This window comes from Dendrobates tinctorius, unplaced genomic scaffold (assembly GCF_039654945.1).
Source record: "Dendrobates tinctorius isolate UK_male_01 unplaced genomic scaffold, ASM3965494v1 ptg000178l, whole genome shotgun sequence".
In the NCBI taxonomy this organism is placed as follows: domain Eukaryota; kingdom Metazoa; phylum Chordata; class Amphibia; order Anura; family Dendrobatidae; genus Dendrobates; species Dendrobates tinctorius.
The window spans coordinates 3,155,513-3,299,691 of NW_027361845.1; the positions used below are offsets into that span (position 1 = coordinate 3,155,513).

At 44.9% G+C, this 144,179-nt stretch overlaps 1 protein-coding gene across 1 annotated transcript; it reads left to right on the plus strand.

The window, feature by feature from the left end:
* The first annotated feature begins 8,728 nt into the window (after positions 1-8,728).
* LOC141054343 (NXPE family member 3-like) lies at positions 8,729-103,148 on the plus strand. Its single transcript, XM_073551660.1, has 5 exons — positions 8,729-9,359; positions 65,989-66,209; positions 72,785-72,855; positions 82,568-82,783; positions 102,457-103,148. The coding sequence occupies exons 1-5, from the start codon at positions 8,787-8,789 to the stop codon at positions 102,987-102,989; spliced, it is 1,614 nt and encodes a 537-aa protein (XP_073407761.1). The 5' UTR covers positions 8,729-8,786; the 3' UTR covers positions 102,990-103,148.
* Positions 103,149-144,179: the final 41,031 nt, after the last annotated feature.

The following is a 144,179-nucleotide window of genomic DNA, read 5'->3' on the forward strand; positions in this document are numbered from 1 at the left end:
GTATGATGGCCCCAGTTCCTCCATATACAGTGGGGAAAAAAAGTATTTAGTCAGTCAGCAATAGTGCAAGTTCCACCACTTAAAAAGATGAGAGGCGTCTGTAATTTACATCATAGGTAGACCTCAACTATGGGAGACAAACTGAGAAAAAAAAATCCAGAAAATCACATTGTCTGTTTTTTTTCATTTTATTTGCATATTATGGTGGAAAATAAGTATTTGGTCAGAAACAAAATTTCATCTCAATACTTTGTGATATATCCTTTGTTGGCAATGACAGAGGTCAAACGTTTTCTGTAAGTCTCCACAAGGTTGCCACACACTGTTGTTGGTATGTTGGCCCATTCCTCCATGCAGATCTCCTCTAGAGCAGTGATGTTTTTGGCTTTTCGCTTGGCAACACGGACTTTCAACTCCCTCCAAAGGTTTTCTATAGGGTTGAGATCTGGAGACTGGCTAGGCCACTCCAGGACCTTGAAATGCTTCTTACGAAGCCACTCCTTCGTTGCCCTGGTGGTGTGCTTTGGATCATTGTCATGTTGAAAGACCCAGCCACGTTTCTTCTTCAATGCCCTTGCTGATGGAAGGAGGTTTGCACTCAAAATCTCACGATACATGGCCCCATTCATTCTTTCATGTTCCCGGATCAGTCGTCCTGGCCCCTTTGCAGAGAAACAGCCCCAAAGCATGATGTTTCCACCACCATGCTTTACAGTAGGTATGGTGTTTGATGGATGCAACTCAGTATTCTTTTTCCTCCAAACACGACAAGTTGTGTTTCTACCAAACAGTTCCAGTTTGGTTTCATCAGACCATAGGACATTCTCCCAAAACTCCTCTGGATCATCCAAATGCTCTCTAGCAAACTTCAGACGGGCCCGGACATGTACAGGCTTAAGCAGTGGGAGACGTCTGGCACTGCAGGATCTGAGTCCATGGTGGCGTAGTGTGTTACTTATGGTAGGCCTTGTTACATTGGTCCCAGCTCTCTGCAGTTCATTCACTAGGTCCCCCCGCGTGGTTCTGGGATTTTTGCTCACCGTTCTTGTGATCATTCTGACCCCACGGGGTGGGATTTTGCGTGGAGCACCAGATCGAGGGAGATTATCAGTGGTCTTGTATGTCTTCCATTTTCTAATTATTGCTCCCACAGTTGATTTCTTCACTCCAAGCTGGTTGGCTATTGCAGATTCAGTCTTCCCAGCCTGGTGCAGGGCTACAATTTTGTTTCTGGTGTCCTTTGACAGCTCTTTGGTCTTCACCATAGTGGAGTTTGGAGTCAGACTGTTTGAGGGTGTGCACAGGTGTCTTTTTATAGTGATAACAAGTTTAAACAGGTGCCATTACTACAGGTAATGAGTGGAGGAAAGAGGAGACTCTTAAAGAAGAAGTTACAGGTCTGTGAGAGCCAGAAATCTTGATTGCTTGTTTCTGACCAAATACTTATTTTCCACCATAATATGCAAATAAAATGAAAAAAAAACAGACAATGTGATTTTCTGGATTTTTTTTTCTCAGTTTGTCTCCCATAGTTGAGGTCTACCTATGATGTAAATTACAGACGCCTCTCATCTTTTTAAGTGGTGGAACTTGCACTATTGCTGACTGACTAAATACTTTTTTTCCCCACTGTATAAAGTATGATGACCCAGCCCCCATATATACAGTATGATGGCCCCAGCCCCCATATATACAGTATGATGGCCCCAGCCCCCATATATATAGTATGATGGCCCCAGTTCCTCCATATATAAAGTATGATGGCCCCAGCCCCCATATATACAGTATGATGGCATCAGTTGCTCCATATATACAGTATGATGGCCCCAGCCACCATATATAGAGTATGATGACGCCAGTTCCTCCATATATACAGTATGATGGCCCCAGCCCCCATATATATAGTATGATGGCCCCAGTTCCTCCATATATAAAGTATGATGGCCCCAGCCCCCATATATACAGTATGATGGCATCAGTTGCTCCATATATACAGTATGATGGCCCCAGCCACCATATATACAGTATGATGGCTCCAGTTCCTCCATATATACAGTATGATGGCTCCAGTTCCTCCATATATATAGTATGATGCCCCCAGCCCCCATATAGACAGTATGATGGCTCCAATTCCTCCATATAAAAAATGATGGCCCCAGTTCCCCCCATATATAGTAGGATGGCTCCACAGCATGTTAATATAACAAATAATGAAGTTTATACTCACCTCATCCTGATTCCCGGCACCGCAGCCTCCGTCTTCTCTTCTGGCCTGTAGAGCAGCACGAGACAATGAGGCCATCGCTCCCCCTGCATGAGCATGCTGAGGTCTCACAAGCCGCGGTCTGCAGTTTATGAGACAGACTGATGTGTGTGGCCGTGTCTGCTGACAGCTTCATCACAGCACAACAGACATGGCCACGTGCAGTTTGCTGTGCGCAGCCATCAGGCAGCCGGCCCTGTACAGCTGCTGGGGTAGCGGACTGGGGTGCATTTGCCGCCCTGCCACCTAGCCCAGCCTGCCCCTGCACAGGACAGTCCACCTCCGAGACCAGTCACTCTCTCAGCATTATATGTGCTGGAGCATACTTCCGAGCTCACATCACCGCAGCTAATAGCCGCGATGACACATATCTCCTCTCAACGACTTGTCTGGCGGCCATCTTACACTATTATCTAGCTATCTATCTATTATCTATCTATCATCTATCTAATTATCAATCTATCTATTATCCATCTATTATCTATCATCTATCTATTATCTGTCAGGAAAAAATGAATTAGCTCCATTGTCCTGAGTTTACAGCTGGCCTACTGCTCCTCCCACCATTGCTGTCTGTGAATGACCACTCCCCCTCCCTTCCAACACAGGGTCAGTTTAATTGCCTGCCAGTGTAGCAGAGCTGAATGTGTTTTTCCCGCCGAAAATTCCTTTGTCTGTTAAGCAATATACTCAAAGCCAAATTCAGTAGCACACGTTAATCATAGAAACATGAAAATTAGATTTTCAAGATCGGGGTAATTGGAGCTACGCTTGGCAGCGTTTTGCAGCATTTAGGACCATCAGAAACCTGTGAAATGAATTTCTGCCCACCAGCAAATCACAGATATACCATCGTTGGACTCTAAAGAACGGTAAAACTGCATGGGAAAAAAATGCCAATATCGTTGGCCTGTGAGCTTCCAGGCCAAAGATATGGAAAAAGGAGTTTTTGATAACTTTCAAAGAGATGTGTACCTCCCAGAAATCTGCCCATATGTGAAGTCAACAAAGTGGAAGTTCCAACTGGAACGTCCATTTTTGGTCTTTATTTAGAGCCGGAGAGACAGTGGAGAACACTATGCTGGGGTACTGAATCATTCCCTTGAGAACTCTCCTCCCCTTTATCGACACGTCATACCTGTTGTCATGCTCGCCATGTCTGTTTTGCCTCATGACCCCTGGAGCGGTGTGCACCCGCATCTCATGTCTGTTATCCTACATGTTCCCTAGAGCAGTGTGCACACTCACCTCATGACTGTTGGCCTGCAAGATGCCTGCGTTTCTGCTCTGCCTTCTGTGATCATCTCTGCATGTCTGAAACCCCTGATCATGTGACCTTTCCTGGGTTCCAGCAGCATTGTATGGTCCTGCAATCATCTCTGCATGTCTGAAACCCCTGATCGTGTGACCCTTCCTAGTTTCCAGCATTGTCTGGTTCTGCAATCTTCTCTGCATGTCTGAAACCCCTGATCATGTGACCGCTCTCTGTGATCCTGGAGGACTGAACGGGAAGTTTTCCCTGTTCCTGACCCGGAAGTGGAGGTGCTAATGCCCTATATCAGACCACCCCTCCCTATGCTCAGGGCCTGAGTATTGTGTTGCTTCCCTGCATGGCTGCTTGGTCTGCTGGGTCGCTCCCTCTATTCTGTGCCCCTGCACTTTGCTCTGTCGTGCATCTCTGCACACGCTCCGTGCTTGTACTCCGTCTCTTGTCCCGTGCCTTGTCTAGTGTTTGTCCTTCGTGCCATGTTTTGTCTCTGTTCTGCTTTGCCTTGTAGTCCTTCTTTGCTCTGATTCCGTTCTGTGCTTCAGTCTAGCTTCAGTTCCGTACCTTGCCTTTGATCTGCCTTGTCTCTCCCTATGGTCTCTGGCTTTGCTTTCTCTGCCTCGCTCTCTCCTATGGTGCTCTGTAGTGCTCTCTGGCACACGTACTATTCCTCCTCTCCTACTTTTGGTGCTCTTTTCCATGTCTAGTCCCAAGGCTCTGCCTTGGCCCGGCTCTGGGCTTCGGCCTACGCTCCGCTGCTAGACTCTTTCCTATTGTGCTCTCTTGCACGTTTCTAGGCTAGTCCCAAGGTTCTGCCTTGGCCCGGCTCTGGGCTTCGGCCTATGCTCCGCTGCTAGCTCTGTTCTTGCTCTGACCTGATTCCGTGTTTCTGCCTATGCTTCCGTTCCTGGTTCCGTACTCTGCTTAAGCTCTGTCTTGTTTCTCGTCTCGCCTTGCCTTGTTGCTTCGTGTGCTCTTTGCATGCGCCTGGCCTTCCTAGCCTCCTGTTTGTGCCTCAGGCGTGCCCTCCCTAGCCGTGCCCACCTGCTTGTGCCTCAGCCGTGCTCGTCGGTCAGTGACAGCTGTGTCACCTGCCATGCCTCAGCCGGGTTTGGTGGAGTCTTGCCCGTCTGTCAGTGCCGCAGCCTGATCAGCTAGCCAGTGCCCCAGCCGTGCTCTCTGTGCTCCCTTGCACCTCACGCTGTTTCTGCACTCCGCTCTACCCTCGCCTGCTCCTTGGCATACCTCCCCGTGCATCTGTAAAAGTACGCACAGGTCTTGCCTGACCCTGGCGTGCCTCTCTGCATGCGCAGGACCCTGCCTCGCCTGACCCTGGTGTGCCTCTCTGCACACGCAGGATTCTGTCTCGCCTGACCCTGGCGTGCCTCTGTGCACGTGCAGGACTCTGCCTCGTCTGACCCTGGTGTGCCTCTCTACACGTGCAGGACTCTGCCTCGCCTGACCCTGGCGTGTCCCTCTGCACGCGCAGGCCTCCGTTCTTGAATCTGACCCTGGCGTGTTCCTTAACACACATCGTGTCTCTAACTTGTCTTGTCTACTTAACACGTACCCTGCCCTGGACTCCGGTATGTTTTCTGCACGTATTATGTCTGGAACATTTGGCGTGCCCTTGCACGCACCTTGCCGTGTTTCACCGTTTGTGCCCTGCACCTGATTCCCTGTTTATGCCTTGCACCTGAATAAAGTGTGTAACCACGTTTTGCAGAAGAAACCCTGTGACTTTGCTTTATGTTTCGTATCCTGTCCGTCCTGTTGCCAGACACTCAATAGTGTCTCCCTGAGCCGGCCGTCTGGTCCAGCTGCCGTGGTGGTTCACCCCCTTGGTCTTGCCCCTGACACTCCCTGTATAGGGGGTGGGTTCTCACTAGGTCAGCTCGCCCTAGGTGGGTGGGTGCCACGACCCACAGGGTCCAATCCAAAAAGGAAAACGACTCAGCGTAAGCTGATGCTCGTCACACCTGTGACTGAGATTTAGTAAATTTCGTAATTTTAACCGTTTTATAACTGTTCATACATATTGCATTTTGTCTAGTTTGTAATATCATTTGTAATTGTTTCAAACTCTGCTGATGTTTTTTTCTGGACTAAACTTATAAATTTACTAGCTTCGTTCTTTTGCTCTATGATAGATCCAACACGCACTGAGCAAATTCACGCTACCAGGGTTTGGTTTCTGACTCAATATAGGCTTGGTAATGGACCAGACATATCTAACAAGGAACTGGTGGCAGCATAGCCTTCTGGTGTTATTGGGGAATTCCGGCAGTGACGGACCAGAGGTTTATATATATATATACAATATATTCCTGGCCTGGGACTGGTGATATACAGCTCTGGCAAAAATTAAGAGATCACTCCAAAATGTTCAGTTTGTCTGATTTTTCTCTTTATAGGTATATTTTTTATTAAAATGTAAATTGCTCTTTTATTCTATAAACTACTGACAAGATGTCTTCGAATTTCCAAGCACTAAATTTTATATTTATTTTCAGAAAATGAGAAATGGTCAAAATAACAAAAAAATGCCGTGCTTGCAGACCTCAAATAATGCTAAGGAAACAAGTTCATATTCATCTAGAAACAACAATACTAATGTTTTAACTCTGGAAGAGTTCAGAAATCAATATTTTGTTGAATAACCATGATTTTTAATCACAGCTTTCATGCGTCTTGGCTGCTTTCCACCAGTCTTTCACACTGCTTCTGGTACAAAAATGTAAGCAGTTCTTCTTTGTTTGATGGCTTGTGACTATCCATCTTGCACTGGGGCACCAATGGACTCTAGTTACGCCACTGCTGGTCAGCGTGGTATCTTTTCTCCGTAGTAGAGGGATGCATGCTCGAGAAGTCGTGATCAAGTGTCTTAATATCAAATGTCTGTAGGTTTTTAAAGGAATGTCACAGTGATGGAGATGGATGAGAGCTGGATTTAGGTCAGTAATGATATCTGTGATTTTACGTTTTACTTGTTGCACTATTCCTCAAAAAAAGAGAGAAGCCTGTACGACCAGAAAATGTGTAACAGATATCATTACTGACCTAAATCCAGCTCTCATCCATCTCCATCACTGTGACATTCCTTTAAAAACGTACAGACATTTGATATTAACATATGGGACTAGCTTCCAGAAAAATAGGGTGCAGGCGAGTTGGGACCCTAACCTACCGAGAAAGCAATTTACAATTGGCATCATGAAAATGGGAGCAGAGTGATAGTTTACGCGTTAAGGTGAAGATTCGCCACCACTGATCCTTCGATAGGGAGAGGTCCAAATAGTCTTCCTGTCAGGAACACCGCACTGCACTTGCTCACTGAGCCAGTGCGCGTGTCCTGAGTAGGACAAGCTGTGTTCAGAGATACCTGGGAAGCGGGCAGCAGGAGAGAAGATGCGTACTTCAGACCAACAGGACCTGAAGCACGTGACTGCTGGGGGCGTGGCCTAAGCTCCTGAAAGCTAGGAGCTGCAGGAAAACTCCTAGAATGGTATCTACGGGACAAAGTTACCAAGGGGCATAGACAGGGACATAAACAGATCAGGGTCAAAGCACGAGATAGCACGACAATACCAAAGGGCAAGACAGAAAGGATAGTCAGGATGTAGCCAAGAAGTCAGAAACCAGAGAAACAGATATACAGTACAGAATCAACAGGCAAACTCACAACAGGGGACAGAACTGGGTCAGAACCATAGAAGCAAGCTAGAAGGCAGGCAAAAGGCACAGGCACACAGGGGTCAACGAACGCAGCCGAGGGCAGTAGTATAACTGACACCAGACTTAGGTCAATTGGCAACTAAATAGCTGCCCTCTGCCAGAGAGAGGCATAAATAATTAACCCCTGTCTGACCAGGACAGGACAAAGACAAAACCCCGTACTGGATCATGACACTTCCCAATAGGTTTAAAAAAATCGGTGTTAGGTTGGTCCAACCTAACACCGATTTTTTTAAACCTAATGGGGCCCATTATATATAGAGCAATATATGGGGCCCATCTTATACTGGAGCATTATGTGGAGCCCATTCTATGTGGAGCATATATTATTATTATTTATTATTATAGCGCCATTTATTCCATAGCGCTTTACATGTGAGGAGGGGTGTACATAATAAGTACAAGTACAGTAATCTTAAACAATACAAGTCACGAGTGGTACAGGAGGAGAGAGGACCCTGCCCGTGAGGGCTCACAATCTACAAGGGATGGGCGAGGATACAGTAGGCGAGGGTAGAGCTGGTCGTGCAGCGGTTTGGTGGATCATTGGTTACTGCAGGTTGTAGGCTTGTCAGAAGAGCTACATCTTCAGGCTCTTTTTGAAGGTTTCCATGGTAGGTGAGAGTCTGATATGTTGTGGTAGAGAGTTCCAGAGTAGGGGGAATGTGCGGGAGAATATATGGCCCATCATACACTGGAGCATCATATATGGGCCCATCATACACTGGAACATCATATATGAGGCCCATCATACACTGGAACATCATATATGAGGCCCATCATACACTGGAGCATCACATATGGGGCCCATCATACACATATAATGATGCTTTAGTGAATGATGAGCCCATATATGATACTCCATATATAATAGGCCCCATATATGATGCTCCAGCATATAATGGGCTCCATATATTGCTCCAAACATAAAAAGTAAAATAAATACTCCTCTCCTCGCTGGCCGCTGCTCTGCTCCGGACTCCTCAGCGTCTTACTGCTCTGCACTGTGACTGTTCAGGCAGAGGACGCACAGTGCTGATGTCATTGCGCCTTCTGACCTGAACGTCACAGACAGAAGACGCCACAGCAGATGAGCGGAGAGAGGTAAGTATTGCAAGGGCCGGGACCCTGATCAAGCGAACTTGCCCGGGTGCGCCGGGTGCTGATGCCATTTCTGCACGCCGATATAGTTAAGGGTGGAGCACTCAAATTAGGGAACCTGTTCTCTCTGTCGCTTCCCAATAGCAACACTACTGAATACAGTCCTAGGAGACCTCAGAGTGTTACACGTCTTTACAGGGAAATTAGATGTTTTGAAGTATTGTGAGTTGCAGTGATTTGCGATTCATTCACTGGAAATCAAAGTTTTTTTTTAATTTGTTGAACTTGGAAAATTTTTATTTGAAAAGATTTGATCATCTCTGGGACACACACATGGAACAGGCAGAGAGACACATACAGTGCCGATACTTATTACTCCAGTGCTGGATTCACAGCTACACTGCTCAGTACTGCTGTACAATGCCCTCTATGTTGCTGTTTCATGTTTCTCAGAATTTTCTAATGTATAAACTTCTTAAGTTTATTTTCAGGATGTTAAATGTGGATACTATGAAAAAATATAAACTACCATCCCCTAAGAAGCAGACTCCTATCAGCACCCACCAACCTACAACTGTCTCTCCCCGCACCATTAACCCCAAATTCAAAAATTTATTAAAGCTTATTGATTGGCCTGGACCCCCATCTCCTGTCACACATTATAACTTCTCCACCAGTCCTAATAAATGTAAATATGATCTACTGAATCCACGGAAAATATACAGAGTTGGGGAGAAATTGGAAGTGATCATCACAGCTCGGGATCACAATGGTCAACAAAAGCAATATGGTGGAGACTTCTTCCGGGCCAAGCTCCACTCACCAGCACTTAAAGCTGGAGTGACCGGACAAATCAAGGACTATAATAATGGAAGCTACTTGGTGACATTCCTTTTTCCATGGCCGGGTGAAGCTCAAGTGCAGATCAGGCTCATTCATTCCAGTGAAGCTGTTGCTGTTATGAAGGAGAAAAGAGAAGAATTTCCAGAAAAGGTACTGTACGAGAGAGGAAAGTTCAGCAGATTCATAGACCGCAACAGGATTCACAAATATTTAGTCTTTTGTTTTAGTAAATTTCCTTCTTCTCATACCTCAGAATGTATCACAGAAGTCATCAAGCATGAAATAAATAGTTTTTGCATATTTCTACTTCTCCAAGTCTGTATAAATATATGCACATAATTTGAAACCTTCCCATTATATGAAAGTGATAACTACAATCATTCTGTCCCCTACAACATGTACAAGAATGTAACTATCATCATTTGGCCCCCTATATACAAGAATACAACTTCTATAATAATGTCCGCTATGTACAACAACATAACTACTATAATACTGCCCCCTATGTACAACAATATAACTACTATAATAATGCCACTATGTCTAAGAATATAACTACTATAATACTGCCCCTATATACAAGAATATAACTACTATAATACTGCTCCTATGTACAAGAATATAACTACTATAATACTGCCCCTATGTACAAGAATATAACTACTATAATACTGCTCCTATGTACAAGAATATACAGTCATATGTAAAAGTTTGGGCACCCCTATTAATGTTAACCTTTTTTCTTTATAACAATTTTAGTTTTTGCAACAGCTATTTCAGTTTCATATATCTAATAACTGATGGACTCAGTTATATTTCTGGATTCAAATGAGGTTTATTTTACTAACAGAAAATGGGCAATCTGCATTTTAATAAAATTTGACCGGTGCAAAAGTATGGGCACCTCAACATAAAAGTGACATTAATATTTCGTAGATCCTCCTTTTGCAAAAATATCAGCCTCTAGTCGCTTCCTGTAGCTATTAATGAGTTCCTGGATCCTGGATGAAGGTATTTGTGACCATTCCTGTTTACAAAATAATTCCAGTTCAGTTAAGCTTGATGGTCGCCGAGCATGCACAGCCCGCTTCAAATTATCCCACAGATGGTCAATGATATTCAGGTCTGGGGACTGGGATGGCCATTCCAGAACATTGTAATTGTTCCTCTGCATGAATGCCTGAGTAGATTTGGAGCGGTGTTTTGGATCATTGTCTTGCTGAATTATCCATCCCCTGCGTAACTTCAACTTCGTCACTGATTCTTGCACATTATTGTCAAGAATCTGCTGATACTGAGTTGAATCCATGCGACCCTCAACTTTAACAAGATTCCCGGTGCCGGCATTGGCCACACAGCCCCAAAGCATGATGGAACCTCCACCAAATTTTACTGTGGATAGCAAGTGTTTTTCTTGGAATGCTGTGTTTTTTAGCCTCCGTGCATAACGCCTTTTTGTATGACCAAACAACTCAATCTTTGTTTCATCAGTCCACAGGACCTTCTTCCAAAATGTAACTGGCTTGTCCAAATGTGCTTTTGCATACCTCAGGCGACTCTGTTTGTGGCGTGCTTGCAGAAACGGCTTCTTTCGCATCACTCTCCCATACAGCTTCTCCTTGTGCAAAGTGCGCTGTATTGTTGACCGATGCACAGTGACACCATCTGCAGCAAGATGATGCTGCAGGTCTTTGGAGGTGGTCTGTGGATTGTCCTTGACTGTTCTCACCATTCTTCTTCTGTGCCTTTCTGATATTTTTCTTGGCCTGCCACTTCTGGGCTTAACAAGAACTGTACCTGTGTTCTTCCATTTCCTTACTATGTTCCTCACAGTGGAAACTGACAGGTTAAATCTCTGAGACAACTTTTTGTATCCTTCCCCTGAAAAGCTATGCTGAATAATCTTTGTTTTCAGATCATTTGAGAGTTGTTTTGAGGAGCCCATGATGCCACTCTTCATAGGAGAATCAAATAGGAGAACTACTTGCAAGTGGCCACCTTAAATACCTTTTCTCATGATTTGATACACCTGGCTATGAAGTTCAAAGCTCAATGAGGTTACAAAACCAATTTAGCGCTTCAGGAAGTCAGTAAAAAGTAGTTAGGAGTGTTCAAATCAAGAAAATGATAAGGGTGCCCATACTTTTGCACTGGTCAAATTTTGTTTAAATGCAGATTGCACATTTTCTGTTAGTACAATAAACCTCATTTGAATCCAGAAATATAACTGAGTCCATCAGTTATTAGATATGTGAAACTGAAATAGCTGTTGCAAAAACCAAAATTGTTATAAAGAAAAAAGGTTAACATTAATAGGGGTGCCCAAACTTTTACATATGACTGTAACTACTATAATACTGCCCCCTATGTACAAGAAAATAACTACTATAATACTGCCCCTATGTAAAAGAACATAACTACTATAATACTGCTCCTATGCACAAGAATATAACTACTATAATACTGCCCCCTATGTACAAGAATATAATTACTATAATAGTGCCCTTATGTACAAGAATATAACTACTATAATACTGCATCTATGTACAAGAATATAACTACTATAATACTGCCCCCTATGTACAAGAATATAACTGCTATAATACTGCCCCTATGTAAAAGAATATAACTACTATTTTACTGCTCCCTATGTACAAGAATATAACTACTGTAATACTGCTCCTATGTACAAGACTATAACTACTATAATACTGCAAATATTGTACAAGAATATAACTACTATAATACTGCCCCCTATGTACAAGAATATAACTACTATAATACTGCCCCTATGTACAAGAATATAGCTACTATAATACTGCTCCCTATGTACAACAATATAACTACTATAATACTGCTCCTATGTACAAGAATATAACTACTATAATACTGCTCTTAAGTACAAGAATATAACAACTATAATACTGCCCCTATGTACAAGAATATAACTACTATAATACTGCCCCCTATGTACAAGAATATAACTACTATAATACTGCTCCTATGTACAAGAATATAACTACTATAATACTGCATCTATGTACAAGAATATAACTACTATAATACTGCCCCTATGTACAAGAACATAAATACTATAATACTGCCCCCATGTACAAGAATATAACTACTATAACACTGATCCCTATGTACAAGAATATAACTACTATAATACTGCCCCTATGTACAAGAATATAACTACTATAACACTGCTCCCTATGTATAAGAATATAACTACTATAATACTGCTCCTATGTACAAGAATATAACTACTATAATACTGTTCCCCATATGCAAGAATATAGCTACTATAATACTGCCCCCTATGTACAAGAATATAACTACAATAATACTGCTCCTATGTACAAGAATATAACTACTATAATACTGCTCCCCATGTACAAGAATATAACTACTATAATACTGCCCCCCTATGTACAAGAATATAACTACTATAATACTGCTCCTATGTACAAGAATATAACTACTATAACACTGCCCCTATGTACAAGAATATAACTATTTTAATACTGCTCCTGTGTACAAGAATATAGCTACTATAATACTGTCACCTATGTACAAGAATATAACTACTATAATACTGCATACTGTATATGTACAAGAATATAACGACTATAATACTGCCCCCTATGTACAAGAATATAACTACTATAATACTGGCCCCTATGTACAAGAATATAACTACTATAATACTGCTCCTATGTACAAGAATATAACTACTATAATACTGCTCTCTATATAGAAGAATATAACTACTATAATACTGCTGATGTGGATTTATTTTTGATTTGGGTAGATTTACCCCTGTGCATACTGTGGCCTGTCCTGATTAGACAGAATCTTATTGAGCGCTCAAAGGAAAAGAGGAAGCTACACTTAGTTAGCAACAACTCATTCCAGCAGAACTCTGGAAACTTTATTCATATATGGTCTTTTATCAGTTCGTATAAAGGAGTGGTTACTCATTAACATAAAGGCTTTACTTCTTAGCTAATTGGTTAGTTTAAATGCATGAACATATATGGGTGTCCAACCTGGGGTTATTTAGACACCACGTGATTTACTTTCCGGAGTCTTGCACTTGTCAGCAAGTCTCCAATATCGGCCGGACCACCTGGCCTAAGTTCCTCATTCCCTATGTCTGCTAGATATTTCTCAAGTCACAAGACAATGAGATGACTGGGTAGCAGGTTATTTCCACCAACTAGTTATAAGGTTCAAACTGTGAATATGTATCTGTGTGCAGTATATATGAGTATATAGCAGTATATAGCCTACATAAGAGTACATGAGTATATAGCCTATAGCAGGCAAGTGAGATCTATATGAAATACATATATATTTCCATAACAATGCTCCTATGTACAAGAATATAACTACTATAATACTGCTCTCTATATACAAGGATATAGCTACTATAATACTGCCCCCTATGTACAAGAATATAACTACTATAATACTGCTCCTATGTACAAGAATATAACTACTATAATACTGCCTCCTATGTACAAGAATATAACTACTATAATACTGCTCCTATATACAAGAATATAACTACTATAATACTGCCCTGTTATGAATGGGAAACCGAGGAGGAAAAAAGACAACAAGCTAAGTCTCAGAAAACCAGAGAAGTTGGTAACTATGCAGATTGCAGATCCCTGATCTTAACCGCACAACTAGCAGCAGTCGTGGAGCATTCCTACGTTGGTCCTAGATGCCTCGTCACAACCGGAGAACTACATAAGCCTAAAGCAGGAAAAGAGGAAAACTAACTGCCCCAGAGCAGACCCCAAAGGAAAGACAGCCCCCCACATGTATTGACGGTGAAGCAAGATGAAAATACAAACAAAGGCATGAAAATAGGCTGAGCAAACGATTGGGCCCGGCTAACTGAAAAGGACAGAAAAGGAAAGACACTGTCTGCAATCTGCCTAAAAAAACCTACAAAAATATTGTCCAACACTTCTGATAGCAAAATTAACCATTAAGTCATTAGACTTCTAAACCTATGTCAGCACTCTGAAATATTCTGAGACAGAGCAAAAAAGAGGCCAATCTAATAAGGGACAAAAAGCAGATTGGCAAATACTGATTAATAGGAGTGGAATTTCAGCATAGCCCCAGCAGGGGCAGGCTGATTATACAAAAAACTGAATTGACCAACAAGCGCAAGTGTCAACATTAGCAAAAAACAAACATAACTTGAGAAGACTGGAAGAGAGCTGAAGACCAAGACCTGAGAAGCAGACTGAATCACCAGCACCCGGATATGGCGTCGGCTGTCTTATATCCAGTCTGATACTCCAGAGATCCAATCGTTATCTTCCTCATCAGGTGGCAGATCACTACCACTTAAGCCAACCGCACTACCTCCTGTCACCACCAGAGGGAGAACGGAAGGGGGACTCTCAACTGGTGGAGCAGAAAATGAGTTCATGACACTGCCCTCTATGTACAAGAATATAGCTACCATAATACTGCCCCTATGTACAAGAATATAAGCTACTATAATACTGCCACTATGTAAAAGAATATAACTACTATAATACTGCCCCTATGTACAAGAATATAACTACTATAATACTGCTCCTATATACACAAGAATATAACTACTATAATACTGCTCCTATGTACAAGAATATAACTATATAACTACTATAATACTGCTCCTATGTACATGAATATAACTACTATAATACTGCTCCTATGTACAAGAATATTATTACTATAATACTGCCCCTATGTACAAGAATATAACTACTATAATACTGCCCCCTATGTACAAGAATATAACTACTATAATACTGCCCCTATGTACAAGAATATAACTACTATAATACTGCTCCTATGTACAAGAATATAACTACTATAATACTGCCCCTCATGTACAAGAATATAACTACTATAATACTGCTCCCTATATACAAGAATATAACTACTATAATACTGCCCCCTATGTACAAGAATACAACTACTATAATACTGCCTCCTATGTACAAGAATATAACTACTATAATACTGCTCCTATATACAAGAATATAACTACTATAATACTGCCCCCTATGTACAAGAATATAACTACTATAATACTGCCTCCTATGTACAAGAATATAACTACTATAATACTGCTCCCTATATACAAGAATATAACTACTATAATACTGCTCCCTATATACAAGAATATAACTACTATAATACTGCTCCTATGTACAAGAATATAACTACTATAATACTGCCCCCTATGTACAAGAATGTAGCTACTGTAATACTGCTCCCTATATACAAGAATATAACTACTATAATACTGCCCCCTATGTACAAGAATACAACTACTATAATACTGCCTCCTATGTACAAGAATATAACTACTATAATACTGCTCCTATATACAAGAATATAACTACTATAATACTGCCCCCTATGTACAAGAATATAACTACTATAATACTGCCCCCTATGTACAAGAATATAACTACTATAATACTGCCTCCTATGTACAAGAATATAACTACTTTAATACTGCTCCCTATATACAAGAATATAACTACTATAATACTGCCCTCTATGTACAAGAATATAACTGCTATAATACTGCCCCTGTATACAAGAATATAACTACTATAATACTGCCCCCTATGTACAAGAATATAACTACTATAATACTGCTTCTATGTACAAGAATATAACTACTATAATACTGCTCCTATGTACAAGAATAAAACTACTATAATACTGCCCCCTATGTACAAGAATATAACTACTATAATACTGCCCCTATCTACAAGAATATAACTACTATAATACTGCCCCCTATGTACAAGAATATAACTGCTATAATATTGCACCTATGTACAAGAATATAACTACTATAATACTGCCCCCTATGTACAAGAATATAACTACTATAATACTGCCCCTATATACAAGAATATAACTACTATAATACTGCCCCTATGTACAAGAATATAACTACTATAATACTGCCCCCTATGTACAAGAATATAACTACTATAATACTGCCCCCTATGTACAAGAATATAACTACTATAATACTGCTCCTATGTACAAGAATATAACTACTATAATACTGCCCCTATGTACAAAAATATAACTACTATAATACTGCCCCCTATGTACAAGAATATAACTACTATAATACTGCCCCTATGTACAAGAATATAACTACTATAATACTGACCCCTATGTACAAAAATATAACTACTATAATACTGCCCCCTATGTGCAAAAATATAACTACTATAATACTGCTCCTATGTACAAGAATATTATTACTATAATACTGCCCCTATGTACAAGAATATAACTACTATAATACTGCCCCCTATGTACAAGAATATAACTACTATAATACTGCCCCTATGTACAAGAATATAACTACTATAATACTGCTCCTATGTACAAGAATATAACTACTATAATACTGCCCCTATGTACAAGAATATAACTACTATAATACTGCCCCTTATGTACAAGAATATAACTACTATAATACTGCCCCTTATGTACAAGAATATAACTACTATAATACTGCTCCCTATATACAAGAATATAACTACTATAATACTGCCCCCTATGTACAAGAATACAACTACTATAATACTGCCTCCTATGTACAAGAATATAACTACTATAATACTGCTCCTATATACAAGAATATAACTACTATAATACTGCCCCCTATGTACAAGAATATAACTACTATAATACTGCCTCCTATGTACAAGAATATAACTACTATAATACTGCTCCCTATATACAAGAATATAACTACTATAATACTGCCCCTATATACAAGAATATAACTACTATAATACTGCTCCCTATATACAAGAATATAGCTACTATAATACTGCCCCCTATGTACAAGAATACAACTACTATAATACTGCCTCCTATGTACAAGTATATAACTACTATAATACTGCTCCTATATACAAAAATATAACTACTATAATACTGCCCCCTATGTACAAGAATACAACTACTATAATACTGCCTTCTATGTACAAGAATATAACTACTATAATACTGCCCTCTATGTACAAGAATATAACTACTATAATACTGCTCCCTATATACAAGAATATAACTACTATAATACTGCCTCCTATGTAGAAGAATATAACTACTATAATACTGCTCCTATATACAATAATATAACTACTATAATAATGCTCCTATGTACAAGAATATTACTACTATAATACTGCCCCTATGTACAAGAATATAACTACTATAATACTGCCCCCTATGTACAAGAATATAACTACTATAATACTGCTCCTATGTACAAGAATATTACTACTATAATACTGCCCCTATGTACAAGAATATAACTACTATAATACTGCCCCCTATGTACAAGAATATAACTACTATAATACTGCCCCTATGTACAAGAATATAACTACTATAATACTGCTCCTATGTACAAGAATATAACTACTATAATACTGCTCCTATATACAAGAATATAACTACTATAATACTGCCCCCTATGTACAAGAATATAACTACTATAATACTACCCCTATATACAAGAATATAACTACTATAATACTGCCCCTATGTACAAGAATATAACTACTATAATACTGCCCCCTATGTACAAGAATATAACTACTATAATACTGCCCCTATGTACAACAATATAACTACTATAATACTGCTCCTATGTACAAGAATATAACTACTATAATACTGCCCCTATGTACAAGAATATAACTACTATAATACTGCCCCCTATGTACAAGAATATAACTACTATAATACTACCCCTATGTACAAGAATATAACTACTATAATACTGCCCCCTATGTACAAAAATAAAACTACTATAATACTGCCCCCTATGTGCAAAAATATAACTACTATAATACTGCTCCTATGTACAAGAATATTATTACTATAATACTGCCCCTATGTACAAGAATATAACTACTATAATACTACCCCCTATGTACAAGAATATAACTACTATAATACTGCCCCTATGTACAAGAATATAACTACTATAATACTGCTCCTATGTACAAGAATATAACTACTATAATACTGCTCCTATATACAAGAATATAACTACTATAATACTGCCCCTATGTACAAGAATATAACTACTATAATACTGCTCCTATGTACAAGAATATAACTACTATAATACTGCCCCTATGTACAAGAATATAACTACTATAATACTGCCCCCTATGTACAAGAATATAACTACTATAATACTGCTCCTATATACAAGAATATAACTACTATAATACTGCCCCTAGGTACAAGAATATAACTACTATAATACTGCCCCTATGTACAAGAATATAACTACTGTAATACTGCCCCTATTTACAAGAATATAACTACTATAATACTGCCCCTATGTACAAGAATATAACTACTATAATACTGCCCCTATGTACAAGAATATAACTACTATAATACTGCCCCTATTTACAAGAATATAACTACTATAATACTGCTCCTATGTACAAGAATATAACTACTATAATACTGCCCCTATGTACAAGAATATAACTACTATAATACTGCCCCCTATGTACAAGAATGTAGCTACTATAATACTGCTCCCTATATACAAGAATATAACTACTATAATACTGCCCCCTATGTACAAGAATACAACTACTATAATACTGCCTCCTATGTACAAGAATATAACTACTATAAAACTGCTCCTATATACAAGAATATAACTACTATAATACTGCCCCCTATGTACAAGAATATAACTGCTATAATACTGCCTCCTATGTACAAGAATATAACTACTATAATACTGCTCCCTATATACAAGAATATAACTACTATAATACTGCCCTCTATGTACAAGAATATAACTACTATAATACTGCCCTTATATACAAGAATATAACTACTATAATACTGCCCCCTATGTACAAGAATATAACTGCTATAATACTGCCTCCTATGTACAAGAATATAACTACTATAATACTGCTCCCTATATACAAGAATATAACTACTATAATACTGCCCCCTATGTACAAGAATACAACTAATATAATACTGCCTCCTATGTACAAGAATATAACTACTATAATACTGCTCCTATATACAAGAATATAACTACTATAATACTGCCCCCTATGTACAAGAATATAACTACTATAATACTGCCTCCTATGTACAAGAATATAACTACTATAATACTGCTCCCTATATACAAGAATATAACTACTATAATACTGCCCCTATATACAAGAATATAACTACTATAATACTGCTCCCTATATACAAGAATATAGCTACTATAATACTGCCCCCTATGTACAAGAATACAACTACTATAATACTGCCTCCTATGTACAAGAATATAACTACTATAATACTGCTCCTATATACAAGAATATAACTACTATAATACTGCCCCTATGTACAAGAATATAACTACTATAATACTGCTCCTATGTACAAGAATATAACTACTATAATACTGCCCCTATGTACAAGAATATAACTACTATAATACTGCCCCCTATGTACAAGAATATAACTACTATAATACTGCTCCTATATACAAGAATATAACTACTATAATACTGCCCCTATGTACAAGAATATAACTACTATAATACTGCCCCTATGTACAAGAATATAACTACTATAATACTGCCCCTATTTACAAGAATATAACTACTATAATACTGCTCCTATGTACAAGAATATAACTACTATAATACTGCCCCTATGTACAAGAATATAACTACTATAATACTGCCCCCTATGTACAAGAATGTAGCTACTATAATACTGCTCCCTATATACAAGAATATAACTACTATAATACTGCCCCCTATGTACAAGAATACAACTACTATAATACTGCCTCCTATGTACAAGAATATAACTACTATAAAACTGCTCCTATATACAAGAATATAACTACTGTAATACTGCCCCCTATGTACAAGAATATAACTGCTATAATACTGCCTCCTATGTACAAGAATATAACTATTATAATACTGCTCCCTATATACAAGAATATAACTACTATAATACTGCCCTCTATGTACAAGAATATAACTACTATAATACTGCCCTTATATACAAGAATATAACTACTATAATACTGCCCCCTATGTACAAGGATATAACTACTATAATACTGCTTCTATGTACAAGAATATAACTACTATAATACTACTCCTATGTACAAGAATAAAACTACTATAATACTGCCCCCTATGTACAAGAATATAACTACTATAATACTGCCCCTATCTACAAGAATATAACTACTATAATACTGCCCCCTATGTACAAGAATATAACTACTATAATATTGCACCTATGTACAAGAATATAACTACTAAAATACTGCCCCCTATGTACAAGAATATAACTACTATAATACTGCTTCTATGTACAAGAATATAACTACTATAATACTACTCCTATGTACAAGAATAAAACTACTATAATACTGCCCCCTATGTACAAGAATATAACTACTATAATACTGCCCCTATCTACAAGAATATAACTACTATAATACTGCTCCTATGTACAAGAATATAACTACTATAATACTGCCCCTATGTACAAGAATATAACTACTATAATACTGCCCCCTATGTACAAGAATATAACTACTATAATACTGCTCCTATATACAAGAATATAACTACTATAATACTGCCCCTAGGTACAAGAATATAACTACTATAATACTGCCCCTATGTACAAGAATATAACTACTGTAATACTGCCCCTATTTACAAGAATATAACTACTATAATACTGCCCCTATGTACAAGAATATAACTACTATAATACTGCCCCTATTTACAAGAATATAACTACTATAATACTGCTCCTATGTACAAGAATATAACTACTATAATACTTCCCCTATGTACAAGAATATAACTACTATAATACTGCCCCTATGTACAAGAATGTAGCTACTATAATACTGCTCCCTATATACAAGAATATAACTACTATAATACTGCCCCCTATGTACAAGAATACAACTACTATAATACTGCCTCCTATGTACAAGAATATAACTACTATAAAACTGCTCCTATATACAAGAATATAACTACTATAATACTGCCCCCTATGTACAAGAATATAACTGCTAGAATACTGCCTCCTATGTACAAGAATATAACTACTATAATACTGCTCCCTATATACAAGAATATAACTACTATAATACTGCCCTCTATGTACAAGAATATAACTACTATAATACTGCCCCTATATACAAGAATATAACTACTATAATACTGCCCCCTATGTACAAGGATATAACTACTATAATACTGCTTCTATGTACAAGAATATAACTACTATAATACTACTCCTATGTACAAGAATAAAACTACTATAATACTGCCCCCTATGTACAAGAATATAACTACTATAATACTGCCCCTATCTACAAGAATATAACTACTATAATACTGCCCCCTATGTACAAGAATATAACTACTATAATATTGCACCTATGTACAAGAATATAACTACTAAAATACTGCCCCCTATGTACAAGAATATAACTACTATAATACTGCTTCTATGTACAAGAATATAACTACTATAATACTACTCCTATGTACAAGAATAAAACTACTATAATACTGCCCCCTATGTACAAGAATATAACTACTATAATACTGCCCCTATCTACAAGAATATAACTACTATAATACTGCCCCCTATGTACAAGAATATAACAACTATAATACTGCCCCTATATACAAGAATATAACTACTATAATGATCTTTTTATTTAAAAACTAGCAACCATATATTACAAAAATGTTACATTAAAATCTCAAAGCAATAAATAGTAAAGGAGATAAATATTGTGCTGTTACATCACTTAACCAATAGCATTAGCAAACATTGACAAATCCCGATACATGGATGTTCCTCCAGTTCACGTTCCCTGGGTTCCCCTTTATATCCTTATATACGGCCTTGAGACTTTCTAGGATCTTATACCAGCCATTATCACAGGACAGGACTTCCTTGTTGATGAGCAGGCAGCACTGCGCACACCACAGATGGTAGATGGTCACCACATTTACTATATACAGAGAGCTTCTGTCATACGCCCTGAGCTCAGGCTGGAAGTCTCCGTACAGCAGCTGACCATACGACTGTCCCACCAGGTGCGACAACTTTAGGGACAAGGACACAGACTCCCATACCTGCATACTGAAGGGGCACTCTAACAGCAGATGGTCCATCGTCTCCAGTATATGGGGGCACTCTTCTCTGGGACAGGATCTGTCTGATACATTCCTGCACTTTAGATTATCTCTAACGTACATTTTACCATGGAGTGCCAGCCACGCTACGTCTCTCATATGAGGGGGAACTCTGGGATCGAGCACGTTTTTTACAGCCCATTTTACATCCAGACTCGGAGCGCCCCTCAGTTGTACCTGGACACTGAAGTGAGATGACAGGACATTCTTATACAGCTCCGTCCTACTAAGCTGCTTGACGTCATCATACAAGATCCTCCATCTGATGACCTTACTTATTATGTGGACACCATACCAAGAAACATTATTCTTTAGTCGTCCTGAGATTCTCTTGATGGGGTCCCCTACCGACCACACAGACACAAACTGCTGGATCTGGCTCTTAAACAAACAAGACCATGGCACCTTCTCTGAATTCTTACAAAACGAAAAATTCTTCATGAGAAACAAAAGATTAAAGAAGAGCTCAGGACAAGGCATGGCGAGACCACCATCCTTATGAGAGAGATAAACAATGTTTCTCCTGACCACATTCACCCTGTTGCCCCACAAGAAGTGAAAGAAGACATTGGTAAGTCTGGGGAGCAACGTATCTGGCAGCGGGAACACCACACTGATATAGAGGAACAGCGGGAGCAGGAAGGTCTTCAGCAGGCGGATCTTCTCCAGATATGTCAGCTTCCAGTGTCTCCAGCTCTGCACCTTCCGCTCACACACCACCTGCTTCTCCTCCCAGTTCACCTTCCCATCATCTACAGCACCAAACACCACTCCCAAAATCTTTATCTGATCCTGAACTGTTCTGAAGGGCACAGAGAAGACATCACGGTCACTCCCCAGCCACAACGCCTCGCTCTTCTCCATCTTCACAGAGGAGTTAGATACTTGGGAGAAGGCTGTGATCTCCTGCTGTAGAGTCGCACAATCATCTCTAGAAGTCACCACAACCGACACATCATCCGTATAGGCACAGAACTTTACCTCCTCCACCATACTTTGGAGGTGGCACCTCAGCCCTGTAAAATCTCTATGATCCTGCAGTTTTCTGAGGAAAGGATCCAGACTGAAAACATACAACAATGGGCTGAGAGGACAGCCCTGCCTCACCCCTGACATGATCGCAAAGGGCTCAACCAAGTGACCATTAATCAGCGGCAGGCTTATAGCTTCCTCATACAGAAATCGCAGCCACTGCACAAACCGCATCGGGAGGCCATACTGTAACAAAACCTGATACAGGTAATCATGATGGACTCTATCAAAGGCTTTACTCTGGTGTAAGCCCACAATATACGCCCCCACATGGTGCTGCTTCATGTACGTCACGGCTTCTCTCACCAACAACAATGAGTCCTCTATCGTCCGACCCTTCACACCACACGTCTGGTTGGCGATGATGAGCTCACCCGCCACCTCACTCAGCCGATAATACAAGATCTTGGCCAGAATTTTATAATCCGTGTTCAGCAGAGACAATGGACGCCAGCCAGTTCTTTATATCTTTTAGATTTCCTTTTTTTGCCAAAAGGACCAGAACAGATTTATACTTGGACGGTAGAAGCTTCCCTGCTGAGAGGCAATCATTATAGACCTGCACCAGGTCTGGAGCTAATAAGTCCCTGAACTCTCTATAAAACTCGCTGGTCAGGCCGTCCAGCCCCGGGCTCTTGTTGGCCTTTAAGGAGTCAATGCTCTTCTTCACCTCCTCCTCAGTTATGGGACCGGCCATACTATCTGCCTGTGTGGGGTCTAATGTTGGTAGGGACACCCCCTTCAGATAGGCATTAATGGCTTCCTTATCAATATGAGCCCCTTTATAGAGATCTCTATAATAATCAGCAATGATCTTGTGGACTTTCTCCGGCTCTGACTGCTCCACCCCATTCTCATCCAACAAACCAGTGACTAGCTTCTTACTGACCCTCTTTTTACAGGCAATGAAAGGATCTGGGTTATGAACGCCCCAATTATCAAACTGTACCTCCGCCTTGAGAGACTTGAGGCGATCATGCTGCAGCTCCCTCATTCGCTGCTTTATATGGCTGACGATCCGTCCATCCACCTCCTCACCACCATTCATCCTGCTATATAGCCGGCTCAGTTGCAGTCTCAGGGCAGAGTATCTCATATAATCCATATTACTATGTCTCCTGGCTGCTCGTATAATAAACTGCTTGATGTCACTTTTCATGGTCTCCCACCACTCAGCTGTGTCATCACACATACATTGGGTGGTCCTACGATCATTATAGAAGGTGGTGAAGGTCTCTCTGAACCGTGGATCTTGGATCATGGAGCTATTCACCTTCCAGTACCCCTTTCCACAGACCACAGCTTGGGCCAGATCCAGCGTCACGCTCACCATGCAATGGTCAGAGAACTCCAGAGGGCTGATCCTGTACTGAGAGCATCTCGCCTCTCTCTTTATATACACCCGGTCTATTCTGCTGGCATTACCACCCTTATGGTATGTGTATGTCTTACTGGTATGGTGGGAACCATAGGGGTCTACTAGATGGGCCTGTTGGACTATATTATTAAGAAACGTCTCATCATATCTCAGTTTCTTATGACTACTGGATCTATCCACATTACAAGACACATTATTAAAATCCCCACACAATATAAACACTTTAGAAGTAAAGCAATATGGCTTCATATTGCTTTACTTCTAAAGGAAAGACTAGAAGCAATGGGATGAAACTGAATGGGAAGAGACACAGATTAGATATTAGAAAAAACTTTTTGACAGTTAGAGTGATCAATGAGTGGAACAGGCTGCCACGAGAAGTGGTGAGTTCTCCTTCAATGGAAGTCTTCAAACAGAGGCTGGACAGACATCTGACTGGGATGATTTAGCGAATCCTGCTTTGAGCAGGGGGTTGGACCAGATGGCCCAGGAGGTCCCTTCCAACTCTACGATTCTATGATTCTATGATTCATATGGTCAAACAGTTCCCTCCGCTCTTTTCTTGTCTGCGGAGCATAAATGTTTATTGCTCTATAATGGATGGAGTCCAGTACAAAGTCCAGCATCAGACAGCGGCCTGGACAGATCTCCAGGACTCTGTCCACCTGGACATCCATGGTATTAAAGAGGATTCCCACACCGTCATTCCTCTCCAGCCCGAAGGACCAGAATGATGGACCTAGTCTCCAGTCTCTCTTGGCTGCATACACATGGGCATTACATTTCAGATACGTCTCCTGTAAGAAGAAGACGTCAGATCTCTCATCAGACAATTGCTGGTAGATCGCCTGCCGTCGGCTACCAGTCCTCACACTGTTCACATTAATAGAGCTTAGTCTCAGCCGCATCCTGATCACTTAAACTTTCTGGTCTTCTTTCTCCTTCCACTGCTGTCACCTGCAGTGCCCCATCTCTTTGTGGACACGGGAGAGTCAGGATCCACCTCATCAGAGACATTTTCTATGATGTATGAAGAACCTTGCTCCATTTGTGCCTCTTCTTCTTTGTCTTCTTCTCCCAGTACATTGTAACGTCCTGGACTTATCACCAGCACTGGAGGCTCAGAGGTTTTCTGGACTGTTGTGATTTTCCTGGAGGAATCCACAAAGGCTATTTTCCTTTTTATGGTCACAAAACCTTCGTCATCCACACTGGACACTGCGGACAATTTATCTGCTTCTACAGATGTACTGGGCTGAAGCTTGGATGGTTTGGTGACAGGTTTTCTAGACACCTTAGTGACTAGTATTTTAGATCTTAATTTAGTGGCTGAACATTGCTTAGATCTCACTTTACTGGCTGATGGTGGCTTAGCTCTGGCTGGTGGTACTTTAGGTGTTTCTTCAGTGGCTGGTGGTCCTAATAGTGCAGCATCCATCAATATTATAGCACACTCTGGAGCAGGCTCGCTGTTACTGTGACTTATCACCTCATCAGTGCCGGCTTCTTGGACAATATCTGTACCTCTTGTGGTTTCTTTTCCCATAATTTCCAAGGAGGTCTGGCCATTATATTTATTATGCTCTGCATGAGGGCAATCACGAAATGTATGCCCGGGTCGTGAGCACAGGTTACAGATGACGGTTCCTGTGCATTTGTCCTTTGCATGCCCGAACTGTCCACACAATGAGCATGTGATTCGAGAGCAGTTCATGGCGAGGTGCCTGCCCCCACATCTATGGCACAGACGTGGCTGACCGGGGTAATAGCATATCCCCCTCTCTGAGCCCAGGTAGAAGGAGTGCGGCAGATGTCTGGTTACACCATCCTCCTGTAGAAGCTGGATTTTCACAGAATATCCTCCATTCCATATTTGCTCCTCATCATAGATCTTCTGGGGATGACTTCTCACCATGCACTGCCGGCTCAACCAGTGCTGCAGATCCGCCAGAGCCACCACCTCTGACTGGAACAGGACAGTGGCCGTTATTTCCTGCGGCTTAGACAGCTGGATACAATGGAGATGATCCCAGATCTCATCATCTCTAGTGTCATTATAGATGTTCCAGAACAGATCCAGATCACACTGAAGCTTAAAGCTGATGTCATAGATCCTGCTGGATGGAACATGGATCAGTGCGTAGACCTCAGATGCCTTAAACCTCATAAAGTCTTTCAGAAGAACTTTTCCAATATAAATTCTGGATGGGATGTTCTCCTCTGGTCCCGTGTACTTTATCCTGACTGCATTCCTCTTCTGAGGTGGAGGGTGCACTAGTCTTGTTACATTGGAGAACAGTCTCCTGAACTGATGTTGGTCAGTAGGAGGAGCAGCGCCTGAGCCCTCCCCAGCCGCAGGTGGAGCAGCGCCGGAGCCCTCCCCAACCGCAGGTGGAGCAGCGCCGGAGCCCTCCCCAACCGCAGGTGGAGCAGCGCCGGAGCCCTCCCCAACCGCAGGTGGAGCAGCGCCGGAGCCCTCCCCAACCGCAGGTGGAGCAGCGCCGGAGCCCTCCCCAACCGCAGGTGGAGCAGCGCCGGAGCCCTCCCCAACCGCAGGTGGAGCAGCGCCGGAGCCCTCCCCAACCGCAGGTGGAGCAGCGCCGGAGCCCTCCCCAACCGCAGGTGGAGCAGCGCCGGAGCCCTCCCCAACCGCAGGTGGAGCAGCGCCGGAGCCCCCCCCAGCCGCAGGTGGAGCAGCGCCGGAGCCCTCCCCAGCCGCAGGTGGAGCAGCGCCGGAGCTCTCCCCAGCCGCAGGTGGAGCAGTGCCGGAACTCTCAACAGCCCCATGATCACTGACACGTGTTTGTGCTGAAAAAATGCCCAGATCCACTACTGATTGTTGCACAATGTGATCTTCATTCATTGACATGGAGGGTTCAGAGTCCATTATTATTGCAGTGTGGTCTCCATTCACTGACATGGAGGGTTCAGAGTCCATTATAATGTTTGTATCTGTTGCAGACATACATTCACTAGCACCAGTGAGCGAGGTCTCACACACAGCACCAAGTGGAGTCTCACTCACAGCACTGAGCGGGGTCTCGCACACAGTGACAGTACAGGGGACACTTCATCACTTACAGGAGCTGATCTCCCTTCATTGCTGTACACAGAGTCCACTGTGGTTAACCCCTTGGTTGCTGACACACCTTCCTCTGCAGCGCTCCCAGCATTGTCTGCTGCCTCAGACCCCTCACATCGTGCGGCTGATATAAGTGCTGCATTTCTTACCAGACGTCCTTGCCCCACACTGTGCACAATTTCAGATTTAATGTCCTTATTACTAATGGAGTGTTTTCTATTCTCCTTCTGGGCTCTGGCTCCCCTCTTTTTCTCCATAGCCCAAGTTTCCTTTCTGGGCACAGAGTTCACATATTTGTGCAGGTTTCCTTTCCGAATGTCCAGCTCTCGTCTGCAAACATCCAGGCTCTCACATTTCATCAGTTTTATCTTTGGATCAGTCTCATTCTTAATTTCATCTTGCAATTTGCTGATTTGCATTTCCAGCTTAAAAATGCTTTGCCTTGTAACTTTACCACTCAATCCAGCAACATAACAAGCAGGTTTAGAAGACTCACCAGCCACCATTTCCAGCTTTCCATTACCATCAGGTCCATGCAGCAGGCCACACTCCAGGCTAGGGGCTTTCCCTGGATCATCAGCCCAGCTTCCCTCCCCTCCACCTGGGTCAGAAGCCATGCCTCCGCCCTGCTGGGAGCTCACAAACACACGTCTATCCTCTCCTATGGACAAGAATATAACTACTATAATACTGCCCCCTATGTACAAGAATACAACTACTATAATACTGCCCCCTATGTACAAGAATATAACTACTATAATACTGCCCCTATGTACAAGAATATAACTACTATAATACTGCCCCCTATGTACAAGAATATTACTACTATAATACTGCCCCTATGTACAAGAATATAACTACTATAATACTGCCCCCTATGTACAAGAATATAACTACTATAATACTGCCCCTATGTACAAGAATATAACTACTATAATACTGCCCCCTATGTACAAGAATACAACTACTATAATACTGCCTCCTATGTACAAGAATATAACTACTATAATACTGCTCCTATATACAAGAATATAACTACTATAATACTGCCCCCTATGTACAAGAATATAACTACTATAATACTGCCTCCTATGTACAAGAATATAACTACTATAATACTGCTCCCTATATACAAGAATATAACTACTATAATACTGCCCCTATATACAAGAATATAACTACTATAATACTGCCCCCTATGTACAAGAATACAACTACTATAATACTGCCTCCTATGTACAAGAATACAACTACTATAATTCTGCCTCCTATGTACAAGAATATAACTACTATAATACTGCTCCTATATACAAGAATATAACTATTATAATACTGCCCCTATGTACAAGAATATAACTACTATAATACTGCCCCCTATGTACAAGAATATAACTACTATAATACTGCCCCTATGTGCAAGAATATAACTACTATAATACTGCTCCTATGTACAAGAATATAACTACTATAATACTGCCCCTATGTACAAGAATATAACTACTATAATACTGCCCCTATGTACAAGAATGTAGCTACTATAATACTGCTCCCTATATACAAGAATATAACTACTATAATACTGCCCCCTATGTACAATAATACAACTACTATAATACTGCCTCCTATGTACAAGAATATAACTACTATAATACTGCCCCTATATACAAGAATATAACTACTATAATACTTCCCCCTATGTACAAGAATATAACTACTATAATACTGCTTCTATGTACAAGAATATAACTACTATAATACTACTCCTATGTACAAGAATAAAACTACTATAATACTGCCCCCTATGTACAAGAATATAACTACTATAATACTGCCCCCCTATGTCCAAGAATATAACTACTATAATACTGCCCCTATCTACAAGAATATAACTACTATAATACTGCCCCCTATGTACAAGAATATAACTACTATAATATTGCACCTATGTACAAGAATATAACTACTATAATACTGCCCCCTATGTACAAGAATATAACTACTATAATACTGCCCCTATATACAAGAATATAACTACTATAATACTGCCCCTATGTACAAGAATATAACTACTATAATACTGCCCCCTATGTACAAGAATATAACTACTATAGTACTGCCCCCTATGTACAAGAATATAACTACTATAATACTGCTCCTATGTAGAAGAATATTACTACTATAATACTGCCCCTATGTACAAGAATATAAGTACTATAATACTGCCCCCTATGTACAAGAATATAACTACTATAATACTGCCCCTATGTACAAGAATATAACTACTATAATACTGCTCCTATGTACAAGAATATAGCTACTATAATACTGCCCCCTATGTACAAGAATATAACTACTATAATACTGCCCCCTATGTACAAGAATACAACTACTATAATACTGCCTCCTATGTACAAGAATATAACTACTATAATACTGCTCCTATAAACAAGAATATAGCTACTATAATACTGCCCCCTATGTACAAGAATATAACTACTATAATACTGCCTCCTATGTACAAGAATATAACTACTATAATACTGCTCCCTATATACAAGAATATAACTACTATAATACTGCACCTATATACAAGAATATAACTACTATAATACTGCTCCCTATATACAAGAATATAACTACTATAATACTGCCCCCTATGTACAAGAATACAACTACTATAATACTGCCTCCTATGTACAAGAATATAACTACTATAATACTGCCCCTATATACAAGAATATAACTACTATAATACTGCTCCCTATATACAAGAATATGACTACTATAATACTGCCCCCTATGTACAAGAATACAACTACTATAATACTGCCTCCTATGTACAAGAATATAACTACTATAATACTGCTCCTATATACAAGAATATAACTACTATAATACTGCCCCCTATGTACAAGAATACAACTACTATAATACTGCCTCCTATGTACAAGAATATAACTACTATAATACTGCTCCTATATACAAGAATATAACTACTATAATACTGCCCCCTATGTACAAGAATACAACTACTATAATACTGCCCCCTATGTACAAGAATACAACTACTATAATTCTGCCTCCTATGTACAAGAATATAACTACTATAATACTGCTCCTATATACAAGAATATAAATACTATAATACTGCCCCCTATGTACAAGAATATAACTACTATAATACTGCCTCCTATGTACAAGAATATAACTACTATAATACTGCTCCCTATATACTGTACAAGAATATAACTACTATAATACTGCCCTCTATGTACAAGAATATAACTACTATAATACTGCCCCTATATACAAGAATATAACTACTATAATACTGCCCCCTATGTACAAGAATATAACTACTATAATACTGCTTCTATGTACAAGAATATAACTACTATAATACTGCTCCTATGTACAAGAATAAAACTACTATAATACAGCCCCCTATGTACAAGAATATAACTACTATATTACTGCCCCCTATGTACAAGAACATAACTACTATAATACTGCCCCCTATGTACAAGAATACAACTACTATAATACTGCCTCCTAGCTGTGAGGTTGTGTGTCTGTGGTTCTCCTCATGTCTGGAGCAAGCCCAGGGAGGGGCCACACTGGGCGGGGAAGCTCCCCAAGCAAGGCCCTGGCTTCCAGGCCTACACTGGGAGTAAACTCCCAACCTTCTCATGTGGATGGAAATCCCAGAGTTGCCTCTGGGGAAAATAAACCTCAGAATGGAAGACCCAGCAGCATGGAGAAAGATCCTGTGTTGAAGTTCAGCACAGTAAAGAAACAGGAGAAAGCTTTGTCTGTGTGCAAGGATGTTTCTGTTAAACAGTCGGCCAGTCAAGGCAAACAGTGTCCAGAGCCTGGAAGGAAATCCCAGAAGGCATCTTCTGCTGAGACCCTGAGTGCTGGAGGGCAGGTGGCTGCACAGAAGGTGAGGCAGAGTCCATCACCAGCTTCAGGTGTGCAGCTCACTCCAGGCAGACAGTGACGGACATCTCTGGAGAAGCAAACACTCCAGGAGAACCTTCAGCTGGGACATGTGGTGACCAGCATGGCGAGCTCTGGACGCACGAGGTTGCAGGCTGTTGGCAGCGGTAAAAGTGTTGTGGAGGCTGGAGCCACAAAACCAGCGACATTAAAAACCAACGTGTCAACCCCTAAAGCAAGACCCCAGAAGGAGCCGCCGCGTGCCCCGGAGCTACAGCTGGCAGAGGAGATACCAGGACTGGTCAGGAGGATGGGTGAGTTGCAGCAGCAGAGGAATCTTCTGCAAATGGAAATTGACTGCATTTACAAGTTGAAGGCTGCTAATCCTGGGGATCACTCTGTATATGACCAGAGACTGAATGCACTGGGGGTAGAGCTGGCGACTGTGGTGCGGGACATAGACTGTGTGCTGGCGAGGATGGGGCCCCTGGCAGAGACATATAGGAACCAGGAGCGGTTTAGGTCCTGCGCGCAGGACTCTGCTGGTTCCCGCACAGACATTGTCCCAGGGGGGACCCGGCAGCAGGTACGGCCGGTGCTGCAGCCCGCTAGCTTCTGTTTTAAGGAGGGTCAGATACTACACCAGCAACTGCAACTACCTGCGGCAGACCCCAAGCAGGAGCAAGAGGCTCAGATCCCAGCGGTACCACAAGTCCCAGCATGCCCAGCACAACAGCAAGACAGTGGACATGAGACTGCATCTACTGTTGGTGTCCAGGAGAGCACTAATTCTGGGGATATTGGTACTGTTCATGTGGGGTTGGGGGCTGAAGGGGGTACAGAGACTGTGGTGGACATTGCGCATCCTGATGATGCTATTGAGATTGATGATGATGATAATAATGTGCAAAATGTCTGTGATTTCCCCCCTTTGGTTTCCAGCACACAAGGTGCAACAGGCCCCTCCGCTGCAGACCCTCGCCCTGTCAGTCAGCCCAGTGTGGCCCCACAGGTCCCTCCCAGTAGTTTTTGGAGCCGCGGCGCTCCGTCCTTTACCTCCGGCGCCAATTACACCGGGCAGGCTTTCAAAAGGAGGAATGTGGTGCGGTTCAGGCACAGAGGTGCCAAGGAGGATCTGCCGGAGAGGAGGCTGGTGGTCAGGGAGCTTCTGTGCCGCCAGATGGGGTTTGCGCCGGTTAATATCTTGGCGGTCATCAATCTGCCAGACAGACAGGGCTATGACATCAGCTTTAAGCTTATGTCTGATCTGGACAGATTCTGGGCCAATTTCCCCAAGTTCAGGGACGCTGATGGCTGGAATACGTTCAGCTTCATTCCAATATCTAAGCCGGATACCGCCACGGTTAATATCATCTTTTGGAATGAGGCTGTTCCCCCGCAGGACATCGTGGTGTGGCTCCGGAGGCATTGTGACCTTGTCTCCGACCTCACCAAAAACAGGGATGAGGACGGTATATGGACTGGTGGATGGAAGGTGCTGGTGAAATTGCGCCAGCACAACAATATCACGGCTCACTTACCCAACTCCTTCTTTATCGGGAGGGAGAAGGGAGTTTGCTTCTACCCTGGGCAGACACGAAAGTGTTTTAAGTGTGGTAAAGTGGGTCACCTGGCAAACACCTGTACCGTGGTAAAGTGCAGCCTGTGCGGGGAAGTCGGCCACTTATCGGCAGATTGCCAGAACATCAAGTGCAACCTCTGTGGGGAGGTCGGCCACCCTCACAGGGACTGTCCTGATGCCTGGCACAATATATGCAAGCTCCTTCCTGATGAGGAGTTAATGACAGGGACAGAGGCTCAGGAGGAGGAGGCTTTAATGTCAGGGACAGTACTGACCAGGTCAGAGGTTCACCAGGGGTCCGCTCAGGTAACATCAGAGCAGCTTTGTACAGAGGGGAGCATGGAGGTCGTCCCTCAGGTCCAGCAGCCACATGTAGCCACCACTTCAGTATCACCATCTCTAGCTGAAGAAAGTGGCTGTAATCAGGTAAAAAGGAAAAAAAAGGACAAGGCCTCCCGTAAACCTGAGGAGGAGTATGTCACTAGCCAGGGTGGCAGGAAAAAAGTCCAGAGTTCGGCAGGTGTGATGGTCGTGTCCAATAAGTTTGAAGTTTTGTCTGAGTCTGATGGGGACTTGGAGGAAGAGATAAAAAGAATAGAGACTGAGTATGACAGGGACGTAGCGGACCTTCCCCCTACAAAACGGAAGCCTGTACCTGCTGACACTGAGATACAGTCTGACATGGAGACCGGTGGTAGTCAGAACATCTGTGACCCAGACTTATGATGGCGGCTTTTGCATCTCTGTTCCTCTGTTGTGGTATTGTGATGGCAGATTTCTCATTAAAAGTAACATCCAGTAATGTGAACAGCATTAAGGTGAGGAGGACGAGGCACGCTGTCTATGACCATCTCCGATACCTGGACGCAGATGTCATCTTTCTGCAGGAGACGCGGCTGACGACTCAGGGGCTCATGAGGGAGGCTGAGAGGGAATGGCGGTCTGGTCCCTCTTTTTGGTCACTGGCTGTGGAGTCGTACGCCGGGGTCGCCATTCTGTTAAACACCGGGCATGTGACAGTACATAGGATGACGGAGGTGGTAATGGGAAGGTGTCTGGTCCTGGAAGTCACAGTCCATGGGAGGCGTCTCCGGCTTATTAACATCTATGGGCCACAGACAGTGACTGACAGGATACAGTTAATTAATGATGTCAAGCCTTATCTGTTCACTTCTCTTCCAGTGATAATGGCGGGGGACTTTAATGCCATACTGACATCAGGTGACAGCTCCTCAGGTAGAACCGTGACGAGGGATGGTAGGATCTTGAATAACATAGTCCTGCAGGCCGGATTAGGGGACGTCTTTAAACGGGGAGGACGAAAGCCAAAATTAACCTATTCCTGCTCCAATAGAGGCAGTAGAATAGATCTGGCTTTTGTAAGTCCCATGGAAGTCATTGGTGCCATGAGTGAGAGAGTCGTCCCATACTCAGACCATCTTGCCCTATATTTCTGCCTGGGGGCCACTAAGCGAGCTGATGTTGGTAGGGGGTTATGGAGACTCAATTCTAGCCTCCTCCATGATGTCTCTGTCCAGAGTTGTGTCCACTCCCTTTTGCAGGGTCATCTACAGAGAGTGGACTTCTATGACAACATGGCCGACTGGTGGGAGGACGTCAAGGATGATATCAGATGCCTCTTGAAGAGACTGTCAGTTAAGAAAGGCAGGAGTAAGTATAGCCAGTACCTAAGGCTGCGCAAAGAATTGGAGTCACTCTATTCGGAGGGCGGGGGTAACAAAGAGAAGATCGACCGGTTGAAATCTGAGATAAGGCAGTATCAGTACAGCAGGTATACCTCCTTGGTTCTTGAACGGGATTATGGGGTCTTAGGGGCCCCTGATCCCTTTGAGAATTGCCGGGAGCGGGTGGCCAATAAATTGGTCACAGGTCTCATTGACTCCCAGGGTGTATTGCAGGAATCTCGGGAGGGTATCCTGGGGGTTGTGAAATCTTATTATACTGACTTGTTTCAGAGGAAGGCTTTGGATAAACATAAAATGACTCAATTCTTGGAGGCAACTCCAACACCTGATACTAATGATCTGGACTTTTCTCCTTTGACAGCAGAATTAACGGTGGAGGAGGTTAAGGAGGCCATTGATAAGTTACATCTGAAGAAGGCACCAGGTCCGGATGGTATAACAGCAGAATTTTATAAGAAATTCAAAGACCTCCTGGCTCCAATTCTTGTGGATGTTTACAAAAATTGTCTAGAAAATCACCTGATGCCTCCATCCATGAGAGTGTCCTCATTAATTCTGCTGTCTAAAGGTAAGGAGCCGAGCGACATCAAGAACTGGAGGCCAATTGCCCTCTTGAATGTTGACAGGAAGATTCTGGCAAAGATCCTGTTTTCTAGATTAGTCTGTTTGTCCCCGCCACTGTTGGTAGGCTCTCAGTTTGGCACGGTAAAAGGGCGGAACATCTCTGGAGCAGTCATCTCGATACGGGAGATGTTTGAGAGATGTAAAGCTCTGCGGTGTGGGAGATATGTTGTCAATCTGGACCAGGCTAAAGCCTTTGACAGAGTTGATCATGACTATCTGTGGGCCACTTTGTCAAAGTACGGTATTCCAGGACAATTTGTGGATTGGCTGAAGACTTTGTACAGAGAGGCGGTGAGCTTTCCTCTGATTAATGGTTGGCAGGGTGGCACTTTTGGAGTTGAGGCGGGGGTGAGACAGGGCTGCCCGCTGAGTCCACTCCTGTATGTTTTTGCCATAGACCCGTTTTTGAGGTCACTGCAGGAGTGTAACTTTTGGGGGGTGCCGGTCCCCCACTGCTTGCCTCTGAAGGTGGTTGCCTACGCGGATGATGTGACTCTGGTGATATCTAATCCTCATGAGGTGCAGATGTTATCTGCGGCCATCAGAAGTTACTCAGAGTCTCTGGTCAACCTTGAGAAGAGTCAAGCTCTGTGGACATTGCAATCTGACCCAGACTTTGATCTGCCGCAGTTTGTTAAGGCCTCCACCCATATTAAGATCTTAGGGGTTAAATTTGGGAGGGACGATAATGCCAGCCTAAATTGGGAGGAAAAATTGGAGACCGGAAATGCAAAGGTTCAGCGATGGAAGAACTGGAGGCTGACTTACAGAGAAAGGGTTGCTATGATGAAGACTTACCTGGTCCCCGTCTTTTTGTATGTCGCTGTCGTTTTTCCTTTGCCAGAATCCTTCTCGGCGAGGCTCCTCAGCCTGTTCTTCCAGCTCTTGTGGGGGAACAGGATGAACCTGATAAAGAGGGGAATAACGTACCTACAGCGGAGTGAGGGCGGGCTGGATATGTTAAATCCAAGGGTTTTGTTTGACTCCTTGTTTCTGAAAGTAAATTTTGGGAGCATGGATTCAAACAGTAGCTCCCTGTGGGCGAATAGTATCAGGTATTGGATATTGCCTTTTGCGGAATCTTGGGTGCGAGGCGGCAGTCTCAAGAGGAGGAGATGGACAGGTGACCACCTCCCCCAGTATCTGGAATATGGTCTGAAGTGTGTCAGGAAGTGGGGACTGGAGAAGTCTTACAATGAGAGTAATACGAGGAAAGATCTGTGTGCTCATATATGTGGGACTTTCTTCTACTCTCCACTGGCCCTAAGGGATTGTGCCACCAAGACTCTTCAGGACAGTCTCCGATTCCTCAATGGGAGGCGACTTCCAGCAAAGTTTTTTGACATTGCTTGGCTGTCGCTACATGGGAAGCTCTTTGTGAGGGGGAACTTGAAATATTTAAGTGTTTCGGATCGGAACTGTCCCCTTGGTTGTCATCAGGAGGAAACCATGGAGCATTTTATTTGTGATTGCTGGGGAGGTAGGGAAATATGGACGGAAGTATCAACCAAGCTGAAAATCCATAGACTGCTGTCCCTGAAATACCCTGACATTATCTATGGAGTCCCATCCACTGACGGTACCATCGACAGGGGGACAATATACCTGATCATTACCACCATTAAGTATTACCACTGGCACATGAGAACCCGAGTGTCCCTCCACAGCGAGCCCTTCCATCCCGTCACCGCAGCCACAAAGATACTGTCCGAGCTCAGATGGATTAGAGCGATAGAGATAAAGAAAAGTCAGAGTAATGAGAAACTATGGAGGAATGTGTCCGTGGGATAATAACATGATCATGTTACTAAAAGTGTTAATTTCATATTCTTCCTTCCACAGGAGTGAACTCTAAGTTACCTTTATTCCTAATGTATTAATTTAGTTCTATAATTATTGTCTGATGCATTCATGAGAATTTATGTTTTGTATTAAGGAAGAATTCTGTTTATTTTAATTGTATTTGTTGGTTTTATACAATAAAAATTGCCCCTATGTACAAGAATATAACTACTATAATACTGCCCCCTATGTACAAGAATATAACTACTATAATACTGCTCCCTATATACAAGAATATGACTACTATAATACTGCCCCCTATGTACAAGAATACAACTACTATAATACTGCCTCCTATGTACAAGAATATAACTACTATAATACTGCCCCTATGTACAAGAATACAACTACTATAATACTGCCTCCTATGTACAAGAATATAACTACTATAATACTGCCCCCTATGTACAAGAATACAACTACTATAATACTGCCTCCTATGTACAAGAATACAACTACTATAATACTGCCTCCTATGTACAAGAATACAACTACTATAATACTGCCTCCTATGTACAAGAATATAACTACTATAATACTGCTCCTATATACAAGAATATAACTACTATAATACTGCCCCTAGGTACAAGAATATAACTACTATAATACTGCCCCTATGTACAAGAATATAACTACTATAATACTGCCCCTATGTACAAGAATATAACTACTATAATACTGCCCCCTATGTACAAGAATATAACTACTATAATACTGCCCCCTATGTACAAGAATATAACTACTATAATACTGCCCCCTATGTACAAGAATATAACTACTATAACACTGCCTCCTAGCTGTGAGGTTGTGTGTCAGTGGTTCTCCTGATGTCTGGAGCAAGCCCAGGGAGGGGCCACCCTGGGCGGGGAAGCTCCCCTGGCAAGGCCCAGGCTTCCCGGCCTACACTGGGACTAGCCTCCCAGGCTTCTAATGGGAATGTTAATCCCAAAGCCACTGTGAGTCCAGTGAATGCAGCGAGTCAAAGCTGCAGCAGTTCTATGAAGAAGGAAACAGTTGTGAGTAAAGTTTTGGGAGGAAAACCTTCTCCAGTTCCAGCAAAGAAGCAAGAAGGCAATGTGTCTGTGAGTGATGGAATCCAGCTGAGTGTGAAGTCTTGTAGCTCCCCAGTCAGTAAGCAGCTCCTGCCAGGTGCACAGGTGAGATCGGCCCCAGCTGTGCAGATCACCTCTCCAGCTTCCAGGCAGAGACGGACGTCTTTGGAAAGGCAGACAATGCAGGAGAACCTACAGCAACATGGCAGTATGGCGTGGTCAGGACGCACATGGTCGCAATCAGGTGGCAGCGATAAACCTGCTGCGGAGCCTGCATCCAGCCAAGGGGCCACAAAACCATCCGTGGTGGACCCGCACAAGACGGTCTTCAAAACCCCTGTACCCGTGGTCAAGACTAAACCTGTGGGGCCGGCGCGTGCACCCGAGCTGCAGCTAGCGGATGAGATACCGGGACTTGTCCGAAAACTGGGTGAGTTACAGCAGCAAAAAAAAGCGCTGCAAATGGAGGTAGACTTCATCTATAGCCTAAAGACCACTAATCCTGCCAGTAATGACGCCTATGACCTGAGACTGAACACACTGGGTGTACAGCTGGCGAGTGTTGTGCAGGACACTGAGTCTGTGCTGGAGAGCATGGGGCCCCTGGCAGAGACCTACAGGAACCGGGAGCGGTTCGCCTCCTATAAGCAGGACTGTGCTGTAGAGGCCAGGACCCCTGATGTTCAGGACGGGACCCCCCAGCAGCAGACACGGCCAGTGTTACAGGCTGCCCGCTTCTGCTTCCAGGAGGGAAAACAGCTGCAGCAGCAGGCAGCTCAGTGTGAACAGGAGCATACACTTAAGACTGCAGCAGAGGCACCACAGGTCCCAGAGTGCCCCACACAGGAGCAGGACAGTGTATGTGAGACTGTTTGTGCTGATGAGGCTGAGGCAGCCGAGTGTGAACAGGAACACACACTTCAGACTGCAGCAGAGGCACCACAGGTCCCAGAATGCCCCACACAGGAGCAGGACAGTGTATGTGAGACTGTTTGTGTTGAGGAGGCAGCCGAGTGTGAACAGGAGCACACACTGCAGACTCCAGCAGAGGCACCACAGGTCCCAGAGTGCCCCACAAAGGAGCAGGACAGTATTTCTGAGACTGTTTGTGCTGATGAGGCCGAGACTGAGGCTGAAGCACAGACTGTGGCTGGTGATGCTGTGCCCATGGGGTCGGGGGTTGGAGGGGTTTCACACTCTGTAATGGACGTCGCACTGTCTGATAATGATGCTGCTTATGATAATGTGAATGATATGTGTGATTATCCCCCTTTGCCATCCAGTCCACAAGGTGTGACAGCCCCCCCTGCTGCAGGCCCTCTCCCTGTCAGTCAGCCCAGTGTGACCCGGCAGGTGCCCCCCAGGAATGCCTGGAGCCGCGGCGCCCCATCCTTCACTTCCAGCGCCAGGTATACCGGCCAGACATTCAAACGTATTAATGTGGTGCGGTTTAAATACATAGGTGCCAAGGAGGATCTGCCACAACGCAGTTATGTGGTGAGAGAGCTGCTCTGCGGCCAGATGGGGTTTGTGGCAAATGAGATACTGGCAGTATCTAATCTTCAGGACAGGCAGGGCTACGAGGTCAGCTTCAAGCTCATGTCTGACCTGGACAGATTCTGGGCCAATTACCCCAAGTTCAGAGATGCTGAGGGCTGGAATAAGTTTGTGTTGGTTCCTATCTCCAGGCCGGACACTGTCACAGTGAATATCACCTTCTGGAATGAGGCCGTTCCTCCACAGGACATCGAGGTGTGGCTCCGGAGACACTGTGACCTCGTCTCTGGACTCACCAAGGTCAGAGATGAGGATGGTATCTGGACAATGGGGTGGCGGGTCTTGGTAAAATTGCGGCAATATGATAACATCACTGCCCACTTACCCAATTCCTTCTTCATTGGGAGGGAGAAGGGAAGATGTAATTATCCCGGGCAACCCAGAAAGTGTTTCAAATGTGGTGGGAAAGGTCATCTGGCTAACGCCTGTACTGTGGTGAAGTGCAGTCTGTGTGGGGCAATCGGCCATGTCGCTGCAGACTGCCGGGACGTCAGGTGCAATCTCTGTGGTAGGATGGGCCACCCTCACAGGGACTGTCCAGACGCCTGGCACAACATCTGCAGAGTCTTCCCTGATGAGTTAGTGATGGCAGGGGCAGAGGCTCAGGAGGATGAGGATGTGGTGGCAGGGACACATGAGGAGGAGTGTTTAATGTCAGGAGAGATGTTGACCAGCTCAGATGCCCACCAGGAGTCCACTCAGGCAGCACCAGAGAAGCAGGGTGCAGAGGGGAACATGGAGGTCGTCCATCAGGTCCAGCAGCCTCAGATAGCCCCCCCTTCAGCATCGCTGTCTGTATCTGATGACTGGAGCATTAATAATAATAAAAGGAAGAAAAAGAACACATCCTCCCGTAAACCTGAGGCAGAATATGAGACTGGTCAGAGTGCTAGTAAGAAGGTTCAGAATTCTGCAGGAGTGATGGTCGTGTCCAACAAGTATGGAGTTTTATCTGACTCCAATGGTGATGATTATGAGGAAGAGTTGAGGAAAGTTGATGCTGAGTGTGACAGAGACATAGAGGACCATCCCCCGCCAAAGCGGAAGCCCTTATCTGTAAGCCCTCAGGTAGAGTCTGACATGGACACCAGTGGTGGACAGAACATCTCTGACTCATGATGATGGCTGTTACTCTGCTCCTTCTATATTGTGCTGTGATGGCGGGGTTCTCATTGACACTGACCTCGAGCAATGTGAATAGCATTAAGCTGAGGAGAACTAGACACACGGTGTATGAACATCTCAAATATCTGGACACAGATGTCATCTTCCTGCAGGAGACACGACTGACATCTCTGGGGCTTATGAGAGAGGCTGAGAGGGAATGGCGGTCCGGTCCTTCTTTCTGGTCACTGGCTGTGGAGCCTTACGCTGGGGTCGCTGTCCTGTTTAACACCAATGATGTGACTGTGCATAGGATGACGGAGGTGGTCATGGGAAGATGTCTGGTCCTGGAAGTCACTGTCCATGGGAGGCGACTCCGGCTTATTAACATCTATGGGCCACAGACAGTGACGGACAGGATCCAGCTGTTTAATGACGTCAAGCCTTACCTCTTCACTTCTCTTCCAGTGGTGATGGTGGGGGACTTTAATGCCATAATGACATCAGGTGACAGCTCCTCAGGCAGGGCAGTGACCAGGGACGGTAAGGTCCTACATAACGTCATAATGCAGGCAGGATTGACCGACGTTTTCACACAGGGTGGGCGACAGCCAAAATTCACGTATTCATGTTCCAACAGGAGCAGTAGGATAGATTTTGCTTTTGTCAGTCCTACTGAAGCTGTCGGCGCCCTGAGTGAGAAGGTCGTCCCTTACTCTGATCACCTTGCCTTGTGCTTCTCTTTGGGTTCCTCTAACAGTCCGGACATTGGTAGAGGGTTGTGGAAGCTCAATTCCAGTCTCCTGGATGATGCCTATGTTCAGAGCCGTGTTCACTCCCTTATCCAGCTTCATCTAGACAGGGTTGACTTCTATGACAACATGACCGACTGGTGGGAGGACGTCAAGGAGGATATCAGATCCCTCTTAAAGAGACTGTCAGTTAATAAAGGGAGGAATAAGTACAGCCAGTACCTAAAGCTGCGCAAAGAATTGGAGTCACTGTATTCGTCGGGCGGGGATGACAAAGTGAAGATCGACCGGCTGAAATCTGAGATAAAGCAGTATCAGTATAGCAGGTATACCTCCCTGGTTCTTGAACGGGATTATGGGTCCTTAGGGGCCCCTGATCCCTTTGAGAATTGCAGGGAGAGGGTGGCCAAAAAAATGGTCACGGGTCTCATTGACTCCCAGGGTGTATTGCAGGATTCACGGGAGGGTATCCTGGAGGTGGTGAGATCTTACTATGCTGACTAGAGTTGAGCGACTTTTGGTTTTTTAGGGTCGCGTTTCGTTTCGTGAAACCTGACTTTTCTAAAAGTCGGGTCGAGCAAGATCGTCCGATTACAGGGAAAAGTCGGGGTCGTCCCGAAACACGAAACCCAATGTAAGTCAATGGGGAATAAAAGTCGGCAGTGAGAGGAGGACAGGAAACACACCTGCAGTGCCCATTTGAATGCCAAAAGCATCAATTCTTCTTACTTAAGCTTGTCAACCTTAATTAACTTCATAATACAAGTTACGCACTGAAAAATGGGGGTTATTTGGCTACAGACTTTGGGGGGGGAGGGCTGGCTCCAGGTTTTCATGTGCCCTGGGCGAAAGAGCGCCCCTTTAACACATACCACAACTCATCATGCTCCGATACGGCAGAGAAATAGCGGTATAGTACAATGAAAAATACCTCACTTTTTACATCTCATGACGAGGCCCATCTATTTCTCCATACAGAATCATTGGTCCCATATAATGTTTGAAACAGTATATGATGAGCTCCACATAATGCTACAGTATATGTTGGTCCCCATGGATGAAGCTCTACTGTCTTATGGGCCCAAATAATGCTCCAAACATAATGGGCCCCATTTCTAATGCTCTAGTGTATAATGGGCCCTGTAAATGCTGCTCCAGTGTCTGATGTCCACCTTTGGAATGTTCCAGTGTATGGTGGGCCCCATCTATCATTCTCAGACGGTGTTAGGCCCAGTATGGATTGCACGTGATTGCACAAAGGTGAGAAAGGGTACCGTATCCCCAGATAACATGTATGGATAGTGTACACATTCAAAATATATGTCTATACATCAGGAGGCAGGCTCAGACGGTGTTAGGCCCAGTATGGATTGCACGTGATTGTACAAAGGTTAGAAAGGGTACCGTATCCCCAGATAACATGTATGGATAGCGTACACATTCAAAATATATGTCTCAGGAGGCAGGCTCAGACGGTGTTAGGCCCAGTATGGATTGCACGTGATTGCACAAAGGTTAGAAAGGGTACCGTATCCCCAGATAACATGTATGGATAGCGTACACATTCAAAATATATGTCTCAGGAGGCAGGCTCAGACGGTGTTAGGCCCAGTATGGATTGCACGTGATTGCACAAAGGTTAGAAAGGGTACCGTATCCCCAGATAACATGTATGGATAGCGTACACATTCAAAATATATGTCTCAGGAGGCAGGCTCAGATGGTGTTAGGCCCAGTATGGATTGCACGTGATTGCACAAAGGTTAGAAAGGGTACCGTATCCCCGGATAACATGTATGGATAGCGTACACATTCAAAATATATGTCTCAGGAGGCAGGCTCAGACGGTGTCAGGCCCAGTATGGATTGCACGTGATTGCACAAAGGTTTGAAAGGGTACCGTTTCCCCGGATAACATGTATGGATAGCGTACACATTCAAAATATATGTCTCAGGAGGCAGGCTCAGACGGTGTCAGGCACAGTATGGATTTGACGGCCCAGATTACACAGCGGAGGAGCAGGGAGAGGTAAAGATTGCAAATGCTGGGGCCCTGCCCAAGCAAGGGGGGCCCACTCGTGGGTGTCAGTACTGGCACTGGGCCCCTCATAGTACAGCGGTGTGTCTGACGGCGGGTGTGCACCACCACCGTCAGAGACACTTGACTGCACTATGAGGGACCCTGTGCCAGTGCCCGCGCCCAAGAGTCGGCCTACCCACCTGTCCAGGGCAACGGCACTCGCACGGTGTCGTGCGCTAGGTGGTGACCCCGGCCATGGGGGGGGAGGCAGCACTGTTAGGGAGTTTTAGAAAGTGGCATATGTTGATGTTGGACATTCAGCTGATGCAAAAGGCGAAATAGGTGAAGTCCCAGGAAGAGGTGGACCAAAGCAAGCCATTTTTCTGTCACCCTATGTGTCATCAGGGGAAGGTGGGACAAAATCCTTGGAAACCCATGCATGGTTCATTTTAATGAAGGTTAGATCATCCACATTTTGGGTTGACAGACGGGTCCTTTTTTCTGTCAGGATTGATCCAGCTGCACTGAAGACTCTTTCCGATAGCACACTTGCAGCTGGGCAAGCGAGCTCCTGTAAGGCATATTGGGCCAATTCAGGCCAGGTGTCAAGTTTAGCGGCCCAATAGTCAAAGGGGAATGACCTGTGTGGGAGAACATCGATATGGGAGGAAAAGTAGTTTGTTACCATAGTTGACAACTGCTGTCTCCTGTCACTTTCCATCGATGCAGTATTACCAGTTGTGTGAGCGGTATTTGAAAAATCAGTCCACAACATTGTCATGAAACCCCTGTCTCCAATGCCACTTCTGCTGTGTGCACCACGAACACCTCTGCCAAGCTGCCCCCGGCCCGTACGGCTCGTGTGAGAACCATCACCGCTGCTGTGTGCTGGGAATGCCTCAAGCAACCGATTTACCAGAGTTGCTTGTTTATTAGCCAATATTAGGTCAAGGTTCTCCTGTGGCATGATGTTTTGTAATTTGCCTTTATAGCGTGGATCCAGGATGCTGGCCAACCAGTAGTCGTCATCGTTCATCATTTTGGCAATGCGGGGGTCCCTTTTTAGGATCTGCAAGGCATAATCTGACATGTGGGCCAATGTTCCCGGTGTCAATGATGCACTGCGAGTGCTGGGTGGAGGAGCACTTTCTGGCAAATCCACATCCCTCCAGTCACGCACAAACCCTGTACCAGACCTTGCCACGCCAACATTTTCACTTGCCCCACGAGATGCATCCTCCTCCCCTAAGTAATCATCCCCATCATCCTCCTCCTCCTCCTCTTCTTCCTCCACCTCGTCCAGGAGAGGTCCCTGAGCAGACAATGGCTGAATGTCATCAAGGATTCCCTCCTCCTCTTCCTCCTCATCAACATTGGCTGCAGAAGCCTGCTCCTTAAGGTGCGTCAAAGTCTGCATGAGCAGACGCATAAGTGGGATGCTCATGCTTAGGATGGCGTCGTCTGCGCTTACCAGCCGTGTGCATTCCTCAAAACACTGAAGGACTTTACAGAGGTCTTTCAGCTTCGACCACTGCACACCTGTCAACTCCATGTCTGCTCTCAAAGTGCCTGGCCGTGTATCCTCCCACAAATGCATTATGGCTGCCTCTGCTCGCACAGCCGCTCCACCATGTGCAGGGTGGAGTTCCACCTTGTTGCAATGTCGATAATGAGGCGGTGGTTGGGAAGGTGGAGCAATCGCTGCAGCTTCTGCATATGAACGGAGTGTACAGGCGACCGGCGGATGTGCGCGCACAGTCTTCGCACCTTCTGGAGCAGGGCTGTTAACTCCGGATAATTTTTGAGGAAGCACTGCACCACCAGGTTCAAGGTGTGAGCCAAGCAAGGTATGTGGCTGAGTTTTGAAAGGACTATGGCTGCCACAAAATTACGGCCGTTATCACTAACTACCTTGCCTGCCTCAAGATGTACACTGCCCAGCCATGACTCAGTTTGTCGCTTCAAGTACTCGGCCAGCACCTCGGCGGTGTGTCTGTCGCCCAAACACATCATCTGCAACACAGCCTGCTGACGCTTTCCACTAGCTGCTCGATAGGGGGACACATCGTGTGCAACAGTGGCAGCTGCAGATGGAGTGCTCGTACGACTGCGCTCTGTGGACGAGCTTTCGCTTCTGGTGGAGGAGGAGGAGGAGGAGGGTCGAACGCCTACAGCCAACTGTTTCCTATACCGTGGGCTAGGCAGCACTGTCCCACCACCGCTGTCCCCTGTGGACCCTGCATCCACCACATTAACCCAGTGCTCAGTGATGGACACGTAACGGCCCTGGCCATGCCGACTGGACCATGCATCAGTTGTGAGGTGCACCTTTCCGCTCACTGACTGCTTGAGTGCATGGACAATGCGGTCTTTCACATGATGGTGGAGGGCTGGGATGGCTTTGCGAGAGAAGAAGTGGCGACTGGGTAGGTCATAGCGTGGTACTGCATAGGCCATGAGTTCGCGGAAAGCTGTGCTTTCCACCAACCGAAAGGGCATAATCTCAAACGAGATTAGTTTGGCAATGTGGGCGTTCAAACCCAGTGTACGCGGATGAGAGACTGAGTACTTTCTTGACCTACTCATAGTGTCTGGGAGGGTGAGATGGACTTGAGAGCTGCATATGGTGGAAGTAGCGGTGGACAGGGCGGACTGAGAGAGGGTTGATGATGGTGATGGAGTTGGTGTTCTTTCTGATGGCCTAGAATCAGTCTTTCGTTGATATAACAGTGGGATTCCCTGACTGCTGTGGCCTTGCAACGACACCTCAACATTTGCTGCTGTGCTAACCGGTGGGCTTACAGTGGGGGAAACAATGTAGCGTTGCTGACTACCTTCGTTGTGATCAGTTGCACATGTGGCACTTGAGGTTTGGTATTGTGTCCACGCTTGCAAGTGCATGCTGGTTAAATGTCTAAGCATGCAACTGGTATTCAAATTTTTCAGATTTTTCCCTCGGCTAAAGGTCTTTGCGCACTTCTTACAGATAACCTTGGCCTGATCATGAGGATTTTGTTCAAAAAAGTGCCACACTGCACTCTTCCTACTTTGGCAGACATTTTGCGGCCTAGCACGCTGTGATCTTTTGACCCTCTGGACAAGCTGTCCAGCAACTCTTTTGATGTTTGGAACCTGTCTTTGGAGTGCTACGGGCCTGCCAGATAACAGCTGTTGCGATGTCGATGTCTGCTGTGGATGCTCCTCATCTGAGCTATTGGAAGCAGCACCCTCTTCCCCCAATGGATGCCAATCTGGGTCAACAACTGGGTCATCCATCACATCCTCTTCTATGTCATGTGCACCTTCCTCTGTGTCACCGTGTATGGTGGTATAGTGTGCGGGAAGGGGCACCTGAGTCTCATCAGGGTCAGAATCTGGCTCTGTACACTGCGAGGACAATGTAGTGCTCTGAGTGAATGTACCAGCAGAATCATCCATCAGCGGCTGTGCATCAGTGCACTCCATGTCAGATTCATCTTGGCCTGGGTAATTCACCATTTGACTTGATAATCCAGGCATGGTATGTGAAAACAGCTCCATGGAGTAATCAGTAGTATGGCCTGCGTCATCCTTCAATCTTGGTTGGGGTGAAGGACACAAGGAAAGGTGTGGTTCATGAACATGAGCCTCCAATGATGACTCAGTGCTTTTACTTTTTAGAACTGAAGAAGAGGAGGCGATAGAGCTGGAGGCTGAGTCAGCAAAGTAAGACATAACTTTTTCCTGATGCTCTGGCTTTAAAAGCGGTTTGCCAACTCCTAGAAAACTAAGCGTTCGAGGCCTTATGTAGCCAGACGATGACGCAGGCTCAACACCTCCTGCATTCGGTCCTATTTTGCTCTTGCCACTACCATCAGATCCACCACCAACACCATCATTACCAGCTGCCAACCCCCGCCCAATTCCACGGCCTCTTCCACCAGCCTTCCTCATTTTTGGTAGAAATGTAGACAAAATCCAACAAACTATATAGTAATGTAAAACAAGGTACAAGGTGTCTATAGGACAGGGGAGATTTTGAATTTCTGCAGACACTTGTGGACACTGGACACTTTTGGATTGTGTGAGGCCCAATGAATATCTGAGCGCTATGTGACAGGCTCGATGGCACAGCTGTGACCAAAGTGACGAGAGGATAAGGGAGATTTTGAATCTCTGCACACACTTTTGGACACTGGACACTTGTGGATTGTGTGAGGCCCAATGAATATCTGAGCGCTATGTGACAGGCTCGATGACACAGCTGTGACCAAAGTGACGAGAGGATAAGGGAGATTTTGAATCTCTGCGCACACTTTTGGACACTTGTGGATTGTGTGAGGCCCAATGAATATCTGAGCGCTATGTGACAGGCTCGATGGCACAGCTGTGACCAAAGTGATGAGAGGATAAGGGAGATTTTGAATCTCTGCACACACTTTTGGACACTGGACACTTGTGGATTGTGTGAGGCCCAATGAATATCTGAGCGCTATGTGACAGGCTCGATGGCACAGCTGTGACCAAAGTGACTACAGGATAAGGGAGATTGGATTGCTTTTAAAAAAGCAGTTTGCGGAGCAGTGGGTAAACAGCAATGCCAGCCTGTCAGGAAGCCTTAGAAGGCAGCCCAACAACCAACACCACTGATACACCACTATATAGCCTCCCCTTGCACTGCACACACAGTGACTGGTGTGTTGTGCAGGCCAAATCGCTAGCAGCAGAAGCAGTTTTTTTTGTCTTCTTCCCTGCCTAATGCTCTCCCTACAGAATCAGCAGCAACCTCTCCCTATACTGAGATCGGCAGAAGTAAGATGGCGGTCGGCGTGCACGCCCTTTTATACCCCCTGTGACGCCCACCAAAGCAAGCCAATCACTTGCATGCCCTTCTGAAAGATGGTGGTGACCCCTGCCTATGTCATCACGTTGCCCACAGTGTCCGTGGATCCTGATTGGCTGTAAAAGAGCGCAAAACAAACTTTTGAAACGCGACTTTGGCGCGTAAGTCGCCGACCTCGTGGCCGACCTCATCCTAGGGTCGGGTTTCGTTTCATGAAACCCGACTTTGACAAAAGTCGGCGACTTTTGAAATTTTTCGACCTGTTTCGCTCAACTCTAATGCTGACTTGTTTCAGAGGAAAGTTTTGGATAAAGATAAGATGACTCAATTCTTGGAGGCAACTCCAGTGCCTGATACTAATGATCTGGACTTTTCTCCTTTGACAGCAGAATTAACGGTGGAAGAAGTTAAGGAGGCTATTGATAAGTTATATCTGAAGAAGGCACCAGGTCCAGATGGTATAACGGCAGAATTTTATAAGAAATTCAGAGACCTCCTGGCTCCAATTCTCGTGGATGTGTATAGAAATTGTCTAGAAAATCACCTGATGCCTCCATCCATGAGGGTGTCCTCGTTAATTCTGCTGTCTAAAGGTAAAGAGCTGAGTGACATCAAGAACTGGAGGCCGATTGCCCTCTTGAATGTGGACAGGAAGATTCTAGCAAAGATCCTATTTTCTAGATTAGTCTGTTTGTCCCCGGCACTGTTGGCAGGCTCTCAGTTTGGCACAGTAAAAGGGCGGAACATCTCTGGAGCAGTCATCTCGATACGAGAGATGTTTGAGAGATGTAAAGTTCTGCGGTGTGGGAGATATGTTGTTAGTCTGGACCAGGCTAAAGCCTTTGACAGGGTTGATCATGACTATCTGTGGGCCACTTTGTCAAAGTACGGTATTCCGGGACAATTTGTGGATTGGTTGAAGACGTTGTACAGAGAGGCGGTGAGCTTTCCTCTGATTAATGGTTGGCAGGGTGACACTTTTGGAGTTGGGGCGGGGGTGAGACAGGGCTGCCCAATGAGTCCGCTCCTGTATGTTTTTGCCCTAGACCCATTTCTGAGGTCACTGCAGGAGTGCGATTTTCAGGGGGTGCCGGTCCCCCACTGCCCGCCTCTGAATGTTGTTGCCTATGCGGACGATGTGACACTGCTGATCTCCAATCCTTGTGAGGTGCAGATGTTATCTGCGTCCATCAGAAGCTACTCAGAGGCCTCCGGGTCTCTGGTCAACCTTGAAAAGAGTCAAGCTCTGTGGACATTAGATACTGAGCCCAGCTTTGATCTGCCGCAGTTTTCCAAAGCCTCCACCCATATTAAGATCCTAGGGGTTAAATTTGGGAGGGATGATAATGCCACGCTAAATTGGGAGGAGAAATTGGAAACCGGAAATGCAAAGGTTCAGCGATGGAAGAACTGGAGGCTGACCTACAGAGAAAGGGTCACAATGTTGAAGACTTACCTGGTCCCCGTTTTCTTGTATGTCTCTGTCATTTTCCCTTTGCCAGAATCTTTCTCAGCGAGGCTCTTCAGCCTGTTCTTCCAGCTCTTGTGGGGGAATAGGATGAACCTGATAAAGAGGGGAATAACATACCTACGGCGGAGAGAGGGTGGGCTGGATATGTTGAATCCAAGGGTTTTCTTTGACTCCTTGTTTCTAAAGGTGAATTTTGGGAACATGGACTCAAACAGTAGCTCCCTGTGGGTAAATAGTATCAGATACTGGATATTGCCTTTTGCAGAATCTTGGGTGCGGGGCGGCAGTCTCAAGAGGAGGAGATGGACAGGTGACCACCTCCCTCAGTATCTGGACTATGGTCTGAAGTGTGTTAGGAGGTGGGGACTGGAGAGGTCTTACATTGAGAGCAGTACGAGAAGAGACCTGTATGCTCGTGTATGTAGGACTTTCTTCTACTCTCCACTGGCCCTGAGAGATTGTGTCACCACCACCCTGCAGGAAAGCCTTAGGTTCCTAAACGGGAAACAGCTACCTCCTAAACTGTTTGATGTCACTTGGCTTTCACTGCATAGTCGGCTCTTTGTCAAAGGGAACCTGAAACATCTGTGTGTCTCTGATCGGAATTGTCCCCTTGGTTGTCAGCAGGAGGAAACTATGGAACACTTTATATGTGATTGCTGGGGAGGGAGGAAGATCTGGGAGGAAGTGTCAGATACTCTAAAAATCCCCAGACTGCGGACTCTAAAGTATCCTGACATAATCTATGGTGTCCCCTCCACTGTTAGTAACATCAACAGAGAGACGATGTACATTATAATCAGTGTCATCAAATACTATCACTGGCACATGAGAACCCGGGTGTCACTGCACAATGAGCCGTTCGATCACACCGCTGCAGCCAATCAGGTTATGTCAGAACTCCGGTGGATAAAATCACTAGAAGTTGGAAGGAGTCCAAGAAACATAACGTTATGGAGAAACGTAAAGTTCAGTTAGAAAATATGATAATGTTTTTTTTTGGTTTTTTTTCCCTCTAACTTTCTTTTTCCATCCCCAGGTGTGGACACTTTAATTTATTTATGAATATGATCTGATCATTAGTGCTGCGTATATATTACCTAAGTGGTTTGTGTTTTGTAATACTGGATGATTTTTGTTTTATTATAATTGTATTTATGTTTGGGTTTTTATAATAAAAATTGCCCCCTATGTTCAAGAATGTAGCTACTATAATACTGCTCCCTATATACAAGAATATAACTACTATAATACTGCCCCCTATGTACAAGAATACAACTACTATAATACTGCCTCCTATGTACAAGAATATAACTACTATAATACTGCTCCTATATACAAGAATATAACTACTATAATACTACCCCCTATGTACAAGAATATAACTGCTATAATACTGCCCCTATATACAAGAATATAACTACTATAATACTGCCCTCTATGTACAAGAATATAAATACTATAATACTGCCCCTATATACAAGAATATAACTACTATAATACTGCCCCCTATGTACAAGAATATAACTACTATAATACTGCTTCTATGTACAAGAATATAACTACTATAATACTACTCCTATGTACAAGAATAAAACTACTATAATACTGCCCCCTATGTACAAAAATATAACTACTATAATAATGCCCCCTATGTACAAGAATATAACTACTATAATACTGCCCCTATCTACAAGAATATAACTACTATAATACTGCCCCCTATGTACAAGAATATAACTACTATAAAATTGCACCTATGTACAAGAATATAACTACTAAAATACTGCCCCCTATGTACAAGAATATAACTACTATAATACTGCCCCTATATACAAGAATATAACTACTATAATACTGCCCCTATGTACAAGAATATAACTACTATAATACTGCCCCCTATGTACAAGAATATAACTACTATAATACTGCCCCTATGTACAAGAATATAACTACTATAATACTGCTCCTATGTACAAGAATATAACTACTATAATACTGCCCCCTATGTACAAGAATATAACTACTATAATACTGCCCCTATGTACAAGAATACAACTACTATAATACTGCCCCCTATGTACAAGAATATAACTACTATAATACTGCCTCCTATGTACAAGAATATAACTACTATAATACTGCTCCCTATATACAAGAATATAACTACTATAATACTGCCCCTATGTACAAGAATATAACTACTATAATACTGCCCCCTATGTACAAGAATATAACTACTATAATACTGCCCCTATGTACAAGAATATAACTACTATAATACTGCCCCCTATGTACAAGAATGTAGCTACTATAAATACTGCTCCCTATATACAAGAATATAACTGGTATAATACTGCCTCCTATGTACAAGAATATAACTACTATAATACTGCCCCTATGTACAAGAATATAACTACTATAATACTGCCCCCTATGTACAAGAATATAACTACTATAATACTGCCCCCTATGTACAAGAATATAACTGGTATAATACTGCCTCCTATGTACAAGAATATAACTACTATAATACTGCTCCCTATATACAAGAATATAACTACTATAAGGCCTCTTTCACACATCAGGTTTTCGCCTTCAGGCGCGATCCGGCGCTTTTGACAGAAACCGGATCCGGCGAAATGCAATGCCGGATCCGGTTTCCCCCCCATTGACTTGCATTTGCGCCGGATCGCGCCGGATGGCCATGCGTTTCATCCGGTTTTCGCCGGATCCGGCAATGTGTCGCAATGTGTCGCGATCCAGCGTCTGGAAAAAATGTCTACTGTAACGTTTTTTGTCTCCGGCGAAAAAGCCGGATCCGGCGCGTCCGGCTTTTTCACACAATGAAAGCCTATGAGCGCCGCAATGCGCCGGATCCGGCGAAAGCCTGATCCGGCGGCCGGATCCGGTTTTTTGGTCTGAGCATGCTCAGTAGCTCTGCCCACAAGACATATATAAAAGCAAGACAGTGGGACCCACAGCCACACCCAACATGCCACCCAAGACAGCAACCAGGCGCAGGAGAAGGCAGGAGACATCTGCAGCAGCACCATCAGCACCACCCCAATTGGAGCAGCATGCTGAACAACGGGAGGGGAGTCCAGCAGCAGATGAGAGACGGTAATTATCAAATCACCCATTCCTCCAAACTAGGGCTATTGAATATCAAGATATTCATTGGCCCTTTGTTTCTCTTTATTCAACAGCCGCCCAATAGATGCAGCAGCAGCAGCAATGGCAGCAGCTGGAACACCACCCACAGGCATGGAGTGTGGCCACCAGGAAGACAGCACATCATCTTCTGGGAGCCCTCCCTCGCATCGTCAGCGTTTGACGGTAAGTTTTTATTTCCAAAATCCATCATCTCTGTAATATATGTCTATTCATTGCCTTTTATTTCAAAACAGGAATCACAAGATGAAGAGGAGCTCCCAGAAGAAGAAGGAAGGGGTGGACAGACACCTGGAGTGGGCTCACAATTGGTAAGTTTTTTGCATCAAACGCAGAAACACAACATCACACTACACACAACACATAGAAAACAATGTTCTGCAGACCACACACAGCAAACAAATGCCTACATCCAAAGACATAACTTTTTTTGTTTTCTTCTCTAGTCTTCCCAATCTGGTGCTTGGCCAAGAGGTGCTCGCAGTGCCTCCCAGGGTCGTCGGCGACAGCAACGCGGCGGTCACCAGCGTGTAAGTATAAATATTTTTGCTTTGTTTTTTTGCACTTTTTATTTCATTTCTTTTGTGGAGGCTAATTATGTTATTTTTGTCTTTTTCTTTAACAGCCTTCACAGCGTGCTCCCGACTCTGACGGTGAGGATGGAGGACTCGATGTGGACCACCTCATCGATCTCGTCAGAGAAAGGGAGCCGCTCTGGAATATGGCTGACCGCCGCCACGCTGACCTGATCGTTACCCGACGACTCTGGGAGGAAATCTGTTCGCTCCTTGTGGGCCGCTGGGAGGACCTCGATGTTCGGGCCCAGATTACAGAGCGTAAGTATATACAGTACCGGTTGCTTGATTTAAACCAGTGTTTCCCGAACTCCAGTCCTCGTGGTCCCCACGGATCATGTGTTCAGGATTTCTATTTACTATGGAAATCCTGAAAACATGACCCCTGGGGACCATGAGGACTGGAGTTTGGGAAACACTGATGTTGTATACTAACCACTCCTTTCTCGTTTCAGGGAACAGAATTGTGAATCGGTGGCGGTCTGTGAGAGATCGTTTCAAGAAGGAGTTCAATAAAGAGATGCGGGCCCCGAGTGGATCTGGAGGACGCAGGAGCAAGTACAAGTACGCAGAAGCCCTGTCGTTCCTCCGGGAAACAATGCTCACCAGAAGGTAAATATTACACACCACATGTGAAAAAAAATGTTAGATGTACATTTTTTTTTCAGCCAGGGCCATACCATGTCAGTATTTTAATTGTTTTTTTTTCTCTTTATTCCACAGCACGGTGAGCAGCACTCGGGAGCTGGCACGATTGGACCCTTCTGAGGCGATCCCTGAGGAGACCGGCACCGAGGGACACTTCGACCGCCCCGGTACATCTGCACCTTCCCAGCCTTCCAACACATTCGACCCATCTGTCCCATCCACCAGCACAGGAGCATCGTGGCCGCCTACATTACATGAAGCTGCTGGTGAGGAGATCGCTTTCCCTTTACCCCACCCTTCTGCCCCTGCCACCTCTAGTACACCTGCGGGTACTGGGCGGCAGCGGCAGAGGGGTCAGGAAAAGACTTATGCGCCAGAGTTCTTGCATCTGAATGCATCTTTCCAGAACTGTCTAAAAGTCTTGTCAGAGCAAATCTCCGCAGGCTATCAGCAGATCAACTCCAGCATTCTGGAGGTGAAGACACTTCTGCAAACCATGCATTCAGAAGCAAGATCTTCGCCAAACCACACCTTTTTCAGGTCTGTTGTGGAGCGCATGGAAACGCTCTCTCCTGCCCAGCAGATGCATGTAATGCATTCATGCCACGCTGCTCTCCAGCAAGTTACCTCCCAACCTCCTCCTCCTCCTCCCACCACAGTAGTTCCTCCACCTGCACCCCCTCCAGCCACTTTCCATCCTCCCCCTCCTATTACATCTACACCCCCTCCAGCCACTTTCCATCCTCCCCCTCCTATTACATCTACACCCCCTCCAGCCACTTTCCATCCTCCCCCTCCTATTACATACCATCCACCTCCAGCCACTTTCCATCCTCCCCCTCCTATTACATACCATCCACCTCCCCAGCACCATCCACCTCCCCAGCACCAGCCACCTCCCCAGCACCAGCCACCTCCCCAGCACCAGCCACCTCCCCAGCACCAGCCACCTCCCCAGCACCAGCCACCTCCCCAGCACCAGCCACCTCCCCAGCACCAGCAACCTCCCCAGCACCAGCAACCTCACCAGTACCAGCAACCTCCACAGTACCAGCAACCTCCCCAGTACCAGACATCTCCCCACTTCCAGCAACCTGCCCCGTACCAGACATCTCCCCACTTCCAGCAACCTGCCCCGTACCAGACATCTCCCCACTTCCAGCAACCTGCCCCGTACCAGACATCTCCCCACTTCCAGCAACCTGCCCCGTACCAAACTCCTTCCCCATACAACTTGCCATCAACATCATCTGCTCCTACAGTCCCTGCCCAACCCTCCACTCCACCACCCACCACCTCTTCTGCTTCCCACATGTCCACCCATTCAGTAGTTTTTTCCACACCTTCACCTCTAACTGTTCCTTCCCCACCACGATCCCAGTCCTCTCTCCACACTCCCAGTGTCGAAGTGTCCCGCAGCCCCTACAGCAGTATTTCCACCACACACTACACAGATTTATAATGTGTGTATTTAAATAAAAATGACCAGTTTTATGGTTTCAGTTTTATAGTTTCAAATTTTTATGAAACATGTTTATTAAAAGTTTAAAAAAGTTTACTAAAAAAAACATTTTTCAATAAAAGTTAAATTATTTTACACTGGTTGTCTGTCATTTCTTTCTGCGGCGAAAAAGGTTAAATACAGGGTATTTAAAAGGTGAAATGGTATTCAAAACTAGGTATATAACTGTGGGTAAATTTTAGCTTTTTGCCACAGTTGTGTTCCTGGTTGTGTTTGAAGCAAAGTATTTCACCTAAAAAGTTGTGTTTATTGTTGGTGATTTCCTAACAATGTACACAACTTTTGTTAAAAGGTGAAATACTTTGCATAAAACACAACCAGGTACACACCTGTGGCCTAAAGCTAAAAATAGAGACCATGACAAGATAGCCAACTTTGGTTGGCAAAGGTATATACTGTTGGTACAGAAGGTACACAAGTTTGGTTAGGGCACAAATCTTTCACACTCTGTCATCCTGCCAGTGTACTCTGCCTTGAGGTGACATAAAGTATAGTGCAAAATTGTCCCTCATTACTGAAACCGTCACAGAACTTCTAGTGGTAATGTCATGGTAATCTTGCAAGGTGGTTTCTTCAGAGGTGTCCTCAATGGAAATGGGTTCCTTGCAGATAACAAAATTGTGGAGTACCACGCAAGCTTTGATCACCTCGTCCACAGTTTCTGTCTTGAGGTTGATCGCAGTCAATAGGACCCGCCATTTGGCTGTCAGAATACCAAAGGTACATTCAACCATTCTTCTTGCTCTTGTGAGGCGGTAATTAAAAATGCGTTTTGGTCTTGTCAATCCTCTGCTAGAGTACGGTTTCAAAAGGTGTTCTGACAGCTGGAAGGCTTCATCCCCTACACAGACAAATGGCATAGGTGGACCAGATGTTTGCGGCAGCGGTCTACGTGGTGGGAACTGGAAGGTGTTTCCATACAGTTTACGCCCCATGGCAGACAGTTTGAAAACTTGAGAGACATTGGAGCGGCCATAGGCCCCAATATCAACCGCAATAAATTTGTATTCCGCGTCAGCGATGGCCATGAGGACAATTGAAAAATATTTCTTGTAATTGAAATATTCCGATCCCGATCCGGCTGGCTTTACAATGCGGATATGTTTCCCGTCCACAGCGCCCAAGCAGTTTGGAAACTGACATATCTGTTGAAACTTGTCAGCAATTTCAATCCACCTCTCTGTTGTGGGCTCTGGTAAAAACTCTTCAGCTAAGGAGTCCCACAGTGCACGGCATGTGTACTTCACAATTCCAGATATGGTGGAAATCCCGAGTCTGTACTGGAAATGCAGTGACGAAAGGGATTCTCCAGTTGCAAGAAATCTGTGGGGAATTAAAAAACAATAAATTAGTTTTAAATCACAGCATTACATACCAAAACTGACCTAACACTTGGAGATACAAACTACCACCAACAAGATTGCAGTGAAAGTGTGCTCTGATGCGAGCATATCCAATAAATGTGGCTTACCTTAAAGTCACCATCAGACGCTCTGCGGGTGAAACGGAGAAGCGGCAATAGGTGTCCGCTTTTCTTATGAGGTGTGCAATGCGCTCCACCAAGTAATCAAAATTCTCCATTTTCATCCTAACATATCCAAAAAATTTATCCGGGTTTCGTCGAAGGTCCATGCATAGTGTAGAAAAGACCCCACGCGTCATTCTCTTGGCTGTGATGGGGTGGATCCACAAACGTCGTCTACGATGCCTGATGCGCTGCTGTCTCGCTCTCTCCTTCTCCAGAACAATCACCCTCAAACGATTCGCCTCCGCTGTAAAATCCGCCAAATTCTTCAAAATATTTCCAATGACAACATCCATCTTCGCCAGTAACTTGCTCTTCTTTCCAACCTGCACTTTCTCCTCTACAACCTGTCAAAGAAGGGCTGTAGGAACATGCTATATATAGTTTTCCAGTAGCCAATCCCGTTCGGAAGGCCACAAGGGTCAATTTTAAAAACCGGATCCGGCGTAATCCGTCGAAAAACGGATAGAAAAACGGATGAGACGGATCCGGTTTTGTCTGTCAAGAAAAAGACGGATCCGGCAGAAAACCGGATCCGTCACATCCGGTTTTACTAAACATTTGCCGGATCCGGCGTTCCGGCACGACGCCGGATCGCGCCTGACGCCGAAAACCTGATGTGTGAAAGTAGCCTAATACTGCCCCCTATGTACAAGAATATAACTACTATAATACTGCCCCTATATACAAGAATATAACTACTATAATACTGCCCCCTATGTACAAGAATATAACTACTATAATACTGCCCCCCTATGTCCAAGAATATAACTACTATAATACTGCCCCTATCTACAAGAATATAACTACTATAATACTGCCCCCTATGTACAAGAATATAACTACTATAATATTGCACCTATGTACAAGAATATAACTACTATAATACTGCCCCCTATGTACAAGAATATAACTACTATAATACTGCCCCTATATACAAGAATATAACTACTATAATACTGCCCCTATGTACAAGAATATAACTACTATAATACTGCCCCCTATGTACAAGAATATAACTACTATAATACTGCCCCTATGTACAAGAATATAACTACTATAATACTGCTCCTATGTAGAAGAATATTACTACTATAATACTGCCCCTATGTACAAGAATATAACTACTATAATACTGCCCCCTATGTACAAGAATATAACTACTATAATACTGCCCCTATGTACAAGAATATGACTACTATAATACTGCTCCTATGTACAAGAATATAGCTACTATAATACTGCCCCCTATGTACAAGAATATAAATACTATAATACTGCCCCCTATGTACAAGAATACAACTACTATAATACTGCCTCCTATGTACAAGAATATAACTACTATAATACTGCTCCTATATACAAGAATATAACTACTATAATACTGCCCCCTATGTACAAGAATATAACTACTATAATACTGCCTCCTATGTACAAGAATATAACTACTATAATACTGCTCCCTATATACAAGAATATAACTACTATAATACTGCCCCTATATACAAGAATATAACTACTATATTACTGCTCCCTATATACAAGAATATAACTACTATAATACTGCCCCTATATACAAGAATATAACTACTATATTACTGCTCCCTATATACAAGAATATAACTACTATAATACTGCCCCCTATGTACAAGAATACAACTACTATAATACTGCCTCCTATGTACAAGAATATAACTACTATAATACTGCCCCTATATACAAGAATATAACTACTATAATACTGCTCCCTATATACAAGAATATGACTACTATAATACTGCCCCCTATGTACAAGAATACAACTACTTTAATACTGCCTCCTATGTACAAGAATATAACTACTATAATACTGCTCCTATATACAAGAATATAACTACTATAATACTGCCCCCTATGTACAAGAATATAACTACTATAATACTGCCTCCTATGTACAAGAATATAACTACTATAATACTGCTCCCTATATACAAGAATATAACTACTATATTACTGCCCCCTATGTACAAGAACATAACTACTATAATACTGCCCCCTATGTACAAGAATACAACTACTATAATACTGCCTCCTATGTACAAGAATATAACTACTATAATACTGCTCCTATATACAAGGATATTACTACTATAATACTGCCCCCTATGTACAAGAATACAACTACTATAATACTGCCCCTATGTACAAGAATACAACTACTATAATTCTGGCTCCTATGTACAAGAATATAACTACTATAATACTGCTCCAATATACAAGAATATAAATACTATAATACTGCCCCCTATGTACAAGAATATAACTACTATAATACTGCCTCCTATGTACAAGAATATAACTACTATAATACTGCTCCCTATATACAAGAATATAACTACTATAATACTGCCCTCTATGTACAAGAATATAACTACTATAATACTGCCCCCTATGTACAAGAATATAACTACTATAATATTGCACCTATGTACAAGAATATAACTACTATAATACTGCCCCCTATGTACAAGAATATAACTACTATAATATTGCACCTATGTACAAGAATATAACTACTATAATACTGCCCCCTATGTACAAGAATATAACTACTATAATACTGCTCCTATGTACAAGAATATAACTACTATAATACTGCCTCCTAGCTGAGAGGTTGTGTGTTTGTAGCTCTCCTGATGTCTGGAGCAAGCCAGGGGGAGGCCACCCTGGGCGGGGAAGCTCCCCAAGCAAGGCCCAGGCTTCCAGGCCTACACTGGGAAGTAACGCTCAAGCTGTTTCTAATGCGGATGCAAGTCCCAAAGTTATTTCTGAGGGAAAGAAAGCTCACAATGGAAGTAGCAGCAGCAGCAGCAAGAAAGATGAAGCTGTGAAAGTGCAAAAAGTAACGGAACAAGGAAAAGCCATGGCTGTGGGTAAGAAAGTTCCAGTTAAGCAGTCGGCCAGCCAAGGCAAGCAGAGTGAAGGACAACTAGGAGAAATCCAGAAGAAATCTACTGGTGAGAAGCTGAATGGAGGAAAGCAGCCTGCAGCTCAGGAGGTGCCATCACCATCTTCAGGTGTGCAGCTGACTCCCAGCAGACAGAGGAGAACCTCACTGGAGAGACAGACGCTCCAGGAGAACCTGCAGCAGAAGCATGTGGTGGCCAGCATGGCGAGCTCTGGGCGCACAAGGTCGCAGTCAGGTGGCAGCAGTAAAAGTGCTGTGGAGCCTGGAACCACGAAACCAGCGGTGGTGAAAGTTAAGGAGACGTCTGGTTTCAAGCATCCAGGGACATTGCTGAAAGCAGGATCCCAGGAGGAGACGCCATGTGCACCTGAGCTTCAGGTCGTAGAGGAGATCCCAGGACTGGTCAAGAGGCTCGGTGAGTTACAGCAGCACAAAGACTTGCTGCAGAAACAGATAGACATGGGCTATAAGGTAAAGGCTGCTAATCCTGGTGGAGATCACACCTATTGTGATCAGACTCTGAACATGCTTGGCATACAGCTGGCAAAAGTGGTGACGGACATGGACTGTGTCCTTGAGAAGATGGGGCCCCTGGCAGAGACTTATAGGAACCAGGAACTGTTTATGGCACACAAGCAGGACTCTGCAGGTTCCAGCTCAGACATTGTCCCAGGTGGGCCCCAGAAGCCGGTGCGGCCAGTGCTGCAGCCTGCAAGTTTCTGCTTCCAAAAGGGTCAGATACTGCAGCAGCATGTTATGCAGATTCCAGCAGGTGTACCACAAGTCTCAGAATGCCCAGCACAGCAGCCTGCAGCAGATTCCAACCAGCAGCATGGACTGCACTTTCCTGCAGAGGGACTACAAGTCTCAGAATGCCAAGCACAACAGTTGGGCAGTGGACATGTGCCGGTCATTACTGATGGTGCCCAGCAGGGCTCTGATGCTGGGGATAACCGCACTGTATCTGGGGGGTCGGGGGCTTGGGGGAGCACAGTATCTTTGGTGGACGCTGCACAGTCTGATAATGACATTGATGCTGATGATAACAATGTGCATGATAATGTCTGTGATTTCCCCCCTTTAATTTCGAGCACTCAAGGTGGGGCTGCCCCTCCTGCTGCAGACCTTCACCCCGTCAGTCAACCCAATGTGACCCCGCACGGTCCCCCCAGTAATGCCTGGAGTCGTGGTGCTCCGTCCTTTACCTCTGGTACCAATTATACAGGCCAGGCGTTTAAACGGAGAAACGTCGTGCGCTTCCGGCACAGAGGTGCCAAGGAGGATCTGCCGGACAGGAGGTTTGTCGTCAGGGAGCTCTTGTGCCACCAGATGGGGTTTGTGCCAGTCAGCATCCTGGCAGTGATTAATCTTCCAGACAGGCAGGGCTATGATGTCAGCTTTAAGCTCATGTCTGACCTGGACAGATTCTGGTCTAGTTTCCCCAAGTTTAGAGACACGGAGGGCTGGAGTAAGTTCAGCTTTATTCCTATCTCTAAGCCAGATACTGTCACCGTAAATGTCATCTTCTGGAATGAGTCTGTTCCCCCGCAGGACATTGTGGTGTGGCTCTGGAGGCATTGTGACCTGGTCTCTGACCTCACCAAAAGCAGAGACAGTGATGGGATCTGGACCGGAGGGTGGCGGGTTTTGGTGAACTGCGCCAATGCAATAACATCACTGCCCATTTACCCAACTCCTTCTTTATTGGGAGGGAGAGGGGTGTGTGTTTCTATCCTGGGCAGCCTCGTAAGTGCTTTAAATGTGGCAAGGCAGGTCACCTGGCAAATACCTGTACTGTGGTGAAGTGCAGCCTGTGTGGGGAGGTTGGCCATCTAGCTGCAGACTGCCAGAACATCAGGTGCAACCTCTGTGGGAAGATCGGTCACCCTCACAGGGACTGTCCAGACGCCTGGCACAATATCTGTAAGGACTTTCCTGACGAGGACTTGGTGGCAGGGGCAGAGATTCTGGAGGAGGCAGCTTTACTGTCAGGGGAAATACTGACCAGACCAGAGATCCACCAGGGGTCTACTCAGCTAACATCAGAGCAGCTGGGTTCAGAGAGAGAACAGGGGAGTATGGAGGTTGTACCTCAGGGGCAGCGGTCACAGGAAGGCATTACTTCAGTGCTACCATCTGTGTCTGAAGAGTATAGCAATAATCAGAAAAGGAAGAAAAAGGACAAGGCCTCCCGTAAACCTGAGGGGTATGACACTGGCCAAGGAGCCGGGAAGAAATTCCAGAGCTCTGCAGGTGTAATGGTCGTATCTAACAGGTTTGATGTTCTGTCTGAGTCTGACGGCGAATTTGAAGATGACCTTAAGAGAATTGACGCAGAGTGTGATAGGGACGTAGAGGACTGTCCTCCGCCAAAGCGGAAGCCCTTACCTGAGGGCACTCGGGTAGAGTCTGAGATGGAGACCGGTGGTGAACAGAATAACTCCGACTCAGATCTGTGACGCTGTCAACCAGATAATGTCCGAACTCAGATAGGAAAAATTATTAGGAGAAATTAGGAAATGTTAAGATAGTGAAGGATGAGTCACTGGGAAGGAACATGATGAGCTCTGTTTGTAAAGTGTGTTTTTTTTTTTTTTTTTCTCTCCTCAAACTAGGAGTATGGACTCTAAGTTAATTTGATATGTATAAACTGGATATGTAATGAATGTATGTACAATCCTAGTGAATTTAGTTTTGTATTATTGGAGGAATGTTATTTGTATTTGTTTGGTTTTTACAATAAAAATTGCCCCTATATACAAGAATATAACTACTATAATACTGCCCCCTATGTACAAGAATATAACTACTATAATACTGCCCCTATATACAAGAATATAACTACTATAATACTGCTCCTATGTACAAGAATATAACTACTATAATACTGCCCCCTATGTACAAGAATACAACTACTATAATTCTGCCTCCTATGTACAAGAATATAACTACTATAATACTGCTCCTATATACAAGAATATAAATACTATAATACTGCCCCCTATGTACAAGAATATAACTACTATAATACTGCCTCCTATGTACAAGAATATAACTACTATAATACTGCTCCCTATATACAAGAATATAACTACTATAATACTGCCCTCAATGTACAAGAATATAACTACTATAATACTGCCCCTATATACAAGAATATAACTACTATAATACTGCCCCCTATGTACAAGAATATAACTACTATAATACTGCTTCTATGTACAAGAATAAAACTACTATAATACTGCCCCTATGTACAAGAATATAACTACTATATTTCTGCCCCCTATGTACAAGAATTCAACTACTATAATACTGCCTCTTATGTACAAGAATATAACTGCTATAATACTGCTCCTATATACAAGAATATAACTACTATAATACTGCCCCCTATGTACAAGAATACAACTACTATAATACTGCCCCCTATGTACAAGAATACAACTACTATAATTCTGCCTCCTATGTACAAGAATATAACTACTATAATACTGCTCCTATATACAAGAATATAAATACTATAATACTGCCCCCTATGTACAAGAATATAACTACTATAATACTGCCTCCTATGTACAAGAATATAACTACTATAATACTGCTCCCTATATACAAGAATATAACTACTATAATACTGCCCTCTATGTACAAGAATATAACTACTATAATACTGCCCCTATATACAAGAATATAACTACTATAATACTGCCCCTATATACAAGAATATAACTACTATAATACTGCCTCCTATGTACAAGAATATAACTACTATAATACTGCTCCCTATATACAAGAATATAACTACTATAATACTGCCCCCTATGTACAAGAATATAACTACTATAATACTGCCCCCTATGTACAAGAATACAACTACTATAATACTGCCTCCTATGTACAAGAATATAACTACTATAATACTGCCCCTATATACAAGAATATAACTACTATAATACTGCTCCTATGTACAAGAATATAACTACTATAATACTGCCCCTATGTGCAAGTATATAACTACTATAATACTGCCCCCTATGTACAAGAATATAACTACTATAATACTGCCCCTATATACAAGAATATAACTACTATAATACTGCCCCTATGTACAAGAATATAACTACTATAATATTGCACCTATGTACAAGAATATAACTACTATAATACTGCCCCCTATGTACAAGAATATAACTACTATAATATTGCACCTATGTACAAGAATATAACTACTATAATACTGCCCCCTATGTACAAGAATATAACTACTATAATACTGCTCCTATGTACAAGAATATAACTACTATAATACTGCCCCTATGTGCAAGTATATAACTACTATAATACTGCCCCCTATGTACAAGAATATAACTACTATAATACTGCCCCTATATACAAGAATATAACTACTATAATACTGCCCCCTATGTACAAGAATATAACTACTATAATACTGCCCCCTATGTACAAGAATATAACTACTATAATACTGCCCCCTATGTACAAGAATATAACTACTATAATACTGCCCCCTATGTACAAGAATATAACTACTATAATACTGCCCCTATGTACAAGGATATAACTACTATAATACTGCTCCTATGTACAAGAATATAGCTACTATAATACTGCCCCTATGTACAAGGATATAACTACTATAATACTGCCCCTATGTACAAGGATATAACTACTATAATACTGCCCCTATGTACAAGAATATAACTACTATAATACTGCCCCCTATGTACAAGAATATAACTACTATAATACTGCCCCTATGTACAAGGATATAACTACTATAATACTGCCCCTATGTACAAGAATATAACTACTATAATACTGCCCCCTATGTATAAGAATATAACTACTATAATACTGCCCCCTATGTATAAGAATATAACTACTAAAATACTGCTCCTATGCACAAGAACATAACTATTATAATACTGCTCCTACAGACAAAGCACATTGTATTTTGGTCAATGTGACTTCTCATCCATTATCACTTATTGTATATTTTGTGACTTTTCAGAGTGGCTATATGGAGATTCATATTATTATTCTAATCCCCCCCCCTTCCTCTTCCACATTTCTGCTTCTGCTTTTTAGGTATCTTTTAAAGGGTATTTCCACTTTAATGGCAGCAGTGAAGAGATGGAGTGTAATCTGGAGGTGTCAGGAAGAGATGTATGCACGTACAAGGACCCCGTTAGTGGAGGCATCTGGCAGTGTGTGAGACCACGGATGCTCCCGTGTAACTCCTTGGTCTATCACGCTATGGGTAGTTATCGCAAAGTTACAAACCAGCTGGAGAATGCTCTACTGAGTGGGTGAGTGAAGGAAATACTGGCCCAAAACCATATTGCCTAGAGATGTATTTTTTATTGTTATTGTGTGCTGACTTACAACTTTATGCCCTTGGCCTTGATACTTTGATATGTTGAGGTTCTGCAGTTACATATGGCAGGAAGTGGCGTAAGAAATTCTGCCCATGGCTGCCCTAAGTATCTGCTTATTAGACTGTGCCATAGGTCTGGCCTAACAGAGGAGCATTTGACCACTTCCTATCTGTATTCTGACTTTTTTACATTTGCTGCCGTAAACACTGGAGGGTTCTATCAGTTTGGTATGCTGTGAGTTGGGTGGCACCAACTATGGTCCTCAAATGAGTAACATTTGTGGGAGTCCAGTGTGACTGAGGTCTTCAGTCTTGGGTTACAGCCAGCTGTGATATGTTGAAGAAATGACAAGAAATATATAGAACGGGGCATTAGCCGTGGGTGAGACACTCGTCTCGTACGACCATGCACATTATATGAAGGTGGGGGTTCTGGCAGGGTGTGTGGACCTGTGCTATGGGGTGCCATGCCCTTGCAGGCCGCATGTTACCGATGACTTGGGTTGACCAGGACCAGATGTTTGAGACTTCAATGAGGGAGACCACCAGTCAAAGATAAGCTTTTTCCTAAACAATAACTTGGTGGGAATTACATATGGTCAATAGAGGAAACACAATTTTATGATAATTTCCTTCACAGTACGGAGGATTTTTCACACACAGTACTAATGCCTTCCTCTTTACTCACTTGTCCTTCATCTTCACCGTTACTCTCTACTTCACCACCGCTCAGCTCAGTACTTCAGTCCAGTTAGCAATAGGTCTAATCTCAGTCCATGGTTCCATGACTTCTTTCCCTTCTAGGGAACTGCAGTGGCATGTAAAAGTCTAGGCACCCCTGGTCAAAATTTACTGCTATTGTGAACAGTTAAGAAAGTTGAAGATGAAATGATCTCTAACAAGCCTAAAGTTAAAGCTGATACATTTCCTTTGTATTTTAGGCAAAAAAATATATTGTCATTTTTTTTACATTTTAAAAATTACAGAAAGGAATATGGGCTGATGCAAAAGTTTGGGTACCCTTGGAGATTTGTGTGCTGAGCTATCACCAACATTTCAAACCTTAATTAGCCGGTTAGAATTATGGCTTGTTCACTATCATCGTTAGGAAAGGCCAGGTGATGCAAATTTCTCACCTTTATAAAAACCCAGCCTCCTCTAACCTTGTGCCAAAAACAGCAGCCATGAGTTTTTCTAAGCAGCTGCCTACTGCATTCTGAAAAAGAAAATGGAGGAGTCCTACAAAGTACGAGAAAAGTATAAAAAGATAGCAAAGCGTTGTCAAGTTGCCGTTCCTTAGTTCGAAATATAATTATGAAATGGCAGTTAACAGGAACAGCGGGGATCAAGATAATGTCTGGAAGACCAAGCAAAATTTCAATGAGGACTACTCATAGGATTGCTAGAGAGGCAAGTCAGAACCCCTGCTTGACTGCAAAAGACATTCAGAAAGATTTAGCAGACTCTGGAATTGTGGTACATTGTTCTACTGTTCAGAGACACCTGCACAAATATGGGCTTCATGGAAGAGACATCAGGAGAAAACGTCTCCTGCATCCTCACCATAAAATTCAGCATCAGAAGTATGCAAAAGAACATCTAACTAAACCTGATGCATTTTGGAAACAAGTCCTTTGGTCCGATGAGGTTAAAATATAACTCTTTGGTCCACTGATCAAAGGTATGTATGGAGAGAAAAGACAAAAAGGAGAGAAAGAAATAGGCCATGAGCAGGGGATCACCCTGAATAGGACATAGCATATACAATACAAATTTTATCAAACACAGCAAACAGCAAAAATTCTTAAAACATTAAAAATGGTCACAGATATGACACATACACAAATAATACAATGATCACTATGAGGTGTACAGAAATGCACACTAAATAGACCTCATATATGCGTAGAGGTACCCCAGCCCAAGATCAGGCATAGGGAACATCAAGAACCAGATCAGCCAGATCATTAGGGGCTAGAGAGGGTCTAAGTGGACAGAGAAAATCTCCATAACCACCCCAAATGATAACCACACATACAAAACCCATGAGAAGTGAAGTGGGGCAGGTGGAGCCAGAGACCCAACGCGTGTCGCCACACGCCTGACGAAGCCACCTAGAGTAGCGACACGCGTCGGGTCTCTGGCTCCACCTGCCCCACTTCACTTCTCATGGGTTTTGTATGTGTGGTTATCATTTGGGGTGGTTATGGAGATTTTCTCTGTCCACTTAGACCCTCTCTAGCCCCTAATGGTCTGGCTGATCTGGTCCTTGATGTTCCCTATACCTGATCTTGGGCTGGGGTACCTCTACGCATATATGAGGTCTATTTAGTGTGCATTTCTATCTTTTTTGTACACCTCATAGTGATCGGCATCTTCTTGGGTTTACATTATCCCTTGTACTGTTTTTTGTAATTACTGGGTTGGAATTGCATCATTTCTTCGTTGTATTTGTATATTATTGGTGTTTCTGACTCTATATTACCTGTGTGGGCTTACTAATTCTCCTATTGAGAATCCGGTTTACATGGACCTAGGGATATAGGCATCATTCTCGGGGAGGGTGATAGTTGGTAGCAGGTGGGTTGCTCTATTATGAGCATTGTATTATTTGTGTATGTGTCACATCTGTGACCATTTTTAATGTTTTTAAGAATTGTTGCTGTTTGCTGTGTTTGATAAATTTTGTGTTCTATATGCTATGTCCTATTCAGGGTGATCCCCTGCTCATGGCCTATTTCTCTCCTTTTTGTCAGACATATGTACTATTTAGGTCTAGGTTGGATCCCTTTAATTATCCTTTCGGTGGTGCCCCCATTTCTTTGTTTCTCGTATGGAGAGAAAAGGGCACATAATCTCAGGAGAACATCTCGCCAACCATTAAGCATGAGGGTAGATCAATCATGCTCTGGGGTTTGTGTTGCAGCCAACTGCACACTGAACATTTCATGGGTAGAGGGAAGAATGGATTCAATGAAATTTCTACAAATTCTTGATGCAAACATAACACCATCTGTAGGTGTTAGTTACTAACCATCCAGGGTGCCTAAACTTTTGTGTCAGCCCATTTTCCTTTTTGCAATTTTCAAAATGTAAAATATGAAAATATATATTTTTGTTTGTCTAAAATACAAAGGAAATGTGTCACCTGTAACTTTAGACCTTTTAGAGATCATTTAATCTTCAACTTGCTTAACTGTTCACAATAACAGCAATTTTGACCAGGGGTGCCCAAACTTTTAAATGCCACTGTATGTTGCCAGTATGGCTGATCCTTATCTTTCCCGGTCCCTGATGCCTTGGAGCTCCCACCGTGGGCGCCCTCTTCTTCTCACATACTCTGCCCCATCAAGACCTGCTGCTTCTTGGAGCTATAAACTCTGGGCCCTACTGCAAAGGCATCTTGTCTCAGGACTTGTCTCCAATCGATCACTCTTTTCTTCGGTCACTTATGTCCTTCCTTCACTAAGATTTCTCTATCCCTTTTTACAGTCTCATCTCATGTTAGGGACACCCAGGTCATGCAGCACTGTTCCCTGATCAGACCTTAGGTCACAGTGTGCGAAGAAAGCAGTCCTATCTCTCATTTTGACAGGAAGCTGTCTCTGTCCTTTCACTTTAGCCTCTCCCATTATGGGCTAGTCCCAATCATTTTCTCTAAATCGCCCTACCATTGGGCAACACACAATATTAACATTATGAATGCACATCACCATTAACATTACAAAATATAACGTTACACTTATTTCAAGGGGTACACGGGCAGTATGTCCATCTCCTTACATTTATGAAGAGGACATGTTATTTTATGTAATCATAAGCCATATTAACCCCTTAATGACAGCCAATATGTCTTTTTACTGACCTGAGATATACAGTCATATGTTAAAGTTTGGGCACCCCTATTAATGTTAACCTTTTTTCTTTATAACAATTTTGGTTTTTGCAACAGCTATTTCAGTTTCATATATCTAATAACTGATGGACTCAGTTATATTTCTGGATTCAAATGAGGTTTATTGTACTAACAGAAAATGTGCAATCTGCATTTAAACAAAATTTGACCGGTGCAAAAGTATGGGCACCTCAACATAAAAGTGACATTAATATTTTGTAGATCCTCCTTTTGCAAAAATAACAGCCTCTAGTCGCTTCCTGTAGCTATTAATGAGTTCCTGGATCCTGGATGAAGGTATTTGTGACCACTCCTGTTTACAAAACAATTCCAGTTCAGTTAAGTTTGATGGTCGCCAAGCATGGACAGCCCGCTTCAAATCATCTCACAGATGTTCAATGATATTCAGGTCTGGGGACTGGGATGGCCATTCCAGAACATTGTAATTGTTCCTCTGCATGAATGCCTGAGTAGATTTGGAGCGGTGTTTTGGATCATTGTCTTGCTGAAATATCCATCCCGTGCGTAACTTCAACTTCGTCACTGATTCTTGCACATTATTGTCAAGAATCTGCTGATTCTGAGTTGAATCCATGCGACCCTCAACTTTAACAAGATTCCCGGTGCCGGCATTGGCCACACAGCCCCAAAGCATGATGGAACCTCCACCAAATTTTACTGTGGGTAGCAAGTGTTTTTCTTGGAATGCTGTGTTTTTTAGCCTCCATGCATAATGCCTTTTTGTATGACCAAACAACTCAATCTTTGTTTCATCAGTCCACAGGACCTTCTTCCAAAATGTAACTGGCTTGTCCAAATGTGCTTTTGCATACCTCAGGTGACTGTTTGTGGCGTGCTTGCAGAAACGGCTTCTTTCGCATCACTCTCCCATACAGCTTCTCCTTGTGCAAAGTGCGCTGTATTGTTGACCGATGCACAGTGACACCATCTGCAGCAAGATGATGCTGCCGGTCTTTGGAGGTGGTCTGTGGATTGTCCTTGACTGTTCTCACCATTCTTCTTCTCTGCCTTTCTGATATTTTTCTTGGCCTGCCACTTCTGGGCTTAACAAGAACTGTACCTGTGTTCTTCCATTTCCTTACTATGTTCCTCACAGTGGAAACTGACAGGTTAAATCTCTGAGACAACTTTTTGTATCCTTCCCCTGAAAAGCTCTGATGAATAATCTTTGTTTTCAGATCATTTGAGAGTTGTTTTGAGGAGCCCATGATGCCACTCTTCATAGGAGAATCACATAGGAGAACTACTTGCAAGTGGCCACCTTAAATACCTTTTCTCATGATTTGATACACCTGGCTATGAAGTTCAAAGCTCAATGAGGTTACAAAACCAATTTATTGCTTCAGGAAGTCAGTAAAAAGTAGATAGGAGTGTTCAAATCAAGAAAATGATAAGGGTGCCCATACTTTTGCACCTGTCAAATTTTGTTTAAATGCAGATTGCACATTTTCTGTTAGTACAATAAACCTCATTTGAAACCAGAAATATAACTGAGTCCATCAGTTATTAGATATATGAAACTGAAATAGCTGTTGCAAAAACCAAAATTGTTATAAAGAAAATGTTAACATTAATAGGGGTGCCCAAACTTTAACATATGACTGTAAGAGAATATCATCCCCACACAGGTGACAATCCAGCAGCTGTCGGCTGTCCACTATAGCTGACAACTTGCTGTATCACAAACGATCAGTGTTGGCACCGTCCATATCTGTTTAACCCCTTAGTTGCTGCTGTCAAAAGTGACTACATCGGAAAAATGGTTAATAGATTGTTGGGGCTTCCGCTTTAATCTAATTTGACACACCGAGACCATGATTGTGTGGATCTGATGTTTGCCAAAGCAGTTCATGGCTAAATAGCGGCCTCAGAGTCTCCGACTATAGCGGTCAGTTCAGAAGTTAGCGACATTTAGGTGGTAAACAAACACTTTTCCATTCCTGCTATACCACTTTGTATTAATTCCTGAAAATCACCTGAAGGGTTAATAAACTACCTGACAGCAGTTTTCAATGTGTCAGGGGGTGCCGGTTTTAAAATGGTATCACGTTTAGGGTCTTCCAATATATAGCACCCCTAAAGTCACTTCAAACTTGGATAGGTCCCTCAAAAAAATAAATTTTGTAAATTTCCTTGAAAAAATGAAAAATTACTGCTACATTTTTAAACCTCCTAAAAGGCTAACAAAATAAATTAGCATTTTAAAAATGATACTGATGTAAGGTAGACATGTGGGAAATGTTATTTATTAATGTTTTTCTGTGGTATGACTATCTGGATTAAACGGATAATCATTCAAAGTTTGAAAATTGCAATTTTTTTACATTTTTGTCAAGTTTCTGATATTTTTTATAAATAAACACAAAACATATCAATCTAAATTAACCATTATCATAAATTATAATGTGCCACGAAAAAACAATCTAAAAATCAATGGGATTTCTTGAAGCGTTCCAGAGTTATCACCGCATAAAGTGATATTGGTCAGAATTTTAAAAATTGGCTCCGTCACTAAGGGGTTAAAATTCCATTTGTTTATTTTTTGCATACAGTTTCTTGTTTTATGTATACCTCTTATTGTATTGACCTAGTTCCTTCACCGACAAGATTATTCCAAGATCAGTAACTACAATCAACGTTATGTCTGACAACAGCTCAGTAGGTAACATCCTGCAAGTGAAAAGATTACACAACTGTGGAAAGGGGAACATCATCAATACATACTAGTAACAACATTAACTAGAAGAATTTATTCTATCTTTCCCCTTTTCTCCCCCATGGATCAGAATATAATAGATATAATATATCTTAAGTTAAAAAAAAATTCTATAACACTGTCTAATATATTCATGAATAAAACTACAGTATGTACAAGAATATAACTACTATAATACTGTCCCTATGTACAAGAATATAACTTCTATAATACTGCTCCCATGTACAAGAATATAACTACTATAATACTGCTCCTATGTACAAGAATATAACTACTATAATACTGCCCCTATGTACAAGAATATAACTACTATAACACTGTCCCTATGTACAAGAATATAACTACTATAATACTGCCCCCTATGTACAAGAATATAACTACTATAATACTGCCCCTAAGTACAAGAATATAACTACTATAATACTACTCCTATGTACAAGAATATAACTACTATAATACTGCCCCTAAGTACAAGAATATAACTACTATAATACTACTCCTATGTACAAGAATATAACTACTATAATACTGCCCCTAAGTACAAGAATATAACTACTATAATACTACTCCTATGTACAAGAATATAACTACTATAATACTGCCTGTTAACTCCTCACTAGACAAGGCGGGATTCCCGGAGTGGACCCTCTGGACCGTGGCACCGAGGGGCCCCGGACGAGCAACCAGGTGGACCCGACCCCTATACAGGGACCATTAGGAGCAGGTCCAGGGGTTCGAATGCCACGGTGGCCAGTACCAAGAGGGGCGGCTCGGAATGGAGTGCCGAGATGAAAACAGGAGAGCGGGAATGAAGTGGGACTGCCTAAGTAGACACGAGTAGGGAGGACTGTAATATGACAGCAGGTGGCACCACGGTTAGGCAGGACTGGAGTCAGACAGCAGGTATGGACATAGGCAGGACTGGAGTCAGACAGCAGGTACGGACACAGGTAGGCAGGACTGGAGTCAGACAGCGGGCACGGACACGGAAGGCAGGACTGGAGTCAGACAGCGGTCACGGACACGGAAGGCAGGACTGGAGTCAGACAGTGGGCACGGACACGGAAGGCAGGACTGGAGTCAGACAGCGGGCACGGACACGGAAGGCAGGACTGGAGTCAGACAGCAGGCACGGACACGGAAGGCAGGACTAGAGTCAGACAGCAGGTATGGACACGGAAGGCAGGACTGGAGTCAGACAGCAGGTCTGCAAGAAAGCACAAAGTAATCAGTGGGTGGCAGCCTAATGCACGGCGACCACAGGACCTAGAATGCTGTAGAACAACAACGATCAGGCACCTCCACTATGGGAGGGCGGACTGATATAGACGCAGCTGTGCCCCCATTGTTCCGGCGGTGCTACCGGGTCAGGGCACCGCCGGAGGTAAGATCAGGAACAGTGAGCCGGCCGTGGCCAACGGCGCATGCGCAGGGCCTGTAATGACGTCACCGGCCATGGGCCGGTCAGAGGAGGACGCCGAGGCCGGGGCTGGAGGGAGCGAGGCTGCAGAGCGAGGTAAGTACGAGCGCGCGCGACGGAGGGCCCGGTGAGGTGCGCGGCAGGAGGCCTGGGGACCGTGACAGGAGGCATGGGGACCGTGACTGTACCCTCCCCCTTAAGCCGCCCCCTGCTGCGATTGGCAAAAAATCTCCTGAGAATGTGGGGAACGTGGATGTTCTCCCGAGTCTCCCAGGATCTCTCCTCAGGACCAAAACCTTTCCAGTCAATAAGGAAAAAGGTCCTCCCTCTAACTCTCCTCATGGCGAGAATATCTCTTACCTTGAAGGTGTCGTCAGAACTCACCGGCTGAGGAGCAGGGCAAGGCGAGGAATGGAACCGATTTAGTACCACAGGTTTCAGAAGAGAGACGTGGAAGGTGTTCGGGATGCGGAGCGAAGCAGGCAACCTCAACTTGTAGGCGACTTCATTGACAAGTCCCAGGATCTCAAAAGGGCCAATGTACCGGGGGCCCAGCCTGTAAGAGGGCAATTTTAGCCGGATGTACTTGGAGGAGAGCCAGACCTTATCCCCAAAGTGAAACGGTGGAGGATCCAACCTCCTCTTGTCTGCGTGATTCTTCATCCGCTCGCAGGCCCTTTTGAGGGCCGTGTTGGTCTCGGATCAGATTTTAGAGAATACTTGGAACAAGGAGTTGGCTGCCGGTACCTCGGAGGTCGTGGCTACAGGAAGAGGTATATTAGGATGTTTGCTGAACACCGCGAAAAAGGGCGACTTGGTTGAGGATTCGCCGGCAAGATTGTTGTAGGCGAACCCCGCCCATGGAAGCAGATCAACCCAGTCATTCTGATGGGAGTTGGAGAAATGCCGAAGGTATGTAGTCAACGTCTGGTTGGTTCGCTCTACTTGCCCATTGGTCTGCGGATGATAGGCAGATGAAAAATCCAGGGATATATCCAGAAGTTTACAAAGCGCTCTCCAAAACTTAGCAGTAAACTGGACTCCATGATCAGACACAATCCGTCGAGGTAGGCCGTGAAGCCTGAAAATCTGATGGACGAAAATCTTGGCTAATTCAGGTGCAGAAGGAAGACCACTCAAAGGAATGAAATGTGCCATTTTGGAAAAGTGGTCCACAACCACTAGAATCACCATACAGCCTGAAGAGCGGGGCAGATCAGTGATAAAGTCCATGGCAATATTCTCCCAAGGTGACGGCAAAGGAAGCAGTAGACCAAACGGAGACCGATGTGGTGTCTTATTCCTAGCACAGGAGGAACAGGAGGCAACAAGGTCCGTCACATCTTGGCGGAGAGTTGGCCACCAATAATACCGAGATATGAGAGCAAGGGTCTTCCCAATTCCGGCATGACCAGCCAATCGGGAGGAATGCCCCCACAGCAGAACTCTGGTTTTGGCATTCTCCAGCATGAGAGTCTTGCCTGGAGGTGGAGAAAGCAGAGTCAACAGTGTCACAGTGATAATCTTCGTGGGCTCGATGATGTGGGAAGGTTCCTCCCCAACCTCAGTTCGTTGAAAGACTCTGGATAGGGCATCGGCTTTGGTGTTTCTGTCCCCCGGGCGAAAGTGAAGCTCAAAATCAAAGCGAGCGAAAAATAAGGACCATCTGGCCTGTCGAGGATTAAGTCTCTGGGCGGACTGAAGGTAGGCCAGGTTCTTGTGGTCTGAGTAAATAACAAACGGGTGGACAGCTCCATCCAGAAGGTGATGCCACTCCTCCAATGCCAATTTGATGGCCAAAAGCTCGCGGTCGCCAATCGAGTAATTGCACTCGGATGAGGAGAAAGCTTTGGAGAAGAATCCACAGGGGCGTAGGCGACCCGAAGCAGTCTTCTGGGATAAGACTGCCCCAGCTCCTGTCGAGGAAGCGTCCACCTCCAACATGAAAGGTTTGCTGCTCTCAGGACGGGACAACACAGGAGCCATGGAAAAAGCCCGTTTTAGCGACTGGAAGGCCTCCTCGGTCTCTGGCGTCCAGGAATTTGAAGAGGTCCCCTTACGGGTAAAGGCGGAGATTGGTTTGGAGAGTGAGGAAAAGTGCGGAATAAACTGCCTGTAGTAGTTGGCGAACCCGAGGAAACGTTGGATGGCTCTTAAGCCGACGGGGCGGGGCCATTTGAGAATGGCGGACAGTTTCTCGGGGTCCATCTGCAGACCGGCGTCAGAGAAAATGTAGCCCAGAAATGGTAGTGAGGTTTGCTCGAACAGGCATTTCTCCATCTTGGCATACAAACGATTCTCCCGAAGACGCTGAAGAACCAGGCGGACAGTTCTCCTATGGGATGGAAGATCTGAGGAGAAGACAAGGATGTCATCCAAGTATACTACCACACAGGAGTACAGGAGATCCCGAAAGATCTCATTGACGAACTCCTGGAACACAGCCCGAGCATTGCACAGACCGAATGGCATCACCAGGTACTCAAAGTGACGTCACGGGTGTTAAAGGCGGTCTTCCATTCATCGCCGGCATGGATTCGGATGAGGTTGTATGCCCCTCTGAGGTCCAATTTGGAGAAGATCTGTGCCCCTTTGAGACGGTCAAACAACTCCGGGATGAGTGGGAGTAGGTACCGGTTCTTGACAGTGATGTTGCTTAAACCTCTATAGTCGATGCATGGGCGCAGCGAACCGTCCTTCTTTTTAACAAAGAAGAAACCGGCTCCTGCGGGGGAGGAAGACTTCCGAATAAATCTCTTGGCGAGGTTCTCTTTGACGTACTCAGACATTCCTGCGGTTTCTGCGGGAGACAGTGAATAAATCCTACCCCTAGGAGGAATGGAACCAGGGATTAACTCGATTGAACAATCGAAGGACCGGTGTGGTGGCAGGACCTCCGCCTCCTTCTTGTCAAAGACGTCTGCATAGGACCAATAGGCTGAAGGAAGCCCCGAGAGCTCCCGAGGTGGACGTGCGGGAACGGCCGGACGAATAGGATTCAGACAGCGACCTTGACACTGGTCTCCCCAGCGCAAAACCTCCCCGGACGACCAGTTGAGTACCGGCTGATGAGTACGTAGCCACGGAAGACCAAGTAGAATGGCATGAGACAGATCGGGCAACACGTAGAAGGCCACTTTCTCTCGGTGGAGGGCGCCGACTTGCAAAACAACCTCCTCCGTGACCGTGGTAATGGGTTCTCGTAGCGGTCTGCCGTCAACGGAAACAATCACACGAGGGTTCCTCAAAGTAACCACGGGAATCCGATACTTGTCCACTACTTCACGCCGGATGAAGTTACCTGCAGAGCCCGAATCCACGTAGGCCACCTCGGACCCACGTCTCTCTCCTGAAAGTAAAAGAACAGATAATGTGAGAGCTTGAGAGGAATCATTATCACCTAGAAAGGCCTCTCTTACCTGGCCTAGGTGGAAGAGTTTCCCGATCTCTCAGGACAAGAGCGGATGAAGTGGGATGCTCCTCCACAATAAAGACAGAGACCCTGCTCCCGTCTTTCTTTCTGACGTCTCTCTGCCATCCGGACCCGGTCTACCTGCATGGGCTCGGGAGGCGGAGTGTGAATAGAACCAGCCGGTCGTGGACTAAAGGACCGATTAGCGGTCGGGACTGGCCTGATGGGTCTCCTGTCCCTCGCTCATTTCCGGGCACGCTACTGGAACCGGAGGTCTATTCGAGTGGCCAGGGAGATGAGGTCCTCAAGAGTGGTGGGAGTATCCCAACCTGCCAATTCATCCTTTATCCTGCCCGACAATCCACGCCAAAAGGCTCCGACCAATGCCGCATTATTCCAACCTAATTCGGAAGACATGGTGCGGAACCGGATGGCATATTGACCAACTGTCAGGGTGCCCTGGTGAAGGTTGAAAAGCGACTCAATAAGAGAGGCTACCCGTCCTGGCTCATCAATCACCTAACGAAAGGTGTCCAGAAAAACCAGAATATTAGAGACCATGGGATCATCCCTTTCCTAGAGAGGGTTTAGCCAGGATAAGGCCTCCCCCTCCAGATGGGACATGATAAAGGCGACCTTGGCCCTATCGGAGGGGTACTGGTGAGGCTGAAGCTCGAAATCCAGGCTACATTGGTTTAAGAACCCTCTACACTGTTTGGGGTCTCCACTGTACCGGGGTGGTTTGGCAAGGCGAGGAGAGGGAAACGAAGCGGGACCGGGGATGGCGGCCAAGGCTGCAGCGGCGGACTGGAGGTCCCCCAAACGGTTGTCTACCGAGGCCATATAAGACAGGATATGGGACTGAGCGTCACGCTGCTGGCCCAGTTCCTGCTGGAGGCTGACCAGTTGGACAGCATTCCCCGGATTGGCAGCCTGAAGGGCAGACAAGTGGGACTCCATGGACTTCATTACCGTCATGATGCGCTCCTGGTTCTCCCGTAAAAAGAGCAACTCTTTTTGACCGGGAGCTGAAATACCGGCGGGATCCATGGCCTGATCGTACTGTTAGCTCCTCGCTAGACAAGGCGGGATTCCCGGAGTGGACCCTCTGGACCGTGGCACCGAGGGGCCCCGGACGAGCAACCAGGTGGACCCGACCCCTATACAGGGACCATTAGGAGCAGGTCCAGGGGTTCGAATGCCACGGTGGCCGGTACCAAGAGGGACGGCTCGGAATGGAGTGCCGAGATGAAAACAGGAGAGCGGGAATGAAGTGGGACTGCCTAAGTAGACACGAGTAGGGAGGACTGGAATAAGACAGCAGGTGGCACCACGGTTAGGCAGGACTGGAGTCAGACAGCAGGTGCGGACATAGGCAGGACTGGAGTCAGAAAGCAGGTACCGACACAGGTAGGCAGGACTGGAGTCAGACAGTGGGCACGGACACGGAAGGCAGGACTTGAGTCAGACAGCGGGCACGGACACGGAAGGTAGGACTGGAGTCAGACAGCGGGCACGGACACGGAAGGCAGGACTGGAGTCAGACAGCAGGTATGGACACGGAAGGCAGGACTGGAGTCAGACAGCAGGTCTGCAAGGAAGCACAACGTAAACAGTGGGTGGCAGCCTATTGCACGGCGACCACAGGACCTAGAATGCTGTAGAACAACAACGATCAGGCGCCTCCACTATGGGAGGGCGGCCTGATATAGACGCAGCTGTGCCCCCATTGGTCCGGCGGTGCTACCGGGTCAGGGCACTGCCGGAGATAAGATCAGTAACAGTGAGCCGGCCGCGGCCTACGGTGCATGCGCAGGGCATGTAATGACGTCACCGGCCACGGGCTGGTCAGAGGAGGACTCCGAGGCCGGGGCTGGAGGGAGCGAGGCTGCAGCGCGAGGTAAGTACGAGCATGCGCAACGGAGGGTCCGGTGAGGTGCACGGCAGGAGGCCTGGGGACCGTGACAGGAGGCATGGGGACCGTGACACTGCCCCTATGTACAAGAATATAACTACTATAATACTGCTCCTATGTACAAGAGTATAACTACTATAATACTGCTCCGATGTACAAGAATATAACTACTATAATACTGCTCCCTATGTACAAGAATATAACTACTATAATACTGCCCATATGTACAAGAATATAACTACTATAATACTGCCCCTATGTACAAGAATATAACTACTATAATACTGCCCCCTATGTAAAAGAATATAACTACTGTAATAGTGCCCCCTATGTACAAGAATATAACTACTATAATAGTGCCTCCAATGTACAAGAATATAACTACTATAATACTGCACCTATGTACAAGAATATAACTACTATAATACTGCTCCTATGTACAAGAATATAACTACTATAATACTGCTCCTATGTACAAGAATATAACTACTATAATACTGCTCCTATGTACAAGAATATAACTACTATAATACTGCTCCTATGTACAAGAATATAACTACTATAATACTGCTCTCTATGTACAAGAATATAACTACTATAATACTGCCACTATGTACAAGAATATAACTACTATAATACTGCCCCCTATATACAAGAATATAACTACTATAATACTGCCCCTATGTACAAGAATATAACTACTATAATACTGCCCCATGTGTACAAGAATATAACTGCTATAATACTGCTCCTATGTACAAGAATATAACTACTATAATACTGCTCCCTATGTACAAGAATATAACTACTATAATACTGCCCCTATGTACAAGAATATAACTACTATAATACTGCCCCCTATATACAAGAATATAACTACTATAATACTGTTCCTATGTACAAGAATATAACTACTATAATACTGCCCCTATATGCAAGAATATAACTACTATAATACTGCCCCCTATATACAAGAATATAACTACTATAATACTGTCCCTATGTACAAGAATATAACTACTATAATACTGCCCCATATGTACAAGAATATAACTGCTATAATACTGCTCCTATGTACAAGAATATAACTACTATAATACTGCTCCCTATGTACAAGAATATAACTACTATAATACTGCCCCTATGTACAAGAATATAACTACTACAATACTGCCCCTATGTACAAGAATATAACTACTATAATACTGCCCCCTATATACAAGAATATAACTACTATAATACTGTTCCTATGTACAAGAATATAACTACTATAATACTGCCCCTATATGCAAGAATAGAACTACTATAATACTGCCCCCTATATACAAGAATATAACTGCTATAATACTGTCCCTATGTACAAGAATATAACTACTATAATACTGCCCCATATGTACAAGAATATAACTGCTATAATACTGCTCCTATGTACAAGAATATAACTACTATAATACTGTCCCTATGTACAAGAATATAACTACTATAATACTGCCCCTATGTACAAGAATATAACTACTATAGTACTGCCCCTATATACAAGAATATAACTACTATAATACTGCCCCATATGTACAAGAATATAACTACTATAATACTGCCCCCTATATACAAGAATATAACTACTATAATACTGTCCCTATGTACAAGAATATAACTACTATAATACTGCCCCTATGTACAAGAATATAACTACTATAATACTGCCCCATATGTACAAGAATATAACTACTATAATACTGCCCCCTATATACAAGAATATAACTACTATAATACTGTCCCTATGTACAAGAATATAACTACTATAATACTGCCCCTATATACAAGAATATAACTACTATAATACTGCCCCATATGTACAAGAATATAACTGCTATAATACTGCCCCTATATACAAGAATATAACTACTATAATACTGCCCCCTATGTACAAGAATATAACTACTATAATACTGCCCCATATGTACAAGAATATAACTACTATAATACTGCCCCCTATATACAAGAATATAACTACTATAATACTGCCCCTATATACAGGAATATAACTACTATAATACTGCTCCTATGTACAAGAATATAACTGCTATAATACTGTCCCTATGTACAAGAATATAACTACTATAATACTGCCCCCTATGTACAAGAATATAACTACTATAATACTGCCCCCTATGTACAAGAATATAACTACTATAATACTGCCCCCTATATACAAGAATATAACTACTATAATACTGCCCCCTATGTACAAGAATATAACTACTATAATACTGCCCCCTATGTACAAGAATATAACTACTATAATACTGCCCCCTATGTACAAGAATATAACTACTATAATACTGCCCCCTATGTACAAGAATATAACTACTATAATACTGCCCCATATGTACAAGAATATAACTACTATAATACTGCCCCCTATATACAAGAATATAACTACTATAATACTGCCCCTATATACAGGAATATAACTACTATAATACTGCTCCTATGTACAAGAATATAACTGCTATAATACTGTCCCTATGTACAAGAATATAACTACTATAATACTGCCCCCTATGTACAAGAATATAACTACTATAGTACCGCTCCTATGTGGAATATAACTACTAAAACACTATTCAGTATACCGTGATAATATTCACTATCTACAAGTACAGTGTATAGTTACTGCATTTCTCCTGTATGTATTACAATATCTTCAATAAGAGGGAGATCTCTTTTAAGATCGGCTTCTAGTTCGACTCTTGCAATAGACTCTGCATCTTGTGGTATATGCCATGTACGTAGTAGAGTTTATACAGTAGACTGGATGTTTTTTTTTGTGTCAGCCTTTATCAGTTAATCATTTTAATGATCTTTCCTCAAATCTCTCTCTCTTTTTTTTTACTCCATTGTCTTGTAGGACTTACCTCCAACCTCTCCATCTGCAGACGTGGTCAAGACTCTCCGCAGCCTTCTGGGTTCTATTACGCTGATAAGTGGACATCACTTTCTTGCTTGGGCCGTCACTTCCCTTTGCCTGCGGATGCTCTCGCCTGCCTGAAAGGGAAAAACATCTACATGTTTGGAGACTCAACTCTACGTCAGTGGTTCGAATATTTGGAGAAATTTATTCCAAGTGAGAAGCTCATGAAATGAGACATTTTTTCTATGTTACAAACTTTTTATTTCCTTAAAGGGAATCTGTTATCAGGTGAAATCTGATAGCAGCATGTTGTAGGCACAGAGACCTTGGTTCCAGCTCTGTGACATTTGGTATATTGGGTGCAGCAGTTATGATAAAGTCATAGTTATCTCTGCTGCAGATCTAGAAGAGCTGTGTCTAAGGGTACTGTCACACTTAGCGATGTACCAGCGATCCCAACCAGCGATATGACGCGGTCAGGATCGCTGGTGCATCGCTAAGTGGTCGCTAGTGAGCTGCCACACAGGCAGATCTCACCAGCGACATCTCTGGGGTCGTTACTTACCTGTCAGACAAGGCGATCCTGACGTCCTCCCGCCTGCGTCCACGCGTCGCTCGTCGTCACAGCAGGAAGCTGACAACGAGAAACGGTCCAGGACGTTCTCGCACGATCAGCGATGAGCAGCGGGGGGAGCGGTCGGAGGTAAGTATCAGACATAGCGATATCGCTATAAGATCACAAAAACCAGTGACGTTATAGCGATATTGCTAGCGGTATTGCTTAGTATGACAGGCCCTTTACCCCGACTACACTACGGCCTTCTGTGTACAGTACATTGCATAGTGACAGAGCTGCTCATTAGTGCTGGAGGCTTGTTTAGTCTAGAAAGTAGAAGTGCAGTTGCCCTGCTGATAATGATTCCATGGAGCTGTACATGAGAAGGGGTTACTGTGATGTTGTGATATGTTATGTGGATGTCATTTTTTGTATATTCCTATTTTTAACAATTCCAGTTATTTTCATAGTGTTTTTCTTATTACATTGTAAGCCTACAGCCTCACTGTATCTGTCTCTTGGTGACCCCCTGTAGTGCTTTAATCCCTAAGGCCTTTTGTTCTCCTCTGGGAGGCAAATTGTTGGACTACCCCTGGACAAGGAAGGGGTTGGGGGGGAAGAACGGCAGCTGGACAAGTCAGTTCCGGTAGAGACAAGATGGTGAAAAGGCTACATTTCAGAGAGAAGGACCCATTTTTATCCTCTGGTGCTAGAGTTTTGAAATCTCGTTTCCCTGGACATTTTATCCTGATACTGGACTGCATTCTTATTCTGGACTATCTTATCCTTTGTGTGGTGGACTGAATATGGACCTTTTCGTATTTTTGCCTGAATAAAGGTCTTGGAATTGTTCACTCTTCGCTTGCTCTGTTGATTGTGTGATACCAGAGAAGGACCCCGTGACAACTGGTGGCAGCGGTGGGATCAACAGAGCGTCACCCAATGGAGAACCACCCACAGAGTGAGTGCAGAAATTGGACTGTATGCAGTTTACCGGAGAGAGCCAGAGACCTGGGCCTGAACTACCAGGGACTGACTAAAGAGGCCTTAATACGATCTACTGGTGGGCGCTAGCCCGGCCACCTCCTCCCAGATGTCTGAAGGATGAGCACTGGAGACAGGGATCTCCATCCAGAAAAGCCAGTGGTTGGTGTGGTATGAAGAAGAGATGGCAGTTCTGGGTCCCGGCGTCTCTCAGGAGTACAAGGAGGAGGCTGCCCGCCGGGCACAGCGGAGACAGGAAGCAATGGAGCTTGAAAAAGGGAGTAGCGCAATGTGGAGTGTAACCCCAACAATCCAGGAGCCTGTACGGATCACCCGGACAGAGTTTAAGCCATTTGATGAGGCTTCTGGAGATGTGGAGGGGTTCTTCAAAGACTTTGAGCTGCAGTGTGCTGTGATGGAGGTGCCCCACTCTAGCTGGATGCTTTTGTTAGTGGGGCTCCTGAACGGAAGCTTGGCGGAGGCTTACCGAACCATTGATGCACTGCAGAATCAGGATTATAACATTGTAAAGCGGACTATCCTGGATTACCATGCTATCACCCCAGACTCATATAGGGCCAAGTTCCGAGACCTCCCATGCACCACGGGGGGATCGTTTAGGATGTATGCACATAAGATGTCCGAGGTATGTCGGAGATGGCTGGAAGCAGAAAACGCCTTTACTGTGGAAGATGTTATACAGGCGTTCCTTATAGAACAATTTCTTGCCAAGTGCCCTGCAGAGGTACGGGAATGGGTCCGGGAGCGCACGCCGTGTACCGTGTATAGAGCTGCAGCCCTGGCCGATGAAGCCCTTACTATCCAGCTGCAATGGAGGAGGCTTCTGGACAATGAACCACGGCCTGCTCCCGCGCCCCGTCCCCCTCCAATTATATCTGCCCTTTCACCTAGTCGCAAGCTGATGACAATCACGCCTCACAATCCTAGGCCCCAACAGTTCCGACCACGACCTGGGGGTATCACAGAGAGGAGGTGTTATGGGTGTGGGCAACCTGGACATTTGCAGTCTGACTGTCCCTCCAGGATTCGGAGGGAGCCCCACGCAGCCCCACCTCGTCCAGTGCATCTTGTACATTCCACCACACCTGAGGAAGAGCTACCACCACCCCCACCAGAGTGGACCACCGACCACGGCACCATAGATACCCCTCCTGGAGTGTACGGACTCCGGCCTCTGTCCTTTAGCTACTCAGAGCAACGGCAACGCCACCTGCAGGATGTCTTTATTGATGGATACAAAGTGTCAGGATTTAGAGACACGGGGGCATTCTTGACTATCGCTGACCCCCGTGTGGTTCGACCCGAGGCAATTTACCAGGGTCCGGGAATTCCCATTGTCCTGGTGGGCGGTGCCCGCAAATATATACAGAGAGCTTCTGTGCGTTTGGATTATGGTTGTCGAGAAAAACTGTGTTGGATTGGAGTTATGGGAAGACTTCCTGCAGATATCCTCCTTGGGAACGACATTGGGGAGTTACAGTGCCAATTTGTGGGAGCAGTCACCCGACTACAGGCCCTACAAGCACTACGTCATCCGGACCCCACCGGGGAGCAACCACCACGAACCGCATCAGAGTCGGTAAGCAATACTTTCGCTGCTACTACATTGGGAGAGTCTTGGGACAGAGAGGAGTTTAGGAGAGAAATAGAGGGTGACACTACCTTAGCAGCCCTTAGGCGAAAGGCAGAAACTGGTCACATGGGAGATAATGGGGATGGCTTCACTCGAGAAAATGGACTGTATTATCGTGTAACAAAGGGCAGTGACCAGGGCAACCCTGACGCAACGACCAGGCAACTCATTGTCCCTCAGAAGTACAGGGCACAGCTACTTCAACTGGCCCATGACATCCCCTTGGCTGGGCATCAAGGGAGAAAAAGGACTGAAAAGAGACTCACCCAAAGTTTTTACTGGCCGGGCGTCTCGCAGTCGGTAGCCCATTATTGCCGCACCTGTGATGTGTGCCAGCGAATGCGGCATCCAGGAGCTCGACATAAGGTACCCCTGCAATCCCTGCCCATAATTGAGGAACCATTTCAACGTGTAGCCGTCGACATCATAGGTCCTCTGGCCCACCCCAGCAGGTCAGGGAAAAAATATATCCTGACCGTGGTGGATTATGCCACTAGGTATCCTGAAGCTGTGGCCCTGTCCAGTATTACAGCAGTAAAGGTAGCCGAGGCCCTTGTTACCATCTTTACCCGGGTAGGGTTTCCTAGTGAAATATTGTCGGATCAAGGCACTCAGTTCATGTCAGATCTGGTCCAGTCCCTATGGCATACCTGTGGTGTTCGAGCCATTCGCACCACCCCATACCACCCGCAGACCAACAGACTATGTGAACACTTTAATGGAACCCTAAAAAATATGCTGAGGGCTTTTGTTGACGTTGAAAAAGACTGGGAAAAGTACCTGCCACATCTCCTCTTCGCCTATCGGGAGGTTCCCCAAGAGTCCACTACTGCTTAGCCGGCAGGTCCGTGGGCCTCTCACTCTTCTGAAAGAACATTTGGAGGGAGACATCTCAGATACCGGAATGCCCATCGTTCCCTATGTTCTAGAGCTCAGAGACCATCTCGCCCAGCTAGCTACCTTCGCTAAAGAACATCAGCGAATGGCCCAGTCCAGACAAAAAACCTGGTATGACCGTAATGCCAGGAACCGGGAATTTATGGAAGGACAGCAAGTGCTCATGATTAGTGCTTCCCCTGCCAACAAGCTTCAAGCAGTGTGGGAAGGCCCTTATCAGGTTGTCAAGAAAATTAATGACACTAACTATGTTATTGCCCTGGACTCTAGTGGTCGACGACACAAAGCCGTCCACATTAACATGCTGAAAGACTACCACGACCGATCTCTGCCTGTTCTAGCTGTCTGCCACCCCCCTAGTGAAACCGCCGCCGCCGACTATCTCCCAGATCTCCTCCAGGTTGCCCAAGCGGGAGGATCACTGGAACAAGTGCCCCTGGGCTCCCATTTATCGGATATACAAAAGGACGATATTGTCGCCGTACTAAGGCGGAGGGCTGCTGCTTTCTCCTCAAAGCCGGGGAAGACTACTCTCACCAGTCACCATGTGGAACCCCCCGGACAACGCCCCATCCAGCAGGCTGCCTACCGGGTTCCAGAGGCTGTTCAAGGCTTGATAAGGAGGAGATGAAACAACTGGGAGTTATTCAGCCATCTCACAGTTCTTGGGCCTCTCCTGTCGTCCTGGTCCCCAAGAAGAATGGTACAACACGATTCTGCGTTGATTACAGACGACTAAATGATGCCACCAAGAGTGATGCTTATCCCATGCCCAGGATTGATGATCTATTGGATCGTCTGGCCAGTGCCCAATTTGTGACCACATTAGACTTGAGCAAGGGGTACTGGCAGATACCCCTAACGGAGGACGCTCGGGAGCGCTCAGCCTTCATTACTCCATTTGGGCTTTATGAGTTCCTGAGAATGCCCTTTGGGATGAAAACTGCCCCCGCTATTTTCCAGAGACTGGTGGATCGACTGTTACAACAATGTCAGGACTTTGCCTGTGCTTACTTAGACGACATCGCCATTTTTAGCACAACCTGGGAGGAACATCTTAAACACTTGGGCATAGTGCTGGACTGTATCCTTACTGCAGGACTGACCATTCGCCCTGATAAGTGCCCAATAGGGATGACTGAGGTGCAGTACCTCGGGCATAGAGTAGGGGGTGGGACACTAAGGCCTGAGCCTGCCAAGGTGGAAGCCATTAGCAACTGGTGTAGACCCCAGACAAAAAAGCAGGTACCTGCGTTTTTAGGAACTGCTGGTTACTATCCCAAATTTGTTTCTAATTTCAGCACCTTGGCCAAGCCCCTAACCGACCTGACCCGCAAGAACATGCCTAGGAATGTCACATGGACGACGGCTTGCGAGGATGCCTTTTCAGCGTTAAAGACTGCCCTCGTCACTGCTCCTGTCTTGGCTGCCCCGGATTATAAACGCAGGTTCCTCGTGCAGACAGATGCATCCACCTTTGGGATTGGGGCAGTACTTAGCCAAGTGAACGCCGCCGGAGAAGAACATCCTGTTGCTTTTGCCAGTCGGAAACTACTGGATCGGGAAGTTGAATATGCCACTATTGAAAAGGAGTGCCTTGCCATCGTATGGGCGCTAAAAAAATTGCAGCCCTACTTGTATGGCAGAGACTTTACAATTGTTACAGACCACAACCCCCTCACATGGCTGAATCGCGTATCAAGGGACAATGGAAGATTGCTGCGGTGGAGCTTGTCCTTACAACCCTACAGCTTCTCCATCCAATACAAGCGAGGAAGCCAACACCAGAACGCTGATGGACTGTCTCGACAAGAAGAACCATAGGCTCCCCAGGCCGACCTACCCCTGCCACTGTTTTCGTATTTTTGCCTGAATAAAGGTCTTTGAATTGTTCACTCTTCGCTTGCTCTGTTGATTGTGTGATACCAGAGAAGGACCCTGTGACAGTTACGTACAAAATACAATATAAATTACAGAGAACAAACTAACAATGACATACTGGCACAGAGGGAAGGGGACCCAGCCCTAGCGGGACTCCACTCTACAGGATAATGAGAAGGAGGCTGTAGGTTGTGGGGTTACAGCACCTACTGTGGTTGGGAGCTTGCAACAGGGTCATTGCAGACTGTAGTTTTCTTTAATAGATAGGTTTCAGGTTCTGTTTGAAGGTTTCATAAATAGTGGTGGATATTCGGACGTCTTGAGACACAGTATTCCAGAAGATGGGGGATAATCGGGAGAAGTCTTGTAGGCGATTGAGTGAGGGACATACGAGTGTGGAGGAGAGGAGATCTTGGGAGGACCAGAGATTAGGTGTGGGAAGATATTGGTAGTTTAGCTCGGAGATAAAAGGAGGAGACAGATTGGACGGTTTTGTAGGCCAATGTTCGTATTTTGATCTGGTTATGCTGGGTAATTGGGAGTCAGTGAAGGGATTTGTAGAGGGGACAAGTGGAAGAATAGTGGGAAGAGAGGTGGATTAGTCGGGCAGCGGGGTTAAGGACAGACTGGAGAGGTGCTAGATTGTTAGCAGGGAGGCCAGAAAGGAGGGTATTGCAGTAGTCGAGGTAGGAGATGATGAGGGAATGTGCTAACATTTCACTAGATTCTGCATTAAGGAAAGGACGGATTCTGCAAATATTTTTGAGTTACAGCTGGCAGGAGGTCGTAAAAACTTGGATGTTTGGTGTGAAGGACAGGGAAGAATCAAGGGTTATTCTGAGGAAGTGGACTTTAGGTACAGCAGAAATCATGTTGTTAATTATTGTGATAGACAGATCAGGTAGAGAAGATAGGCGAGTTGGAAGAATGATGATGAGTTCAGTTTTTCCCCAATGAGCTTTAGGAAGCGTGATGAGAAGAAGGAGGATATGGCTGATAGACACTCCAGGATTCTGAACAGCAGAGAAGTGAAATCTGGGCCAAACAGGTAGATCTGAGTGTCATCAACATATAGGTGGTTGTGGAAGCCATATGACTTTAACATTTGTCCCAGACCAAAGGTTTAGATGGAGAAGGTGGGTTCTCAAGATCAAACAGAGAGCTGGAGGGAAGAGGAGGTAGTGTAAGAATTCGAGAAGATAAATGTGTAGTTAGTGAGGTTAGAAGATAAATGTGCAGTTAGTGAGGTTAGAAGAGATTCAGGATAGGGCAAGGTCTTTGATGCTAAGGAAAGTGAGGATCTGTAGTAGGAGGGAGTGGTTGTCTTTGCCAAAGGCAGAGGGCAGTTCTACAAGGAGGAGTATAGAGATGTTTGTTGGCTTTGGCATTAATTTGGTCAGGGCAGTTTCAGTGGTGTGTGGGGATGTAACCTGGACTGTAGGTTGCCAATTAGTGAATTAGATGAAAGGTGGGAGGAAAGTTCACTGTGGACATGCTGATCAAGGAGTTTCAAGCTAAATAGGAACAGCAATATGGGACGTTAGCTGGACATAGAGGTCAGGTCGAGGGATGGTATATTCAGGATTGAGGTGATTGTGGCATTTTTGAAAGCAGAAGGGAAGGTACCAGAAGTTAACGATAGGTTGAAGAAATGGGTTAGAGCTGTGATAAGTGTAGTGATGAGGTTGCAATGGGCTCAAATGCATAAGTGTTGAAGTGTGATTTGGAGAGAAGATGAATAAGCTGTCCTTCAGTGATGGTGGAGAGGAAGCTCATGGGGTAGGGGCAGTTGTCTATTATACATAGGGGTTGTGGTGGTTGAGCAGTAAAAACTTGCCTGGTTTGCTTGATCTTGTTTTTGAAATGTGTGACAAAGCCTTCTGCAAAGATGAGGGAGGTCATAGAAAGCAATAATGGATGGATAATAGGAGTTAAAAGTGTTGAATTACTGTTTGGGGTTGTGGGATAAAGAACATAGGAGGTCTGTGAAGCAGTCCTGTTTAGCAGAGGTTAGGGACAACTTGAATGTGAGTGTTGCTTGTTTGAATGTGGTGACGTTGTTTTGTGTGTTTTCTTGAGTATAACCAAACAGAAAAAAAACATGAAAAATAAACTTTTAATTCAATACAAATAAAATAACCATAGAATATATATGTAAAATATAGATTCAAGGAAATGTCCCAAAATTTGCATATATAGGAAAAAACTAGAGGGGTAAGGGAAGTGGATTAACCCTCATTGGCGTTACCTTGCCGCTGAGGATGGCACCCTAAGATTTGATGAGAATAAAGTAGAACTTTTTGGGCTACATGCAAAATGCTATGTGTGGCGGCAAACTAATACTGCACACCATTACTGTATATAAACTTACAAAGATATCCACTCGGCTGAGTGGAGCATACTCCTAAGCTACAGCATACGACCGACAAAAATTAGGATTTCTGCGTTGCCAGATCCAAAGCTAACAAGTAATAAGTTCTAAATTGTAGAAGATAAAACAAAATCCAACATAAAGGGTTTAGCAAAAAATATTAAATTTTATTAAGCATAAATAACTAACAATGACAAGTAATAAGGTGAGCGATGAATCACCTAAAAGACCAATGTGGAAAAAAATGGAGCAGAGAGTATCACATCGGGGAGAAAACACAGCTGTCACCCGGCAAAAGCCTGCACATATGTGTGGAAATAATAATATGCGGGTATGAGGAGATGCAAGTATCAGTAAATTGAGCTAGTTGGATCAGATAGCAGTATAGATTAAAGGGCAGGATACTGAAGGTGTTACTGCCATATAAGAGACTCATGTTGGAGAAAGCATCTGAAATAGGTGCTAGATCTGAATGTAACTGCTAAGGACTGGGTGTCGGAATCCCAGCATGTCTCAGGGCAAAAGGTTTATTTAGGTGAATGTCAAACGTGAGACATGTCGTAATTAAAGTGCAGGAGGGACACCTTGGAGCCTCGACGCGCGTTTCACCGTCTTGGTTTTGCAGGAGGCATGGTTTAGTAATAGGGCAGGGAATATTTATGTATGGGAGTGAGGATCCTTAGTGAATTGACGCGCTACCCATCATAATACTCCTTTGCCGTGTTGGGGCGGGGCGGGCCAGCATGCGTCGCAAATGATGGGAGGGAGGATGTGCGTTGTCACTCCCCCTCACCATGGCAACGTGCACTGCACACCACCCTGAAATCACCATCCCCACCATCAAATATGATGGTGGCAGCATCATGCTGTGGGGATGCTTTTCTTCAGCAGGGACAGGAAAGCTGGTAAGAGATGATGCAAAGATGTATGAAACTAAATACAGGGAAAATCTGGTGGAAAACCTGTTAGAGGCTGAAAAAGACTTGAGACTGGAGCATAGGTTCACATTCCAGCAGGACAATAACCCTAACTATGCTGCCAGAACTCTCAGATCCTGAATATACAGTGCCAACCTGAAGTACATTACTCATCTCATTTCTTCTGTATACCCTCCCATTTCACTCTTCTTAGACCCCTCAATATACAGCTCCATCCTGCAGTCCTTCACTCATCTTAACCCCTTTAAATACATAACCCTTTGTTAGTATATCACTCTTCTGAGCACCTATATATACAGCCTCTTCCTTCAGTACATCAGCCTTCTCTCAGCCACACCATTCTGCAATACACCATTCATTTCCTGTATACAGAGCCCCATCCTGTAGTACACCACTTTTCTCCTCTATATACAGCCCCATCCTGCTGCATCTCAATCCTCCCAGTCCCTTTATATACAGGACCATTCTGCGGTACATCACTTCTATCAGCCTGATAATGCAGTACATCACTCCTATTCTCTATATACAGCCACATCCTGCCATATCTCAATCCTCCCATTCCCTTTATATACAGAACTATCCTGCAGTACATCATTTCCTTTAACTCGATACTGCAGTACATCACTCCTCTCCTCTATATATACAACCCCATCCATCCTGCATTACATCACTCCTATCAGCTCCTCAATATATTGCCCTATGCTGCTGTACATCACTACTCTTCTCTATATAGAGCCCATCCTGCAGTCCATCACCCCTTTCAGCCCCCTTCATACATCTTCATCCTGTAGCACGTCTGCTCTCTGCCTTTCTATATAAAGTCCCATCCTGCAGTACATCATACCTTTTGGATGCCATTATACACATTTGTTACTTACTGTTATGAACTCTACATCTTAATGGAGAAGGCTCCATACCTTCTGGTGACATCACACTTCACAAGAGCCACTCCATTCTTGACACCATGAACAATCTGCATCGTGATGCCAGTTGCCATGCTGCCTATGCTGGTACACTACCTGAGCCGCCGTGCTGATGTCCCATGTGCCCCTTTGCCATTCTATAAGCAGGGAGATCAAGATTTCTTGATGTAACAAAGGGTTTAATGTCGTCAATGTCCTATTTGAGAGTGGAAGTACCTGGAGCTCAATGTGGGTTCCAATGCGTAAGTGGACCCTGGGCTACAGCCCTTTCTTCTTTTCCTAGTAGCTAGGATAGGGTATGGTCCCCACAGAGCATCGATCTCAACATCACGACTGAATTGGATTACATGAGCAGACAGAAGGATTTGCAGAAGTGACATCCACAGAAGATCGGTGGTTATAAGAACTTTGATGATCTGCATAATAGAGAGGATTATGTTTGAATATTAGACGAGGGAGATGAGGGAATAATACACTTTTCAAAAATAAAGGGAACACTTCAACAACACAATGTAACTCCAAGTCAGTCACACTTCTTTGAAAGCCACCTGTCCAGTTATGAAGCAACACTGATTGTGAACTAATTTCTCCTGCTGTTGTGCAAATGGAACAGGCAATAGGTAGAAATGATAGGCAATTAGCAAGATAACCCCTGTAAAGGAGTGGTTCTGCAAGAGGTGAGCACAGACCATTTCTCTGTTCTCATCCTTTTTGACTGTTGTTTGTCACTTTTGCATTTTGTCATTGCTCTCACCCCTAGAGGTACTGTACAGTAGCATGAGACATGAGTAGCTGTGTCTCTCAGCATAGTGTCCAGAACATGGAGCAGATACCAGAAGAAAGGCCAGTACATCAGAAGATGTGGAATGGGCCGTAGGAGGGCAACAACCCAGCAGCAGGACAGCTACCTCCTCCTTTGTGCAAGGAGGAACAAGAGGAGCCGTGCCAGAGTTCTGCAAAATGAGCTCCAGCACGCCACTAACTTCCATGTATCTGCTCAAACTGTCAGAAACAGACTCCATGAGGGTGGTATGAGGGTCTGACGTCCACAAGTGGGTGTTGGGCTTGCAGACCAACACCGTGCAGGGGGATTGGCAAATTTGACATTGGCACCCTGTGCGCTTCGCAGATGAGAGCAAGTTCACACTAAGCACATGTTACAGATATGACAGAGTCTGGAGACGCCGCAAAAGAATGTTCTGCTGCCTGCAACATTATCCAGCATGAACAGGTTTGGCAGTGGTTCAGTAATGGTGTGAGGAGGCATTTCTTTGGAGGGTCGCACAGTTCTCCATGTACTAGCCAGATGTACCCTGACTGCCATTTGGTACAGGGATGTGATTCTCAGACCCATTGTGAGACCATAGGTAGGTACAGTGGGCTCTGGGTTCCTTCTGATGCATGACAATGCTGGGCCACATGGGGCTGAAGTGTGTCAGCAGTTCCTGCATAATGAAGGCATTGATGCTATGGACTGGCCTGCCTGTTCCCCAGACCTGTATCCAATTGAGCACATCTGGGACGTCATGTCTCGTTCCATCCATCAAAAGACTGTCCAAGGGTTGACTGGAGGTTTATTCTAGGTCTGGGAGGAGATTCCTCAGGAGAACATCTGCTGCCTCATCAGGAGCGTGCGGAGGCATTGTAGGGAGATCATGCATGCACATGGAGGCCACACACCCTACTGACATCATTTCCTGGTCTTGGGGCATTTCCACTGAACGTGGATCAGCCTGTAATTTGATTTTTCACTTTGATTTTGAGTATCATCCTAAACCCAGACTTCCAATGGATATTAAGTTTGATTTACATTGATCAGTTTTATGTTTTGCTGTTCTCAGCACATTCCACTATATAATGAACTAGCTGAAGAGCCCGGCGTTACCTGGGCATAGTAACCAACTGTGGTTAGCTATAACAAATTATAATGATTATATTGCACATAAAAACCATGCATCTAATCCTATCCTGTGTGATACTGACTGCTGAGCCGTGTATCTAATCCTATTCTGTGTGATACTGACTGCTGAGCTGTGCATCTAATCCTATCCTGTGTGATACTGATTGCTGAGCCGTGTATCTAATCCTATTCTGTGTGATACCGACTGCTGAGCCGTGTATCTAATCCTCTCCTGTGTGATACTGACTGCTGAGCCATGTATCTAATCCTATCCTGTGTGATACTGACTGCTGAGCTGTGTATCTAATCCTATCCTGTGTGATACTATCTGCTGAGCCGTGTATCTAATCCTATCCTGTGTGATACTGTCTGCTGAGCCGTGTATCTAATCCTATCCTGTGTGATACTGACTGCTGAGCCGTGTATCTAATCCTCTCCTGTGTGATACTGTCTGCTAAGCCATGCATCTAATCCTATCCTGTGTGATACTGACTGCTGAGCTGTGTATCTAATCCTATCCTGTGTGATACTGACTGCTGAGCTGTGCATCTAATCCTATCCTGTGTGATACTGACTGCTGAGCCGTGTATCTAATCCTCTCCTGAGTGATACTGACTGCTGAGCTGTGCATCTAATCGTATCCTGTGTGATACTGACTGCTGAGCTGTGCATCTAATCCTATCCTGTGTGATACTGACTGCTGAGCCGTGTATCTAATCCTATTCTGTGTGATACTGTCTTCTGAGCTGTGTATCTAATCCTATCCTGTGTGATACCGACTGCTGAGCCGTGTATCTAATCCTCTCCTGTGTGATACTGACTGCTGAGCCGTGTATCTAATCCTATCCTGTGTGATACTGACTGCTGAGCCGTGTATCTAATCCTGTCCTGTGTGATACTGACTGCTGAGCTGTGTATCTAATCCTATCCTGTGTGATACTGACTGCTGAGCTGTGTATCTAATCTTACCCTGTGTGATCAGGAAATAAACTGTGATTATGTTCTGTGTTTTTTAAATGTTAATAAACATTGCTCAGGATAAATGAGTACACCCCCTTTGATCAGTAATCCTATCCTGTGTGATACTGACTGCTGAGCCGTGTATCTAATCCTGTCCTGTGTGATACTGACTGCTGAGCTGTGTATCTAATCCTATCCTGTGTGATACTGACTGCTGAGCTGTGTATCTAATCTTACCCTGTGTGACCAGGAAATAAACTGTGATTATGTTCTGTGTTTTTTAAATGTTAATAAACATTGCTCAGGATAAATGAGTACACCCCCTTTGATCAGTAAGATTTTAATTACCGTATTTTTCGGATTATAAGACGCTCCGGATTATAAGATGCACTCCAAATTTTGAGGAGGAAAATAGGAAAACTTTTTTTTAATAAAATGGTGGTGCTTTTTTATAATCCATGAGTCTTATTGCTTACCGGGGGGTGGTGGCTGCGGTGAAGCGGGGTCCAAGGGTTGCTGCTGGAGGAGGCAGGAGTGGGGTTATGCTGCAGGCCGCAGGGGGTGCCCGGCGTACACTGCACCGCTGCAGGTGCCGTTGCTGCGAGGGTGTTTGGCGCTACGGGTGTGTCCAGTGGTGCTGCTGGGGTTTTCGGTGATGCAGGGGGCTCTTCTGACTTTTTGTGGGGGGTCGGAGCCCCCGCGGTTCCGTGGCTTCTTGTGCGGCGGACACCGGGAAGATGGCCGGGGGCGGCGCATGTGCGGGTTGAGATCTCTGCATCAAGATCTCGGGACATGAGATTTCAGCGCTGAAATCTCATCTCCCGAGATGATTCCGAGATCTCCGTCTGCGCATGCGCCGCCCCCCTGGCGGCCAATTTCCCTGGAGTCCGCCGCGCGGGAGGCCATGGAGCTGCGGGGTCTCTGGCCTTTCACGGGGTGTCGGCAAAGCCCCCTGCTGCAGCCCCGCCAGACACCCCAGCAGCACCACCGGGCACCCCATCATCCCAGCCTGCAGCAACGGTACCGGTAAGGTGGTATATACGCATTATAAGATGCACCCCCATTTTCCTCCTAAATTTGGGGGGAAAAAGTGCGTCTTATAATCCTTAAAATACGGTAATATCTCACTGAACACAATAACAATTTCTAAAATTTTGCCAACATTCAGTTTCATAGAACATTTTTTTAATAAAACCATAAAAGTAAGGTTAATAATATAAATTTAATTACAAAATCTTCAGTTTTACTCAAATTAATTAGTTGATGCAAAAATGAGTTCCCCCCCCCCTAAAGCTGCATCTAGCATTTTGTAGGGTTTTCATGATTTTTAAGCACAGCACCAAGTCTTTCTAGGCATGGAATGAACAAGTTGGTGACATAGTACACAATCTGTCTTTTTTTTCCCCTTCTTCAAAAACGAGCGCTCTTTTTGCCTGGATGCTGGATGGACAGTGATGACAACTTGTCTCTTCATGACTCACCATGGGTGTGTGGTTGGTTTGAGATCAGGAGACACTTGGCCACTGAATCACTTTCACCCTATTCTTCAGAAATACAACATTGGTCTTAAGCTGGAGTCACACATAGCGACTCACCAGTGATCCCGACAACGATATCAACGTGTCGGGATCGCTGGTAAGTCGCTATGTGATCGCTGGTGAGCTGTCACACAGACAGCTTCACCAGCGATCAGCACAGCGACGCCGAGCGTGCGGCGTCGCTGTGTTCGTTAGTTACCATCCCTCGACCAAAACTGTGCCGCTAACTATAGACCTGTCTCTAATCTTCCCTTCATCTCTAAACTGGAACGCCTGGTCCACTCCCGTCTTATCCGCTATCTCTCAGAAAACTCTTCTTGACCCTCTCCAATCCGGTTTCCGCTCTTTACACTCTACTGAAACTGCCCTCACTAAAGTCTCTAATGATCTACTGACAGCTAAATCAAATGGTCATTACTCCATGCTAATTCTCTTGGATCTCTCTGCAGCATTTGACACTGTGGATCATCAGCTCCTCTTCACTATGCTCCGTTCCATTGGCCTCAAGGACACCGTTCTCTCCTGGTTCTCCTCCTATCTCTCTGACTGCTCCTTTACTGTATCTTTTGCCGGTTCCTCCTCCTCTCATCTTCCCCTTACTGTTGGGGTTCCTCAAGGATCAGTCCTAGGCCCCCTCCTCTTCTCCTTGTACACTGCCCCTATTGGTCAAACAATCAGTAGATTTGGTTTCCAGTACCATCTCTATGCTGATGACACCCAATTATACGCTTCTTCTCCTGACATCACACCAGCCTTTCTAGAAAACACCAGCGATTGTCTAAACGCTGTGCCTAACATCATGTCCTCATTATATCTGAAACTGAACCTGTCAAAGACTGAACTCCTTGTGTTTCCTCCCTCTACTAATGTACCTATACCCGACATTGCCATTTCCGTGTGTGGTTCTACTATTACTCCCCAGCAACATGCCCGCTGTCTTGGGGTCATACTTGACTCCGAGCTTTCCTTTGTCCCCCACATCCGATCACTGGCTCGCTCTTGTTATCTGCACCTCAAAAACATTTCTAGAATTCGACCTTTTCTTACTTTTGACTCTGCAAAAACTCTTTCTCTTATTCATTCTCGTCTCGACTATTGTAACTCCCTTCTAATCGGTCTCCCTCTTACCAAACTCTCCCCCTCCAATCTGTCTTGAATGCTGCTGCCAGGATCATATTCCTCACCAATCATTACACCGATGCCTCTACCTTGTGCCAGTCATTACACTGGCTACCCATACAAACTTATTACCCTCACCCACAAAGCTCTTCATGGCTCAGCACCACCCTACATCTCCTCCCTTGTTTCAGTATACCATCCTACCCGCGCCCTCCGTTCTGCTGATGACCTGAGGTTAGCATCCTCAATAATCAGAACCTCCATCTCCCGTCTTCAAGACCTCAACACATGAACCTAATCTATCCCTATGTGTCACAGTCAAAAGTTTTTTACCATAACCAGGTTCCCCGCATCATGTTCCCACATGCTTTATGCATCCATTAGCCCTCTGCATCTGTACTGTTACACACTTAACATTATGGCTGGTCCATACAATCAGGGCAACTGTTACCACCCACCTTTCGTGTCTACCTCTTTCCTCATAGACTGTAAGCTTGCGAGCAGGGCCCTCATTCCTCTTGGTATTTGTTATAATCTGTGTGATTGTTATGCTGTAATGTCTATTGTCTGTACAAGTCCCCTCTGAAATGTAAAGTGCTGCGGAATATGTCGGCGCTATAGAAATAAAATTTATTATATTATTATTATACTGGGCTCCCCCTGCAGTCTGTGTCAGAGGGTGGTCTGTGTTGGCACGGTAATAAATTGTGTTATTTCCAGCTTTACAGAAGGACGATAACACCATAGAAATGATAAGAATAATAGGCCTCAGTTACCACAACTGTCTACAAAGAAAACTGTTGCTGATAGCGACCAATCACAGCTCATTTTTCATCTTTTAAACAGCTCTGGGACAGCGTGGCGAGTTTTGAGTGGCGACTTTTGTGTCTCGACTTTTATGTGGCGAGGTTGGTGTATGTGTGGTGAAATGTGTGCTGAGGGCGGTATATGTGGTGAAGCACGTGGTAGTGTGTGGTGAGTATCCCATGTAACATAGTAACATAGTTCTGAAGGCTGAAGGAAGACTTTATGTCCATCTAGTTCAGCCTGTTTTTAGTGCAGCTGTTCTGCATTGTTGATCCTGGGGAAGGCAAAAACCCACAGAGTAGAAGCCAATTTTCTCCATAGGGAAAAAAATTCCTTCCCCTATGCTGGGTCAACCATCTACCTATAATATTCTGTTATTCGTAACCTTCTATACTGTTACTCACAAGAAAAGCATCCATTCTTTTCTTACATTCATTCAGTGAGTTGGCCATCACCCCTTCCTCAGGAAGAGAATTCCAGAGCCTCACTGCTCTTACCGTGAAGAACCCTCTTCTATGCTGGTGTAGGGCCCCACCTTAGCAACTGTACGGTATATACTCTTTGGCGCCATCGCTCTCATTCTTTAAGGCTGTGTTCACACACAGTGTTTTTTGTTGTGTTTTTCCAGCGGATTTACCAAAAAATCCGCTCAAAAAACACCTAAAAGAAGCTTCCCATTCATTTTAATGCATTTTGCACTTTATGTGCATATTGATGCGTTTTTTACCGCGAAAAAAACACTTTGCGGTAAAAAACGCAGCATGCTCATTAATTTCACGGTAAATTCCGCATTTCTGGCTATTTTCTATGTGTCTGGGGATGCTCCGGAAAAAATCGCGGCAAAAACGCACAAAAATCGCGTCAAAAACGCGCAAAAATCACGGCAAAATCGCGCGTTTTCTGGGAAGGAGTCCGGTTTTCATGCAGAAATTTTCTGCAAACGTGTGCACATAGCCTAAGTCCCCCTTGTTCACATCTGGCAGCTGTCAATTTGCCTCCAACACTTTTCCTTTCACTTTTTCCCCATTATGTAGATAGCGGCAAAATTGTTTGGTGAATTGGAATACGCGGGGTTAAAATTTTGCCTCACAACATAGCCTATGACGCTCTCGGGGTCCAGACGTGTGACTGTGCCAAATTTTGTGGCTGTAGCTGCGACGGTGCGGATGCCTATCCCGGACATACACATACACACATACATACAGTCATGGCCAAAAGTATTGACACCCCTGCAATTCTGTCAGATAATATTCAGTTTCTTCCTGAAAATGATTGCAATCACAAATTCTTTGGTATTATTATCTTCATTTAATTTGTCTTAAATGAAAAAACACAAAAGAGAATGAAGCAAAAAGCAAAACATTGATCATTTCACACAAAACTCCAAAAATGGGCCAGACAAAAGTATTGGCACCCTCAGCCTAATACTTGGTTGCACAACCTTTAGCCAAAATAACTGCGACCAACCGCTTCCGGTAACCATCAATGAGTTTCTTACAATGCTCTGCTGGAATTTTAGACCATTCTTCTTTGGCAAACTGCTCCAGGTCCCTGATATTTGAAGGGTGCCTTCTCCAAACTGCCATTTTTAGATCTCTCCACAGGTGTTCTATGGGATTCAGGTCTGGACTCATTGCTGGCCACCTTAGAAGTCTCCAGTGCTTTCTCTCAAACCATTTTCTAGTGCTTTTTGAAGTGTGTTTTGGGTTATTGTCCTGCTGGAAGACCCATGACCTCTGAGGTAGACCCAGCTTTCTCACACTGGGCCCTAAATTATGCTGCAAAATTTGTTGTTAGTCTTCAGACTTCATATGCCATACACGCGGTCAAGCAGTCCAGTGCCAGAGGCAGCAAAGCAACCCCAAAACATCAGGGAACCTCCGCCATGTTTGACTGTAGGAACCGTGTTCTTTTCTTTGAATGCCTCTTTTTTTCTCCTGTAAACTCTATGTTGATGCTTTTGCCCTAAAAGCTCTACTTTTGTCTCATCTGACCAGAGAACATTCTTCCAAAATGTTTTAGGCTTTTTCAGGTAAGTTTTGGCAAACTCCAGCCTGGCTTTTTTATGTCTCGGGGTAAGAAGTGGGGTCTCCCTGGGTCTCCTACCATACAGTCCCTTTTCATTCAGATGCCGATGGATAGTACGGGTTGACACTGTTGTACCCTCGGACTGCAGGGCAGCTTGAACTTGTTTGGATGTTAGTGGAGGTTCTTTATCCAACATCCGCACAATCTTGCGTTGAAATCTCTTGTCAGTTTTTCTTTTCCGTCCACATCTAGGGAGGTTAGCCACAGTGCCATGAGCTTTAAACTTCTTGATGACACTGCGCACGGTAGACACAGGAACATTCAGGTCTTTGGAGATGGACTTGTAGCCTTGAGATTGCTCATGCTTCCTCACAATTTGGTTTCTCAAGTCCTCAGACAGTTCTTTGGTCTTCTTTCTTTTCTCCATGCTCAATGTGGTACACACAAGGACACAGGACAGAGGTTGAGTCAACTTTAATCCATGTCAACTGGCTGCAAGTGTGATTTAGTTATTGCCAACACCTGTTAGGTGCCACAGGTAAGTTACAGGTGCTGTTAATTACACAAATTAGAGAAGCTTCACATGATTTTTCGAACAGTGCCAATACTTTTGTCCACCCTCTTTTTTATGTTTGGTGTGGAATTATATCCAATTTGGCTTTAGGACAATTCTTTTTGTGTTTTTTCATTTAAGACAAATTGAATGAAGATAATAATACGAAAGAATTTGTGTTTGCAATCATTTTCAGGAAGAAACTGAGTATTATCTGACAGAATTGCAGGGGTGTCAATACTTTTGGCCATGACTGTACATACATACACACACACACACACACACACACACATACATACATACACACCCACAACACACCCACATTGAGCTTTATATATTAGATAATGATTTGCAGCTGGAATATTTCATTCAGTGATATCTAGGATGTGGGATTTTAGTGTTCCCTTGATTGTTTTGAGCAGTGTACTCCTGTTTAAGGTAATTTTCTATCTACTATAGCATATTGTGTAAGCTTGACAAGGAACAATTACGGTAGATCAAAACCTGGCTTCTTTATGTGGATAGGGGAATAACATTTTCTTTTCTTCTTTGGTCAGTGTTGAAATTCTTTATTAACCTTAAATTATGGCCATTGAAGTTTGGTGCAGTAGAACCCAGGAAAAGTGCGGATTATAGAATTATGGCCATCTGAAAAAGGTGTTAGACATACAAAACTGGGAATACTAAGGGGAACATTAGTTAATTATGGCTATTGCTTGAAAATGTATATGTAGTGTTCATAAGTAAAAAGTGATGTTCAACATTCTTCTTTTGAAGGTCTCACCAGGATAGACCTGCATGTCAATTACAAGTCAGGACCTCTGATAGCCGTAGATGCCACTGCAGGTCTGGTCATGCGATGGCGAGCTCATGGACTGCCCTTGAGGACCAGCAAGACCATGATATCTGACCTACACTATGAAGCGGCTGACTTGGCTGGGATCGGTGGAGGACCCCACACTGTGATCATGCTCACCCTATGGGCTCACTTTACCACCTTCCCTGTGAGGGTTTATCTAGAACGTCTGGAGAAAGTCCAGCAGGCGATCTCATCTCTGCTTTTTCGAAGCCCGGAGACGACGGTGATCATCAAATCGGCCAATACCGGCTATAAGTCAATATACGGCAGTGATTGGTTGTCTCTTCAGCTGGACATTTTACTAAGGGCGACCTTCAAGGGAATGAGGGTGATAATCCTGGATGTCTGGGACATGACATCCTGCCACTACCTTCCTGACAACATCCACCCAGGACGCCCAGTTATCAAGAACGAGGTGGACCTCATGTTGTCTTATATATGTCCAAAATGATGAATAGGACAATTATCTATTATTAGCTAAGAATGACATAATCCTATGCTTTAGTAGGAATAATTATGGAAACCTGGCACCATTATAGTTGGTTTGAAGGATATGTCTACTCCATTGTGCAGTAAACATATAAAATTAATCTACATAAAAGACAAACTCTCTTTTGTATACATACGTTATGGTAATCATCCTGTAGTTATCACAAATTACATCCTAAATTATACTCCAGAGCTGCAAATTCTCTCTTCATAAAGGAGGATGGCTAGAACTCTAGCGAAACCTATAGGAAGTAGCAATCCTACAAGTCAATATCAACCCTTTAAGCCAAAACCAAAACCTTAATTTGCAGACACTGTGTTTTGGGGTACTAACCCTCATCAGTGCAAAGTCTGAGATCTGGTTTGGCTGGGTGAGAGGCGTCTTGACAGGGATCCAGAGGGTAACATTTCTCCTTGCGGACATAGTGTCTGCAAATTGAGATTTTGGTTTTTATCTTAAGTCAACGAGGCACGTTAAAGGGTCGATATTGACTTTTAGGATTGCTACTTCCTATCCTGTACAATACTCCATAGCTGTGCTCACTATTCAATGTTCGGTTCGGATTACGATCGCCAAATTTGCAATGTTCGCCAATTTATTTGTCGAATATTCGCCGAACATAACTGAAAAATATTGAAGTCAATGGGAGGCAAAAGCAAATGCATCCACAAAAACGGGACAAAAAGCTGCCAAAACACATCAAATTACGGGCAAACACCAGGAAAGTGGCCTCAACTTACCCACAGTACAAATTTTAAAAAGTCACTGCAGCAATCAACTAGGCATGAGACATCGGGGTCTAGGCCAGCATTTACAATTGATCGTCAAAGTAAGACAAGGTGGGTGAGGGATCGGTGTAGGCCTGCTGTGCTGGGATCCCTGATACCACATGCAACAGCTCAACCTGCTTTCATGCACACTCAGGTGGCACAAATATCAGTTTCGCACACTACTATTGTCAGAAAAATGTAAGGATAGTAACACGAGTAGTTGACTCAAAGAGGGTGGAGGCCTGACGGTCTCCGAGGCCTACTGCTACAGGCAACACGCATGAAGGAAACCCAACACATTTACCAAAATTGGTGGCAGACACCAACAAAGTGGCATCAATTTCACCAGAGTAGAAATAGTGTAATAGGGACCAACACGTCTTTCACTACACCTAATCCAGTAGATGGACACCCAACCAGTAGTGTTCACATTTCCAAAAATTAGTGGCAGACACCAACAAAGTGGAATCAATTGCAATAGCGTAGAACTAGTATAATAGGGACCCACACCTCTTCCACTACAGCCAACCCCGTAGATGGATTGAAGACTCAATAAGGAGTATCCACATTTCAAAAAATTTGTGGCAGACACCACCAAACTGGCATCAATCATACCAGAGTAGAAATAGTATAATAGGGACCGACTAGTCATCCATTACAGCAACCCAGCAGATGGACAACCAAGAGTGTTCACATTTCCACAAATTAGTGTTAACATATGCAACAGCAGGCACAGAAGCCACACTAAAGATATCATAGACTGCAATTACGCAAGATCAATGCATGACACTAAAAACTACAACACCGCCTATTCTGTTCAGTCTGTGATTAGGGTGCAAAAGTCCTTGGAGATCCACGACTTGAAAGTTAGGCGGTTTACACTTTGAGGGGACTTCCGGCTGTGCTTATCCATCAGGACACCACCACCAGCGCTGAAGATACGTTCTGAGAGAATGCTGACTGCCTGGCATTCTGCAACTGCTAATGTTTTGGCGTTGACGAATTGACGTGCCGGAGGTTGGAAGTCTAGAGCTGTGATGCACATTGTGTGCCTCACTGCTGTCTTGGGGAATACCTATCTTAAGATTGTGTAAAAGCATGTTTCGAAACTACAGCATTCGCAGGTCCCTTTCTAGGGCGGGAAGCATATGGCAATATTTACTCTTGTAACATGGATCTAACAGAGTGGCGACCCAGTAGTCAGCACTGTTTCAAATCATAACTATACAGAGATCATATCGCAACTAGTGCAGCAAGAAGGAACTCATATGTTGGGCTCTTCCATGAGTTCCAAATCCATGCTGTGTTGGTGGCTGGGACAGTATAAAATAGACTATATGTCCAAAAAATTTCAAACTGAGATCTCCCCTACTGTATTATATTAGTAAGAGAAGAAAGCATTGTTTCAGTGTAGCTGAGACCTGTATAACATAAAAGACATGCTTCAAACAATTTCAAACTTAGATCTCCCCAACTATATCACGTTAGTAACAGAAGAAAGTATTTTTTAATTGTGGATGAGGCCTGTATAACATGGAAGATATGCTCTAAACAATTTCATACTAGGATCTCCCCTACTGTATCACATTAGTAACAGAAGAAAGAATTGTTTCAGTGTAGATGAAGCCTGTATAATATAGTGTTAGGGCTAGCGGAACGCACCGAGAAAAAAAAGAGATGGAATCAAGGTGCATTCCCAACCCGGGGTCCACCGTGCAGAGATGTTACCTGCTACTCGGTAATGACGGAGGATATATGGCAACTAATAAATGAACACACGTGGGTTAATGTCACCCAGTGTGTACTGGAGCGAGTTCTGTTGCTCCACAGAACCGCGTAGCCTCACAGTGTAAACAGCGGAGCCTGTTAAGCTCACAGGTCTTAGCCGACTGGATGAGCGCTAGTATGCAGACACCGGACTCTGCACCAAGGACACGGGGGTAGAGTCCCTCTAGTCCACTAGCGCTTGGCGCCGCAGTCGCGTTGCCAGCAAGGAAGCAACCGAAATAGTAACGCACCTAGTGCGCACTGCACTGCTGTGGCGGATGTCACTAACCACCCTGACTAGGGTAAAGAAAGAGATAGACCGCCTGGCGTTACGCAAGCGGATGCAGTCACTTAGGTGCCTTGTGCTGAATGGCACAATATGGCGCTAAGAGAGGTGTTCTGAATTGGAAGCACTGTGGCACTAGACATAGCCACTACAAGGCACTGACTCTAATAGCCCTATAACATGCGCATCCAAGGGAGGGGAGTCATAATGAGTCAGTCACCAGAAACATGCGTCCATCATCACTCACACAAAATATAATAAGAGTCTATACTAGCGCATAGCAGCGTCCTTCTGGGACCTTCCTGATGGTCCAATCCGAGCCGCTTGAGGACCTGAGCATGTGACCTCCGACCTCCAATGAGCAGTCGTCCCACGGGCATGCTCAGTGGGCTGCAAAAAGGACTTAGACTCTGGAGCTGCTCACTGCTGGCTAGTGCGGATTGCAAAAGCTGAACCAGAGGTGCAGCAGCAACCAACCTAACAGCACAAGCTTGAGCAAGACGCTGGGAACGATGTCTTAGCTGAGCAGCCTCCTCTGCTCGCGGGACTGAATGAGAGACCGCAGAAGGCAAGGCTCGGGATTCCTCCTGTGTAGAGGCAGGAACCCAACGCCTAACAAAATAGATTATATGCTCCAAACAATTTCAAAATGAGATCTTCCCTACTACATCAAGTTATTAAGAGAAGAAAGAATTGTTTCAGTGTGGAAGAGGCCTGTATAACATAGAAGATATTCCGCCAAACAATTTAAAACTCAGATCTCCCCTACTGTATCACATCAGTAACAGTAGAAAGTATTTTTTATGTGGACATGAGAACTGTATAACTTAGAAGATAGGCTCCAAACTATTTCAAAGTAAGATCTTTCCTACTATATCAAGTTAGTAAGAAAAGAAAATATTTTTTAACTGTGGACGAGGCCTGTATAACATAGGAGATATGCTCCAAACAATTTCAAACTGAAATCTCCCCTACTGTATCACATTAGTAACATAAGAATGTATTTTTTTGTTTGGATGAGGGCTGTATAACATAGAAGATATGTTAAACAATTTCAAACTGAGATATCCCCTACTGTCCTACTGTAACAACATTAGTAACAGAAGAAATAATTGTTTCAGTGTAGATGAGGCCTGTGTAACACAGGCTATATGCTCCAAACAATTTCAAAATGACATCTTCCCAACTGTATCACATTAGTAAAAGAAGAAAGATTTGCTTTAGTGTGGATGAGGCCCGTAGGACAAAGAATATATGTTGCAAAAAATGTTAAATTGAGATCTCCCCTACCTTATCACGTTAGTAACAAAAAAAAGAATTGCTTCAGTATAGATAAGGCCTGTATAACATAGACTTTATGCTGCAAACAATCTCCCCCACTGTATCACATTAGCAACAGAAGAAAGTATTTTTTTGTGTGGATGAGGCCTGTATAACATAGAAGTTATGCTCCAAACAATCTCAAACTGAGATCTCCCCTACTGTATCACGTTAGTAACAGAAGAAAGTATTTTTTGTGGATGAGGCCTGTATAACATAGAAGATATGCTTCAAAGTGAGATCTCCCCTACTGTATCACATTAGTAATGGAAGAAAGAATTGTTTCAGTGTAGGTGAGACTTGTATAAAATAGAATATAGGCTCCAAACAATTTCAAACTGAGATCTCCCATACTGTATCACATTAGTAAGAGAAGAAAGAATTGCTTCAGTGAAATGAAACCTGTATAACAGCAGATATGCTCCAAACAATTTCAAACTGAGATCTCCGTTACTGTATAACGTTAGCAACAGAAGAAAGAAAAGTTTCAGCGTGGATGAAGCCTGTATAATATGGAAGATATGCTCCAAATATTTTCTATCTGTGATCTCCCTTACTGCATCATGTTAGTAACAGAAATAAGTATTTTTTAAAGTGTAGATGAGGCCTGTATAACATAGAAGATGTGCTCCAAACAATTTCAAACAGATCTTCCCAACTGTATCACATTATTAACAGAAGAAAGTATTTTTTTGTGTGGATGAGGACTGTATAACAAAGAAGATATGCTAAAACAATTTTAAACTGAGATATCCCCTACTGTATCATACTAGTAACAGAAGAAAAAAAATGTTTCAGTGTAGAGGAGGTCTGTATAACTACAGTATATGCTCCAAACTATTTTAAAATGAGATCTCCCCTACTGCATCACGTTAGCAAGAAAATAAAGAATTGTTTCAGTGTGGATGAGGCCTGTATAGCATAGAAGATATGCTCCAAACAATTTCAAACTAAGATCTCCCCCACTGTGTATCGCATTAGTAACAGAAGAAAGTATTTTTTACTTGTGGATGAGGCCTGTGTAATGTAGAATATATGCTCCAAGTTCAAACTGAAATCTCCTCTACTGTATCACTTTAGTAACAGAAGATAGTATCTTTTTTGTGTGGATGAGGCTTGTATAAGATAAAAGGTATGCTCCAATCAATTTCAAACTAAGATCTCCCCTACTGTATCACGTTAGTAACAAAAAAACAAATTGTTTCAGTGTAGATAAGGCCTGTATAACATAGACCAGGGGTCTCAAACTCGGCAGAGTAAATGGGCCGCACATAAAAAAAAATTTAAGCTGGCGGGCCGCATTCCTTTCAAACTTAATACAGTTACGATTGATAGCGGTATCTGAGGGGTTAAACGGCCGCGATCGGTGCTAATACCAATCGTGGTCGTTCAAATAGGTTGTCAGCTGCGATGCACAGCTTACTTCGGCAGATTATAGTGTCGGCTCTGCATGTGAGCCGGCGCTATCATCTTGCTGTACATGCACAGCCACAGTCATCTGCAAAATCCAGCAATGGGGGGAAAGTCACGCCTCCGTTCTCTATCATTACACAGCGCCAGAGGGATGTCATCACGCAGGGCCACAGCCACTACGGAGCGGCGCACTCCTCCTCTCTTCTAGCGTGAGCAGTGGTGTAATTACAAAGTTATTACAAAGTCCCTTCACTGGCTCCCCATTGCCCAGAGACTCCAGTACAAAACCCTAACCATGACCTACAAAGCCATCCACAACCTGGCTCCTCCATACATCTGTGACCTCGTCTCCTGGTACTTTCCTGCACGCAACCTCCGATCCTCACAAGATCTCCTTCTCTACTCCCCTCTTATCTCCTCTTCCCACAATCGCATACAAGATTTCTCTCACACATCACCCCTACTCTGGAACTCTCTACCACAACATAACAGACTCTCACCTACCATCGAAACCTTCAAAAAGAGCCTGAAGACCCACCTCTTCCGACAAGCCTACAACCTGCAGTAACCACCGATCCACCAAACCGCTGCACGACCAGCTCTACACTCGCCTACTGTATTTTCACCCATCCCTTGTAGATTGTGAGCCTTCACGGGCAGGGTCCTCTCTCCTCCTGTACCAGTTATGACTTGTATTGTTTAACATTATTGTACTTGTTTATATGTATACCCCTCCTTACATGTAAAGCGCCATGGAATAAATGGCGCTATAACAATAAATAATAATAATAATAATAATAATAATAATAATAAAGTTATGGGTCCTGGTGCGAACTTTCAAATGGGGCCCACCCCATGCCAAAATACATGCACATCTCCGCTCAGCACACCTCGTACACACGCGGCTCTGCTCCACACACCTCATACACACGTGACTCTGCACACCTCGTACACGCGTGGCTCCACTTCATACACACACAACTCCGCTCCGTACACACATGGCTCCGCCCCCTGCACCTCAGTCCTTGAACACACACAGCTCCTCTCCATACACCTCATACACACATAGCTCCGCTCCATACACCTCGTACACAAGCAGCTCCGCTCCGTACAACTTGTACACACGCGTTTTCTCCGTACACCTCGTACACGCGCAGCTCCGCACCGTACACACATGGCTCCGCTCCCTACACCTCAGTCCTTGTACACACACAGCTCTGCGTCTTACACCTCATACACACACCTCTCCGCTCCGTACACCTCGTACAGACACGGGTCCTCTTGGTACACCTCATACACGCACAACTCTGCTACATCCACCCTGTAAACACCTCCTGACCCCACACAGAAACTTACCCAGCACCATGATAACCAGTACAGACAAAGACAGCAGCGTTCTGCGTACACTGAGGCCCCTGATCATGTGATCCCCTGACTCTTCCGCCTCCTGTGACCTCATGACAGGTCCTTTGCACACAGAACACACAGCCATCGTGCGCTCCTGGATGGCTACATGCCTTCCCCCTTCTACCTGCCTCAGGGGGTGAGACATGTGGTGCACCGCGGGCCGCAGATGACTGCCTCAGGGGCTGCATGCGGCCCGTGGGCCGCGTGTTTGAGATCTCTGACATAGACTATATGCTGCAAACAATTTCAAACTGAGATCTCCCCTTCTGTAGCACGTTCATAAGAGAAGAATGAATTGTTTCAGTGTGGATGAGGCCTGTAAAAATAGAAGATAAGCTTCAAACAATCTCAATTTCAGTAACAGCAGGAATTATTTTTTAAGTGTGGATGAGGCCTCTATAACATAGAAGATAACGTAGACTCTATGCTGTAAACAATTCAAACAGATCTCGCTATTAAGAGAAGAAATAATTGTTTCAGTGTGGATGAGGCCTGTATATCATAGAAGTTATGCTTCAAATAATTTCAAACAGATCTTCCCTACAGTATCACGTTAGTAACAGAAGAAAGTATTTTTTAACCCCTTCACCCCGAAGCCTGTTTTCACCTTCCTGACCAGGCCAATTTTTAAAATTCTGACTAGTGTCACTTTATGACTTTATAGCTCTGGAATGCTTCAATGGATCCCACTGATTCTGAGAATGTTTTCTCGTTACATATTGTACTTTATGATAGTAGTTAAATTTCTTTGCTATACCTTGCATTGATTAGTAAAAAAAAAAACAGTGTGAATGCGGTGATACCAAATATGTGTATGTTTGATTTAATTTTTGTTGTTTTATTTTGAATGGGACAAAAGGGGGGTGATTTGAACTTTTATATATTTTTTATTTTTTTCATTTTTTTTTAACTTTTGGCATGCTTCAATAGTCTCCTTGGGAGACTAGAAGCTGACATAACTTGATCAAGTCTGCTACATAAAGGCGATGCTCAGATCGCGTCTATGTAGCTGAATTGCTGACTTGCTATGAGCGCCGACCACAGGGTGGCGCTCACAGCAATCCGACATCAACAACCATAGAGGTCTCAAGAAGACTTCTCGTTGTCATGCTGACACACCGGTGACCCACGATCACATGATGCAGGTCACCAGTGTGCGCATTTCCGGTTGGATGGCCGGAAGCGTTTGTTAAATGCCGCTGTCAGAGTTTAACAGCGGCATTTAACTAGTTAATAGCCGCGGGCAGATCGCAATTTTGATCGTGGCTATGGCAGGCACATATCAGCTGTTTAAAATCGCTGACATGTGACGGCTTTGAGGTGGGCTACTGACATTGGCGTACTATTACGCCCGATGTCAGTAAGGGGTTAAATCAGAGAGTCATATTGCGCAAAATAGTTAATAAATAAAATTTCCCACATGTCTACTTTACATCAGCACAATTTTTGAAACATTATTTTTTTTTTTTTAGGAAGTTATAACTTTTAAAATTTGACCAGCGATTTCTCATTTTTACAACACAGTTTGCAAAACCATTTTTTTTAGGGACCACCTCACATTTGAAATGACTTTAAGGGGTCTATATGATAGAAAATACCCCCAAAGTGACACTATTTGGAAGGTAGACTACTTAGGGAAACTTATCTAGATGTGTTATTGAGCACCTTGAACCCACAGGTGCTTCACAGAAGTTTATAACGTTAGGCTGTGAAAATAAAACAAATCACATTTTTCCCAGATAAATCTTGTTTAGCTCCAAATTTTGCATTTTCATAAGGGTAACAGGAGAAATTGTTCCATTCAATTTGTTGTTCAATTTCTCCTGAGTTCGCAGATACTCAATATGTGGAGGAAAACAACTATTGGGTACACGGCAGGGCCTGGAAGGGAAGGAGCACCATTTGACTTTTGGAATGCAAAATTTGATGGAATAATTAGCGTTCGCCATGTCGCATTTAAAGAGCCCTGATGTGCCTAAACAATGGAAACCCCCCACAAGTGACCCCATGTAACAACCCTGCTGGCATCACTGCATGGCCTCCCATCCCCCGCACACCAACTTACTTTCTGCTTCAAGCCATGCTGTGAATACTGTCTGTTGCCAGCCCTGAGCTCCATGTGCTATGCCTCTTCTTCTCCTGCTTGCTCTCCATGTTTCCTGACTGTGTGTATAGGGGGGCGGCGCCTGAACTCTCTGGTTCCTATGCAGTCAGGGTGAACCTGGGTAATCTGTCCCTGACCAATCACCTGGAGCCCTTGACTTGACTATTTAGTTTCACCACTCCCACTGAAACATTGCCTGTGCAATGTCTAAGCTCAGTTAGTATCTTGCTGCTGAGGAAGCCAGGCCCTGTTCTGTGTATCTCCTTCTCTGGAGGATTACTCTAGTCTTGCTTTGTACCTTGTCTGCCTGCCAGGAGGCTGAATATCCTGGCCCTTGAGTCTTGTTCCCAGTGCCTTGACTGTTCTCTGTCTGCTTGCCAGGAGGCAGTATATCCTCATCCTTGTGTCTTTGTCCCGGTGTCTCTGTCTGAACTCAGTCTTACCTCTGTCTGTCAGTCTCCTTGTTTGTGGTTCCTTCTCTGCCGTGCCTTTCCTTGTGTACCCCCTGTCTGTGCATCTGCACCCTCGCAGCATTATCTGTGCATCTGCACCTTCGCAGCTTTATCTGTGCATCTGCACCTTCGCAGCTTTATCTGTGCATCTGCACCTTCGCAGCTTTATCTGTGCATCTGCACCTTCGCAGCTTTATCTGTGCATCTGCACCCTCGCAGCTTTATATGTGCATCTGCACCCTCGCAGCTTTATCTGTGCATCTGCACCCTCGCAGCTTTATCTGTGCATCTGCACCCTCGCAGCTTTATCTGTGCATCTGCACCCTCGCAGCTTTATATGTGCATCTGCACCCTCGCAGCTTTATCTGTGCATCTGCACCCTCGCAGCTTTATCTGTGCATCTGCACCCTCGCAGCTTTATCTGTGCATCTGCACCCTCGCAGCTTTATCTGTGCATCTGCACCCTCGCAGCTTTATCTGTGCATCTGCACCCTAGCCGCTCTATCTGTGCATCTGCTCCCTAGCCGCTCTGTCTGCACGGCTCCCTAGCGGCTCTGCCTGCTCCGCACTCCTGCGGCTCTGCCTACCTGCACCTCCTGTGTGAACAGGTTCAAACCTGTTCCTTCATATTCCACTCCTTCCTGCCTATATCCATACCTGCACCTCTTGTGTGAACAGGTCCAAACCTGCTCTCACATACACCACTCCCTCCTGCCTACACTTGCTGTGTGAACAGGTCCCTACCTGCCCCTTCTCTTACCACGCCCGCCTGTCCTGTGTCTCCAAGCCGTGCCCGCCTGTCCTGTGTCTCCAAGCCGTGCCCGCCTGTCCTGTGTCTCCAAGCCGTGCCCGCCTGTCCTGTGTCTCCAAGCCGTGCCCGCCTGTCCTGTGTCTCCAAGCTGTGCCCTCTTGCCCAGTGTCTCCGGCTGCCTGTTAGTCACACCTGTCCGAGTGACTTGTCCCCGAGTGGGATCAGCAGCCACAGCCAGACACCACCCTGGAGTGGCACCCGACAGCTATCTGCCGCACAAGCCTGACCTCACCATCAGAGGCTCCAGTGAAGACCGAGGCAGCTGTCGTAGTCACGCCCTTTCCAGGGTAGTCTGGTTTGTGGCACAGTGGGGCCACAACCCCCCGGCTCGCGTCATTCAGCCAAGGCGCGAGCGTGACACCCCATTTCGGAAACTAGACCCCTTAGGTTCGGGAAGGGGTTAAATATAAGCAGGATCGTAATTTTTTATCAAACACAAAGTTTATTAAAAGGAATAGAAAAATGTTTTTGAAATATGGGAAGAAAATCTATTTTGAAATGTTTGGAAAGATAATTAAACAGGTCAGGCAGACATCACTATACAAGGAGGTACCGATAAGGCAGAAGCAATAGTACATTTCACAATAGGCACACCCTAAGATAAATAATACTGTATATCTGGGGCGTCTCACCCTCTGAGTGCACGTCCTTTTAAAGTACAAGCCCGATAGTAATTGAATTTGTGTAGGATTTTAGGATTTTGCGGTACTCTGTAAATTTGAAAAATTAGTGATTGCACAAGAAAACCCAATACCCACTACTATTTTTCACAATGCAAAAGTTTGCTTCTGCCATAGGAGGTGTGGCAGTGCAGGTATTGCCTACAGTGCCTTGTAGTTATCACATCACATGGAATACCACAACCAATCAGGAGGGACTATCATATCCAGTATAAAAGCTGAGGCAAAGAAAGCAGCAGCCGCTATGTAGGGAATCTGGATAGTAGGAGGACGTCACAGCTTAGTACTGTTGATAAGGGAATAAAGCTTCTGAATAAACATTACATATTGTGTGTGGGTGTGTGAGCGAACTGCAATGGTAAACAGGTACCATCCGTGAATCCATCTGCCCATCTCTATTTCTGGATATTTAAGGCCCCGTTCACACGTTGAGTATTTGATCAGTATTTTACATCAGTATTTTGTAAGTCCAAATCAGGAGTGGAACAATCAGAGGAAAAGTGTAAAAGAAGCAAGTCACCACTTCTGCATTTTTCACCAATTTCTGGTTTTGTCATACAAATAGTGATGAACGAATACATTCGGCACTATTCATTTCTCGCACGGATAGTACGCTATTCAGGCTATTCGTTATTCGGTGAGTAATTTGATATTCGCCTCGGTATTTTTCAGTGACCTGCCCAACATGTTTGGCGCTTTATTTGCAGCCAATGAACATGCTGAGCTGGCTTACCAAACAGAGTAATGCTGTCGCCATCTTTGTGGTGGCATTACTGTGATTGGCTAGCCTTACAGCATCATAGGTGGATATTTAAGCCCTGCCGGCGCCATGTTGCACATATTGCATGTGGAAACAGCACAGTGTGAGCATAGAGAGAGTGAAAGCAGTGTATAAAGAGAGTTTCTGAGTCTAGAAAGCTCTTTTAAGAGCTACTTAGAGTGAAGATTCTCTGTTAGGTTTAGATAGCATAGGGAGAGATTTTATACCAGGGAGAGGGAAAGGCAGGCAGGGTGTTAGCATTGCAAGTACATGCTGCAGATGCTAGGTGGCATTGTGTATAGTGTAGGAACAGATTGTGTTCGGTTGCTCCTTGTTAGCATATAAGTGTCACGGGGTCACCACAACAGAGTGGGCCAGAAGACTACAGTGTCTGATTACTCCTACTCTGGCGCTGAGAAGAAGCACTTCTCTGTCATATTAAATGTGTTTATTTCTTCTGGCAGAACAGGGGTTAATCGGCCATGTTGGAAATCCCTGTGCTCAGCTGTGCTTGGTTAGCCACTCCTTTTCTCTATATAATCTGGGCTCTGCTACTAATCCTCATCAGAGCTAACGTTATTGTTGAATGGCTAACTGAGGGAAAGGAGTTGGTATGAGAAGGCGTTAGAGGAGTTATTAGTGACTGTTACTTTATTTACATGGTAATTCCTTATCCTTCTCTATTTTGTTTTTTTCCCTTCTTGTACACCCCAGTGGATTCCTCAGTTATATGTAAGTGAATATTTTGTATGTCTGGAGTTTTCTGTTAAGGCAATGAGAAAAAACTTTGTCCAGCTCCACGATGTAGTGAAAAATATTCTTTATTCACTCAATAATACGTATCATGATTAAGAGTGCCTAGCCACTCGAAACGCGTAGATCGATCGCATGCCTTGTAACTCATGCTGGCTTTTAAACCTCATTTCTATTGAGTGAATAAAGAATATTTTTCACTACATCGTGGAGCTGGACAAAGTTTTTTCTCATTGCCTTGGATTGTGCGCTTTGACACAGCGGTCTCGTGCTCTGATGTTGGAATGCCGTATCTGGTGAGCTGGATTTGTATCCTGATTTATAGTTTTCTGTTAACCCTTGTCTGTGTTACTCTGTTTGTCGGGTTGGTGTTCTGCGGTGCACAGTAGCGCCCCCTCTTCCTTGGGTGGAGGAAGAGAACAGACAGAGGGCTAACTTAGGAGATAAGGCAAGGGCGGAGGCCCCAGCATCTTCGCCATCTGAAGTATCCGGAGAGCAGGGCAAGCTAGGGCGCCCCCTAATGTTAGGGACAGGAAAGGAGCTGCTGGTCCCGGATCAGACGACAGCTGTGTCGTGACTTTATGTCTCTTCCCAAATTGTTAGCTAGATAGAGCATACATATTCGTTAGTGGTTCGCCCTCCCAGGGCTGTTGGGTACTCGGTACTGGGCCGGTATCAGTGGGATGTGTCACAGCGGCGGTGACCCGGAGCGTGGCCCTGGGCGCCCAAGTAATAGGAAGATGTGAATGTTGAAATGTAGTTAAATGAATAGTTTGTGCCGCCACCTGTGGTTCTCGGCAAGGGAGGTGTTAAGCCGACGCTGCATGCAGATCCACTGGGACTGATGGTGTGGGGCAGCAATGATGTTATAGCCCTCCACAGGCAGGGCTGTTGTCCCAGGGCAGTGTAGATATGGAGACACCTAGATGTTGTAGAGTTTGGCGCAGGGGATGTAGCAGTGCTAGGCGGACAGACACAGGACGGAATGGAGGACACCAGGGCATGTAGTTCCAAAACTTTACTCACAGTCTGTAGTGCCCGCTTCTGTGCCGTGTCCTCCGGGTCAGGGACTCAGTCAACCTCCAGGCAAGATGCAATGCTTCCTTCCACACGCCGCCAACTTATGTGCCTTTTCCTGAACGTCTCCTCTATAGCGCCTTTAAGTGTGAAAATCTCCTAGTACTGTGTTACACTGGAGTTCCTCCTGACAGATGTTCCCAAGAACTCTACTTGCACGGCAGACAGCTGCTTCAAGGACTCTCTACTCCTAGTCCCAGCTCTCTATCCGTGTTGCTGTTGTGCCCTCAAGTCTTAGATGGGAGTAGTGCATTTACAGCCCACTACTCCACCGGTGTCTGCTGCAGAACCATTGTCCATACAACCTCGGGGACCGGGCCCCGGCCTTGCGCTTAGAACTTCTAGGCAGGGTTCTTCCTCTAGCCCACGTCCTCTATGTTCCCTTTTACTCCTACGTTCCGTACTTGTCTTTCCCTTTCTATGGAAGCTCAGGCTTCAGTTCAATGTCCTTCTCCTTCTTTCCTTTCCTGTGCCAGCTGGCTCAGATCACTGAGGCAGCTGCAGCACTCCTTCCTCCATCCCTCTTCCAGGGATCCCCACTCCTCTCCGAGTGGCTTCCTTCCTCACTGACCTCCTGTCAGACTGACCTGTAATCCTAAACCATCCCGCTCATATATATATATATATATATATATATATATATATATATATATTCTGAACTCCACCCACTTCCCAGCATGTCTAGTGTTCCAAGCAGGGAACCACCAAAGGTGCTCTGCTTCTCTCTAAGCAAGGAGCCGCAATGTGGTTTTGCTAAACTACTCTATTGTGGCGCCCCTGAGGCTTCAGTCACCACCGAGGTACTGCACCTTCTCCTAAAGTGTGGTACCCCACCATCCAGGTAGGGTGGGAACTCCCTTTCACATTCCAACACCTGCACCCCACACACAGGATAGTTCAGCAGGGACCCATCCATGCTTTATGCTGGAAAGGTTAGGGGATGACTTTTGTCGTCCCTGGCTTCGTAACACGGGAGGTGCTGGGGAGACGGGTGGAGTTAGATATAAAAGAGAGGGAAGGTGTAGGATTTCAAGTCAGTCTGACAGAGGGTGAGAGAGAAAGGAAGTCATTCAGACAGGAGTGAGGATCCCTGGAAGAGGGATGGAGGAAGGAGTGCTGCAGCTGCCTCCGTGACCTGAGCCAGCTGGCACGGGAAAGGAACAGAAGGAAGAGACGTAGACTGGAGACTACAGATTCCATAAGAGAGATAGAACAGATCGGAACGAAGGAGAAAAGAAGGACGGTGGGAAGCCGGTTGAGAAAGAGAGAGAACCCTTCCAGTCCAGAGCGCAAAGGCCGGGGCCCGGTCCCTGAGGTTGATTGGATCTTTATGTCCGGCAACAGACGCTGGAGGAGTAGTGTCATGTCGGACGCTATTCACACCACAGCGTCCGGCAGGCAGCGGTAGTTCCATCTCCGTCCACTATAGCCTCAGTGGCGCCGGCTTGATTTTACTCAGGTTATTGGGGGTTAATCCCGCTGGAAATCAGGTGGGATGTTTGGTCACGCCCACGGTCTTCAAATAGTCGTGCTGGCCTATGGGCGTCGCCGATTATAGCTTGTGTTTTATGTCAAGTGGTTCCGGTCTGGAGAGGAGGTGTTGGAGAGAGAAATTCGTAGCTGGTGGCGTATGATCCGTTGTTACCTTTTCGCCTTCCTATATTTGTGTTTTGTTTTGCCCTGTTCACATTACGGTATTGTCGTGTGTGTATGTGGCGCGGTGCAGTTTAAGTTCTCCCTGTCTGTCATTACTGTGTGGGCTTTGGTGGTTTGATGACTCACTGGGTGGAGGGTTCAGCTTAGGGCTGAGCAGGAGATAAGGAAAGGTTGGAGGCTCAGGCATTTGCACCATTAGCAAAAACCCTGGGTTGAGGGTCAGACAGGGTTTTCCCTAGTTGGAGGGACTCCGCAGGGGCCCCTGGTATTTCAGCCTTCTTTGACCTAAGCCCCGCGTAACATTATAATCGGCCCACAATATTTTGGTAGTCCATGGATTCCATGACTTCCATAAACCGCCAGTTGGCGGCGCTGTCCTTACAGGTCACCGAGTTGAAGGGGGCAGTTCAGCAGCAGGGCCTGGTTGTAGCTAATGTGCAAGCGGCTTCTGCATGTGCAGGTGCAGAGCCGAAGATTCCGCTGCCTGAACGATTTGCTGGGGAACGCAGCAAATTTGTCATCTTTCGGGAGGCCTGCAAGTTATACTTTCGCATGCGCCCGGTCTCCTCAGGTAATGAGGCTCAGCGGGTGGGTCTGGTGTTATCCTTACTGAGTGGGGACCCCCAAGCATGGGCGTTTTCCTTACCAGCTGACTCTGCTACGTTTCATTCGGTTGAGAATGTTTTTTCAGCACTCGGGCTCATTCATGATGATCCCGACAGATTGGCTCTAGCGGAATCTAAAATCCGCGCCCTCCGTCAGGGGGAACGTATGGCGGAAGACTATTGTTCAGAATTTCGCCGTTGGGCAGTAGACACACAGTGGAACGACCCAGCGCTGTGGAGTCAGTTTATTCATGGGGTTTCAGGAAGAGTTAAACAGGCCCTCCTGATGTATGAGACTCCTGCATCGTTAGAGTCTGCCATGAGTTTGGTTATTCGTATTGATCGCCGTTTGCGTCAGGGGGCGCAGGAGATGCTGCCCCTGGGGGAAAGCAGGGGTGCAAGTGTGGTTGCTGCAGGTGAGCCCACGGAACCTATGCAAATCGCTGGGGTATCACATGTTAAGCGTCGCGTTCCTGGGTTCAGGAAGCAAGGAGCATGTTTTTACTGTGGTAAAAGAGATCATTATGTAAATGCTTGTCCTGTGCTACCTAAGAAAGTCGCACCGGCGGAAAACTGGTAAGCTCAGAGGGTATGGAGGAGGTCCAACTGAGCGTATGCATATCCTCCATGTGTGAAGTACAGTATTCAGATGTACTGGACATCTTGTTCTTCAGACTCCATTTTTGTGCTTGCGACGCCATCTTGTTGTTTATGAGTTAAATTTTGTAACTTAACTAGATGAAAGTTCACGGCTGTTATGAAACCAGACTGTTCCAGCTTGTACAAGATATGAGATATGAGATGAGACCCTAAAAGAATGCGCTATTGTTCTATATTCTATGTCACACAGCTGGGGACATATTCCGATTTTCTTGCAATACTATTGGCTTAAATGTATTACGATTCTATTGGTAGCTGTATACTTTGCATAATTTAGTAGAATGCTATGTAATGTGAGATTCAGTAAAGGGGCTCCGTGATCTGCCTCAATCCTCCCGTACAGAGACCCCCGTCTCCGTGTGGTCATTCCCAGTTGCTAGCAACGCCCTGTAAATTAATTTGGAAATCACTGGCTCAACCGTGAAGGGTTAATTTAGCCCTACCTCAACAGTCTTGGCGCCCAAACGTGGGGCCCCCGAGTAGGGACGCCTCTGCCCCCGGAGGACAACAAGACAAAGGACCCTCGGAGCGGACACAGGTGTTGGAAAATTGGGACTGATCACCCCCCACAGCCGCGGTAAGTTGGCAGTTATACTGTTCAGACTGACCGTTGGTGTGGTTTTCCTGTGCTTGTTGCTGCAAAGAGGATCTGAGGTTTGTCCCCTGGTGGGGTGATTCATGGGTGGAATCATATAGAGGTGTAGTCCCGTTGGGGGTCCAGTGCTCGAACCGTACCTCATAAGGGACGGACACCCCGGATTGACCAGTGATTGTGACTCTCTTTATAGTCAAAATATCCTGAATTCCCGATCATTGCTAGTTATCAGGGTGGTCATGTGATCGAAGATGGGTAGGATACGTAACTCAGGTATATATAGATATATATATATATAACCAGAGGTATCCGGAGGGATAGTCTGAGATGCCCTCCTCCTTTCACTGAGTACCACGAATTTTGGGCAATCCCAGAGGGGGATTATTGACCCTGTGGAACAGACTGAGACGGCCGCTCCAGTATTGTGCACAATTGAAGTAAGGGTATTTAGCTGTAAATGAGAGAATCTGTGGAAGGAAAAGAAGAATTTTGTGGCTTGGCACATGTATAATACAAAATAAAATTGTGGTACCGTGTTAGCCAGAAAAATAGATGTAATTATTCAAGGTGTGATACCTTTATTGGCTAACCAGAGAAATTATATTTGTAAGCAAGCTTTCAGGGCTCAGGCGGCCCCTTCATCAGGCTAGATTACAAGTGAATCACTGAGAAAAGATGGCAACATTTAAATAGGAATTACAACAGGACATGAGATGATGCTAGCTATAGACAGGCCAAGGAAATCAAATTAAGGTTTTTGTTACACATGCAGATGAGGACCAAGTGTTCTATTAGAGATCTGAAGACCTTCTTGTGGAGGTGTGAACTGTGTCCATGTAATGAGCCATGAACCCAGGTGTCAAATTCAGTCCTATTGTTAGCGATTGGAACATATTTATAAATTTAAACTCCCAAATCTTCCTTTCTCTGTCACTATTAAAATGACCTTTCAATATTAGGACTTTTAGATCTGCCAAGCTGTGTCCAGGTCTAGAGAAGTGTATCCCTACAGGTGTGTCCAGCTCAGTCTTTATCGTATGTCTGTGCAGATTCATCCTTGTTTGTAGCTTTTGCTTAGTTTCCCCGATGTATGTCCCTGCATTGCACCTTGTACACTGTATCATGTATACGACATTGAAGGATGGACATAAGAAAGAGTCCATGATCTTATAGTCCTGATTTGTGTTGGGTATGGGGACTTCATCTGTTGGTGATATGTGGGTGCAGGTCTTGCATTTCTTACTGTTACAGGGGACTGTGCCTGTCTCTGAAGGTGATGCGATGTCTCTTCTGACAAGGATATTCCTTAGGTTGGGAGGCTGTTTGTAGGAGAGCAGTGGCGGTTCCAGGAATATTGCTTTCAGTCTGTGGTCTCTGTGGAATATGGGTTGGAGGTCAGCGATGTTTTTCTGAGTGATAGTAGTTGTAGTTTTCTATTCTCATTGTCTGAACAGATCCGAATGTACCTTAGAGCTTGACTGTAGATTCCAGAAAATGGATTTGGGATTTTGAAGAGTTGAGGGTGAGTTTGATGGTTGGGTGGAACTGACGAAGGTGTTAGGAAGAACAGAGGAAGTGAATTCTGATTTTTTTCTCTTACTGCTATGTTGAAGATGGAAAATTGTCTATTATGGAAAAGACGGATTGTTTGTGGTTCAAGCAAGTGGCTGTGGTGTGAGGAAGTGATTAAAAGAAGGAACTGAAATTAATGATACTAATGTGTCAGGCAGACTAATAGTTAAAAGTAATGATTTGAAAGAAGAGGTCTCCCTGCTAGATGACAATTGTACAAGGAGACCGAGAGTCGCAGCCCCCACCTTTTCTTTGTTAAACGCTCACAGTATCTCTTATGAGCCACCGCTGCCAGCCTCAGTCCCCGCTAAAAAAAAAAAAAAGAAAAAAAAGTTTTCAGAAGTATTTAACCCGTCTGTTCAGCGTACAGAAAAAAAAAAAAAAGCAAAAGCAAACAGCAGCCTCCAGTCCCCACCGCAGCTGCGAGCACACAGTGTGCCCTTCAGCCCACACAGCAAACTCTGCCCCCCCAGTCTTCAGCTACTGAGAACCTTACTCCTCAGCCCCTCCCTGCTAATTATGGCGCTGTGCCAGACTCGAACATTTTCAGAGATTGTCATTCCCCTGCTATTTTAATCGGAGTAGATGGTAGACCCAATTAATATACTTTTATAAACCCTATTTCTGTGGGACCTTTTCCCAAGGTTACTGTTCAGTTTGTAATCTCCCCCACGTTGAGTAAATTTACTAGGGGCAGATTTATTATCACAGTTCCGCTCCGGAATACAATTCCAAGATGATGGTCAGATGGCTCTTACGTTATGAGGACAGTGAGGAAATCTGTATTTTGCATGCCCTTCCTACAGTTATGATGGCCCTGATAGGCTCAGATCCACCCCCAATATTGCCTGAGGATCAATGACTCACCCCATACCTCTCAGAGATACTATCTAAACTCTGGTCAAATGATAGAGGGAAAATGCCTGTAGAACCAGTAAAAGTGTTTCTAAAACCTGGTGCCTAATCCTCATACTCTTTTGTCCCAAATACCCCAGGATGCTGCTTGGTTTACAGTTATTGATCTTACCAATTCCTTCTTTAGCATTCCGTTACACCCAGACTGCCAGTTTCTATTTGCATTCACTTAGCAGGGACGACAGTTAACATGGACAGTTATGTCACAAGGGGCCCAAAACAGTCCCGACCAGTTTGCAAAAAAAATATGAGCAGGTGTCTTTTGCCATTGTTGCCATTGTTAGCCTCCTTAAAGCATCTGGCAGCACTGAACTGTCGGGTTTCGGCCTTGGGACTTCAGTTATGCCTTGGTCAAGTGATGTTCTTGGGTCACTGTCTCCTTCAGGGTGCCAGACACCTCGCAGAAGAAAGAAAAATAGCTGCCAGCTCCCTTCCTTTCCCAAAAGATGAAACTGAACTCCAGGGTTTTCCTATGCACTTATTTTTGTCAGTGGATACCGGATGCATCCCGCATAATGCAACCCCTTTACAACGCCTTGAAAGACGGTATAATGAACTATAAGGAAAGATGGCAGTGATGAGGATTACCTCCAACATGATTGTTCCCAACTTCTGACTGAAGAAACAGCTACTCCACCAAATGTCAGTGAGAATCCACTCCCAAATCCTGATCTGGTGTTATACACGGATGGTTCAAGATATGCTGACGAGTTTGGTAGATTCCACACGGGATATGCTGTTACCACAGAGGACACTGTAGTGCACGCAGCTGCACTCCCGCCCTCACAGTCAGCACAAGAAGCAGAACTCCAGGCTCTGTCTACTGCATGTACTTTGGCCAAGAACAGACGGGCTAATATATACACGGACTCACGGTATGCATTTGGTATTGCTCACGATTTTGGGGCTCTATGGGCCAATCGAGGGTTTATTACTACTGCCGGAACCCCAGTGAAAAATGCTGAAGCTGATAAAACCCTCATGGACTCAATCAAATTACCTACTCAGGTGGCCATTATCAAAGTTAAGGTGCACGGTCCTAGGAACAGTCCACAGACTGTTGGCAACGCATTTGCGGATATGCAAGCAAAAGCCGCCGCTCTCTTACCCATTGAACCAACCATACCAACTATGGTGACCACACGCTCTCAGTGTAAACAGTTACAAGAAGCATTAACCCTACAAGAACCTGATGATCTACAACAGACTGAAGTTTTCTGTCGGACCCCGCGAGACCGCTTAATGACGATGCAGAGAATGTCTCCAAAGGAAGAGGTGAAGCAATGGAAGACTGATGAGGCACGTATGGATAATGGTCTCTGGAAAAAGGACCAACTCGTGTGTCTCCCTAAGTGGATGTACCCTGCTATTGCCACATGGGCACATGGGCCTACACATCGAGGAAAGAATCAGGCCCTCGCACTGGTGCAAAAATTCTACTTGGCCCCGGTTCTCCAGTTGGCTGGAAGCATTCCCTGTTACCAACATGACTGCAAAACCCACAGCAAAGAAACTGGTGATGGAAGTTATATGCAGATATTGGGTTCCAGAAGTTGTTGAAAGTGATCAAGGTCCGACCTTTTCTTCTCATGTGTACCAAGAAGTTCTGACAATGCTTGGATCCACTGTAGCCCTCCATACTCCGTACCACCCACAATCCAGTGGGAAAGTTGAAAGGTTGAACAGCACACTGAGGGACAATTGACCAAAATGATGCAGGAGACTACGGCTCCATGGCCAGAGCTCCTACCCACTGTACTATACCACATTCGTACTACCCCTATTGTAAAAATATGGCCTGTCCCCATATGAGATATTGTTTGGTACTAGGCCCCCAGTTGCAAATTTCCAGCCTCAGCAGTTATCAGAAGAAACTGACCGTGTTGTTCAATATGTTATTCTGCTTAGTAAAAATCTTGCTAACACCTATGTTCTAGTTTTCTCTTCTTTTCCAGATTCAGCAGAAACCGATACCTGTTATAACCTGAAGCCTGGTGATTTGGTTGTCGTGAAAAGACATGTCAGGAAGCACGGACTAGAACCCTTGTATGACGGTCTCTATCAAGTTCTCCTCATCACCCAACAAGCCAATAGCTAATGAAGGGGACATAATGTTTTGGTTTTTCGCATTTTCCATATTATTATTGGTAGAAGTTAAAAGTTAAAAGATTACATCATAGAATCATAGAATCATAGAATCGTAGAGTTGGAAGGGACCTCCTGGGCCATCTGGTCCAACCCCCTGCTCAAAGCAGGATTCGCTAAATCATCCCAGTCAGATGTCTGTCCAGCCTCTGTTTGAAGACTTCCATTGAAGGAGAACTCACCACTTCTCGTGGCAGCCTGTTCCACTCATTGATCACTCTAACTGTCAAAAAGTTTTTTCTAATATCTAATCTGTGTCTCCTCCCATTCAGTTTCATCCCATTGCTCATAGTCTTTCCTTGTGCAAATGAGAATAAAGTTGATCCTTCTACAATGTGACAGCCCTTAAGATATTTGTAGACAGCTATTAAGTCTCCTCTCAGTCTTCTCTTTTGCAAACTAAACATTCCCAAATCCTGCAACCTTTCCTCATAAGACAGGGTTTGCAGACCGGTCACCATTCTGGTCGCTCTTTTCTGAACTTGCTCCAGTTTGTTGATGTCTTTTTTAAAATGTGGTGCCCAAAACTGGACACAATATTCCAGATGAGGTCTGACCAAAGAGGAGTAGAGGGAAATAATGACTTCACGTGATCTAGACTGTATGCTTCTGTTAATACATCCTAGAATTGCATTTGCCTTTTTTGCTGCTGCATCACACTGTTGACTCATATTCAGTCTGTGATCTATTAGTATACCCAAGTCTTTTTCACATGTGCTGTCACTTAGCCCTATTCCTCCCATTCTATATATGCTTTTTTCATTTTTATTGCCCAGATGTAGTACTTTGCATTTCTCCCTGTTAAAAACCATTCTGTTAGTTGCTGCCCACTTCTCCAGTTTATTTAAATCTTTTTGAATCCTCTCTCTCTCTTCTCTAGTATTAGCTATCCCTCCTAGCTTTGTGTCATCAGCAAATTTAATCAGTTTACCCTCAATTCCTTCATCTAAATCATTGATAAAGATGTTGAACAATACAGGGCCCAGGACAGAGCCCTGTGGTACCCCACTTGAGACATTCTTCCAACTGGATGTGCAGCCATTTACGACCACTCTTTGGGTCCGATCACTAAGCCAGTTATGAATCCACCTAACAGTTGCCTTGTCCATTCCATACTTAGTCATTTTTTCAATAAGGATTGTATGAGAGACTTTGTCAAATGCTTTGCTGAAGTCAAGATATACTATATCTACAGCATTTCTTTGATCCACCCAATCAGTGATACCGTCATAGAAGGAAATTAAGTTAGTCTGACATGACTTATTAGTTACAAACCCATGCTTGACTCTGTTTAATCACTTCATTCTTATCCAGGTATTGACATACATGTTGTTTAATAATTTGTTCAAAGATCTTTCCTGGTATAGAAGTCAGACTCACCGGCCTATAGTTTCCTGGGTCCACCTTCTTCCCCTTTTTGAAGATAGGAACAACATTTTCTCTTCTCCAGTCTTCTGGCACTTCTCCTGTTCTCCAAGAATTTTCAAAGATTATGGAGAGGGGTTCAAAAATTTCTTCTGCTATCTCCTTCAGTACTCTGGGGTGTAATTCATCTGGACCTGGAGACTTGAATTCATTTAGGTTAGCTAAGTGTTTCCTCACTATCTTTCTGTTTATAGATATCCTGGATTCTTCTATTCCCTTAATAGGACAGTGAATAACAGTTGATGTTGCATTTCCTTTCTGAGAGAAAACAGATGCAAAATAGGAATTTAAAAGTTCAGCCTTCTCAACATCCTGTCTTACCATTTCATCATTTTCATCCTGTAAAAATCCTATAGCATCTTTGACTTTTCTTTTACTTTTGACATATCCCCAAAATCCTTTATTATTGCTTTTGACATCTCTTGCAAGCCTCAATTCATTTTCAGCTTTACCTAATCTGATTTGTGCCCTGCAGGTTCTGCAGACAGCATTATATTCTTCTTTAGATATGCCTCCCTCTTTCCATTTTATAAACATTTTTTCCTTCCTTTTTAGCATGTGCTTAAGTTCTGTGTTCATCCATCCTGGTTTCCTTAAATGCTTCCTATTCTTCCCTCTTTTCGGAATTGTTAACAACTGTGCTTTGAGAATTTCATTTTTCAAGATTTCCCATCCTTCCTGGACATTTTTGTCTTTAAGGATATCCAGCCATTGGATCCCTCCAATTCTCTTTCTGAATCCCTTAAAATCTGCCTTTCTGAAATCTAACCTTGACGTCTGAGTCTTCACAGGTCTTCCGCCTCTAGTTATCCAAAATTCTAAAATAGCATGGTCGCTGCCTCCTAGGGTCCCAGCCACTTTTACCTCCTCAACCATTTCCTCCCTGTTTATAAGGATTAGATCCAAGGTAGCAGTTCCCCTTGTTTTCTCCCTTACCTTTTGGAAGATAAAGTTGTCAGCAAGAGAGGATAAGAATTTCCTTGACCTGTTAGTTTTGCCTGAGAGAGATTCCCAACAAATGTCTGGATAGTTGAAATCTCCCATGACAACTATGTCATATTTTTTGGAGAACTTGGCCATCTGATGCATAAAGAGTTCATCCATATCTTCGGCTTGCACAGGCGGCCTGTAGTAAATGCCTACAATGGTGTCCTTTCCATTGTTCTGTCCTTGTATTCTTACCCAAACAGTTTCCACAGAACTCCCAGTCTCTGAAGCTTCAATCTCTGTGCAGATATACGCGTTTCGAACATACAATGCAACACCCCCTCAAAGACTCAGAGATCAATACGATAAAAACAATGATCGTACTAAGGACAGTTGGTGGTCAGACACCTTCTCCTTTCTCAATCCAGCCAATTGATTTAAGGGAATTGGGGGTTGGATAGCTGGGATCTTACAAAGCTTGTTACACGTTGCTGCCTGTATCCTTGTTGTATATGTGATACTAAAACTTGTTTTTTGGTGTATTTCTGTATGTATTAGGAAATTCTACACTAAGACAGCTAATGATGATACCAAAGGTGTCGTTGCCCCTGCTCTTCTCTGCACCGATCTCAAAAGGCTACTTGATGAAGATGTTGAAGCCAAGCACACGGCTACCTACAAAAGATCCCCACCACCGTCATCAAAAATTGTTATTCGTAAATTGCAGTATACAGGGGGGACGGGTGCGCCGCGACAGCCATGACTGATAACACGGCATCAGTCATGTGAAGACCAGTACTCCTCGAGCTGTTAGCTTGGGATAGCACCTCTGATGCTGCATATGTGTTATCAAAATTTATCTAGGGGGGAATTGTGAAGTACAGTATTCAGATGTACTGGACATCTTGTTCTTCAGACTCCATTTTTGTGCTTGCGATGCCATCTTGTTGTTTATGAGTTAAATTTTGTAACTTAACTAGATGAAAGTTCACGGCTGTTATGAAACCAGACTGTTCCAGCTTGTACAAGATATGAGATATGAGATGAGACCCTAAAAGAATGCGCTATTGTTCTATATTCTATGTCACACAGCTGGGGACATATTCCGATTTTCTTGCAATACTATTGGCTTAAATGTATTACGATTCTATTGGTAGCTGTATACTTTGCATAATTAAGTAGAATGCTATGTAATGTGAGATTCAGTAAAGGGGCTCAGTGATCTGCCTCGATCCTCCTGTACAGAGACCCCCGTCTCCGTGTGGTCATTCCCAGTTGCTAGCAACGCCCTGTAAATTAATTTGGAAATCACTGGCTCAACCGTGAAGGGTTAATTTAGCCCTACCTCAACACATGATGGTATCTCAATGTATGCTCCCTGCCTGGATTATTATTGCGGGCAGAGAGCTACCAATATCAGTGTTTGTGGATAGCGGTTCCACCACCAATCTCATGGATGAGGAGTTTGCACGCACGGCCGGTTTTGAGATCGAAAAACTCCCTCATCCTATTCGCGTGATTACCATTAATGCCGCTCCCCTCCCACAGGGGGAGATTACTGAGTTTGTAGCTGAGGTTAAACTCCACATTGGGGTCCTACATTCTGACTGGGTTACATGTAGGGTACTCAATAATCTCCCAGCACAAATGGTCCTGGGTTTCCCATGGTTGTCCAAGCACAACCCGGTGATTGACTGGAGAACCCAGGACATAGTCCAGTGGAGTGGTTTCTGCCAGGAAAATTGCTTGGCCACATGTGTGTCCGCCGTGAAGTCCAGCCTTCCGGAGGCATTGCTGGATTTTGCGGACGTATTCTCTGAGAGGGGTTGCTCAGAACTACCTCCACATCGAACCTATGACTGTGTGATTAGGTTAAAACCCGGGGCCAAATTGCCAAAGGCTAGGATGTTTAGTATTTCTGGTCTGGAGAGACAAGCTCTTAAAGACTACATCGCGGAGAGTCTAAGTAAAGGGCACATCCGGCCTTCATCCTCGCCTGTAGCAGCTGGGTTTTTCTTCATTAAGAAGAAATATGGGGGGTTACGCCCGTGTCTGGATTTCCGGGAGTTAAACCAGATTACGGTCCGTGATCCCTACCCGATGCTTCTGATCCCTGATTTGTTCAACCAGGTGGCTGGTGCGAAGTGGTTTTCCAAACTTGACCTCAGGGGGCGTACAACCTCATAAGGGTCCATCAGGGGGATGAGTGGAAGACGGCGTTTAATACCCCTGAGGGTCATTTTGAAAGCCTAGTTATGCCATTTGGGTTGACATCCGCGCCTGCTGTTTTCCTACATTTCATAAATGATGTATTCGCTCATGTGCTGGGGAAATTTGTGATTGTATACCTGGATGATATCCTCATTTATTCGAGCGACCGGGACACTCATTTAGAGCATGTCAGGCAGGTGATACAGTTGCTCCGTGAGAATAAGCTCTATGCTAAGCTTGAAAAATGCGTATTTTTTGTTCAGGAGTTGCCTTTTTTGGGATATATTGTGTCCGCCGCAGGGTTTAAAATGGACGCCGCGAAGGTACAAGCGGTGCTGCGATGGCAACGGCCTGATAATCTAAAAGCGCTCCAGCGGATCCTTGGGTTTGCCAACTATTATAGGAAGTTTATTAAGAATTTTTCTACTATAGCCAAACCGCTCACGGACATGACGAGAAAAGGTACCAATCTCGCTATCTGGTCTGAGGTGGCGGTGCGTGCATTTGAGCTTCTGAAAAAACGTTTTGCTTCAGCCCCCATTCTGGTGCAACCGGACGTATCTAAACCTTTTACTGTGGAGGTCGATGCGTCTGAGGTGGGAGTGGGGGCAGTACTGTCACAGGGCTCGTCCTTGAGCAATATGCGTCCATGCGCCTACTTCTCCAAGAAGCTGTCGCCTGCCGAATGGAATTATGATATCGGCAACAGGGAGTTGTTGGCCATCAAATTGGCTTTTGAGGAATGGCGACACTTCTTGGAGGGGGCGGTCCACCAGGTCACAGTCATCACCGACCATAACAACCTGCTCTATCTGGAGTCGGCCAAGCGTCTATCTCCCAGGCAGGCTCGCTGGGCATTGTTTTTTACTCAATTTAACTTTCTGGTGACTTACCGTCCCGGGGCTAAAAACACCAAGGCGGATGCCTTGTCCAGGTGTTTTCCAGGGGGAGAACCTCGGGAAGATCCGGTACCCATCCTCCAGGAAGGTGTAGTGGTTTCGGCTCTCACGACTGAGGTAGAGGCGGAGATTGCCGAGGCCCAGGAGGAGGTACCGCCAGGACTTCCCGCTAACAAGTCATTCGTACCCCTTCATCTTCATCTTAAGGTGTTGGGGGAACACCACGACTCTGTCCTGGCCGGTCATCCAGGGGTTAGGGGCACCTTGGAGCTGGTATCGCGCCGCTTCTGGTGGCCAAAGATCCGGCAGGACGTGGTCTCGTACGTGGCAGCTTGCATCACGTGCGCCAGGGCCAAGTCGCCCAGATCCCGTCCTGCTGGCACTCTACAGCCTCTGGGGGTACCTAGTAGGCCATGGACAGAAATCTCCATGGACTTTATCACAGACTTGCCTGCCTCAGCGGGGAACACGGTCATCCTGGTGGTGGTTGATCGATTTTCGAAGATGGCGCATTTTGTGTCGTTGCCTTCCTTGCCCAAGGCGAAGACGTTGGCTCAGGTTTTTGTGCAGGAGGTGGCCAGACTACACGGAGTTCCGTCGGACATAGTGTCTGATAGGGGAAATCTTTTTGCTCATGATTGGGGATCAAGTTGTCTCATTCATCGGCGTTTCATCCGCAGTCAAATGGTCAAACTGAGCGCATGAACCAAAATCTGGAGCAGATTTGCGATGTTTTGTGTCTGACAACCAAGAGGAGTGGTCGACATTCCTTCCCTTGGCCAAGTTCGCGTTAAATAATCACCGCCAAGAATCATCGGGAGAGTCTCCGTTCTTTTGTGTTTACGGGCACCATCCTCAATTTTGTACCTTGCGTCAGGGTGGCTCTGGGGGCGTCCCGGAGGAGGACCAGCTAGGAATTCAACTATCATCGGTCTGGAGGAGTGTGAAACAGTGATTGCTGAGCATGAGTGCAAGGTACAAACGAGTGGCTGACACTGGACGCGTGCCAGGTCTGGACCTGTGTGTGGGTGATTGGGTGTGGTTAGCTACTAAAAACATAAAACTCAAAATTCCATCATTGAAATTGGGTCCAAGGTTTATTGGCCCTTTTAAGATTGCTGCCATCATTAACCCGGTTGCTTATCGGTTGGAACTTCCTGCGGTATACAAGATACACAACGTGTTTCACAGGGCTTTATTGAAAAAGGTGGTAGGCTCTGTGGACACGACGCCGATGCCACCTCCAGTCATGGTGGATGGCGATTTAGAGTTTGAAGTCTCCAAGGTGGTGGACTCTCGAGTACTGCGCCGTACTCTTCAGTATTTGGTACACTGGCGGGGGTATGGTCCGGAGGAGAGATCTTGGGTACCAGCCACGGACATACATGCGGATCGGCTGGTCAGTTCGTTTCACCGCCGTCATCCGGACAAGCCGGGTCCTATGAGTCTTGAGGGCCCTGGGGTCCCTCGTAGAAGACGGGGTACTGTCATGTCAGACGCTATTCACAGCACAGCTTCCGGCAGGCAGCGGTAGTTCCATCTCCGTCCACTATAGCCTCAGTGGCGCCTGCTTGATTTTACCCAGGTTATTGGGGGTTAATCTAGCTGGAAATCAGGTGGGATGTTTGGTCACGCCCACGGTCTTTAAATAGTCTTGCTGGCCTATGGGCGTCGCCGATTATAGCTTGTGTTTTATGCCAAGTGGTTCTGGTCTGGAGAGGAGGTGTTGGAGAGAGAAATTTGTAGCTGGTGGCGTAAGATCCGTTACCTTTTCGCCTTCCTATATTTATGTTTTGTTTTGCCCTGTTCACATTACGGTATTGCCCTGTGTGTATGCGGCGCGGTGCGGTTTAAGTTCTCCCTGTCTGTCATTACTGTGTGGGCTTTGGTGGTTTGACGACTCACTGTTGAGGGTCAGACAGGGTTTTCCCTAGTTGGAGGGACTCCGCAGGGGCCCCGGGTATTTCAGCCTTCTTTGACCTAAGCCCCGCATAAAAAGTAGTGAGTCACTAATGCCTTACTCCCATCTTTTTTTTTGCATGTTTTACATATTTCCCATAAGGGATGGGGGCAGTGCTCTAGAATCACTGCGTTGAGAAACACGTGATGGTGTCTCCGCAGTGTCGGATGTTGATCTCCATGAGGTCAATCATCCTCCTTTTTTCATGGTCTTTTACTAGGCATTGCTCCTACTAGCCAGTTTCCTACTCCACACTGATGAGGGGCAATACCCCGAAACAGCTGTCTGTGGATGGATACCATGTTTTGGCATAGGTGGTTTCCTTCATTGGAGACTGCCCTTCCCGTGGTTGTTCCTTCCCGGTGAAAGACCTGGCTAGTCATTGCTTGCGTTGAGAAACATGTGATGGTGTCTCCGCGGCTTATGTTTTTGCATGTTTTACATATTTCCCATAAGGGATGGGGGCAGTGCTCTAGAATCACTGCGTTGAGAAACACGTGATGGTGTCTCCGCAGTGTCGGATGTTGATCTCCATGAGGTCAATCATCCTCCTTTTTTCATGGTCTTTTACTAGGCATTGCTCCTACTAGCCAGTTTCCTACTCCACACTGATGAGGGGCAATACCCCGAAACAGCTGTCTGTGGATGGATACCATGTTTTGGCATAGGTGGTTTCCTTCATTGGAGACTGCCCTTCCCGTGGTTGTTCCTTCCCGGTGAAAGACCTGGCTAGTCATTGCTTGCGTTGAGAAACATGTGATGGTGTCTCAGCGGCTTATGTTTTTGCATGTTTTACATATTTCCCATAAGGGATGGGGGCAGTGCTCTAGAATCACTGCGTTGAGAAACACGTGATGGTGTCTCCGCAGTGTCGGATGTTGATCTCCATGAGGTCAATCATCCTCCTTTTTTCATGGTCTTTTACTAGGCATTGCTCCTACTAGCCAGTTTCCTACTCCACACTGATGAGGGGCAATACCCCGAAACAGCTGTCTGTGGATGGATACCATGTTTTGGCATAGGTGGTTTCCTTCATTGGAGACTGCCCTTCCCGTGGTTGTTCCTTCCCGGTGAAAGACCTGGCTAGTCATTGCTTGCGTTGAGAAACATGTGATGGTGTCTCCGCGGCTTATGTTTTTGCATGTTTTACATATTTCCCATAAGGGATGGGGGCAGTGCTCTAGAATCACTGCGTTGAGAAACACGTGATGGTGTCTCCGCAGTGTCGGATGTTGATCTCCATGAGGTCAATCATCCTCCTTTTTTCATGGTCTTTTACTAGGCATTGCTCCTACTAGCCAGTTTCCTACTCCACACTGATGAGGGGCAATACCCCGAAACAGCTGTCTGTGGATGGATACCATGTTTTGGCATAGGTGGTTTCCTTCATTGGAGACTGCCCTTCCCGTGGTTGTTCCTTCCCGGTGAAAGACCTGGCTAGTCATTACTTGCGTTGAGAAACATGTGATGGTGTCTCCGCGGCTTATGTTTTTGCATGTTTTACATATTTCCCATAAGGGATGGGGGCAGTGCTCTAGAATCACTGCGTTGAGAAACACGTGATGGTGTCTCCGCAGTGTCGGATGTTGATCTCCATGAGGTCAATCATCCTCCTTTTTTCATGGTCTTTTACTAGGCATTGCTCCTACTAGCCAGTTTCCTACTCCACACTGATGAGGGGCAATACCCCGAAACAGCTGTCTGTGGATGGATACCATGTTTTGGCATAGGTGGTTTCCTTCATTGGAGACTGCCCTTCCCGTGGTTGTTCCTTCCCGGTGAAAGACCTGGCTAGTCATTGCTTGCGTTGAGAAACATGTGATGGTGTCTCCGCGGCTTATGTTTTTGCATGTTTTACATATTTCCCATAAGGGATGGGGGCAGTGCTCTAGAATCACTGCGTTGAGAAACACGTGATGGTGTCTCCGCAGTGTCGGATGTTGATCTCCATGAGGTCAATCATCCTCCTTTTTTCATGGTCTTTTACTAGGCATTGCTCCTACTAGCCAGTTTCCTACTCCACACTGATGAGGGGCAATACCCCGAAACAGCTGTCTGTGGATGGATACCATGTTTTGGCATAGGTGGTTTCCTTCATTGGAGACTGCCCTTCCCGTGGATGTTCCTTCCAGGTGAAAGACCTGGCTAGTCATTGCTTGCGTTGAGAAACATGTGATGGTGTCTCCGCGGCTTATGTTTTTGCATGTTTTACTCCCATCATAGACTTGGGACACAACAGTAACTGGATAGTGAGCCGGGACGCAGAGAGGAGTCCCCGAAGCAGGCTACTGCTGTCTGTCATACAAGTAGAGACTAGGAACACCTAGAGAGAGGCATTCCAGGGTAACTAAGTACTGGAGTGCTTCGCACCTATAGGCGCATTGAAGGAGTCGTTCAGTAAGGTACATATTGGTGGAGTGTGGAGGGGAGAATCCTATCCTGCCTGGAGGTTGGCTGGGGCCCTGACCTGAAGAACACAGTGCGGAGGCTGGCATTTGTGTGAACTGCAAACAGTGAGTAAAGCTTTGGAACCGCATACTCTGGTGTCCTCCAGTTATTCCAGCACCGCTACACCTGGGTACCAGCCTCTATACCATTCTGCGCCTCTCCTCATCCATTGCACCTACACTGCCCTGGGACTACAGCTCCACCTGAGGGGAGCTACACCATCTTTGCTGCACCACACCATCAGTCCCAGCGGATCTGTATGCAGCGTTGGCTTACCATCTTACTTGCCAAACACCACAGGTGGCGTCACGAACTATCCAAATAAACTATTACACCATTAACATCACCGCCATTGATATTGGGCGCCCAGGGCCACGGACCGGGTCACCGCTGCTGTGACACACATTCCCCCGGACACCAGCCCTGTACTGAGTACCCCACTGCCCTGGGTGTGAGGGCGACCCACTATTGCGGGGGGTGCGAGTGTTGGAGCGTGGTCAGGAGGCTCCAACTTACCTGGATGGTGGGGCACCACACCTTAGGAGAAGGTGCAGTACCTCTGTGGCAACTGAGCCTCAGGGGCGCCACATAAGCACTTTACATTGTGTGTGCTCTGGCCAACGCAGTCACAGGGAAGGTCCACCTATCCACAGACACAGAGGCGTATCCGGGGGGGGGAAGCCGGGGCAGTTGCCCCGGGCGCAGGCAGCAGGGGGGGCGCAGTCGGGCCGCCTAATGCAGCGGTCCGCAGTGTCTCCCCCGGCGGCTGCGTTCTGCCGCTCCCCATCCTGGGAGTCGGCGGTTCTCTGTGTCAGCTATCAAGCTGACAGCCGGCGCAGAGAAGGAGGCCGCGCCGGCTCCCAGGGAACAATTGTACTTGACGTCTATACAGACGCCAGTACAATTGAAGCTCTGACCACCGGGTCAGAGCAACGTCAGCAGCATGATCAGGTCATGTGATCACGCTGCTGACGTCACTCCCCGGCGCCCAGAGCAAACGCTGGTGGTAAGTGTGCTGCTCTGTGGAGCTGAAGAACCACCGAAGATGGGAGATGGGGGGGTGTTAATGTGTGTGGGGGTTAATGTGTGGGGATGGGGGTTAATGTGTGGAAATGGGGGTTAATGAGTGGAGATGGGGGTTAATGAGTGGAGATGGGGGTTAATGAGTGTGGGGGGTTAATGAGTGGGGATGGGGGTTAATGAGTGGAGAGGTTAATGAGTGGGGATGGAGGTTAATGTGTGGGGGGATTTGGGAGTAGGGACGAGGGGTTATTGAGTGGGGATGGGGGATACTTAATGTGTTGGGGGATTTGGAGTGGGGATAGGGGGTACTTAATGTGTGTGGAGGACTGGGGATGGGGGGATTTGGAGTGGGGATGGTATTTAATGTGTGTGGGGAGATTTGAGGACACAAAATGAAGAGTATGTATGTATGAGGGCATGTGTGAGGAAATAGTATGGGGGATGGGTGCAGACAGTAAGGGGTGCAAACGGGTGAATGTATGTGGACACAGTATGGTGAGTGAGGGTGATGGGATGTGAGCAGACACAGTATGGGGAGTCGGGGGTATGTGTGAGCAGACAGTATAGAGAGTGAGGGGGTAAATATATGAGGAGACAGTATGGTGAACAGGAGGGATGTTAGAGGAGACAGTATGAGGAGGGAGGGGAATAGTGTGAGGCGACAGTATATTGCAGATATTTTAATTTAGGAGCATTATAATGACACTTCTATCTTTAAGTGCATCGTGTGGAGATTTGCTGCAGAAGATGGAAGTCTGCAGAGACGGCTGTGGATGAGAACACTCATCATGGGGTCTGGACAAGACGAAGAAAAGGAGAACGACTCCAGAGACGACGTCATCTATAAGGTACCTGGATGTAAATATTATTTGTGATACTGACTTATTCTCTTGTTTTTATTTACGTTAGGAACATTAAAGGGGTTGTCCATATTTGTGCTGAGTCTGCAGTCATTCTATGTGACTGCAGACTTCTGAATTCTCACAGTGCTCACTGAACGCTGTCAGGATTCTCTCGTGCCGGTAATTTACATACATGTGGTCACATGCTGACTAGACATGTGTGGCCTCACTCAATGAAAATGAACTGAGCGAGGCCGGGCACGTCTCGTCGGAATGTGGCCAGAAGTATACAAATCACATACTTGTGCTGACATGACTGTACATCGGCAAAGGAGAATCCTAAAAGTGTGCAGGTGCATTGGTTGTGAGAATTCAGAAGCTGCAATGTCAGGATTCAGCTCTGCAGGTTCCAGTGTCATCACACGGACACTTCACACATATGCGATTTTCATAGTTATGGTCCTGTGACAACGAGCTTCTCTTCCTGCTTCTTTCAGTTTTTTACTGAACATTGAGAGCATTAGGGAGAGCGGCTCGTGGGTACATGGCTAAGTGTGCAAGTTGCATATGTACTTGGGGGGGGGGCGCCGAGCCAAATTCTTGCCCCGGGAGCCAGAAAGCCTAGATACGCCTCTGCACAGACACGTGGACAAGTTCTTGTGGACAGGGACGCTAAATTTCCTTGACGGCACACTGGGCGAACCTTGTGAAATCTGGGACAGAGTCAGACGCTGGGACATCACACATCTTACCCACACAAAGAGAAATGGGGCCAACTTCCATCAGGGCTTCAGTGTCCACACATTCCATTTCCTGTCTCTCCTCCTCCTTAGCTGAACTAGCCTCCCCATCACTCCCAAGCTGGGAAATCTGCAGCACTTCCTTGGCGAAGCGACAGCTCGCTCTCCTGAAGCTCATCGGTTTAGGTAATAAAGCTCACAACGCAGCAGAGCTCTTGAAAGGGGATAAAAGACCAAACCGATCAGTGGTCTCCCCGCTGAACCTCCAACCAGGTCTGGCTGTATGCGATAATGGGCGTAACTTGGTAGCGGCTTTAAAACTCTGCCAGCTGGTACACGTTCCATGCATGGCCCACGTGCTGAACTTGGTTGTACAGTGGTTTTTAAAAGCATACCCTAACTTGCCTGACATAATTGCCCAGGTATGTCGTGTCAGCGCACATTTCCAAAAGTCATCTCAGGCTTTCGTTGGTTTGGCAATCTTGCCGCAGAGCTTTAATTTGCCTCATCACTGACAGATTTGTGACCTGCCCACACACTGGAATTCAACCTCTCATATGTTGGCAAGGCTTAGTGAGCCACAGGGGCAGTGGCTGAGTTCCAATGCCTGTCAAATTAACACTCAGCCCCCACACATAACAACTGCCGAGTGGGTGTGGATCACTCACATATGTGAAGTTCTTCAAAACTTTGAGTACTACACCAAGATGGTGAGCACTGATAATGCTATTATCAGCGTAATCATCCCGCTGCTCTGTCAATTAAGAAGTTCATGGAAATAGAAAAAGAGCCAGCTCACCAACAATGAGAATCAGGTGCAGGGAACTCCGTTCTGGTCAGACGATTAACTCAAGTAGAAAAAATAAAAGGGAAATGTTCCAGCTCCTTAAAAATTGGAAATTCTTTATTTGACAATAATGTTCTTCATAAAAACATCAGTGCTCTGGGACAGATCAGCAAGCAATACAGGATGACAAAGCGACGCGTTTCGATCACAAGAGTGATCTTTGTCCAAGTCTAATTAAAAAGTTTGCTGCAGAATCTCAAAGAGGAAGCTATCGAGCAGGTGGCTATGGAGCAAGATTTTATAGTGGCTGACACCACACCGTCCAGCCTCACTCTATGTTCTCAGGCCACATTAGGTGATGATGAGGAACAGGAGGAGGAGGAGGATGAGGAGAACAGGAGTTTTTGGTCTGCGCTACAGAGGGGACTCCCAATCCCAGCTTCATGCCTGTCCAGCATGGATGGCCTGAAGAAGAGGAGGAGAAGGCGAAGAGTTGTGAGGAGGAGAGGGTGGTTAGTGCTTGTCCTGGTGGGGACACTGAACGTTTGACTGTTTGTAGTCTGTCACACATGGCAGAGTTCATGTCCAGATGCCTTTCCAAGACCCTCACGTGAAAGACATTTTGTCCACCATGAAATACTGGCTGTGCACCTTTCTTGACCCACAGTACAAGGAGAAATTTAGTTTATTTAATTATATTTATCCCATTGATCTACTTCCATATGCTCATCCACATTTCACACATTCTCACTTTATGAGGCACTTGCACTTTTCACCTCCTCACGTGGTGTTTATTTGTCACAGTCACGTGTGTATTTTGTCTAATACTAACTTGCACAGCTCTTGTCACGGTTCCTAGAGTGGACCCACTAGATCACGGGACCGAACGGTCCCGGGCGAGCTTACCAAGTGGAACCACCACCTATGCAGGGAGCGTTAGGAGTAGGCCCGGTGGGTAGGCACACCGCAATAGCTAGTATCAGGGACCGGCTCGTAGGAGACAGAGACCAAGGCAGCACAGGTTGCGCAATGGGAAGTGTGACGGGGACCAGGGCAAAGCAGAGCGCATTCCAGGTAATGTACAGGAGACCAGGACAGAGCAGAGTACGCACAGGGTAAAGTACAGGAGACCAGGACAGAGCAGAGTGCGTAATGTACGGGAGGCGAGGACAGAGCAGAGCGCGCACAGGGTTAAGTACAGGAGATACGAGAGTAAGCAAAGCATGCACCCTGGGGAGAGCGCTGGGACCTGAGACACACCTGTACAGGGTATGAACCAAATTGAATCACCAGGCGCCGAAGGGAGAAAGAGAGCGCCAGAAATACTGACACCAGACACAGAAGAGGAGGGCACTTCCGGGTCAGGTCACCTGGAAACAAATTAAAGGAACCAAGCAGGAGCATGCCCGCAGCCTAAGGAGGCACACGGCGCGGACAGCGGACACCCCTGGAGGTACGAAAACCCAGAGGCACCTGACTTGACCCCACATCACCAGCACGGGAGACCTGGGAAGCGGCGGCATGACGGCTGGCCACGGCGGTAACAGCGCTTAGCCACTTGGGTTGTACACTCCCACCTCTGCATCCTATTGGATATATTGGGGGCATGTCTTACAAGGCATAGCGTGTTATATTGAGCTTTAGGGGTCTTTCAAAGAGGGAGCTACTAAAAGCAACAGTTACCAATAAGACAATTACACACTGAGCAACTGAGATACTTACTGTGTAGCCAACACCTGGGCTTAATTCTTGCAGAGGAACTCCCATCCACCATATGTTCTAATTAGTCCATAACCTCTGTTTCATTAGAGACCCATATAAAAATACCCTTAGAAATACCTATTCACACCCCCTCTGAGGAAGCCAACGCAGCGAAACGCATGTAAGAGGGATAGTGGTAAATATATGACCTCAATCCTTCCACTTACTTCTAGTGCAGGTTGTTCTCGTCTTCGCTTTTTCACCATGCTCATGATTTGTACGGCAGAGCACTGGGAAAAATGGATATTGCCTTATCAGTCTTCCATGAACAAGAAGTTATTGTGACTAGTGTGCCACACTGGCTGATTCATCCTTAACGTCTTAGCCCTGAAGTTATAATTTATACATATTTATATCCTTGTACGCCTCTCCAGGATTACATCTAATCATTAGGCGACCAGGTGTTGGGCAAAGCTGAAAATTAAACTCATCAGACAAGATTACCTTACTTCAGTCCTCTATGGTCCAATCCTTATGGGTCACCCTCCCAGGGCTGTGGGGTACTTGGTACCAGGCCGGTGTCGAGGGGATGAGTCACAGCAGCGGTGACCCGGTCCGTGGCCCTGGGCGCCTAAGCAATGGGGAGATGTAGTTAATGGTAGGATAGTTCGTGATGCCACCCGTGGGAATGATGGTGTGTGCAGCATAGATGGTAAAGCTCCCCACAGGTGGAGCTGGAGTCCCAGGGCAGTGTAGATGTACCCGGCACGGGGATGTAGCAGTGCTGGAAGCGTAGGAACAGACAAGACACAGCGGTTGCAGTTTCTATACCTTTACTGAGTATATGCAGTCCAGGATCCTGATTACAGATGGTATGGAGCAGGTTAGCCTGGAAGCAATTCAGGATTCTCTCTCACAGATGGGCTGTGCAGTCTCCTTTCCAAGCACTTTGTAGTGTGAAGCACTCCAGTCCTTAGTTACTCTGAAATGCCTCTCCTCAGATGTTCCTAGAGCGTTACTTGTACGACAGACAGTTGTAGCCTCTCTCGGGGACTCCTCTCCTGAGTCCTGGCTCTCTATTCAATTACTGTTGTGTCCCAAGTCTTTGGTGGGAGCAGGGCATTTACAGCCTCCTACTCCACTGGTATCTGTGGCAGGACCGTCAGTATCCGTACTACCGTGGAGACCAGTCTCAAGTTCGTGCGCTCTCAAGCTGAGGGAGCTCGCCTTCTGCAGCTCAACCTCTCAGCTTCGTTCTCCACGTCTGCACACTTCACCCTCCACAGACTATCTGACCACTCCTCCCTCTCGGCCCTCAGAGGACACCCTTCCCCTACATCCTGGTTCAGAGTTCCCCTTGCTGGCCTGGAGTGGAACTGTGTTGCATGTATGGATTGACTGTGAGAGAGACCCATCATTGCCTCCAAGCCTGGCATTACCCTCCCCTGGAGGAAGGCAAAGCCAATGTGGAGACCATACTCCTGGGGGCGCCACATTCCCCCCTAGTGCAAATCAGCACTCCTGGGCTGAACAAAAGAAAACATAGATAACATATAAACATTTGAACAATAATATTTGTACAAGATTTTGAAAAAGGAAAAATATACAAAAACCAAAAGCTCAAAAATGGTCCTGTGATGAGAAGTCCAGCATCAATGTCCATGGTCCATTCCTGGGCAAATGGTAAACTATTTATAAATAAAGTTTTTGACCACACACAAGTCCTGTGGTTCAGTGTCCATAAACAAAACTGGTAACTTTTAAAGGGAACTCATACAGGTTACCTGTAGGTACAAAAGCTTGAAAAACAGTTACATATTTACATTCAATTTCAATATTCACATTTACTTTAGATACGGAACCTAACTGGTAATACACCCTGTGTGGTACGAGTGGATATGCATAACACTGGTGCTGTAGTGGGTCTTACTGTTTGTCTGGTTCTAACTACTGGTGTTGTGTGCACTGCTCTGGAAACACTCCTAGTAATTCTACATGGCACAGGGATACGTGATGGTCTAGGAACTCTTGGACTCACCATAGGTACTACAGGTTCACCACTGGCAGGGCGAGGGTTCTCTGGCTCCACTGCTGGTGTGGCATCTGCTACATGATTCTCCTGATCTTCAGGGTCTTCTTGAGCCCCGTCTTCCTGTGCTACTACTTGGGGAAACAACAACACTGGTACCACTATTGCATCATTAACTCTAGTCCAATTCGCAGAAAACTCTCCAAGCACTGTGCTGACCTTCTTTTCTTCCTCCCCAGGTGGGACGTTAGCTGATTCTTCCGCTCTTGCTTTCAACTGGTCAGGGCATAACTTCAAATGGTCCCTGGATACCGCTGCTGAGGTCTCTCCTCCATCTTTACTCACAAGGCATACTTTAGCATTATCAAAGTTCGAAGGCAGGATGGTGTTATGATTGAGTCACCGAAGAAGGAAAAAACAAAAATACAAGCTAAGTCCAGAAAACCGGAGAGGTTGGTAGCTATCGGATTGCAGACCCCTGATCCTATCCACAACAACTAACAGTAGCCGTGGGGGGTTCCTACGATGCCCTAGACCCCTCGATCACAGCCGAAGAACTAAATAGGCCTAAAGAAAGAAAGGGGAAATCTAAACTGCCCCAGAGCAGACCCCAAAGCAATAGGCAGCCCCCAACATATAATGACGATGAAGCAATATGAAAACACTAACACAGATAGAAAGATAGGTTGAGCAAACGATGGGGCCCAAGCTAACTAAAAAGGACAGGATAGAAAAGCTGCTGTCTGCAATCCGTAAAAAACCCTACCAAAAAATGTCCCAACCGTCTGATAGGAAAAACAGGCCCTGAAGTTGCTAGGACTTCAAAAAGACTATATCAGCACTCAGGTAAATTCTGAAGACAGAGCAAAGAGACAAACTGATCAGAGACAAAAATGGAACTCAGCACACCCCCGACCGGGGATGGCTGAACTCCAAAAAACAAGGTAAACAAAACAAAACTAATAAGTTCAATAGCAGAGCAAAAACTTATCTTTGGGAAGCAGGAATCAGACTGGTCTCCAAGAATCCAGCAGAGAATTCACCAGCGACTCAGAAGGGCGTCGGCTGCCTTATGTCCAGTCAGAAGTTCCTGTTACCCAGTCATCATCTACCAGATCAGGTGTTTGGTAATCAGCCTCACTACCTTCCTTCACCAGAAGAGGGAGTTCATCAGACTTCAACGGTGAAGGGGAAAATGAACTCACAACAGGATGGTATAGGGTTCAACCTCCCATTGGTCATCCAGCTTATGCAATCTCCTCTTCCTCTTCAAGACTTGTTCTCCCGGCGAAAAGGGAACGGCAGGTGCATTTTGATTGTAAAGCCTTTCCTGCTTCTGTCTTGTCTGGGCCAGACTCCTCTCCACACACTCCTGTACTCTTCTATACTGCTGCTGCCTCTCCTTGTCCCAGTCAGCTTCTGGCGGCGTTACTTCAGGCGTCAGGACTCCCATGTCCAAATCCACAGGCAGCCTACCTGGTCTTGCTCTCATCAGGTATGCTGGAGTACAGTTGGAAGAGTTCATTGGAATATGGTTGTAGAGGTCTACCAGATCTGGCAGCTTTTCGGGCCACAGATTCCTCTCCTCCAAGGGCAATGTCTTCAGCAGGTCTATCACTATCTGGTTCATCTTCTCGCACATGCCATTGGTCTGTGGGTGATACGGCGTTGTCCGGATCTTCTTACAAGCATACAGGTTATAGAATTCATGAAACACTTCTGCCTCAAAAGCTGGACCTTGATCCATTAAGCACTCTCTCAGGGTACCCTTGGGGTCTACAGAAGTGCAGTTGGAACGCTCTGGCTGCCGTCCTGGCAGTTTGATCTTTGACAGGCACAACCACCAAGAATCTTGAATAGTGGTCCACAATGGTAAGGGCATAGAGATAGCCTGACCGGCTTGGAACCAGCTTCACATGGTCCAGGGCCACCAGCTCAAGTGGCTGTTTGGTAATTATTGGCTGCAGGGGAGCTCTCTGGCTGTCTCGATCCTTTCTGCGCAGGTTACACTGTCCACACTCCCAGCACCACTTCTCAACGGCCTTCCTCATGCCAGTCCAGTAGAACCTCTCTCGGAGCAATACTTCCAACTTCTTCCATCCATAGTGTCCAGCTCCATTGTGGTATGCCTCCAGTACTATTGATGCATCTCTCTTTGGGACTACTACCTGCCAGACTAGCTCATGAGTGCGGGCATTGATACTTCTCCGACACAGCTTCCCTTCATATAAGAACAGCCGACCTTTCTCCTTCCACAACTGCTGGGTTTCCTCAGGAGCATCCGAATCTGGGTGTGAGTCAGCTTGTAGCAGTAGCTCCTTCACCAGGCGGACTGCAGGGTCATTATCTTGCGCTTCTGCCCAGTCATGATGGGGCAATGGATTCAGGGTGACTTCTCTCAAGCCAGACCG

Bases quoted from the DNA above. Each gene is read 5' to 3' on its own strand.
- LOC141054343 (XM_073551660.1), top strand. From the start codon at position 8,787: ATGCCCTCTATGTTGCTGTTTCATGTTTCTCAGAATTTTCTAATGTAT. The intron at 72,856-82,567 runs GTAACATCCTGC...ATTGTCTTGTAG, and splicing joins GTCTGACAACAGCTCAGTAG to GACTTACCTCCAACCTCTCC. The intron at 82,784-102,456 runs GTGAGAAGCTCA...CTTCTTTTGAAG, and splicing joins TTTGGAGAAATTTATTCCAA to GTCTCACCAGGATAGACCTG.